At 43.3% G+C, this 144,179-nt stretch overlaps 2 protein-coding genes across 4 annotated transcripts; both read right to left on the bottom strand.

Moving 5' to 3' along the window:
• Window positions 1-18,643: 18,643 nt before the first annotated feature.
• EFNB2 (ephrin B2) lies at window positions 18,644-72,387 on the bottom strand. Of its 2 annotated transcripts, XM_035115091.2 has the most exons (5): window positions 71,426-72,386; window positions 45,340-45,623; window positions 23,906-23,998; window positions 23,019-23,132; window positions 18,644-20,893 (listed from the first exon to the last, which is right to left on the bottom strand). In XM_035115091.2, the coding sequence occupies exons 1-5, from the start codon at window positions 71,959-71,961 to the stop codon at window positions 20,511-20,513; spliced, it is 1,410 nt and encodes a 469-aa protein (XP_034970982.1). In that variant the 5' UTR covers window positions 71,962-72,386; the 3' UTR covers window positions 18,644-20,510. The 2 variants fall into 2 exon arrangements, with proteins under 2 accessions (XP_034970982.1, XP_034970983.1); XM_035115092.2 differs by lacking the exon at window positions 23,019-23,132 and having other exon boundaries at window positions 71,426-72,387.
• A 7,430-nt stretch (window positions 72,388-79,817) lies between these two features.
• On the bottom strand, window positions 79,818-91,065 carry ARGLU1 (arginine and glutamate rich 1). Of its 2 annotated transcripts, none has more exons than XM_035115687.2 (4): window positions 90,490-91,062; window positions 84,187-84,412; window positions 81,781-81,864; window positions 79,818-80,626 (listed from the first exon to the last, which is right to left on the bottom strand). In XM_035115687.2, the coding sequence occupies exons 1-4, from the start codon at window positions 90,840-90,842 to the stop codon at window positions 80,462-80,464; spliced, it is 828 nt and encodes a 275-aa protein (XP_034971578.1). In that variant the 5' UTR covers window positions 90,843-91,062; the 3' UTR covers window positions 79,818-80,461. The 2 variants fall into 2 exon arrangements, 1 of the variants encoding a protein (XP_034971578.1); XR_009557431.1 differs by having other exon boundaries at window positions 80,555-80,626; window positions 81,781-82,355; window positions 90,490-91,065.
• Between the last annotated feature and the right edge of the window lie 53,114 nt (window positions 91,066-144,179).

Below are 144,179 nucleotides of genomic sequence, written 5' to 3' on the forward strand. Positions count from 1 at the left end.
ATTATCTCTTCTAACCTCTCTGCCCTGGCCTTCTGACTGCCTGACACCTCCACCACATGGGGTTAGGCTACCTTGGGGCTTCCCCTTTGAGCGCTCTTTTGTAAACGCTCCTTTCAGAAGTCAAACAAGGCGATGCAATTATGAAGCAATCCAGGAACCTCTGTCCCCCTCCTCCTTTCTTCCTCCATTTAACTTCTTGAGTCAGGTCTCGTGCATGCGCAGCTTTGTAGGAGATAAATTATAGGGGTTAAAGTGACCTGTGATTATCTGAATTGAATCTGACATGGATATACTGGAGTCTAAACATTGCATTGGCCCTTGGCGGGCTGTTAAGCCCCAGCAATTCAACCGGCAGATATTTCTTACCCTTGCCCTCCATCGGATGAGCCAAAATGCTCATATTCTTATCCTCTGAGGAGATGGAAGCTTTAACTGATAATTTTGTCTGGTTTTTTTTTTAAAAAAAGCCAGCCATTCTTTCAAATCAACTGATAACCTTAGGCAGCAATGACCTCACTCAATTAGTGCTTTACCTTGCGCAACTGGCCTATGTATGAACTGGCATGAGCACTCTGGGAGTTAAGTCAGAGGCAGATGAACAGCCAAATATATTTTTTTTTGGGGGGGGAGATTGCATTTATCCTAGGCATCTTGTTTTAAAAAAACAAGAACAGCCGACCTTCTATTTTAAAAAAAGGAGAAAGAAACAGTTCAATACAACAGACTGTCTAATAATTTTGCCTCAAGGGAAAAGGAGTGTTGAAAGGTATGAACTGGATAGGTTTTAACTTAGTTTTTAACAATTAATGCCAAATTGTACAAGCTTATTATTTTAAACGAAGGTATTCTGTATTTTGATTCAGTTAAGAGAGAGAGGGGTGGGGAGAGAGAGATTTGAAAGCGTATGGGAGATTGTGAGTACTGTTTAAAATAAAAGTGTCCCGTCCCCTGAAATGTGTATCTGTTTTGAAAATTAATCTTGTGAATAAAAAAAGATAGCAGGAAAATGGGAAGAGGCAAGCTTAAGTGCTTCCTCCTCCCCCTGATGCTTTGCCATTTTAAATGACACTGGAAGTCAGCAATAGACATTAGCATAAAATGTGTAGTTAGATGCTGAGAACGACAAGACTACAATTAATATACAGTCATACCTTGGATCCCGAACACCTTGTGACTTGAACGTTTTGGCTCCCGAATGCCGCAAACCCAGTTTTGTGAATGTTCTTTGGAACCTGAATGTCCGACGCAACTTTTGCAGCTTCCGGTTGGCTTCTTACAGCCGATCAGAAGCCGTGCCTTGGTTCCTGAACGTTTTGGAAGTTGAACAGACTTCTGGAACAGATTCCGTTCGACTTCCGAGATTCCACTGTATTGTCTTCTTCCGGGAGGGGAGAGACACTAGTCATTTATTGCAAGTGGTGGCTCGAGGGCTGCATACAGCTAAGGGGAGTCTGGTCCACTTGAGTGAATGAGACACCCCACACAACCAAGCACGCTCAGATGGGGCCCTCAGCCAGCCCCTATCTGCCTGCCTTCTTTCTTACAACCAGTCAGGGTGGGGGGGGGCACTGCCTCCAAGCTTCCCCTTGTTTAGTCTCAAGATCTTGGGATTTCCTAGCTACACCAGCATACCTCCCTGATCCCAGCTCAGCTGGGAAGAGCCCAGTGTCTCTTCCTCAGCCCAGCTGAGTTGAGGCTATGCCAGACCAGCTGAAGCTCAGCCGGTAGAAGTAAAACCAATGGAACATACACCTGCAGGAGTCCCCAAAGAAAGGGCATTTCAGGGCTGTAGTTGTTACAGGCAGAGGTGGATTTAGGGCAGCACGGCTGATTCCGCCTGGGCACTGAGCCTAGGGGGCGTTGCAGGGCGTCACAACCAATGACTAGTGCATGCGCAGAATGGAAAGTGAGAGAAGGGGGGCACCAAATGTTGGCCTTGCGCAGGGTGCTACTGAAATCAGCAAGACCGAAGTCCACCGGGATAGGGCAAGGAGAGACCCGCGCCTTTATCAAAACTCTCTCAGCTCAGCCATGTGGCCTGGCAACCAAGCAGAACTTCAGCTGGCAGGAAGGGTGGTATCAGTCAAACTCTATTGTGCAGGCTTGTTTTCAGCTCAGCTCAGCTTGCAGTAGCCCCACTCCTGAATAGAGTTTGCAACAAGGATAACCTCAGGTTAAGGTTGTATGTAGATATGTAGGTATGTAGGTATGCATGCATGTATGTATGTATGTATGTATGTATGTATGTATGTATGTATGTGTTTGATTTAGATGCCACTCTTCATCATAAGTTCTCAAGGTGGTTCACAAAATAAAATACAGGATAAAAAGAAGCAAAGGATAAAGAAACAATACAGCAAAAGAATCACACACACACACCCTCTTTCGACAGGCACATTTAAAAGGCTGTAGAATATTAATCATCCCAAGGCCTGGTTGAAGAGGAACATTTTTGTCTGACGCCTAAAAATAGATCATGAAGGCACCAGGCAAACCTCCCTGGGGAGAGCATTCCACAAACGAGGGCCACTGCAGGAAAGGCCCCGTTCTTGTGTTGCCACCCTCTGGACCTCTTGTGGAAGAGGCACAAAAAGAAGGGCCTCAGATGATGAACACAGCATCCGGGTCGGTTTGTAAGGGGATAGGCAGGCCTTGAGGTATTGCAGTCCTGAGCCGTTTGCATAAATTTTGCTGATTTCCTTTACTTAGGATTGCTCTATAAATTTGCATCCAACCAACCCACTGTTTGTTGCTAAAAAAAATATTCATCTTCAGCCAACTTTTTCCTGGCATAGTTAACAAGCAAAGCCCCCCCCCTCTTTGTTCTCAAAGAGCTGTTTAAGGTACTGCAGTCATTCCAGAAAAACAAAAGGAAGCATCGGCAACTGCCCTTGAACCTTAGAGAGATGCACTAGCTTTCAAGAGCATGTTGTCTTGTTCATCCCCCAGGTTGCTGCTCTTAACTCTGCACAGTAGCAAAGTCACTCCGCGGCTCTTGACAGATCAAATTCCTTTATCAGTTGATGAAACTGTCCCATGTTAAGGCCATCACAGAGGATAACCTTGTATCTCACTTCTCTGGGTTGTCAGGCCGAAGAATTTCTGTGCTGAAAGGTGCCACTGGGGGAGCCTGGAGAAATCAGACATTATCTTCTCGGAGCTGGAAAGATGAAAGAAAGAAGCTGATTGCTTCGGTTATGGAATGGGTGAACTGGATATCATCATTAGTGCTTCATCATTCTAGTCCACTTTCCTTGCCCTAAGACAGAATAAACTGAAGCACCCTGTTAATAGCATCTGTACTCAGCGGTAAATTGATCTCATTATGCTATTGTACGGCGGGAAATATAATGCAAGCTAAATTAGTGCAACAGTTATCAGACTTATATCTTGTTGGGATGGTGGCTGCAGGCATCGTCCACCCTCCCCCTTCATTGCTTCTTTTTACCACAGATCATAGAATAGATTCACAGAATTGTGGAGCTGGAAGGGACCACGAGGGTCATCTAGTCTAACCCCCTGCAATGCAGGAATCTTTAGCCCAACATGGGACTCGAACCCATGAACTAGATGTGAGATCACCTAGAAGCCCATGTTGTTGTTGTTTGGTCATTTAGTCGTGTCTGACTCTTCATGACCCCATGGACCATAGCACGCCAGGCACTCCTGTCTTCCACTGCCTCCCACAATTTGGTCAAACTCATGTTGGTAGCTTCGAGAACACTGCCCAACCATCTCATCCTCTGTCGTCCCCTTCTCCTAGTGCCCGCAATCTTTCCCAGCATCAGGGTCTTTTCCAGGGAGTCTTCTCTTCTCATGAGGTGGCCAAAGTATTGGAGCCTCAGCTTCAGGATCTGTCCTTCCAGTGAGCACTCAGGGCTGATTTCCTTCCGAATGGAAGCCCATACATACCTACATCAGCAGCTGGAAAAAGACTGGTGTATAAATATCAATCAGTTAATTCATTCAGTCCCCCAATAGTTGCATTTTTTTATTTAAAAAAATACGTACCAGTGTATTGTCTTAGCATCTATATCACGCATACACACACGCCACATTTTTGCATTCAGGTTTGCTTTAAACCTAGAGAAGTCTATCATTTGTCAAGAATCTGTCATGTCCTTGTCTTTAATAAAATTGTTAACATTGATTTGAACAACCGAAAATTGTCACCTCGGTTAATGGAAGAGAGGAGGAAAAGTGTCCAAGAATTCATTTGCTGGAGATTAAAATATGAAGGAAAAGAAAACCAAGGCAGCTTTTGATTTGTGTTCTCCCCCCCCCGCCCGCCCCCCACTCCTCTAAGTGCATGGAGGGGGACTGTTTAGAAGCATGAATGAATGCCTGTGGGGATAAGAAGAAGAAATACGCAGAAGATGGCATGCTTGACACTTTATGATTCTTCTAAGTGAAATACTGGAATGTGTTAGAAAATGTCAGCTTGAATTAGAATGCAAGCTGTGCACAGATTGGGTGGGAAAAATAGGTGTCTAGGCCTGTCTAGGACAGCAAAATATATACCTACACAAGGATTGTGGCGCAGACAGACTTGGAAGTGGACTTATCTACCTGATTACTTAATATGGATATTATTCAGAGGAGGGGAGAGAGTCCTCCCTCTCCACCCTGATTTTCCTCGTCTCAGAGTATGTGTAATAATAATAATAATAATAATTATTATTATTATTATTATTATTTATTTATACCCCGCCCATCTGGCCGGGTTCCCCCAACCACTCTGGGCGGCTTCCAACAAAACAGAAATTCTAAAATACAGAAATCCATCAAACATTAAAATACAGAAATCCATCAAACATTAAAACATTAGGAACCATGAGACACCCATATGCAGGGCATGGCTGTCAATATTTTTTAAAAGTTGGCCTGACACTTCTAACAGTAGCCTGATGAAGCTCCTTGCATCACTTTATCTCCAAGCCAGGAAAAACTTTAGCCTCCTTTGTGTGTGTGTTTGTGTGTGTCTGCCTCTAGGCTACAGCTAGAAGCAGATTAGCAGGGCCGATAAACAAGCAGGCAGGCCTGAAAACAGGGTGTGGGAAATGACTTGCAAGACAGAGCCTTGCAAGGAAACCCCCAGCTGTGTTACTGTGGGTCATTGCTTCACTCCTTTGCATAGGTGTCAGACAAGGCGAAAGGAAAACAACAGCCTTGCGACTGCAGAAGCGGTTTGTGCAGAACTGCTGCTATCATTTCTGGCATCTGAGGAGCGTTCCTCAAAGTCCTCCTCGCTGAGAACAATTCCTGTCCCCCTTGTGTGAGAGATGCAAGTGGGTAAGGCGATACTTTTTATTGTGCCACCCTCTGTCTCCCTGGTGGCAGAGCCATTAATCACACACCGCTTCCCTCCTTGCAGACGGGTGGCCTTTATGAAACCACAATTGTCCTTCTTGCAGGAAGCCTTAAATCATCTAAGTCGATTGACATCCAGGCAAAGCACCTCAGCGCTGGATACCTAACCCATGACCAAAGCCCCGCTTAGTCCTGCAATGCCTTTGTCCTGTTATAACTTATTAATTGGTTCCAGCCAGATCCTTCAGCTTCCTAATGGGCCATAGCTGCCATCTCTTGCCTTCACAGAGCTCCAGAATAAATCCTTCCTTTTCCAAGTTCCTTTATGGTGTTCAGTTCACTTCGTGGGAATAAAACACACACAGCAATATACACACATCTGTGACACAACTGCGAGGAAAGGAGAGTCCTGCATTATAACAAGAGGTGTATAGTTTGATGGGTTCATTCAAACCAACAGCCTTCACCGTCACAGCTCTAGTCTCTGTTCATTCTGCCTGCCCAGAAGCTGCCTTTTCCCTCCTACTCTCATTCCAAGGCAACCCTTTCCCTCAGCTTCCTTAGCAAATCAAAAAGTATAGAACAAAAAACACAGTGGGGGAAGGAGAGCTTCTTGTGTCAGTTTCATCCAGCTTTGGAGAGAAACCACCAGTGCTATTTTTCTAGAACTCCCCACAAACACCTCCCTCGTTCTCTTAAAATGACAATGGCGTCCACCTGAGAGGTTCCAGAACTGAGTTCCGGCAAGTTCCGGCTGGAAAAAAAAGGCCTGGATGCTACCATTTTCCCCAATGTAGAGGTAGACTTATCATTAAGCCCTCTTATGGCAGTGGTGGGAAACTCTTGGAGGCCTGTTTAAGCCTACTAGGCAAGCCATGCCCAGGTGTGGGACATCTTAAGGCACGACTGGGCCAAAAGGAGGATTGCAGACCCCCCCCACCCCCACCCGGCCTGATGCACAGAGCTTTGCAAGCTCTGGCAATCATTGTCAGGTTTAAAAGACCCCTTAAAATTGTCAATCAACAACTTCACTCTTGTGGTTTATCCCCACAACAGCTACTCACGGTGGGTTATAGTAAAGCAAACAGTCTAATTTGCCAACGCCTAAATGATATTGAGTGGCAGAACAACTTGGCCACAATAAGGAAATTTTGCCCATGGTATGACCATTTTCCATCCTCCCACTTTGATTCTCTGGCACCCTATCTGTATAATCTAGCAATTCCAAAATATAGGTGTGCCTTTACCCTCACAAGATTGAATGTATTGCCCTCAGCTGTACTTGAGGAATGATTTCAACACGAATGTCCCTGCGGGGATGGCAGCCCTGAATCAGTGGCGCATGCTCTCCTGGCATGCAGTCTTTACAAAGACCTGAGGAACAAGATTATCACCCCTCTTTTATTGTCCATTCCAGGTAGCCCAACTACTGCCACTGTGTCTTTTCTCCTGGCAGATCAAGAGGAGCAAATGACTGCAAAGGTTGCAAGGTTTCTAGCTGGGGCAATCAGAATAAGGCCCACTATTTGATTGCTGATTAAGGTCAGGACCCTAAACTGTGTTTTATATACTGTACCGGTAATCAAATTTTTAATTTGTTCTGTGTACATCGCAAGGTTCTTTTGTTGCTATGTGGGATGGCTGATGCAAATAAAGTTTCATTCATTCATTGGCAAGACCCCTTCCTTTGCCTGAGGAATTGATTTCAAACCACACAGCCAAAAGTGGGTGACCTGGTTGGCAGCCCTGCCCACCTATCAATCTTGGCCCATGAAATAGGGGAGATAAGGATCCAGGCAGTTCGAGGATGTTGTCGCCTGCACAGTAACAAACAGCATCTTCAAGTTTCAGCCACTTGCAATTTACACTTTTCTTCCTGTAAACAAAAAAACAAAAACAAGAAGCGCACAGGGCATAAAACATTCAACGGCATTTATTGATTTTTGCCATGATGTTTTTCAAAGTTTCTGACAATCTGCGTTAAGTTTTCTAACGCTTTGAGTTTAAAGCACAGGGTTTGTTTGTTTGTTTGTTTGTTTGTTTGTTTGTTTTGAATTGAAAATAAAAGAAATGGCTTTTTAAAAGAACAGAAATGGTTATTCCAGAGCAGGAGAGTGCTTACCCACAAGCAAGAAGGTACAAATTACTGCTCCATTATTACTAGTAGGATTTAATGGAGGTGCAAGGCTAGCATGCAGGGGCGTAGGAAGATAGGGGCGGTGGGGGCGCCCGTCCCACCCCCCAAATGCCTGCCCCGCCCCCAGAAGGCGTGTCACGCCCCTCTGGGAGATGCTCCCCACCCCCAGAACTGCGCCACGCCCCTCCGGGAGGCATGCCGTGCCCCTGGGAGGCGTGCTGTGCCCCAGAATGGGCACCAGCCCTGCCCCCGGTGCCAGAGCATGAAGCTCCGCCACTGCTAGCCTGAAAAACTTTGTTCCCTGATCTTCTTAAGTTCACAGATGATGGGAGAACATTCCACCTCTGCCTCCTTATCCAGCTGACAATCATTAGAACCGAAGGGAAGTTTCTTTAAATCTGCTGAGACACCAGCAGAATTCATTTTCAGTACTAAGGTACTTTCCCCACAAAACACATTGAATTTCCTCAGAGCAAAACTACTTCTCATTTCTTAGAGTGTTAGGGTACTTTTCCCGCAGAATAGTTTTCCCGGAGCAAAACCACTCCTCAATTCCTACAGTACTAAGGTACTTTCCCCACAAAACACATTTGATTACGCACAGAGCAAAACAGCTTATCATTTCTTATAGTGCCAGGTTATCTTTTCCAAAGAATACTTTTCCCAGAGCAAACTACAGTACTAACCCCCCCCCCCCCCCCGCCACTGAGTGCTGCATCTCATGTAGGCTTTTCTGAAACTTGTGCTAATTGCTAGAGAGCTACCCTACTTGCTAATCTAGCCAAACTGGTTCTTTCCAGTAGAAAAATGCAAAAGCAAAACAGTAATTAAAAGTATCCAGATAATGTCACATTAGTTTTGCTTTGAGCATTATACCTCTGTGGGGTTTTTTCTCCCCCCTTGTTGAAAACAAGGAGTCTCCATTTCCAACAAATTTGCTTATAGCATCTAACCTATCTGAAAATGATTCATTCTGAAATGGCCCCATGTGCGTGTCTTTTGATGTTTAAAGTTTATTGTAAATTTGACAGTGTTGCACAAATTTCTCTTTGCCAACCAGGATTTACTGGCATTTGTCCTGATAGTTTTATTGACCTTATTGTAATTTGGTAGGCTGTTATTTCACCTTGCAGTGTTCTTTTGAAAGTGTGGCCTATTTCGGAAGATAGTAATGTAAAACAACGCTCACAATCTCTCACTCTGAGAAAGGACCCCTCACAGAGAGTGAGGAATGTCATGCCCATGCCACTGCCACTTTGACAGCAGTATATGCCCAGGTGCCCCCTGACTATGATTTTTTTAAAAAAGATATAAGAAGAATGAAGGATGTTCCATTGTGAGCCCTGACATGTAGGCCAAACCTAGTGCTCAGGTTGGGTCTGTTTGACTCTACGCCAGGCATCCCCAAACTTCGGCTCTCCAGATGTTTTGGACTATGATTCCCATCTTCCCCAACCACTGGTCCTGTTAGCTAAGGATCATGGGAGTTGTAGGCCAAAATATCTGGAGGGCCGCAGTTTGGGGATGCCTGCTCTACGCCATACCTGCCAAGTTCCAGCCTGAGAAATAAGGGACTGGACCGGAAGTAGCAGACCGGAAGTAGCGCTGCTGCCATTTTGGAACTGGGTGGAGCATGCTCAGAAGCGACTTTTGATGCTGCTCTGCCCTGTTCCAAAATGGCCGTTGCACCAGACGTCGCGCTGCAGCTATTTTGGAACTGGGCAAAGCAGCATCAAAAGTCGCTTCTGAGCATGCTCCGCCTAGTTCCAAAATGGCCACCGCGCCAGAATAAACCGGGGGGAAACAAAAAAACCCATTTTTTTGGCTGGGGACAGCTGGAAAAACGGGGGTTTCCCGGGGAATACGAGAGACTTGGCAGCTATGCTCTACGCCTCAGCTGTTTCCAGCTCTCTGTGTGGTCATTTGAAGAACTGCTAGGTCCACAGTTCAGCACCAGCACTGTTTTCAGAGTGCTGGATAAAAAATTTTTTGCAGGAAAGTAAAACAGCCACCTTGAAAAAGGCAGAAAAAAATAGAAACCCCTTTCGCAGGGGAAGAACACTTTTTTAAAATACTGGAAGATGGATTTTAGCACAGCATTAACAGGTATAAATATTCAAAACATGCCCTATTTCAAATTTTGTCACTGAAAATTGCAAGCATATCGTGAGAACACCACAGGCATATTAAGACCTTCCAAGGCTGCAAAGTGGAACGGCTGAATTTAAGTCACCTTTTAAATTTTACGTTTTGTCTCTGTGTTGAAGGAACATGGCATAAACATCATGTTTCTACCAGATGCAAAGGAGAAATGGATAAAAATGCTTGTGTTAGTACATTTTTGGCATACAGGCCCCTTGCTGCTTTATCCTAAAAATATTTACACTAAGGGGGGATTGACTAAATAAAATAACCTACTGCTGTAAAGCAGGATGACAACATGGGGAGAAAGGGGAGAGGCATCTAAGTTGAAAGAACAGTCAGTGTGTTGGTATAAATGTAGTCACGTAATAACACAAACTGAACTGGCTGGAGTTCTGTAGAGGCACACTTGGATTTTATTGTTAACGTGGCACACTGTTACAAAAATAATCCCATTGCTGGTGCCTACCTGACAAATGCACAACACACTAAGAGCACCACAGGTTCTAGTCTCATCTGTGCTCACTTTTTGATTTCTACCAAAGTTGCCATGCAGATCCACACCAATTGTTTAAAGCACAAGACTTCCCCCAAAGAACCCTGGGAACTCATAGAGCAACCGTTTCCAGCATCTTCAACAAACTCCAGTTCCCAGGATTCTTTGTGGGAAGTCGAGCTTTCATAGAACTGTACAGTTGGAAGGGTCCTCTAGTCCCAAACCCTGCAATGCAGGGAAAAATGTGATTTCATGGCGTGGATCTGTCCAGAGTGAATCAAGATTAAACTTTATTTGAACTTTAAGCCTAGTTTTAAAGCACCTTCAGTGCATTCAGCCCAAATGAATCTTTCTCTCCCAGGTTAAAGCTCTAGAGCTAAAACAAAGCGTCTCTACCCATTTGCAGAAGAAATCTTGGCTGCGCACAATGCTGATTCGGCTGCCATTTCGTGATGTCACAAAGAAAACTCCTCACTGCTCCTCAGTGCAGTTTTACACTTTAAAAGATGTTGTTAAGAAGGCAGGCTCTGAACAAACAAATAGATAAAGGTAGATGAGATGCCTGTTGTCTTTGTCCATGGAGTTTTCTTGGCAGGGATGCTGGAGTGGCTTGCCAGTTCCTGCTCCAGGTGGATCCAGGTGGATCACGTTTAGTCAAAACTCTCCACTATGACCTGTCCATGTTGGGTTGCCCTGCACGGCAAAGCTCATAGCTTCTCCGAGTTGTTCAAGCCCCTTCGCCATGACAAGGCAGTGATCCATGAAGGAGATGCCAAAGAATGTTCCAACTACTGCACAATTGCGCTCATTTCACACGCTAGCAAGGTTATACTTAAAATTCCACAAGGCAGGCTTAAGCAGTATGTGGACCGAGAACTCCCAGAAGTGCAAGCTGGATTTCAAAGGGGCAGAGGAACCAGAGACCAAATAGCAAGCATGTGCTGGATCATTGACTACGCAAAAGCCTTTGACTGTGTTGACCACAGCAAACTATGGCAAGTTCTTAAAGAAATGGGAGTGCCTGATCACCTCATCTGTCTCCTGAGAAATCTCTATGTGGGACAAGAAGCTAAGTTAGAACTGGATATGGAATAACTGATTGGTTCAAAATTGGGAAAGGAGTACGACAAGGCTGTATATTGCCTCCCTGCTTATTTAACTTATGTACAGAATCATGAGAAAGGCTGGACTGAATGAATCCCAAATTGGAATTAAGATTGCCGGAAGAAATATCAACAACCTCAGATATGCTGATGATACAACCTTGATGGCAGAAAGTGAGGAGGAATTAAAGAACCTTTTAATGAGGGTGAAAGAGGAGAGCGCAAAATATGGTCTGAAGCTCAACATCAAAAAAACCAAGATCATGGCCACTGGTCCCATCACCTCCTGGCAAATAGAAGGGGAAGAAATGGAGGCAGTGAGAGATTTTACTTTCTTGGGGTCCATGATCACTGCAGATAGTGACAGCTGACACCTGGGCTACAGGGTCCCTGCCCCTGTTTCAAGAGCAGAGATCCAGGTCTGAAACAGCAGGCTAGAGGTGAGATTCAAGGCAGCAGCATTCTATGACTATCAGCTGACTCACCTGGGGAACACAGGCTTTTCACTTCAGTCTGTATTTCAAAGTCATTTATTCAAAACAAATTAATTATTATTCCCTGTCCTGCCTAGGGATTGCTCTCTCATAAGAAATGGCTCAGACTTTTGGGGTACACATTTACAGAGCAATCCTAACCCCAATCAGGTGGGATGAAGCAGTATTGCTAAAGCTCACACTGCCCAGGACAGAAAATGGGGGTAGGCTGGGCGATACATTGCCCCCAAACTATTTTGAAGTCCATATTGTGGTATCGGTTTCATAATTTTCAACCTGGAAATAATATCGCAAATCATGTTGTGTGGGTGGGTGTGCTAAATATTTGAGGGTATGGTAGGCGGGGGGGGGGGAGCTGCCACCCCCTAGATTAAGTAAATAAATAAAAGTAGAAATAATCAGAATATTTGAAAATGCTCAATGATGTTACTTGGGTGATTTTGTGGCACATTCTAGCGAAGCGACTGGCAACCTGACTGAGCGATGGACAAAGCCAGACAGAGGATGGTGACAGGTGGGTGTCCTGTAACCCCCCCCCCTAACATGCCATGTTGAGGTAAAGATCGGATTTTCCCTAGGGAAAGTGGTGGGACAAGTGAAAGTCTGGGTGAACCCTAAGTGGAAACAAAGCAGTGTGTGTGTGTAATCATTTGGCAAGCAGTCTGTAGCCTTCTGTTAAGAGATAAGATTCTTACTGTTGCTTCTTCAGATTTCTTATCAGGTAGCTGTAGTGCAGTAAAATTTCTCCGTACCACTTTGCAGGATGATCCAATCTGATCTATATCTCAATCTCTATCTAGATCTCTGCAAATGTGAAGACTTGAAAGCTGTTTGGGAAACATATCCCAATCAATTTTTTTAAAGTGCAGATTTCTTTTGATGCACAAGGGGAGAAAGAAGAATATAAATACCCAAAGTTGTACAACATGCAAAGACATTTATTATAAGATGCTGAATATAGAGAAGTTTTGAGCTACTTGTTCTTCCTTTGGGAAATACTAAAAATAAAATGCCATCTTTATTCACAATCTGCTTAAGTAGAAAATATGCAGCCTAAAAAAAACACTGCTGGAGAGATAGCCAAATTTCAGCCTATACGACCAAATATTTGGGAAACCATCTAACAAGCATTATCAACAGCAGGAGATATTGGCAATTACAAAATCTGTTCACAGAGAACTCCACAAATTAAGAAAGGTTTATAAGAACCCTTCACAATAGAATATGTTTCACAAGTCATGTCCCATGTGATCATCGGAGTCTTCTATCCCAAAAGAGGAAAGCCGAGGGTTTGGGTGGTGAAAAGGCAGGGGAGTGTTTCAAGAAAAGAAGGAAACTGATGGAGTCTGAGAAGAGGTCGGGACTACTGAAAACCCTTTGTTTCTCAGACTCAGCTACCCTACCCCTGTCACCAGAGACAGAGAGAGAAGGGCCTCAGAAGTAGCTCCTGATTTAGAGTTTTAAAAGTCATAGCCAGAACCTTGAACTGAGCCCAGAAACAAGTTGGCAACTGATGAAGGTGACTGTCATAATCACCTTTAATTTTTATTTTTTTAAAAATGGTGTGAAATGTGATAAAAACAACACAGAACGTCAGCAGCACGACATTGTATATTTAGCTCAGTCTGCAATCCCCAAGACCTCATGGAACAGAAGGTTTTTCACCAATCTTCTAAAAGTCCTCCAAGACCTTGAGCCTTCCCGGGAGATCTATTAAAAAGGCACCACCACAAAGAGAAATTTGGAAGAGAATATAACTGGGGTTCAGACACTACTTAAGACTTTAAGTCAGCACTAGTGAAACTGCATGCTCCCTGCCGCTTCCTCCAGTAAAATACCACATTGCCAGCCAAAGTGTTTGAACAGCTCTCAAAGGTAACCTCACACAAGGCACATTGCTGTAATCAAGCTCAGAGCTCCTTAGGGCTTGAATGACAAGAGGCTAGAGATCCCTAGGTCAGGAACACTACAGTGAAGCAACAGAGTTACTAATGTCTTTCCTAGGTCTAAAGTCAAACTAGCAATATCCAGGTACTGTAGTAAGAAATAGTTTTAAGTCTTCCCCTCTGTGCTTACAGGATCGTCCTCAGTTTCATATGCTGTGGTTTGGGTCCGGGACAACCAAGAACCCCAATCACACCAGTTCCCGCAGCTTTGGTTTGCTAGCCCATCTCACACGGTACTTGTTGCTTTTGCAAGCTTGTGCCTTCGACTGAAGCAATGAAAATGTCATTTGTGGATGTTGGAAAACAAAGAAAATCCCTGATGGATGCACTGTTTGACTTTATTAGTGCAGACCTCTCGATTCATTGTTCACCAGTCATATGTCATTTGGCTAAGGAGATATGTCTCTATTTAAGTTATAGTGTAGTTCTCGGTCTTCTTTAGTACACGTTCTATGGCTAGGCCCCAAATCGATAAGCCTTTCCACCGAAAAAGACTACAGCATAGAAAGAAAGGTTCAAGAGCTATAGCAACCAGGCATTTAGGGTGCTCACTGGGGGGAGGGGGGAATCATTTGTATTGAGGCAACACCATGTTTTCCTTGATTTTCTTTTTAACATACCAGGTTGCACATCTTATGCACAATCTGTGAGCTGCTTGTTCCTTCCTTTAATAGATTCTTGCTCCTTTTTAGGGTAGACCACAACTGTGCATTATCATTTTATTTTCCACTTAGAGCCTATTGATTCAGCCCAGGCTCATGCTAGAGAAACAAGCTTCATAATGAGGTAGTAAATTCTGCTTTTGTTCTCATTTGATAATTAATAGTGCCATGTCAGCAGCAGTTTAAAATGCAAGTACATCTTTCCCTTCAAGTTATAAAACATGGGTTGTAAGTCAGCCAGCTTTATGCTGGGTATGTTTTCTAAAAGGTGAATTGCTTCTGCAGAGTGCTGGTTGCAGTTACTTGGGAATACTTGGCTTGGGAATATGGGGAGACTCTGGGGTAGCCCAGTTGGCAGAGCATGAGATACTTAATCTTAAGGTTGCGAGTTCAAGCCCCACATTGGGCAAAAGGATTCCTGCATTGGTTGGACGAGATGACCCTCGTGGTCTCTTCGAATTCTATGATTCTACAAAGTCAGTGTAGCTAAGGGTTGCCCTCAAAGACTGGCTGTGGTTCTCCAGGTCTTTCTCAACCCTACCCAGAGATGCCACCGATTGAACCAATAACCTCTACATGCAAACTATGTGGTTTACCACTGAATTATGGTCCTGCTGAGTTTCACAGTCCATAATCCAAACAATATTGTAGCCTTTTTATCAGTGGGCTCAGATTCTCATTATTCTAACCAATAATCATGTCATGTCCGCAAATGCATAATTTAAGCCACATGCCCTGATACAGTTCAACCAGCTCCATGCTGAAAACTTTCACATCTCTAAACATGTTTTGCTGAATGAAAGGATTGTGTGATCTTTGAAATCACACAGGATGTACAGTACAGTACATGGAAATACAAGGGTCTTGAACATACTGCAAGGCCCATGTAGTCTAGTGAACAGCCATACACTGAAGCATTGGGAGACCAGGATTCAAATTTCAGTTCAATCATACACTTAATGGGTTTTAAACAGTGTGAGTAGCAGAACTAAAATATGCAGGACATGCAAATGCTACAGAAGCAAACAAGTGCCTAAGTCAGGCATCCCCAAACTTCGGCCCTCCAGATGTTTTGGGCTACAATTCCCATCACCCCCAACCACTGGTCCTGTTAGCTAGGGATCATGGGAGTTGTAGGCCAAAACATCTGGAGGGCCGCAGTTTGGGGATGCCTGGCCTAAGTGGACAGTGAAAATGAAATGATAGGTATTAGCATGGAATTAGCATACCAAAATCAAACTCTCTGTGTGATGACTGCCAGAGATTTATATGATGCTGGATAGCTGAGGTATCATAATGAAATGAAAATGTTCATTTATCTCCAAAAGGCAATCAGCTGAATTAATGTGGGTGCTGCCATTCTGTGCTTGGGACTCACAAGAAAATGAGACATCACCAACTTCCTCAAGTGTGAACTTACTAAAGTTCTGTTTGTTTTGAAGATTCTCTAACAAGGACTGAGCCTTCAGCAGTGGCTGAAATTAGGACTAATTTTGCATTAGATACATTCTACTCCAGAAGTGTTTAGTGGGACAAATCTGGATACCATTAACAGGGGAAGGCATTAAGCATCAATTAAGCAGAAAATACTGTCCACCACATTTTCTTCAAGTACTGCTCCTTTGTGGCTACAAATCTGCCAACCTAGAGGCAAGGGTCAGTGGGACCAACTTCTGAATGGACATCTATAGGATGCAATAACAATTCTAAAGATTTCTAGAATGGTTGCTGCAAAATTCTAATAATATGCTCATTATTCCCAAGAATGAGAAGATAAGCACTGGTGAATCAACACAGGATGAAGTGGTTGAACCTGGAGTCAAGATTCTTTGTCAAGCTGCACAATAGAGAAGTCAACGATTCCTTGAGATCTACTTGTATGACTATCGCACACAAGTGGACTGGCAGCTGAGAGTACAGGTAAACCACAGCTATGAAAACTTCTACCAACAGAAAGAGCGGCATATCTCCAAAGTATAAGACTCTGGGTTGCTTTGTGGCAGATCTGCACACACTAGATCCAGATCAGTGAAAATTAAAAAAGGAAAAGGAAAAGAAGTTCATTCCTATGGTTTCAGATTTTAAAAATCTGTTCTTGGTGATATTCTTCTAAAGGAATAACCAAAGCACCTACATGGTGCAAGGCTGCTTGCTTTATAAATACTGTATGGCTTAAAAGGCATGCCATCGTAAGGTGGTTGCCACCATGAGAGATGTTGCAAACTTGATTACAAATGATGGAATCAATAGGATGTGTGGTTCATGCCACAAGTAACCATCAGCCAAATACAGCAGCAGGGAATCTCAGGTCATGGAGCCAAATGGAGGCTCTCTTGAGCCTCATTTTCCAGCCCAGGCACACCCTACATCTCTCTCCATACCACTCTGTTCTCATTGGCTCTGCTCTGTCTCCATCTTGACTGCTCTTGCCTGGCTGGAATGTGTCCTTGTACTATGATAAAGCCTCTGGCTTGGTTGGGTGTAGCACCTGACAGTTGCACAGCTGGAATGCAGCGTACTGTACAAAGCGGAATATAAAATCAATCGCCCTACTCAGGACACCCACAGGCCAGGCCCCCCCTGCATGCAGAGCCAGGAAATTTGATCACAATGGAATGTAACACTCTTGCTGGTCAAGGTTCCTTCGTCCTGGCTGGGGTGTGGAAATGGGTGTCTCCAAACTCCCCAGTGGATATGGCCCAAACTGAAGTGGGTGAGCAGGGGGGCAGGGAACCAAATAAGATCCGTAGAAGGCATTGTTTCCATAGGAAAAAAATATTTTATTTTTTTAAAGAACAAATTCAGTTTGAAACAGATGTGGAATGTGAATTTTCATAGATTTCATTTTCTGGAAGGGGCTAACTGCAATGTAGAACAAAGGCAGATTTCAAATCTATGACACTCTAGGGTTTTTTTAAAAAAAGAGAGAGAAAAAAAATATTTATAACTCAAGCATAATACTGTGTTACTTACAAACTGGACAAAAGAATTCTTAAATAAATATTCATGGTACACAATTACAGCACAAATATGCAGCAATTTGGCAACCTTTTTTATACCTTATCTCTTTTTTTCCTGGATACTGTGCAAAGGGGAAATGATACGGCCTTTAAACAAGCTGTAGCTAAATACATAGCAAAAAGTCAGATTTTATACAAAACATCTCGCTTAGACTTTATTAAAAAACCAATGTTGCTCTATATACACAATCTGGTTAAGAAAAGATGTTTATTCTCGTTTCCATGTGTATTTTTAATTTTATATTTATTTAAAAAGGTGAATAAGGCTACTGTAACACCCCCCAAATCCATATACAGTAAATCTTGAACTTATTTACAGCATCTTCCACTCTTTAGACATGATGGTGTAAATTTCAAAAAGTTAGGTGATTCAAGGGGCAACACAAGCAAGGCATTTAACAGTAACTTTTCAAAGCTGAACCAAACACCAACTAAAAGGAACAGTTGGTAAGATTGTCATTATTCTGCACAAAACACAACACAGATACACAGGGCTCTTCTTTTCTTTGTTCCTCACCCCCCCCCAAAAAAAACACGGTTGCAGGTTGTTGCTTCTCCTTCTCCACTGATTCATCCAATATTCCCCCCTCGTAAAGTTTAGTACATGATCAGAATGTAACCAACAAAACATACTCTCGATTAAAACAAAAACAAAAAACAGGGCCCATCTATTAACTCTCTTCCCACCCCCACCCCCAAAAAAATCAAATCTTAATGACTTACAAGGGGAAAAAAAATATTTCATGGATGGATTCACAGAAAGGAAGGCTTTAGGAAAGAACTACATCTGTATTGTAGCTGGTTACCATGGTAACCTCTCACAGAACCATGATTCTCTTCCACCCCTCCCTTCCTCTTTGCTTCTCCTTGGACCAACATCATTTTCAGGTTCAGGAAATACAGAGAGTAATCATTTCTATGACAGTACTTTTTTTCTCCTTCTTCTTCTTCACGTGCTCAGTGGAGGTTCGAGAACCTTAAAATGCTGTAGTTACATGTTCTTTCCAGTCCAGAAAGTGAATCGTTGCTATGGTAACAGGACTATGTGAAAAGACATCTATTTTGCATAGCACATAAAAAAGTAGATCTCCCCTCCCACCCTCCCCCAGGGTATAAGAGGTTGGAAGGAGGACAGCAACCATGCTTCAAGCAGAAACTCTATAAACTGAAACTCTCCGTATTTTGTGACCAGCTGAATTGACTCCATCTTGTAAGGCAAAGGGGCGGGAACAAAACAGGGACATAACACAGAAAAGAAAAAGAAAGAAAAAGAAAACCCACATCAGAACATCCGGTTGTTAAATACATGATGCAGTTACGCCAATTCTGTGATATTTTGGGGTTTGTATCTCCTAGTCTATGAGTTATGCAAGACAGCTTAGACTGAGGGCTTTGTTATTTTCTCAGTATTCTTTTTTTGGAGTGAAGCTATTTCCCCCCCCCCCCCCAAAGAAGGCTTGCCCAATCATTTTGCTTTAACCCTGACAATTTAAGGTTCAATTCATTGCCACAGATGAACTTCACATCTTCTGGTGTAGAGTCTGTGCAATCTCTCTCTCTAGATATATATATATAGATATATATATTAGTAATCATAACAAAATCTGCTACTTTATATTCCATGGGTTCTATACACCTACTATAAATAAGCCATACCTTACGTCTCCCTCTCATGTGTCTAAATGTATTGCATCTTTACTGACCGTAAGCAGTTTACCATATGTGCTTTAACTCTGAAAGAGAATACCCCAGATAGCAGCAGTGTCCGGAGTACGTACAGGGTTCCCTTGCAAATGCATTGCCAGAAACAAGGCTTGATCGGAGGAAAAAATAAAACCCTGATTAATATTCAGAGATGAGAATGCTTTCTTTTTAGGTGATGGAATTATAGCCCTCTTGACTTTTAAGCATGTGATTTTTCTATGTCAGATGTTGCTGTTTTCTTAAACAAATTTCCCCCTGTCCTGTGATTAATTAAAAATGTGATAAGCATAGGAGCAGAGTCTGCTTTTTTATTTTTAAAATAAAGAAAGAAGGAAGGAAGGAAAGAAAAAGAAATGTCATTTGAAACAGACCGAGATTTTGCTACAGCTAGTTCAAAGCTGTACATCTTATTGCTGGCACAGTAAGTACCCCAGCAGTCCTGCCCTCATATATCACTATTGTCTTGTCTCCCAGGCACGTCCATTTACTTACACTCTTTGTCCTACTTTAAAGGGAGAGAACTATTCTTTCCCACACATTGCTATTGGAGAACAACCTTGGCATCGTTCAAATGCAGACCCTTTTCAGCTGCTTGTGTTGCTGTGTGTTCTAACTTGCTTCCTAGAACTCCAGATATCAGAAGTGCTGCGCTGCCTAAATTGTCTGGCTTGGCCCAGTTGATATTCCAGAGGCAACAACATTCGATCAGCCCTTCCTCCTCATATTCTTGGCTCTGCTGGCAAGCTAGCTTCGGGACGGAAGATTCCTTTATTAAGCAAGCCCAGTTCCACCCTCCCCTCCCCACCCCACCCCACAAAGCACTAATCATTCAAGTGAGGCTGCTACCACCAACGGATGGTGTATGGAATGGCAAAAATAAAATAATAATAATAATAATTATATGCTTTCCAGTAGTGATGTAGGTTGAGGAGTGTGAATGAATACTAGTGTGGAGAATGCTACCCGGCTGAAGTAAAATGCATCAGGGACTGACTAAAAGCAAGAAGGATGATTAAAAAGTCTTACTTAAAAGCAGGTCTGTATGACAAATCCGCAAGCTCTTAAGAGTACACACAAAGTCACAGGGCTGCTTCAAGCTTGGTGACTTCCGACTCCCTCCCCAAACGCCTAAAAACCATTAGCATCCATGAGTTGCTCCATCTTCCCTGGGCTTTTCGTACGTGTCTGGATGCCAGCAGCACATGGCTTAGGAGGTGATGAACGTACAGCAATGGGGGCAGGTATCTTCTATGCAAATCCTTCCAACTTCCAAGTAAATGCTTGTTCACCAAGGCAGGAATTCTACAGGCTAGGGAAGCTGTCCATCTCAAGGTGGCTCTCTTGTCACAGGGTGGGGCTTGCCGTTCCCTCCGCTGCACCTGGTCCAGTAACCAGGGCAGGGGCTCATCACAACACCCCACCCCACCCCCCGCGTCATGGATAGCATTTTGACCAGAGAGAGAGCTTCAAAAAAAAGGTACCGCGCTGAGTGCTCATCAGACCTTGTAATAAATGTTTGCTGGGCTCTGAGGGGGCATTTCTTGAACGATGTACACTGGGTGTCCATAGTCACCGCTGACTTTTTCATAGTGTGGGCAAAAGACACTATCTGCAGTCCTCAGAGGAATGATAATGTCACTGGGTTCAGACCCATTGTTGTTCCCACTGCGTTTTGGGGTGGCTAATGTACTAAGTGACAGTGTCGTCGTGTGCTGGGGAGAATGCTTCCTGTGTCTCCGCCGATACTTCAACAATAGAACCACCAGAGTTATGATGATGATGAGGAATATGATGGACCCTGAAGCTATCCCTGCGAATAAGGCCACCTCTGAACCAAGGATACTGGAATGTCCAGCCTTGCTTCCATCTGAGTTGGGACCTAGGGATAAAGTTGGAAGGAAGGGGGCAGAGGGGAGAGACAGAGACAGAGAGAGATCTAAGTTCAAAATGATCATTGTCCCATCACCAGTTTGCAGCACTGAAAGACATCTAGGAACAACCAGCCACAAGTCAGCCATTCACATTCAGCAAGGCGCTTGTGTCTGTTTCTCTCACTTTTATGTTGCTCCCAAACCACACTGTGTTCTTTTCATCTATCATCACCCATCAGCAGCAAGGACTGGCACTGACAAGGCAGCCTTTGATGCACACCATGTCTTAACAGATGTTGGTCAGCTCAAAGCAGCTAATAGGGATAAAAACGGGGGGGGGAGGGAATTCTCAAGACTCACTGTTCCCCTGCCACTTTCTTTTTCAAACACTAATTTGAACTAAACTTTGCCATTGTGCGCTTAACCTCTGTCTGGAGATGAATCTGTGTTGCCAGGTGGAAAGCAGGTGGAAATGCTGAAAGACCCCAATAGATATTGCTTCATTTTGTTGCGTTTTGGTTTTTTAACTATGGTTTAGTTAAAACAGGGCTGGTGGGAACAGCTTCAGACGGATGCCAAAGAGGGTCTAGCCTCATCCTGGATCAATCAGCTCACACAGATCTGCTAGGGCAGAGATGGGCACCTGCTCTGCCCTTCTGTGTAGAATCCAGTGGAGCAAATTAGCCCACTAGATCTACAGAGGCCAGCAGGGGTGAGTGCTGGTCATAGCTGGTAGCAAGGGGGCTTTGCTGGGAACAAGATTCCCATGTACCTGCAGCTAGAATAGCGGTAACAAGGATGCAAACTGATATGGAGCTCACACAGCAAGCATGTTTTAAATTAAATCAAATTTGGTGCTTTGTCGCTGAGAAAACCTTTAATAGGTTTTGCTGCAACTTGATGCCTATTTTCAAGAGAAAATATTGCTGTGGAGGCTAAATTTGGGTAGAAAAATCCTCCCTTAGCACAAAATTGCTGATGCCTGCTCAAGTAACTGACAAGCAAAAGATTTAATAGCATAATGGCAAATAATGGTGTGCAGGTTAAGGAGTTAAAAAAAAAACACCAACGATGGCACTGAAGTCAACTGAAGTCATAGTCTGTGATTCTTCTCCTCACTGACTTCCCCTCGCTATTCTTCCTCATTCAAGTGAAATAAAAAGAAGAAACTTACAGTGGTGGCCCATGCGGTGGTTTGCGAGGTGAAAGAGGTGGCAATAGCGGACAAGGGGACTTCCTACCCCTATCTGCCAATGGCAAGGCAGACATGGGATGACACAGCCAGAACTGTGCAATCCCATGGCTGTCTGAGTGGGTAGATGTTTGCCCAGCCATAGGTGAGGGTAGCTGATGTCATCACGATGACCATACCCCTTGCACAACGTTTATGCAATATCCCGTACCTCTACTGCCACCTTCAGAGAAGTAAGAGCAGAAAGGCTGCTTCCCCCTCCATATATGTGCTGCGGGATACATCTCACCCCGTGAACCACCTCAATGGCTGCTACTGCTATTTTTGTCATTCTGACATTTAAGATAAATACTCGTCTTATACTCATCCAAGAATCAGCTCAGTCATTATATATTGCTTAGATGAGTTATTCAGAGTGCCAATGTGATCAGCCAGAGGATGACAGCAGTAATTATACATGTTTTAAAGCAAGCCTGATAAGTGCTAATGATGAACTCTTCATAAATACTGCCAGAAGACAATGGCTACAATCTAGTGCTCAGTTAAGGATCCTTTAGTTGACTTCAATTAGGCTTGAGTCAAGTGTGCTTAACCATGAACTGGATTGCAACCAATGACCACCAAGTCATCTCTCTTCCTGTAAGCGTGTTATAACTACTTCGATTCCTCCCTCTCTCTCTCTCCCCTTGTTTTTGAAACTAGCAGTATTTCCAGATGGAACAATTCCATTTCTATGAAATGCAAATGAAGAGAGGCTTACTTTTGCAGAAGTAATGATCTTTGACCTCTCACACACTGGTACGCATGCTACCTCTCCCTATGCAAATGCTTGCTTTTGTTATTTCTTATTATTTAATAAACCCTTAATGATGGGAGATAAAATGTATGAGAAATAGCCTTTAAAATCACCTCCTTCAAAATCTAAAAGCTCTCCTGTTTACCTGCATGATCCTTTACAAAGGGACTTGTTGTAGAGCTTTTCCCGTTGGTACCAGCTTCCTGTTCCGGGCGTTTAGTTGGATCAGCATTATTTGGGGACCCACCAGAATTGGGAACTGAAACAACACAAATGATTCACTACAAACTAACAATAATGTGCTTTATAAGCTGGTTATCAATTTTCACGAGGCATGAATGGCTTTGAACAGAAGATCCTTTATGCAGGAATACAAGAAGATATGAGAATGTAATTTTCTCCTTTAAAGCAAGCAAGAGAGAAAAAGCTATAGAGTTATTTCAGAGATTTAGATTGTGAGGCTAGTGGCAGAAAATGAAGGGGATTCCTGAAATTGGCAGGAAAACCTTTGCAGATGACATTTCAGCATAGCAGGCAAGTTGATTGACTACTAAACCAACCTCTAATTAGAAGGAATAGGTTTTTTTTCTGCACAATAGGTTATCTGTATATGAGAAAAGGACAATGAACAAAACCCTCTCTTCTTTAGGGAGGATTTGCCACAAGCAAATGAAGGGAGCATTAGCCCCCTTTCCTTTTCATTTGTTTCAAATAATTCTGAGCTCTGAAACTGTGCTTTAATGTTTAGAACGCAGGCAAGAATAACTGCAGCACATGTTGTTCATGGGTGACCTTTCTTTCCAAGGAGAGCTCTCCAATGAAGAGACCTTATTGCATTAACTCTCCTCCTGTAAAATCTGCCAGTAACTTAGGCGCAGAAAATAGGCTTTTGCCTTCAGAATCCAAAGAAAGGCAGGCTAAAATAGTCTCCGCTGTTTCATGCTGTTTCACCTTATTAGCAGAAGCTGGGACACTCAATGGGGCCCAGGGGCTGATCAAAGTTGTTTGATGAAAAACACAGATGGTCTTTACCTTGTCCAACCTTCATTAGGATCTTCATGGCTTTTGTCTGACACACCCCTCCCTCCTGGTTATCCAGGCCTTCCAGTGATCCATTAGATGTTGCTGATTGGAAAAAACACAAACACAGAGTGAAAGATTTCAGGATGCCACCAGGTGAAGTTACACACAAAGCAAGAGTACCTGAAAATAGATGTTATCTGTTCAAATTCACTCCTGCTGTTCAGGTTTACCCAGAAAAAAAGTTGTGAAATGCTCGACAGCCAGGCAAACAGAGCAGACTGTGTTGTATACCTAAAGCTGGAACGCATTATCGGGTTTCTAACTTATCTAGGCACTTTTCTTTCATGAACAATTGGCTGTCTTGTTATTATGCCACTGGTTGAAAGAGTAGACGGTTCTCCACACCTATACCTACACTGCCCTGAAAAACTGGGAGTTGGCTGGAAAGAAAAGGGAGCCTTGCCAGCCTCGGCAGAGCAAGTAACTTGCATTCCTCTCAAGCCAGAGAGCCCTACCGATTGAAAAAATGGAGGTGTTGGGATGGCAGCAGAGCTGTGCTATGGGCGCAACTCAGAATTTGCAGTTTCTCATTTGTGTACTCTAGCACCTGTGTGTATATCACTTGGACTAAACCCATCTGCATCTATTTCCATTTCTGCCTTCACCTGAAGGGCAGGGAAACTGTGGCCCAGGATGCTTTACGAACTCCCAAGTCGTAAACTTTTCAAGAAACTGATGCACACACTCAAGCAAAAAGCATACAAAATGAAGACTCAAAGGCAGCTTTTCATTTCTGCTTCCTTAGCTTGCCTAACTCATCAGGGAAATATTCTACCTATCCATCTCCCCTTAAGGGCAAATAGAATTTGGCAAAAAAAATCCCACTGCAGCAAATCCTCTTCCCAGAGACCAATGAACACTCCCAAATTCTAGGGGAAGTTGCTGATCAGCTGAGAGCCAAAAGGGAGGGGAAGATGTCACCGGAAAATTGCTCAAGAAAGCTGCAAGAAGAGTGGGATTGGACTGGGGAGGGGGCTGGGTTAGCTCTTGTTATTTTAATTATCAAGTTGCAAGGCAGGGATACTCAGAAGGCATGGAACCTGCAGGTCCCCATTTTAATTCATGGGACTTAGAGAACTGGCATTATTTATCACAAGGATTTTGAAGTTGCAAACAATATTTCATGCACTGAGCAGAAATAGCTGTGCAGACTATCTATCTTGATGAATAACGTCATGACAACTTTTAATATTATTAACTGATTATAGCCCTAATAAATCTGGTATCAACATTATTGGGGGGTTTCCCCAGTACTTTCTCCTACCCTAGTGCTCTATAGCCTTTCCAAGGCACATTTGCATCAACATCTGATAACTTACTAAAATATTAAAGGAAAGGAAAAAGCCATGAAAGTCCTTGCAGGGGGTTTTCATGAAGAAAAAGCAATTAAGCGGCACTTCTGGTACTAAGAAGAATCTCCTTTTCATCTAATTTAGATATGGCCCCATAACTCCTTCTTTTTCTTAGAAAGATGTACCTTATATGCATTCCAGAGTTCCTTCATACACCCGGACCCCCTTTCACTAAGTGTCTTCCCAGCCCTATGTTGATATTTTTCTTTCTCTAATCTTCTCACTAGCTGCAAAAACTATGAACCTTTTCCTTCCCTTTGATCTAGTTCCTGCTTTTGTTCTACTTCGCCCTCCTTGTGGGTGTAACATAATTCCTCACTACATGAACTTCCTTTCTGCAGCTCCCTCTCATATTATCCTTGTAGCTGAGCTTGCCCAGGCATCCCGGGCTAATTCTGGCTTTCCATCTCACACAAAAGTTACCGTAGCTGGCCAAATTTCACCTCTTCGTTTTCTAACTCCTTGCATGTGCATTTTTAAAGTGAGAAATTTGGCTTGGGAAAATTGTGCACATCTGCGGGGACAAGCACAGAAAATAATGGAGATGTATAGCTTTGTTTTGTTGAGATCTTTTTCTCCCCCTCAGAGAAAAGAAAAATCAATACTAAGAACCAGTTTGGGACATAAATCAAATGCATCTTTTGCTGTGTGGTTTTTTTTATGACCTCTTTGTTTCTGTCCTTGTAATCTGTACACTGGCCAACAGTGTACAGAAATACTGAAATAGAGCTTCGGTAGAGAAAATAGCAAATAAACAGTGACCATCCTGCTCTTTAATACTAAGCTTCAGGAATTCAACTGCCTTTAGCTGCCTTTTGCAGATTAAAACGTAATAGAGTCAGACTGCAGTCGGTGTCTTTCTACACTGTAAATAAAAAAAGAGAGAGAGAGACCATCTTGTTTAACCCATGATCTAAGCAATGGCAATGCAACTTAAACAATTCACAGCTTAGCCTCTGTATGACACAGCAAAGAACACTGCAGACGACGAAATCTCAAAACTAGTGCCACAAAAGGAATATAGGAGTTGTTATACCGCTGCGCTCCTAAAGGATCCCTGGGTGCCTTACATCTTTAGAATCAAAGTTGCAATGCTGATCTCGCCTAAGTCCCTGATGAATTCTAAGTTACCGTGAGGAACACTAGGCTCATGAGGACAGTTGAACATTTGTTGGCAAATGAGAATGCAGTGAAAAGGCTTTGTGCTGACAATTAAGCAACAGAAACTCTCTGTTGCTGCAGCCAATAGCTCCTTTTGGAGTTATGTTTTCGCTGGGGAACCGAGATATTGATAATTTGGGTTGAAATAAAAACCAGGCACCTATATCGCCTGCATTCCTCATTTGCCTGCTTTTTATGGTGGTGCCCTTTTGGCGTGCGCTGCAGCGTTAAAAAACCATGATGATGGGATGCATTTTTCCAGTCATCAACACGTCTTGGGCAGCATTTGCCTGGGATGAAACTCTGCGTGTTGTTTGAAGCTCCTGATAGCTGGTGAAAAAGGAATGTATAAACAACAAGAGAAAACGCCAAGATAGTTTGACCTTATTAAAATATAACTGTCATATTCTGAAACATTTATTCCTTTCAGCTAAATATATAGATTTTTTTTAAAGTGACTCCATCATAGCCCTAAACCAGCTGAGCAGCCATGGGCAATTCATTTTCTTATTCTCCAATGAAGGCTTAAAGGACACATCAACAAGGGCATTAAATGCCTCTCTTAAAGAAGAACAGAATAGCAACAAGGATCTCTTGACTCCACTGAAATAAAACTAAGTCCAGCGCCACCCAATGGCCAAGCTATGCAATGACATTATCCACATCCGTATAAATGAAAACATTACTTCACCATAGGGCAGCTGACAGTCCTCACATGGTCTAATGTTGGCACCATAATAAAAACTGAACTATCATAGTAACTTGTCAAAGGAATTCCCCTCCCCCTCTAAAATTGCATTTACTTAGGAACAGAACAGTGGTCTGTCCTCCTTTTGCTAGTATCACCCAGCAAACTAAAGAAGCTGAACTCAGGCTCCCAACATGGATGAAAAGGTCTAACTTGCTTTTCTATGAAATCAGAGCCATTTCTATTCCATGTAAGTAAACAGTAAGGTTTTCACTGACATAAAAACAAATTCATCTCTCCATGTTTAAATCTCTCTCTCTCTCAGTCATAAATGTGGAAGGGACCCTGAGGATCATTAGTGCAGGCATGATCCGTAGCTAACAGGACCAGTGGTCGGGGAAGATGGGAATTGTAGTCCAAAACATCTGGAGGGCCAAAGTTTGGGGATGCCTGATCTAGTGTCACCCCCCCTGCAATGCAATAATATGCAACTGTCCCTTATGGGGATCGAACCTGCAACCTTGGCATTATCAGCACCATACTCCAACCAACTGAGCTATCCAGCCCTGTCTCATTCATATCTCAATCTCAATATTGTTTATTACTGAAAAAACTTGTTAGGTAGAAAACCACAATTGGAAGCCCATTTGAATCAGTGAATAACTAACACTAAAGAAAATAAATAATTCAGAATAATAATAAAGCTGAAGACAAAAAATGTCGTTTGCCCCAAAAAATTCACCTAGTCTCCTACACAATTTGTGACTGACCCTGTCAAGGCAAGTCTCATATCACTATGACTGATACTGCTTTTGCTCTTGGAGCATGTTCTGAAGTTTCTTTTTTATACTGTTTGTATTCTAGATAGTTGGGGACAGTTGTGCCTGCCTGGAGTGCTTCGTTTTCAGGCAGATAGCTGGGGTATAAATTTTCAATAAATAAATACCAGTCCACTGAGGACGTGATGAACCTCCTGCTTTTGCTGCCCATGTAAGTTAGCAAAACTGGCCACATATGTACTCACTAGGCTGCATTTTGCTTAGTGAGTTCCGATTTCTGCAGGCTGATACATTCCCCCTGCTGCTTTTATGTTGGTTTTAGTTGCAGTGCTTGTTGTGACCTTGAATGTCTTGATTTAAAATTGGTTTTAGTATTTCTATCATTTAAATTTTGTACTGTACAGTACTTGCCTTTTTATTTCTGTAAATCGCCCAGAGATAGAGACAAAATATCAATGTAATGAAACTGGTGTAACATGTTTTTGTCACTGTTGTGTTATTTTGTCTCAATATCCCGACTTGTATACACTGAAGTTAAAGGAATTATATTTCAAGAAAGCAGGGTTTGCATGATTGTTCCTTGTTTTTGCTTTAAAAAAGATACATAATTAAAAAACACAATGAAAAATCTTCTGAGGGCAATGCAGAGAAATTCTAAAATACAATTCTAAACATGGTTTCAAGCTCAAGGACCATTTTACTTGGCTGAAAAAGTCTGGCCTTCAAAGGGTAATCTTACATTAAAAGCACTGAAAATCCCATAAACCAAGTTTTGATTCGTCACATTTATATGCTTCAAAAACCATGCCACCCCTGTTTATAGAATGAAGTGGGCTCACTCTAAATGCAGAGGAAAAGAAATCAGTGAGACAGACAGACAAGGAAGTTTCTGGGTTATGATTTCCATACAGTCCCCATGGAGCGCAAGTAATATTACATTTTAATACATCTTTATTTGATTGTTATTACTCTGCCTCCTGGGAGGCTAAGCCACTGCCTGGATCTTGGCTGTTTTCAACCCATCAAGTTAGTAACATTGCTCTAATCAGATGGTGAATTAAGCTGCTGGATTTGTGCCTGGATACAGCCTTTCATTCCCTAAGAGATTAGAAATGAAGCAAAGACACACACAAAATCAAGACACATGCCCCTCTTCCAAACAGAATGCAAAATTGCTTTGTAAAAGCAAGAGGAATGTACTGCAGTGAAGCCACAGACCCTAGGCATCGGCTACTGATTGTATTTTTAAGCGCTGGGTGATGGTGTCCACTTCAACCACAATCCCTCCCCCTTATATATTAATATTAATTATTTATTATTTAATATTAAATAATTTGAGCTAAGCTAACATAACTCAAGCAATCAGTTAAGATTCGATGTTAAAAAAATGGAGGATCTATTTATTTGCATTACCCTATACAAGCAGCCCTGTGAAACCAGTACCATACAACTGGAGAAGAAAAAATACTGGTGCTTTGAAATGCAGTTGAATTGCTTTAAATTTTGTACTGATCTCTGTGTGCATGCCCATCTTCCCCTCCATTTTATTTTCATAATAGCCTTGTGAGAGAGCTTAGGTTGACCCATCAACCACTGAGTTCCATAGCTGAGTGAGGATATGAACCCAAGTCCTTGTCTGATACTATAACTACTGCACTCTAGATATCACACACTCCCAGATGAGTAACTTAAGATGTGATTTTCCAGGCCCACACTGCCACACAAGTCACATGACATGCACACAAAATCACGGCCTTAAAAAGTGCTTTTTTGCAGGAAGAGATTGCAGCACCAAAATGGCCACTGTGTTCTCATGCAAAAAAACAAAAAAACAATGGAATGTCTCGCTTTTATCGGAGCTGTTGGATTGTGAATACCATCCAAAAGCATTCACGGTACTTTACCTATATATTTGGTTGGTTCAGTTCCACAAGCTGCTTCTCGGTATTTGTTGTGAAGATACAGTGGTTTGCATCTTTTTGTTTTGTTGTGAAGATACAGAAGATGCAGTGGTTAAGAACTTAATTTGTTCCGGAGGTCCGTTCTTAACCTGAAACTGTTCTTAACCTGAGGTACCACTTTAGCTAATGGGGCCTCCCGCTGCCGCCACACGATTTCTGTTCTCATCCTGAAGCAAAGTTCTTAACCCGAGGTACTATTTTTGGGCTAGCGGAGTTTGTAACATGAAGCGTCTGTAACCCGAGGTACCATTGTATAAACCTATTCTTGGCAGTGGTGGGATAACAAAGCTTAAAAGTTAACCATCTCCCACCCTGACCTAAACACACACACACACACACACACACACACACACACACACACACACACGGTGGTGGTAATGTGTCTTGGCCTAAGAACTAAGGTTTTTAAAAGATATGACAGTGTTTTGAATGGTTCTGTCTCCTCCTATAGTTCTCTTGTATCAGACCAATCAGGTTTTTGGAAACTGTTTACCAGAGGCAAAAATGAGATGAGCCTACAGGCCGTGAGCAGCATTACCTTCTTCCGACATTCTGGAAGTGGAGGGCAAGGTGAATATAATATGCAGTGCACACAGAGGTATAGCTTCTCTGAGCTTGGTATATGTGAGTAAGAGTAGCCCGGACAAAAGTTACCATGCCAAGGAACCTGCTGCAAGGTCAACAAAGTCTTCTCCTGGGAAAGCCAACTCTGGCTGCTATCCTCAACCCACCTCATCTTACTGTCTTCAGCAGCATTACAACCAAGTGGCATGTCATCTAAAGAACTGTCAAGGCTCCTCTAGATAGTTAAAACCCTATTTTCAAGAATTTAGGTTCTTAAAAATTAAGGTTCTTAAAAGCTTAGGCAACCTGCAAATGTGGGCTATTATCCAAATTTCAGCAAATGCTATCCTTAAAAGTCAGATCAGTTTTTTTAAAAAAGGAGGGGGGAGAAATCCTAAGGGGGGGGATCACCAAAGCTTTAGATACAGTTATAGCAAAAAGAACTATTATTGATGCAAAGCTGTGCTTGATCTAATGTGAATTCACAGGATTATTGAGTCCAGGTCTTAACAAAAAATAGAAGAGTGTGTGTGTGTGTGTGTGTGTGTGTGTGTGTGTGTGTGTGTGTTTGCCATGGGATTGCATATCTATAATGTAGCTGCTGTCAGTTGCTTTTGCCTTCATTAAATGCTTTCCTTGGTAAAGCATCAAGTAATTGCTTCTTCTTACACATGTGTTATCTAATTTTACAAGACAGATTTAAAAATACCCGGAACCACACAGACTGAAAAACTACAAATCAAGGTGCTTGTTTCTGGAACAACTAAAAACTGCACATAAACCAGCTGTGGTGTTCTGAGCACAGTTTTTTTTAATTAAATGGTATTAAAGTTGCTTTTTTTCTTACACCAATCCTCTGATCCCAGAGCTTCGAGAGCCTGGAAGATGTAGAAGAAACTCATTTTAAGCACATCGAGTTGCTCGATTGCTGTGCTTGTTGATCCATGTCAAATTTACATTGGGGAAGGAGTGCGTTTCCTTGTTTGTTCATTTTCAACTAACAAAAATAAGCAACACGCCATTTTAAATTATACTGAATCCTGAATTCAAAGTGCTTTTTTTAATGGTATCACGAGGTGAATCAACACATAGGTCTTGCTGCTCCTAAAGAAGACATTTCTACTGCTGATTTAACATTATGCACATGCAACCAGGGAGCTGAGGACCAGAGGACTCATTCCTCCCATGCAGAAGGTCGAGACAATTCACATGTTTCCATACTTCCGAGACCATCAGTACAAGGGATGCCAGGGACCCCCGCCAGCTGATGACCTACCACCCCTTACAAGCCCACCCAACAATCACCTACTTCTCCATGCCCTTTGTCATGTGTGTCACATGTTTTCTTAAGACTGTAAACGTGACAAGACAAGTGATCATGAGCTCTCTTCTCCTGAATAGCCCCCTCCCACCCACCTTCACTCTGAGAACTGGGTTCCCATGTGTACTTTGCAGTCCATGCCTGGATCTGCTACATGACAGGGGAAGCAGAACAATCATGGCCCTCCATCACATGAAGAAATGCATGCAGCGTTCATTGGGAAAGGGTTATGGTTGCAAGCACAGGACGTCTCTCAGCTAATAGTTTTCTCCCCTTGAATCTCAAGATGCTCATTCAGTGGCACTAGGCCAGGCAGGAGACCAGAACATGGTAGCTTATTTCATCTGGGTGTCTTGGATGCACCTATTTGTATAGGGTGTCACTAATTCAAGTTAGAGCTCCACAGCTCATACCACCAACTGATGAAATATTACCCAGGGCCACAATGGTTTCACTAGTTTGTTGTTGTTGTTTTTACAGCCAAACCTTGTTTTTTTATGGAGTCTCTCCACAGGAAATGGGTTGCACAGTGGTACCTCTGGTTGTGAACGGGATCCATTCCAGATGTCCGGCTGGATCCCGAGGTTTTCGCAACCGGAGAAGCGGTAGACAACTTCTGCACATGCGGTGAAACACTTCCGAGTTTGCCACTTTAACAACCCAAAGTTTACGTTACCCAAGGGTAACGTAAGCCGAGGTGCTACTGTATTTGTTTTCTGCTCTACACAATAAACAGCCTCCACAAATGTTAACAAAGACCGCACAGCAATGACACCTGTTAGCTTAATCTATTGTGCAGCCTTTTTCTTGCCCTCCATATGGTCCCCTAAATGCCACACACACACACACAATTTTAAGTTTTTTTTTAATAATAATAATAATAATAATAATAATAATTGGAAGTCAACTTTATGAAGAGTGATAATTTACACAATCTATACGTTCCATTACAGCTAAGAGTTTTCTGCATTGTTGTTTCAGTTAGTATGTTCTCTCCATCAGGATTTGCCCCTGGGAATGTTTTCACAGCCTTTTGAGATGGGAAGAAAAACCAGAATTGTGTTCGTAGCAAGAGATAGTGCTGCAAAACTCCCATGAGAGTCAACACCAAAGTTCTCTGATCCTACAATGGACATGGACGCAAGTAGCTTTGCTGAAAAGAAGGTCAAAGCCCTTTTTAGAAGTGGAACAGCAGGATATAATTAGAAGCAGGGTGTTCCACCAATTCCAGTGGAAATGTACTCTTTTGTCTTTGTAAATTCAAAGCGTTTTTTTTTTTAAAAAAATTAATTTACTTTTAAAACCTGACCAAATCTCTGTTGATCTACCTTTTCTCCCATACTGTCTCACCACTGGGCACACCTTTGTATTGCTGCCCATATCCCCCCCCTTTTTTTGCAGATATAGGACAGCGAGTATGTCACTGTATCACAGGCACTAGCAATCTGCGAATACTCAAGCAGACCCTGCTCGTACTGCTTTCACAAATGGACTAAGAAGAGGGGAAAGGAGAATCACATTTCCTCAAAGGAATTTCCTTTCTTTTAAATGCTGGAAAAGATACATTATCCGGGGGGGGGGGGGATGAAAAAGGCACTCGGCTAAGGGGAAAGGAATCTGGATTTCCCCCAAACTTGTATGTTTTTCACCTGGAAAGGCCTTTATTGGCACAATGAAGCATACTGGGCATGGAGAGCTTACAGAATAACAATGGCTCCCCAGGAATTTACTTTTGGGCACAGCCATCCAAACACAGCATATACACCTCCTTATCCGAAGCTTACTGCTCACTTTAGCCAGGGTGAGTACAGCTGAGGGGCCTCAAGGATCACAGGGGATCTGCAGGGCTTTGGATCCAGGAAACTCAATGCTGCGAGCACTCTGACCAGAAACACCTCTTTTCCAGGACTCTTGTTGACTCCTGCCACAGTGGGAGCTTACCACCCTGTTAGGTACAGCTAAGGTAACCTTGGTGGAGGCACCACCCAAACACTGGCAGCACATAGAGGATGCTATGCAACATTGTGCCCTGCCATCACCATCAAAGGCTGGTGTCTAAAACAGACAGTGTGAAAACAACACAGGGCAGGAAATAGAGAATAAGATGGGCAAAGGTGTTGGTTGCAGCTCAGGATGACGATGCAAAGGTTAAGCCAAAGCCATACTGGAAAGAGTGGCATTTATCAAAAAGGCATTATCAACCTGCTCCCACAATATATGTGTTCTGAACATCTTATACCTGACTTTTCTGTGCAACTCAAACACTGCCCTTGAATATTTTTGAGTCACTGACACAATAAAAAGGAATCTTCAAGCTTCTATCCCCCCCTCTCTCTCACCAATACTGCAGTTTATGTGCTGAAATCCACTATGTTTTCTATAAACAAACCAATGGAAAAACCTGCCGGTTTTACATGCAGTTTCTTCATACTAGAAAGAGTTCTCTCTTTATATATTTTTATACCTCAAGCTTGGAAAGAGTCCAAGAAATACTTCCCAACCCCGTTCTATGATATTTTCTTAAACCTTCAGCTGAGCAAAAATGGATAAAACGAATTCGTATTTGAGTTACACCAATTGTTCTAAATGATGCATAGGCTTGTCCATGGGAAAATGGCTGCCTTAAGGGAGCCTGGGAAGATATAATCCATCAACAGATTTGCCCTCAACGATTTCCATCTGCATCCCCTAAATCTTCTACAGTCTGTTGCTAAACATCTCCCCTCCTTTCCCCCCTCTTAATAAAAAGGTTAGAATAAAAAGTTCCTGTGGGGGTGGGGGTGTGTGGAAAAAAAATATCGCAAACTCCTTGTGTGCAGTCTACTGTCACTAATTGCATGCAATGATATTAATGACCCAGTAATTGCTGTAAGAGTGGCACTGGAGTGGAAAACATCATCTTGAGGCAGGGTTCATCTCTAGGTGGTAGAACATCACCATTGACAGAGTTAATGCCTAGTGACATTTTAGAATATAACACTACAGATGAGAAAATGTGCCACTTGCACGGCTCTAATGGCTTAGATGGACATGACGTTATTTGCAGTGACCGCAAGAGAGTCCAGCAGTAACCCCAATGCAGTGACACAGTAAGGGTTTGCCCTACAGATGAACCTCATTCCTTTCAGGGGAGATATTCTCTACTATAACAATCTAGTGCAATTTTCCACATGTTTGCTTCAATAAAAGAATACCTTCATCTCCCGCTTTTACTTCTAGCACAAACAGAAGCAAGCTTTATTGCAGAACACAAAAAGCTATTTAGATCCTCTGGCCATTGTCTATCACACACACACACACACACAATGATTTGGCATTTTAAGTCTCCAGGTCAGTTATGGAGCCTATCGAGAAAGATAACACAGTTATTTTTTCCTTGCTTAACAATGAACAACATCCTTGTAATATTAAATAATATGAACAGAATATTATTTAATATTACAAGGAGGTTGCTTATTGTTTTCATGCTTTGCAAATGAAATTTTGAAAAGCAGTCAACAAGAGAAAGAGAGAAGTTCAGCACAGCTGTGGTTTTATGGGTATGTACTGAAGAGGTTTATGACCAGAGTTAAAAAATATTTTGATTAAGACTGATTTCAGAGGAATCAGATTTCAGTGGTATTTTGAATTTTGACCTCACTTCCCCACTCGAGTAGGGCAAAAACTCCAACCCCAGTGTGCTTCACAGAATAATATTAAAACAGGCTTATAAACTGGTACATGGATTACTGAATATGCATTAATACTTTTGCCTTTATCATTAAATTCCTTGTAGAAAAATGAACAATGAACAAAAAATCAAGTTCCTTGCGTACAAAAGGCAACACTGAGCAGCAAAGCTTTTCCTGCCAAGAATCTAAACCATGGGTAGGCAAACTAAGGCTTGGGGGCCGGATCTGTCCCAATCGCCTTCTAAATCTGGCCCACAGACGGTCCCAGAATCAGTGTGCATTTACAAGAGTAGAATGTGCCCTTTTATTTAAAATGCATCTCTGGGTTATTTGTGGGGCCTGCCTGGTGTTTTTATATGAGTAGAATGTGTGCTTTTATTTAAAATGCATCTCTGGGTTATTTGTGGGGCATAGGAATTTGTTCACCCCCCCAAAAAAAAATATAGTCTGGCCCCCCAAAAGGTCTGAGGGAAAAAGTTTGCTGACCCCTGTCTAAACCTTCATGACAACCCACTAGTTCATAATTTTCTGAAATTTAGAATTGGCTTTGAACAATGCAACCTACGTATAGTGCCTATCAAGCAGATAAGCAAGTTTTAACAGTATGCTCTGTACTGTCACATCCTTAAATATTTTAGGCAGAAATCATTGCCCTGGTAAATAAATTTAGCTTCCTGCTACATAATCAAATGCTGAAAACGGACACAAAACACTTTTTGAGTTTGCAGAAAAAGCGATAAGACGTCAACCCTCAAAAGTAGCAAGGGCAACACGCAAGCGGGGACCATCTCCCACACATTGGAAGCAGCGAGAGGCTCTGTTTGCAATACTCCCTCTGTCTTCGCCGGTGGGGAGGGGAGTATGGGAGAGCCACCTCTTTCTCCCAGAAGAAAGAATCAGCTCACTCGCCCCCCATTGCCTGACATGCTCTGTTTGCAGAACTCCTTTCCTCCTCTGCCAGCACAGGGAGCAAGCAACCTCTTTCTCCTGGGAGAAAGAGGTAGGGTAGCTTGCCTGCCCCCACCCCACTGGCTGAACAAACCCCTCTGCCACCCCTCCAGCATGTGCACACAAACCGGAAGGACAGGGCAAGAGAGTGGGACTTCTTTGCACACAAACAGAAGATCGGCGCTGTTAGCTGGGGAGCATGAAGCCTCCTTCTCTCCAACTGGGGAGCTCCAATGTTTCTCTGGGTTGCACACGAGCAGGAGAAGGATCATGGCTCCATCAGATAGGGGTGGAGGGGAGCACTTTAATGAAGCCTCCAACCTGCCACTGGCAAGTAGCAGAGGGACTCTGGAGAGGTGGCAGTTTCACCAGCGATACTGAAACCATTATCACAGACTGCCCCTCATATCAGTCCTGGGCCTAATTACACTTTAATAAAATATAATTGATGCATCATTTTTATGCAGAAAATGATTCAGTATACTGCTGCAAGTGGTGTCCCTTGATATTTTGAGTTGGCAACTACTTAAGCCTTGAAAAATTGCAAAATTGCACGTTACTCGTTTTTTCAGTCATTTCTACCATGGTACAGAAATAAGGGGGGGAATTAAATCAGTGCTCATTTTGGAATAAAAATTATTTTTGGCACAAGATTCCGATCTCTGTTAAATGAAACATAAATGAAATACATCAAGGCAAAAATTATATAAAAAATTTGCAGGTGGAAATCTATAAATGGGTTTTGCTGTATGTGGGGTTTGCTCCGATATCAATATTCATAATAGCACCATATCATCCCATATGTAATATAATATCGTATATACTAGAGTACAAGCAGACCCGAATATAAGCCGAGGCACCTAATTTTACCACAAAAAACTGGGAAGACTTATTGACTCGAGTATAAGCCAGTTCACCATACCACAAACTGGTGGAGGAGGAAGGAGCGGCCCGAAAGGGCTGCTCGTTCCTCCTCCTCCGCCTTTGCCGCTGTCGGAAATGTGCTTGGGTGGGACCCTCACTAGAGTATAAACTGAGGGGGCTTTTTCAGCATAAAAGTGTGCTGAAAAAGTCAGCTTATACATGAGTATATGCGGTATAATATGACTTCTGCTTGCCCATATCTATGTAAAGAAACATTAAGCACATTTCCAAAATGTATTATGTTGCTCATTTAAATTTATTATTGCTCTTCTTTAATGGGCCTACTCTTTAGCAGGATGCAAATGACTCCTTTTGATTTAATGAGAGTTCTTCAAATCCCATAGCAAGACGGAAGGGCCTTAGGGCACTCATTTTGCCAGAGTTTTACACCAGTAGTTAACTTTACACATGGGAGTAGTCCTACTTAAGTCACAGAGATGCTTTATATACATAAAATTAAACCTCTGTGTGTGTAAGCCTTTGTAACACAGTGGCTTAAGTTATTTATTTTGTTTAAAGCATTTTAGTTCATTTAATGCTAATCTACATAATGAATATATAAAAGCTCCTTAAGCAGAGAAATGGCTTTCTCCTTTGTGGCATCATTTTATCCTTGGCATTGTTAAATCATTTACAAAGCAGAGCGTGTGGGTGGGGGGAAAGCTATAAATAAACAGAAGCTGGAAATATTCAACTACATATGATAAAATATTAAAAACCCTTTCAAGTCTGAGCAATTCCTAAATAATCATTCTTCCTTTTCTAAGCAGTCACTCCTTGTTTCCTGTCTCCTTTCATATCTAGTACACATTAGAGTCTGGGGGAGGGGGGGTTCATTTTTCGCTCAGTAGTTCCCACCTATTAAGAAGCAAAGCCATCCTGTCGTCCTCTCATTTGCTACACTTGGGAATGAAGCAAGGGGTACTTACATATTTCCTGCTGTAATACCATTTCCAGCTAGTTTTAAATGAGATGAGCAGCCAGCACTCTGCCTAGATAATGGCACCTTAATATGAACAAAGGCAATCTACAGCAGCTATGTTCAGTTTATAGGACCTATGTGGATTGGGAAGGCAGACCCAGCAGACTGAGCCTCCATTATTACCCTCCCCAGCTTTGTACAGGAATCTGAAACTCTGCAAATCTTTTTTTTTTTGGGGGGGGGGGGGTAACCCAGTAATTTTATTTGTGCAAATTATATTCCACCACAGCTGAACAAGAGTCCCTTTAAAAGGCTCACAATAACTGACCACCTTATATCATCTTACAGTTAAGAGGGGCTGGCGGTAATTCATTTATTCTTCTGGAAGACGTAGGTAGGAGAAATAAAGCAAGGAATGCAATTTGCAGACTGTCAGCACGAAGGTGGCTTTCAAGATAAGAGTTTCCCTACTGCATGGAGGGCAGGCTATAGCCACAAATGTTCGGTTTCTGGAAGTAAACACAACTTTATTCTTTTAAAAATAAGGATGATAATGCAGCTGTGAAAAAAACAAATCAGCTCAGTCTATTGAAACAAAAAAGGCATACGGAATCAACTGAGAGAGTCTTGTTGGGCAACTGTTCTATCTTCAGAAACCGGTAATAACATACACACACACACACACACACACACACACACACACACACACACACACACATATATATATATATATATATATATATATATATATATATATATATATATTGCAAAAAGAAGCGGAACTGTAGTTTCTTTGTTATGCCTCAATCCAAAAATGCTTCTTTATGTCTTTATATTACTTTACGCCACCCAGACATGAAAGTGGGAGTATATACATATTTTTATAAATAAAACTCAGGGACAGGATGAACCACCATTCCTAAGATTTGTCTCAAAAGAAAATTCATTTTTTCAGATAATGCTTTATCATCTGACATAGTGCACACCTCCTTCGACCACAGTAGATCCCCTGATATAGTGAACAAAATGGCCAAATGTTTTGTTCTGAGCTTGCCTGCTATTTTTGCCACGAGCCTTCCCCCCCTTTTTTTGTTTTTAAACTGGCCTGCTTCCCTGATATGTGCCTGTTCAGATGCTTAGCAAACACAAGCGGCACATGAATAAAATGTTGTTTGTTAGCTTCGTTTTGCAAAAGCGTGTTTTCTATTGCACAAATGTACCGTAATTTAGGAACTGACCAAATAACAATATATGTGTCTTAAGAAGGTGGAGACATCAAGCAGGGAACTGAAGACTGTCTGCTAGGAAACAAAACAACTTTATGGCGAGTTGAAAATTCCATCCGTTAAATAACTTGACTTTAACAAGAGACACAAAATACTCTTTTTAATACAGGCCAGGTTGATTACACCCCTCGACTTGGATCTTAGGCATGTTTTATCGGAAGTTGCTCAGAGTTTAGTGGGACCAACAGACATAAGAATTTATTCCATCCAGGAGGATTTTCTGCTGTTGCTGCGAGTTCTGCATTGTGCATAACCTTTGTTTTTCATTCTGTTAATCTTAGTCAGAAGGCAGTTACAAAAATGGGTCACTTGAAACAGTTGACAAAAAAAGAAGGAAAGCCATATATTCTATTCTGCAAGCAAAGCCAATGGTTATCTTAAGAGTACGTAGACGGCAGCTCCAGATGTTAAACTGAATTAAACCATGGCGATGAAGCATGCCATATCAAATGCCATATCGAAGCAAATATATATTCTTGAGTGACTCTGTTATCACTACTCTTACATACTACGGAACCCACAGGAAATTATGTCTCCAACCCAAGAAAACCATGTTCATTTATGGTTTGGACTAGATCAGGCACCCCCAAACTGTGGTCCTCCAGATGTTTTGGCCTACAACTCCCATGATCCCTAGCTAACAGGACCGGTGGTTGGGGAAGATGGGAGTTGTAGTCCAAAACATCTGGAGGGCCAAAGTTTGGGGATGCCTGGACTGGATCAACATAGTAATGAGAGAGCAAATGAGATAGCTAATTAAGACCCATAATTAGCTGCCCATAGGCCCTTTGTGTGGAAGGGTGAGGCATAAATTTAATAAATAAGCAAACTGAGTCATTAATTTAAATAAAAGGGAACAAGAATAAGGAATCAGAACTACTCTATTACCTCGGCTGAAAGATTTTGGCTCTCCCCAATTATGAACTACCGGTAGTGTTGGCCGTTCCATCAGGCTAACTGAACAGTTTCTATCCCAGCTAGGCGACATGATAACTGTAACTTTATGAACTGATCCTTGAGCTCACCCCCCCCTTCCTCTCCACATCCCATCCCATTTTTCTTACGTGTTGTGTCTTTTAGAGTCTAAGCGTGATGGCAAGGACTATCACTTATGCTAATCTTTCTTATTCTGAGAGCTTTTTTGGGATAAAGAATGGGACATTTTTTTTAAAAAAGAGCAGGTTTCAAAATAACCCTCCACCTCGACTGCAATTTGTGATGTGATGGAAGAGCTGCCCAGTTTTCAGGCTGGTGGAAAGTTGAGCAGGAAATGACCTCTGCTTCTTTCTTCCTTGGGCCCTGATTAGCTCAAGGTCCCAGAGGAATTCTCTGCTTCCTGTTCCCAGGTTCTCTTCCATTGGGGTGGGGTGGGGGAAGAGAGGCATCACAACAAGAGAAAGGGCCTCCATGAAAAAAATAATTAATGAGATAATCTATCCTAAAGTTAAGACTAATTCTGTACTGATTTAAGAAAATGAAGATGACGATGGTGATGGTGATGATGATGATGATGATGATGAAAGGTTAATTCCACGCACAAGCAACTGAGATATGCTTTCAACAGCTATTTATGTTTGGATATGGTCATCTACCCCATGTTTAGACTCTGTGGGATTTTTCCTCGCACCTGAATTACACCACAGGCGGAGCAGAGGCGTCAAGCCACAGAATAGGCTTGGAAACAGACTGAATTAAGGTAAATAAGTCTGAACAGGTTCTGTGAACATCTGAGCAAGTACTCACTCCTACTCAATAAATGTGCTGAGGATGGAACGACACACCAATTCCATTACTCATCCTTATTCCTGTCTTTCTTCTTATCTGGTGGCCACATCCTTTTTCTCCAAAGAATGAACAAGTGGTGCGGAAGCCACATTTCCCTCAGAAGCTCCCAGCATTACTTCGCTTCGGCCACATGTTTGTATCTTGACGCCTACAAATAATTACTTCAGGTATTTGTCGGATAAAGAAAGCTTTTGCATACTAATTTTTTGGTTGAAAAATGCATTCATTAAAAATACAAAAAAAAAGTCGTTGCTTTTGTCTGAGCACAGTTCATAATAGGTTTGGGGCTTTTCTTTCCTCAAGGGGAAAGGGATGAAGCTCAGTGGCAGAGCGTGAGCACCGCATGAAGAAGGTCCCAGTGTCAAGATCAGTGATGGCCAAACTTGGTCCTCCAGCTGTTTTGGGACTACAACTCCCATCATCCCTAGCTAACTGGACGAGTGGTCAGGGATGATGAGAATTGTAGTCCCAAAACAGCTGGAGGGCAAAGTTTGGCCATCACTGGTCTAGATGAACCAATGATTTGACTCTGTGCAAGACAGCCTCCTATCTTCCTTCCTAAGGGGAAGCAGTACCTACTGTTCCCCAGTCACATACCCTTCGTGGCAGGAACAATTATGGCTGACAATCCAAATATTCTTGGTGCTAATACAGGATCATAACTGGACATCTTGAGGAGTTGAGAAATGGAGGGAATTTCTACCATGTTGGTGTCCTATTTTTGTGAAGAAAATATATGCCTCACTAAGTTTCAGCTTTGGTCACAGGTGATCTGAAACCAGACCTTTAAGGCACCAGCCAATCATGCATAGCGTCCTGCCAGGACGTTCCTATTTCAAGTAATATGTCTTCCTGAGACATTATGATAAATCTTATACCATATCCGAGGCACCAGGCTGAAGGGACAGTGAATTCTGTAACCCCTAAAGAATGTTCTAATCCTCCCGGAAATGTAATGTCTATTATACCTTATTGCCATAATGAAATAATTATACAAAAATGAAGAAAATGAGTTCTACTTATGGATTTACTCTGAGGGATTACTGACACAGATACGACAAAGCTGACAGTCTACCATGAAGTTCCGTTTGTGTCCATAACTCTCAAGTCATAATTAAAATGGTGCCATTTATGTCACAGTTGGCCTACTGTGGAGAATTAATCCCCCTAGCATTAGATAACTGAAATATTTCATCCTCAGAACCAGCTATTTGAGCAAAGACAGACGTTTTTATGTTGCACTTTTTCATCAGGCCTACTGGCAACTGTCTGTTTTCAGCGCTGCACTTCTCACTCAAGCAAAATAGAAATTCCCTTGCACGTCTCTGCAAAAAGACACAGGCGACAGCAGGGAGCACTTCTGCATTTTTACCCACCAAGACAGTGCAGTGCATTTTTACAACATAATCTTACAATCCAGCAAATCACATTTTTAAATATTCCACATTCGTTAAATCATCAATTCTCTGATTGCTGCAGGTTTTAATTACACTGAAGTTGCTGCGACTCTTTTCCTGTTTCTTATTTACAAATGAATCTACTAGAAACAAGGAGAATGAATGTAACTTTGAAATAGCTATTTACTTTCATTGCTATTCCCCATGCCCAATTTTATCTTTTTTCAGTTATTATAAATATTTGAAATGTTCAGATTTATAGGAGCCACAGCATCTAAGCCAGGGGTCCCCAAACTTACTTCGCCGAGGGCCGGTGCCGCCAGTGCCAATCGCGCTGCGGGCCGGAGCGTGGGGGAGCGTGCACCCTTACACATGCGCACACGCAATATTCGGTGCACTTCCAGGTTGCCAGAACACCGGAAATCGCTTGTACGCATGCTCATGGGCCTCCTCCGGCCCAGAAGAGCACCATAAATGACGCTTGCGCATGTGCACAAGCTATTTCTGATGCTCCCGGCGACCTGGAAGTGGGCAGCCGTGCTGCGCCGGTAAGAGCAGGCGGCGGCAGCGGGCGTCACCGGGGGCTGCATAAATGAGCCTTGCGGGCTGCATCTGGCCCCTGGGCCTTAGTTTGAGGAACCCTGCTCTAAGCCCAACTTCTGCTCTGAAATGCTACCCGCCTACCAGACCAACCTCAGGGATATTTGCCATGCTGCTTTCCCAAGGCAAAGGCTGGCAGAGATGCAGCTATGCTCCATTCTAATCAGGGCCAAATTTAGATTTGATGAAGCCCTAAGTCATGGGTAGGCAAACTAAGGCCCGGGGTCCAGATCCGGCCCAATCGCCTTCTAAATCCAGCCAGCAGATGGTCTGGGAATCAGCGTGTTTTTACATGAGTAGAATGTGTCCTTTTATTTAAAATGCATCTCTGGGTTATTTGTGGGGCATAGGAATTCGTTCATTATTATTTTTTTCAAAATATAGTCCGCCCCCCCCCACAAGGTCTGAGGGACAGTGGACCGGCCCCCTGCTGAAAAAGTTTGCTGACCCCTGCCTTAAGCTGCTGGAGGTAATGGGGCCCTTTATATGTCCAGCTGTCCTTTGTCAACAACAAATTGTTGCTCTTTTTTGTGTTAAATATATGCTATATGGTAATTTATGGATCTAATAGGTATCTAAAGCCATTTGCACATAACAAAATATGTATTTTATCAATGTAATTGTCAAACTGAAATACAGTTAAGAAGTATATTAATAGTGAAATAGAATTAAGAAGATGTATATTAATAGTGAAATAATTTAATATTAAATAACAGGTACAACAGCTTGACCTACATTCAACTGTGTTGCCCTGCAGTCTGCAGCTGTGTGCTACATGTTTCCATGCAACTAGTCCATGCAGAATGTAGGCATCCTATATATAGCAATGAGCAAACCAGTGATATTTTAGGGAGCAGGCTAGCAGGTGGGGCCCATTACTTACATCATAGGAGCCTACACAACACAAAACACTGTTGCTGTATATTTTATTATATATTTTTCCCTTTAATTTTTTGGGAGGCCCCCAAGACAGTATAGCTTGTTTAGCTTATATGTAAATCCGGCACTGATTCTAACCCTCCCAGACATCAACAGAGAAGGACTGTTAAGACTGCACTCAAAGATGAGGCCATAATTCGGAGCTTTGTTTAACTTTCACTATGGCTCCTGCAAGCAAAACAATAGAGTGGGGAAATGAGACCAACACATTGGTGCTGTAATTCAGTGCCCACCTATCTGGTAATGTCCTACTGAGATCAGTGAATTAACCTTCAAGTAATTGCACATTTTAATTTTTAGCTATTTCCAACTGCATCTTAAATGTATATTCGGTTTTTTAAAAAGAAAAGGTAAGCCAGCTTTGATAGGACTTACCCTGAAAGGGAAGGCATACATAAAGGAAAAGGCGGCTGTAAGTCTCCAGTTTCTCTGAAGCTTTAGAGACAGAACGCTTAGGATTATGCAAATAGAAACCAAACCCACTTTTTGATGTAAATGATCAATTTGTGAATTACCTACCAAGGTGATATTTCAGAAATTTCTTAATTTTTTTTTCCTACACAGAAAGATTACTTCACATCTTGAGCTATTTCTCCTACCTCCCCTTCTTATGTTTGCTTAAAATTAGGATTCACAAAACTGTATTCTATTATACTTAATTATTGCTGTTCACCATTCAATGCGCAGTGATTGACATACCCCATTTCAGAAGGGCAATACTGTAGCATTAAAAAATAATAACATACAAAACTAATGTGTACTCAAGGCACTGCTGTTTCTGGCGGTGCCTTACCCCTCTATACATGGGTTGGAACCAGATTAAGATGGCCATGTTTTCCATACATTGCATTACGAGCATTACTACCACAATTACACAGCTCACATCTATGAAAACCTGGAACCTTTAAAAAGAAAAAAGAAAAAGCTCTAAAGCAGCAGGGAGTTGGTTAATAATAAGCTGCCATGAAAATACTTTAAAGAAAACAATATAAATCCTTTAAGCTTCTTACTTGATTGAATACAATGAATAAATTAAGAAGCAGCAAGACAGAAGGAGAAGGAAACAAAAGTCATTGTTCACTTACATATGATGTAATAATCTTTGTTTCTCTGAAATTCCAGTCCCCAGAGGTTAGGGCTGAATTCTTGAAACTTGATGGTAAACTTAACATCTTGATCAGGCTTGGCACAGTTGAGCAGAGGTGTGTTGTCCTTTTTAATAGTGCAACTATCTGCTTGGTCTTTATCAACCATATAGACCTTATAGTATTCATACTGGCCACTAGTTTTAGAGTCCACCTTCGGGCATATAATATCCAGTTTGTCTCCGATCTTTGGGTATAGTACCAGTCCTTGTCCAGGATGGAATCTAAAAAGAATTGGGGAGGGGGAGAGAAAATGTCAAGACACTTGATAAAAGATCTGGTCAGAAAAATCTTTTAAAAGGGGGGCAGCAAAGGGAACAAAATACAGCTTGAAAACTGTTTTTTAAAAAACAAAACCATCTAGGTTGCTAAAGGAAATGGATGGGATAGAAGCTACAAGGCAAAAAACCTATCTTTCACACACAAACCCCACTGTTGAGGCTGTACACATCTTAGTGGCTTAAATTTCCCCCTGCCTGCATTTCAAGTCACATTTGCACATTGCTGTGCACACTACGAATGTCTTCACCCAGTGTACATTTCCTGATTAGCTGGCCCTGACCTGCAACACACACACCCAATGAACTCCTAGTTACAGGTAGGTAGCTGTGTTGGTCTGACGTAGTTGAAACAAAATTTAAAAAATCCTTCCAGCAGCACCTTAAAGACCAACTAAGTTTTTATTTTGGTATGAGCTTTCGTGTGCATGCACACTTCTTCAGATACGAAGAAGGAGAGGTGTCTGAAGAAGTGTGCATGCACACGAAAGTTCATACCAAAATTAAAACTTAGTTGGTCTTTAAGGTGCTGCTGGAAGGAATTTTTTTTATTTTGTTCCAATGAACTCCTGTTCATGACGCTGTCATCTGCACATGCTCTTGTCATCTGTGCACGCCGCACAATGACTGTCCCAAATGTGCACACCTCAGCTTAGCTGCAAAGTGAATGCGCCTTTTGTTTTCAACTAGGAAGGAAGCCCATTGAGGGGAAATGGATCAAACAGCAGCATTTCTGAAGAAACCACAGGGTAGACATGGATTGTGGCTAACACCACCGTATGTGCACATGGCTTCAAAACCAGCAGTGGGAGTCCACTGGAACCAGAGTAAACAGTAATGGGTACGCAGCCTAAATTAAAATAAAAGAGGTAAAAAGCAAACATCCTTTGAAATGATAAGGAAATGTTCTTCGAAGTGGGGAATTTCAGTTGGTGGGTATTAAGCATCATATGGTCTGATACCTGCATTGCCAGTAGCACAAGTGAAAAGGATCTAGGGGTCTTAGTACACCACAAGCTAAGCATGAGTCAACAGTGTGATGCAGCAGCAGCAGCAGCAGCAGCAGCAGCAGCAGCAGCAGCAGCAAAAAAAGCTTCAACAGAATAGTATCCAGGTCAAGGGAAGTAATAACCCCACTCTATTCTGCCTTTATCAGACCACACCTGGAGTCCAGTGTCCAGTTCTAGGCACTACAAGGATGTTGACAAGCTAGAACGTGTGCAGAGCATGGTGACCAAGATTATCAAAGGCCTAGAAACCAAGTCTTATGGGGAATGGTTGAGGGAATTGGGTATGTTTAACCTGGTAAAGGGGAGCCATGATAACCATATTCACATGGAGGATGGAGCAAGCTTCTTTTCTTCTGCACTGGAGGCCAGGACCCAAACCAATGGATTCAAGTTATTAGGAAGGAGATTCCACTTAAACATCAGGAAGAACTTCCTGACAGTAAGAGTTGTTTGACAGCAGAACAGACTCTCACAAGAGATAGTGGACTCTCCTTCGAAAAGGCTTTAAAGCAGAAGTTGGATGGCCACCTGTCATGTATGATTTAGTTGAGATTTCTTGTGTTGCAGGGGTTTGGGCTAGAGGACCCTCGCAGTCCCTTCCAATTCTACAATTCTATGATGTTAGTCTTGCTCATGGAAGCAATCGCCCTAGAAAGCTCATTAAAGTTATGTTTCTCCAATGTCACATAACCCTCATAATGGTGTAGGTGGGGTTAATGTTGCTTTTCAGTGATATCACAGGCAGTGTCTAGGGCAGATGCTGCTGCTGAAGCTAAGCAGGTCTGGGTCTGGTGAGTGCCTGGATGGGAGACTGCTTGGGAAGCCACTCATGAGCTGCATGATGGAAGGAAGGTATGTGATAAATGTGCTAGATAATTAAATGTTACACAGAGCAATTTCTACTATAAACAGAGGCACTGACTGGCCCTTTCCTAGCCTACCATATGGACGGGCAGTGAACCAACAGTTGCTTCAGCTTCCAGGCAATAGATACACATCTGACCTCCTTTTGTCCACAATACCTCCCTCTGCTTGCCGGTCCTTTAGAAGGCTTCCAACTCATCTCCTTCCCTCATTCCTTTCATTAAAAAAAAGGAAAGAAAAGCTTCGCCTTCCCTTAAAACTAGGGCAGGTCTACGTAAACCATTAAAGTGTGCACTGTCTGGTATCAAATGGTTATCTGAAATATTTCAGATTCCTTGTCGAGTTGGCTACTCATCAGTCAAGCAACCGGCTTCATTTTAATGTGGTGCCTTAAACAAAATAAACGTTTCAAAATTAAAATGATTGCTTGTAATATTGATTCAACCGCAAAATGAAGACACGCTCTCGTAAGCAACAAAGGCCACTGCAATCTTTCTCCCACACCCCCACGCCTGGATGCATGTGTTCCAATTAATGCCTGGAAGCTGCTCTTTAGAGCTATGGATACAATATCCCCCTAATACCTATAGCTGAAAGCCTCCTTTCCCTCTTCCTAAATCTTTCTTGTCAGCCATATTGCTGCAGATATCTTCCTTAATAGAAAATGTCTCTGAAGACTGGTTCCAAATGAATGGCCCTATCCAACACCTAGCATTAAAATGCCGAGCAATCTTTCTCCCTCATATGCACAAACATACAAACATTTGTGCTTGCTCCATTATGAAAGCTTAATAATTAAACCAGAGGTTCCTGTTATCTTGCACTTGATTAAATATGCCTACCAACAACTTGCCCCGGCCTTCCCTGACCTGGTGACCTGACCCTCCCATGCTCGCCGATGGGAGTTGTGGTCTACAATATATGGGTGGCACCAGGTTGGGAAAGACTGCCTTAGCATACCCTCCAACATTTCTCTGATGAAAGCAGGTGTGTCCTAAGGAAAAGCGGGACATTCCTGGATCAAATCAGAAACCAGGCCGGCTTCTGTAAATCCAGGTCTGCCCCTGGAAAATAGGGACACTTGGACTGTCTGCCTTAGCATGCAAATAAAAAGGTGTGTGCATATAAGATGGTGGCAATGGTTCAGAGACTCTTAATTGTGAGTTTGTGAGCTAGAAATGGATCTCCACTTGCCTGAAAACTGTTAAGGTTGCCTGAAAAGATTGCAGAGATCACCATTTTATTTTATTTTTGCATCTTCACCCAAGAACATTTGGACTATGCAATCCTGTGCATGCTTCCTCGGAAGTCAGTCCCACCAAGTTAAAAGGGGCTTGCTCTCAGGTAAGAGGGCTTACAATTGCCGCTGGAATGGCAGAGTCATTCAAAAAGTCATTCAAAAAGAACACAGCCTGATAGTCAATAAATATATTTTAAAATGTATTCTTTAAAAGATACACGAAGAAAAAGGTGTGGATGTTTATTGTTTCCTTAAGTCACTTGCTCTGCAGCCATTTTACTTCAAAAACTACATATTAATTTACAAGGTGCAGGATTATAGAGGCAAGAAGAGGCTGTCCAGATATTTATGAGGAAGCTTAGAAATAAGAAAGCTATGTAAACTCCAATTGAATAGGGCAGAAAGTTTAGGTACTCTGTGAAGGTAGAAAGGCTTGGCCGTTAGTGATTTTAGTGGGGGGGGGGGAGTTTGTTGACAGGCTTTTACAACGGGTCTTATGGATGTATCTTTCTGTTTAGCTTCTACAAGACCTCAAATGTATTGTACTTTTAATTGATCTGTCTCATTCATTCACTTATCTTTAGTATTCCTTTTCTCTCTTGCTTTTCGGGTAGCCTTGAGCTGTTTTGGAAAGGCGGAGTGTAAATATTTTTAAATGATTTTACTATCTTAACTGGAATGACCACAACTTCTGATTCACCTTAAAGCAAGGCTTAATTATTTATGGACTGTGGCGTTAAGTATTCTGTGACGTTTTGCATTCATGGAGCAGAGGCTGCTGATGTAATAGTGCCACCATCTCTGTGTGGGACATGCAGCATTTAGAGATTTTACATATCCACAATCCAGTCAGATTCCGACACTTTGAGAAAGGTGCAGGAGGTGGCAGTGCTGTGGCTAACTAAAAAGCTTTGGTTCAAACAGAACTGTAAATAACAAGAGCAAAAGTCCCCCCAAACCCACACCTGGTACCAGACCAATGATGGCAAGGCCACGTCCTCTAAAGGGTTCAGCTGAAAGCTGCACAGTAAGGGTAGGTTCATTATGTCTGCAGCTGTCGGGTTATCTTCCAGAGCAAAGGTATGCAATGCAAAGCGGCAAATCCAAATGCAAAACCTCCAGCCGCTTCACTGTTCATTCTCACCGCAGATTTACATTCAAAGAAGAACCCCATTGAAATTAAACAGGGCACAAACAAGCAAATGGTGCGCTGTTAATCACGTGATAGATGCAAGATAAGGGGAGACAGAGAACATATTACTTTTAGGTCTGGCGTACAGAACCAGATGGAGCTGATGAACAAAATTAGTTTTAATCTCCCTTTGTCTGCCTTATTTGCCCTTCTCGTGGCTCCTGCAACAGAAAATATGGAGCTGCATATGGCTGCTAGGAACCATTCCAGCAGCCAAGAGGTACAGACTGATGGCACCCTTTGCCAACGCATAGCCAGCTTCTATGCCGAAGCACTGGGGCAAGCAATTTGAACATGAAATACACAAGCTTCAGAAACAGATGTCAAGTTGTTTTCATTCCTTTAAAAAAGAAAAAAGAAAAGAAAAGCCTCCTTGTTTTACTCCCCAAATGTGAGTCTGAATGGTGACATTTCAAACATACGATGCTCGCTCATTATAAATGAAATGCAGTGATGCCTAGAATTATGAAAAGAGGACAACAGGCTCCTATGCGTGCATACAAAAGATATTCAGTCCACGATTCCAAATACATTTCAAACGTGCAAAAGCTGTTCTTCAGGGGAAGAGGTAATTTAGTGTAAAAAAAATGTTTGAAAACCTGTCGGCCAGAAATTATGTAACGGGGGAATCCATTGCTTGGGAGTTTCATCTGGTGGAAGAACACCGGGCACCTCAGTCACACAGATGACATAATGTACGAAATAGGAAGTCCATGTGGGATCCATTTCATATGCTATATTACCTTGTGTGGGAAGGCTGTTCATCTACCGTGTCAGGATGCCAAGTAATATACGTATTATATGAGAAACATGAAATAGCAGAAAACAACCCATGTGTATCATTTGCCACAGGAGTAGGAGGGCTTCCAATACAGTACAGATGCTGCATCTGTACATCATCATCATCATCATCATCATCATCATAAATTATTTCTACCCCAGCCACTCTGGGCGGCTTCCAACAAAACATTAAAATACAGAAATCCATCAAACATTAAAAGCTTCCCTAAACAGGGCTGCCTTAAGATGCCTTCTAAAGGTCTGGTAATTGTTGTTCTCTTTGACCTCTGGTGGGAGGTCTTTCCACAGGGTGGGTGCCACTACCGAGAAGGCCCTCTGCTTGGTTCCCTGCAACTTGGCTTCTCGTAGAGAGGGAACTGCCAGAAGGCCCTCGGCGCTGGACCTCAGTGTCTGATGGGAGTGGAGACGCTCCTTCAGGTATACTGGACCGAGGCAGTTTAGGGCATTAAAGGTCAGCACCAACACTTTGAATTGTGCTCGGAAACGTGCTGGGAACCAATGTACAGTAGGTCTTTCAGGACCGGTGTTATGTGGTCTCGGCAGCCGCTCCCAGTCACCAGTCTAGCTGCCGCATTCTGGATTAATTGTAGTTTCCAGGTCACCTTCAAAGGTAGCCCCACATACAGCGCATTGCAGTAGTCCAAGCGAGAGATAACTAGAGCATGCATCACTCTGGTGAGACAGTCCGCGGGCAGGTAGGGTCTCAGCCCGCGTACCAGAAGGAGCTGATAAACAGCTGCCCTGGACACAGAATTGACCTGCACCTCCATGGACAGCTGTGAGTCCAAAATGACTCCCAGGCTGCACACCTGGTCCTTCAGGGGCACAGTTACCCCATTCATACATGCCTCAACTCTTCTGTAATCTCTCTTTCCAAATGACTTTTTTTTAAAAATCCCCAACTGTTTAGGTGTACTCTGCCTCGTCCAGTGTTTTCTAGTTCCCATGGTTACTGAACTTCCTTTATGCATTTTTATGAAATGTTTCATCGCCAAGGCAATCCCAGATACATAGGGCTGGGCGATATCTGGTTTTCAACATTGTGATATATCACCAGCTAAACATCACGATACACTGATTTGTCACGATGTCTGAAATAAGGATGGAGGTATGGAGAGGCATTGGCTGGCTACAAATGCACATCCTATTTCAAGATGTGTTCTTGATCCCACATTAACACATTCACGTGGGTATACAAGCAAGCGCAGCGCAGCTCAAGGATATTTTTATCATCATACGTGAAAAATATTACCATGTCACTCGCCTATTCCTCCCACAAGTTCTGTGCAGCAGTACTTTGCACTAAAGGTTCTTCATAAGCCCATTTTGCTAGGCGGATATTGACAACCGAACTTACACTATGCAGGGTCTTCCACCATCAAGACACTGAAATGAACTGGGCCAAATGGTTAGTTTACATCCAAGAGGTTACAACTGACAGACAGTGTTTAGTAAACCACCTCTTGTTTACTTGCTAAATGTAAGAAAGGAAATACATTTCTTTAAATGCACATTGCAGGAAAATGTACTGTATAAAACATGAGCAGAGGCTAAAGCTTCATGCAATACTTTTGACACATGAATTTGAGCCTAGAGACTGGCAGCAATGCAGCATGTTTAATGATCTTCCCACTGCAAGAGTCTCATTTGCTGAGAGCTTTTCCTAAATGAAAAACTAGTGGAACCTCGGGTTAAGAACTTAATTCGTTCTGGAGGTCCTTTCTTAACCTGAAACCATTCTTAACCTGAAGTGCCACTTTAGCTAATGGGGCCTCCCGCTGCCGCTGCGCGATTTCTGTTCTCATCCTGAAGCAAAGTTCTTAACCCAAGATACTATTTCTGGGTTTGCAGAGCCTGTAACCTGAAGCGTCTGTAACCTGAGGTACCACTGTATACAGAATCTTGTCCCACCTGCACTACTCTCATATAGCCAAGACTGTTTTATGTTGGGTATCTAACATTTAAAAGAATGTGAATTGGGAGGTATGTAGTTCACGCATCATTTAGTGGGTGGCAGGGACAGCCTGCTTTAGCTAAAAATGATGAGTTATAAATGGTACGTTTACAAATGACCTCCTTACACAGTAACATCACAACTATTCTCATTTTATTATTTATTATTTTTGCAATATTGTGCTGAGCAATTACTGGAATGCTGTAAGTACTTGTCGCAATAGAGAGCTTTGTTCCATTTGCTAAATCAATTTCAGCTCCCACAAAGAACCAGCTAATGCGCAGCAGCCTCTTTTTTCTTTCTTTCTTTTTTTGGTCTACTAAATGAAAAAAAATGCTTTATGGATATGATGAATATTCTATTTTTAGCTATATGAATCTTGTCAACTGCAGTGGACTCATGCCACCATCAGAAAACCACCAATCGACACAGCAGGAAGCTACAATCCCCAGAATTCACTGCTGAAGACCACACTATAATATTGTACAGTATCTGCCTGCTCTGCAGGTGGGGATAGGGAATCATACCTTTATATGTATATGCCAGTACTTATTTTTTTACCTTACAGATACGTATACAAATACATACATAGTACACCTTTAGTAAAATCATGGGCATGTCCTTATAGAGATGAACTGGCCCACAGAATGCGCAGATGGAAAAAGTAATTGGTAAATGCAGGGCAATTAGATGCTCATTCCTTCCACTTCTTGATGAATCATGCATGCACCTCTGGCCAAGAGCCCAACACTTGACTCCTTGACCCCACTCCACATTTTACTTCTCCACATCCCATCTCAGCCCCAATTCTCAACGTTCTCCCCCCCCCCTTTTGTGGGGGGAGGAGGGAGGACACAGTTTCCATAGGAATACAGTGCTGGAAGTACAGCACACATAAGAGAAACTGTTAACTGATTGAAGCTCTTTGCAAAAGCACTTTGTCAGACGCATGTGTGTACGGAAGAGTTCTGGCTGTTTGCAAAAAGAGGAAAGAAATAAAAGAGCAAAGCAACTTCACGCAGGAGCTGAAGTACCATTCCCCGCCACTGCATTTATTGTTAAAAGTGGTAAGTCTTTTGCAAACAAACATCCACCACACTTAAAAAGCACTAAATGCAAGAAAGTGTCCCCTAAAATAACAAACCAATGAATAACTGAGATAACAAATTGAGAGTAAAATGAGTATCTGCAATAAAAAAAACAAGCACATACCCACTCTTCAAAAAGATAGCATTTTCTGGATAGCACTTTACTGCCCCCTTTTGCACTTTTAACATTAGAACAGGTTTGAGCATGAATGCACAGTTCTAAATACCAGCAAGATAACAAGAGGGCAACAGAGCTGTAGGTCCACACAGGAATAGGCTGTCAAACACTGTGTTTACCAAATTACCAAAGATGCAAACCGTAGGGATAGCGAGTCAATTCATTTCAAGCAGCTACAGAACAAGTCAGTGACTCGGGGGTTAAACAGAAATCACCTGCCTTTGTATAGGCACATCCGCACTTGGGGGTCTTTCCTGTTAATTCAGGCAAACCTACTTTCGGACATTTCCAAGGCAAAACAGATGAGGGTGGTTTGTTATAGTTACGGAAAGAAAGGCATAGCAAGGAGACAATGCGCTGGGAGGCCACAAGGCTGCATTTGCAGAGTCATATAGCTAACCCCCCCCCCCCCCAAAGCCTGGTCTTTATATAGTGGCAAACAAACAAAAATATTTTTATGCAAGTGCACAATGAGAAACCCAAATTCTGAAAGCCTACAGTACCAAACTAGTTCAACAGCTCTGAACTGTAACTTCACTGTCAGATCTGTATGTGTGGCCATGCCTCTGTAAACCTTTTTTTTTTTTACAAGAACAAAAAATACATTGAATCTACCATCTAGTGGCTGGTTATTTGCAAACTACTAATTCATACTGACAATGGGAAAGAAGTCACTCCCTCCGTAAGTAACCTCGGATTCCATTTGACAAAAGCCATGTGTGCCTTTATATTTAAACTTAATCCATTTCCTTCTGTCATCCTAAAATTGCTAAACAAGTCACAATAATATTAAATTTCACTGCCTACAGCACTGTGCAACCGAACCTCCGCTGCAATGAAAGCAGACTCCCTTTCAATATAAAGACTGACATTCTGTTTTGTAGCCACAAGATACAGGAAGAGCTCGATGCTGCATAAAAGCGCAGCATGTGTTCGCATGCACACTATTCAAAATATACGGCACAGATCGTTTTATGGCTATTCTGTCTTATTAATGGCAGCAAATTTGCCAATACCTAAAATAAAATAAAAATACTCTGCACCATAGCTTGCTGCATATATATATATATATATATATAGAGAGAGAGAGAGAGAGAGAGAGAGAGAGAGAGAGAGAGAGAGAGAGAGAGACCCTAAGAGAATTGTAGTGGGAGCTCTGCAATCTGGGAAGCAGGAAAAAGATTTAAGTGTGTAAGCAGAGAGAGTGGGGAGTGAGCCTAGCAAGCACCTCTTTTCAAAAGTTCTGAATTTCAGCTCTTTCCAAGCTTGCAGAGAGACCAGCTGGTATCTGCCAGAGTGCACTTTTTAAAGGGCACAATAAATCACAAGCCCAAGCTGGTAGAGACAATGCAACAAGACTGTGGCAGTCTAGCAGAAGCTCAGCGTCCCTTATTCAGAAATCCCCTTTTCAAGACATAAGAGTGTAAGGAGACAACCCTTAAAAAGTTTTGAGACTCCTTCCTCTTAATTACAATTTGTCAGCACCTGTGCAGTCTTGTTCTGAGTCACACAGCAATAACAAAAGAAGGTGGCGACTCCCTTGTCCTTTGGCTGGAATGTTCAAGCGCTGACTATGTGTCAGAAGAGATACTGGTTTTGCTGTTCCTTGAGAGAGAGAGAGAGAGCATGTGGTTTGTGCCTAGGTGAAGAAACCACAAGCTTCCTTAAGCACACTTGTTTTCAAGCTGGGATGTGTAGCCCAGTCATTTATAAACAATGGCAATGTCAGCAGTTGAGGCCAATTCACACCAAAATTTACTTTCCCCTGCTCCTATGCAAACTGATTATTGCAGTCACCTCGTCATACCACACTTGTGAATACTAGGCCCAAAAGATACACACTGTCACAAGCCTCAAAAAAAAAAAATTAAAATTGCAGGGTTCAGCCAGTATGGAAATCAAGCTTCTTTTTACCCGAAGAAGGGTACTCATCATGCAGATCTCCTGAGGTAATTGAGAATGTGCATATAAAGTGAATGAATCAACCCCCAATCCATTTCAAGTAAATTTTAGAATTTACATGTAGAGTTCCCAAACATCTTTGTGTCAAAGTATTCCCATTCAAACTGTTCATCCATCGTCAACTTTTTTTTATATAAAAAAACACTGTAGGGAAGATTTGTTAGGAAAGAGCCAAAAGAAAACCAAATCTAAATCCCTCATGTGCAATCTTGATCTAATCCATTTTCCTAGTCAGGGAATCTACTACAACTTTGGCAGAAGAAATGTGAAAAGGATTGAAGATGGAACAAAAAGGTTGTCTGTAAAAGTGAAAATAAAGAAAGAACATGGTGTTTATTATAACTCGGCATCTATAAACCATGGAACACACCAGCAATTCACAATTCACCTTGTATCCCGTGGTGCTGTGTTAGGCACTGAGACACACCTAATATACAAGCAAGCACATCGCAGTTTGGGCTGCATAGTTGGGTGGGACCCAAGATTGGTGCTTCACACACAGGAAAAACACAAACCTCCATTTGATTTTTCGTGTGCGGCTTCCCAAGTACTCTGACAAGAAACCATTTTTAAAATTTTTAGGTGTACTGTACAGTGGTACCTCAGTTTACGAACTTGATCCGTTCCGGAAGTCCGTTCTTAAACCAAAACCATTCTTAAACCAAGGTGTGCTTTCCCTAATGAGACCTCCACCACCGGTGCCCTTACACCATTCAGATTCCATTCTTAGACCGAGGTAAAGTTCTCAAACCAGGACACAGTTTCCGGTTTTGCGGAGTTTGTTAACCAAATCGTTCTTAAACCGAGGTACCACTGTACATATAAAACAGCGGAAGTGTACACCTAAAACACCAAGAACCTACCTACAGATGCACCCAGAATATATTTAACACTGTAGACTGCTAGAAGCCAAAAATGAATGACAAAAACATTTGAGGCCATCGGAGTATACTCTCACTGAAGACTTGTCCAATATGGAATCCTTGCGATGCCCAGTTAGGGTGGCTCAAAAAGGACAAAGTCAGTTCATTATTGCACACAGGCCAGGGCTAATGAAAACAATGGCTTCACATCTGCTGTGTGTGGGTGAGGGAGAAGAGAATTGGGTCCACCGGAAAAACCTTCTGCTGAGCCTATTTTTTTACTCCTCCCGTTTTGCCAAGTGTTTATCTGGAACCATCTCTCCCAAGGGCGTGAGCCAAATTAGGCAGTGACTCAGGCACGGGAGTTGTGCTTCTGGACACAGGTGTGTGGTGCTTTGCATTTGGGTGATAAAAGCCTATGCTGTGTGTGGGCCAGTGTAAGGAACAGAATTTGGCCAGTAGGCTTAACCTATCCCCCTCCCACAGTCTCTGTGGGCTAAGTTTGAAAGGCAGGTGGGGTCACCCATGGGTGTAGCCAGAATCTTATGGGGGGGCAGAACTTTTGTTAGGGGAGCAGTTAGTTGATAGGACAGAAACGTTCCGACTTCCAAATCGGAAGCCCCACCAGCTGTTCGGATTCCGAAAGATTGCTCAAACACTCACTTCTGGTTTTCGATTGTTTGGGAGCCGAGATACAACTGTATACAGATTTAATAAATTTAATAAATACTAATACTAATAATGATGATGATGATGATGATGGCAACAGGTGAAATGTTTTTGCCCATGCAGTTGACAAGTGTCAACAATCAGGCGACTGTTGCTGCTTGCAATGAGGTGCTCATGGTGTGAACTCAACTTCCAGCATAGGATTGTGCTGCTAAAACAAAAACCCCTCTCTCGCACAGCTTGGCTGCCTTGCCAGCCAACATGATTTTCCCTGCTCAGCTCACTAATAAAATCTAGAATTACCTTGAGAAAAGAAATAGGGGGGGGGGGGAGAGAGAGATAAAGGTTAAGCTCAGTAGAATGACTAAACCAGACTGCTCCTGAAACAAAACTGAAAATTAATTAAATGTGAAGAAAACAACTGGAGTGTGGACAGAAGTCGCAAAAGGACGGCAGAGCCCCTCGCAGGAGTCAAGGTGATGCTAATGCCAAATGGCACTTTTGCCCACTGAGGCATACAAATCAACCGCTGCTTGGGCACCACTTAAACAGATGGTAAGCACCAGCCGAAGTAGACCTCACTCAATGAGAGCCAGCAGTACAGCAATGTGCAGATTTAAATACAGGACTGCCCAGACTCCTTGAACCCCACTTGCCAAAGCAGGTAAGCTTTAATGAAGGTTTTGACATTCGGGAGTGAACTGTGCTAGCTTGTTGCAAAACGAAGTCGATTTGTTTGCTCACCCTTTTCCATGCCAAATGTGTGTTTAGGGCGAGGCCCAATAGCTCCTGCAGCAGCACATCACAGCTGGTGACATTATGCTGGCATTGTGAGCTGGCGCTCGGCAGAACGACTGTCCTGCTAAAGCAGCAAGAACTCCCACTGGCAAAATGGCATGGCATAGCCTCCCCGTGGCGCATGGCTGGGTAATCGAGAAATGGACACAAGGGTCCTAGGGTTCACAAACTCAGTCGCTTCCAATGCCACGAAGGATCCACGAAAAGAAACCCTTCTCTCAAGAGTTGTCTGTGAAATGAAGTAACTTGAAACCAAAGGACATTTCACCATGTTGCGATTTACAGAAGCGAGAGGAGACCTTTCCTGCCTCTGAGACCTCTGGTAAGAGCAGTGGGCTTGTGGTGAAGAGAATCACTCTGCACAATAGGAAATGGGAGGGGGCATACCACAAGAGGATCTTGGTGGTTTTTGCCTTCGCCCCAGCATGGTTAAGACTCATCAAAGGTATCATGGGCAAAACATTTCGGTCAGCATGGAATTCTGCACCAGAGGAAACCTCCATGCCCAAGCAGATATTCACTGCATTTGTGCACCAATTGTATCCCCCCCCCAATGCATTCCCCTATACCAGGGCTAAGGGAACTTTCAGCCCACCAAGTCTCTCTATTTGGCCCATTATGCCATTTTGCTAAGTCACTCCTACCTAACTTCAGCGGTGGGCCTACATTTTGGAGGCCCTGAATTGTTACGGGGGCCCCTTCACAATCAGCATCAAGGTCTGGGTAACCACAGTTCAGTGGGATTGTTCCACGACAGATCACCACTTTTTTTTTTAAAATGTAACTACTACATCTCCAATTTCAATTAAACGTGCTCTACTGAATTATCTCATGTAACATGAAACACGCTTACAAAAATACTCTTTTTCTGGTTTTTCTAGCAAGCTGCTCACCTACAGATTCATTCTCCGAGAGCTTCCTTGCAATGTCATTTTCTAGAGACAATGTGCATAAAGAATTGAAGTGCTCTTCAGCAGAACAGCCAACTTAACCATGACACTCCACCTTTACATCTATGCTCCTCACTCTCAAACTTTGGGTTGTTGAAATATATACCAAAAAAATCAATGTGTTTGAGTCGTGCTTTGAGAGAGGCTTCTGAAGAAGCCTTCAGAAGTAACTCACAAAGTGCAACCTTGCCCTGTGCTTTGAACAAGCTTTGAACAAGCTGTGGGCAAAAACCTGCTGCCTGATGTCATTGTGGTGTTGGGTGATTTGACGGGTGAGCAGCTCCTCCCACTTGTCAAACTTGGCCCATGAAGGGTTGGGAAGACAACAGTCTGGCCTGCCTGGCTAAAAAATATTCCTCCCCTCCAGCCTTGTGCCAAATTTAGATGGGATGCTCCGCAGGTCATTTCTTGCTTATGTTGCAACATTTCACAATGCTGTCAGTTATCCATTCAAGCTGCCTCAAGTAGTGGCGAAAAGGGGGTAAATATACAGCAGGCATCCCCAAACTGCGGCCCTCCAGATGTTTTGGCCTACAACTCCCATGACCCCTAGCTAACAGGACCAGTGGTCGGGGAAGATGGGAATTGTAGTCCAAAACATCTGGAGGGCCGCAGTTTGGGGATGCCTGGTATACAGTATAAGCATGCCTTGCAAAATTTGATTTGAGTCCTGTAGGCAACACCCCCTCTGGTGAATTCTCTCCCTGTATACCTGCAGATCACAGCAACAACAACAACAACAACAACAACAACAACAACAACAACAACAACAACAGATAGAAAAAGAGAAACTGCATGTACACATGCTTTACTTCCCCATGAGATCCGGGTTAAAGCTTGATCTGGTATCATGAAAATGTGCCTAGAAAGAGGTGGAAGAGAACTTCACTCTTCCAACCTCCACCTTTAACTGTACACTTTTCATTAGTGGAGGGGGTGCTAAGAGGCAATGCGGGTGCCAGGTGAAGGCCTCATGGGCCCCATCAATAATGCTATATAAAAATACATACATCCCAATTTGTTATTGAATTACTGTAGACAACTACCAGGATGGACTTAAGTCTCATTTCGAGGCATTGGATTTTGCTGAATACAAGACGTTCTGGACACATCTGGCTGTTCCGCTCCCACAATTGGCAAGAGTTTCTATATCCAGAATAGAATGGTGTGTTCCAAAGCATCTCTAATTCTAAAAGGGCACACACAATTTTTAAACAGAAGTCAAGCTGGCAGTTATCTGTAACCTTCCCCCACAGCTTCAGAAGAAGGGTCATCAGTCCAATGTGATTTATTAACCAAGTATTAATAATGCAGCACAAACTTGACACTGATAGCTGGAAGATCCTAGAGGATGTGACCCTGGGGTTTATTCTTGTCTATTCCTTTTAATAGCTCTGCAGTTTCGCATGTGTTGTTTAAACTCTTCGGGCACAATGAGGAAAAATAAACCCATCAGTCTTTATAGAGTTCATTCTGGGCAAGAAGCAGCTATAGGAAGGCAACTTTTTTCAAACTTTAAAATATGGCATTTTGCTGCTGCCAGGTTAAACATTAATTAGTCAAGTCTGCTACGTGTATGTTTTGTTTACACGTTACACTGTAAAGGTCCACCAAAACGAGGCAGCCACGCAGGTACACTTGACTAGAAATAAAAACAAACCTTCACTGCTCTACTCACCCTGCTACCTTCTAACTGTTACCACTAGATACAGGTCAAAGATGTCCAGGTGTTGTGTTGCACTTCTACGGAAAGCAAGCAAAGGGAGAATCTGCAGCAATGTTCGCAATGTTTCCTCTGCTGTAATCTTAGTGTAGACACACTATACAGGACATGGATACTGCACCATTTATCAAATCCACTCTAGTTCTCTTTTTAGTTAAACTGGCTACTTTATACTACATATTAGCTATGTTATAACTCCTGTAAAATAAATTGCAACAGTTGCAGGAAACTGAATTTCAACTCCTTAAATACTGTAAACTTTTTAGGCACTGATCCAGCTTTTCTTTTCTGTTTTTAACCCAACTCCTAATGTATTTCCAATTATTCTAATGGGAGCTGACTTGAGGACTTAACTACGCATGTCTTTTGGAAAATGATGTAACAATGTGTTAATGATAATTTTTCTTTAAATGGATTGGATAACCTAAAGTGCTCTCAGAGATCGGACAAAAGCAACCTGTGCAATCTAAGTTTAAACACCTGATACGGTGAAGACCCAATGTGGATGGGCTGGAGGGTACATTTAAGCATAGCAATGCTTCATCGCATCACCCATCGCATGCTGCAGACCCTTAATCTTTCAACACCATCATGACCAGAGTCACTTCAATCCAAGCTTCACATTAATTTCAATGCAAGTATGGAAATGCATTTATTATACTGCTGTATGACTCTAGGCTAAACCACTGAGCCTAGGCCTTGCTGATCAGAAGGTCGGCGGTTCGAATCCCTGCGACGGGGTGAGCTCCCGCTGCTTGGTCCCAGCTCCTGCCAACCTAGCAGTTTGAAAGCACGTCAAAGTGCAAGTAGATAAATAGGAACCGCTATAGCGGGAAGGTAAACGGCGTTTCCACGTGCTGCTCTGGTTTGCCAGAAGCGGCTTTGTCATGCTGGCCACATGACCTGGAAGCTATACGCCAGCTCCCTCGGCCAATAATGCGAGATGAGCACGCAACCCCAGAGTCAGTCACGACTGGACCTAATGGTCAGGGGTCCCTTTACCTTTACCTTTTTATGACTCTTGGGTACTCAATAGTTCAGAGGGGTATGTACTACGGGGGGGGGGGGTCATAATCCAAATGGTAGATGCCTGAATTGTGGCCTTTCACACAACACATGTGTGTAAACACTTATATTTTATAAATATTTCTATATTTGGAGTCAAACCATTCCTACTGAAACTGACAAAACATTTGGATTGCAAAGCAAAAGGTAAATTGACTGCTACAATATACTGTCTCCAAAACTGAGTTAGACCCAGATTTCCACTGACCTCAGAGGAATGCAATGGGAACATAATTCGGTATCATTAAAATGATGGCATGTCCAGGGTGCAGAGTTATTCCGTGGGCCCTTAATGTAAAACAGTCTCAATTTATGGGTTTGTTTGTTTTAAAAGAAGGAAATGGGCAAAGTAGTGCCACACAAATTTGCTGCTTTTAAGAGAAAAATTAGTTACAGCAACAGATCAAGTGCTAATGGCTTCCTTTGTGTGTTGTGAAAATGCTTTGAAACAGAAAGCACTATCTCCCAGCTGCAAAATTTCATGTACTGCACTTGAAGACATGTATACAGGTAAGTACAATGTTAAGATTTGCATCCACACTTGCTTTCAAAAGGGGATGACATAAAGAAGCCTGCTTAATGGCTACTGCACAGGCAGCACTCTATAAACAATTTCCTCTTCTCCTATGCAGTATTAAATGTGCACAGTTTTATCTGTGATGTTTCTGAAATGTGACATGACAGGTAGGTTCGAAAGCTAAATGTTGGATAATCGTTAGCAAACAAATGACATTGGTTCTTGCATTATTTCTTTAATCACTTTAACCCTTGTTCCAACAGAAAGGGTAAGGCCAGAGTAATTCAGCTGCTTCTTTTGTGATTTGCCTTCCATAAATATGCACCAGTCTGCATTTGAAAAGCTGAAGGAGGCCGCAAGCTTGCTGGACATTTATCATGCCCTGTTCCCTGTGAACAAGCAAATACTTTCGTTGAATAGCCCATTAGCAATCATTGTCAAATGCAGAATGCAAGGTGCTTGGATGTGACCAGCCTGTAAAGTAGAGGGCATTGCCCCTGAGCTTTGCATAGTATCTGCAGCAGAAATGGATCTTTTGCTATAGATTTCTGAAGGTTAAGCTGGGACACTGGAGAACATCGCTGTGCATGAGACTTTAGACATTACACAAATACACTCAACCCTCAGCAGTGCATTTTATTAAACCATATTAACTTTAGAGTAGCGTGCCAATTTTGGGTTTGGAAAAATGGTTATGGGTCAAAAGAATGTTTCAAAGAGGTTCTGCAAAAGAAAAGAAAAATGCTGCAAGTTTGGGGGGGGGGATCAGAAAGCAGTTGGCTTTCTCTCAATAGGCCAAAACTCAAAAGCGCAGTAACCCACAAAAACAACATATTACAGCTAGCAAGAAGTGCTGACATGTGGGTTTTTGCCAAACTTACTCCATGATCTACTTTACACCAATTGCCTTTTGTTTTTCTACATACTGTATAGCCTTACAATTCATTTGGCTTTTTCTATCACGCAGACTAGTGATAAAAGAAGTAGCTTCTCATCTGTAATATGGTGGCTCATTATGTAATAATAGTTGACTAGCTTTTGGCTTCTTTTTACTAACTGTGAGGGCTCTAGCAAGACAGGAGTCTTAAGTTATTTTATAAAGGGCAGTTAAAAGCAGATGTACTGAAGAATGCGTGTAGCGGTGAACCATTTCTTTTCTTACTTTTACAGCTACTACAAGCCCTAAGGATATATGGCAGTCAGCAGGGGTAAACTTCCTTTATGCTGGCCTAATTCCATTGAAATTAATGCAACAGAGTTTGATCCAACTGTTTCTAAAGTGAAGTAGGTCCACCGTGGAATTCGAGCTTCAGGCTTCAGCCCTTCAGAAATAAATGCCACCTGGATTAAGCGCTTCAAGTTTATTTGGGGTGTCTGGAAAAATGTAAAGAAGGATTTCTCCACTTCTTTTCTCTTCTCAGGGGTTGTGAAATAAGAAACAATTTAAATAAAAATAAAAATCTCCAGAAGGATCATCTGGCCAAGGGGAAAGGACAATGTGGAATGTTTATTTTAGCTTCTCCTGTGGTGTGTGAGCTGCAAGGGCCCTGTCTGAAAGATGGCTAGAATCAAAAGCCTCCTCTCTTTTCTTTTCAGATAACCTCAACGCCACCTATCCCCTTCTGCTCTCTGTTCCTTGCCAGCATGTCCCTGCCTGAATATCCCAAATAGATTAAGGAAACAAACTCCCAAGTGCAGCTAATCCTACAGAATGACCGTCGCCGCTGGGCCAGGAGTTAAAAAGGAAAACCTTCTACACCAGAACAATTGCAGTGATCCGAAGTTTTAATCAGCCCAAATCTTGAGCAATAAAAAAGGCAGTAAATGAAATCTACCTTTACCATATTATACGCCACCAATGAGCAAGAACTGAGCAGCTTTTCTTTCCTGCTTCAACCCGCCGGACTACAAGTAGGTCTTTCATACTTCCTAATCCCAGCCCCCAAGTTTTTGGGGGGTTTTTTTGTTTGTTTTTTGCAATTCTCACATAATACCTTGCAGCCCTGAAGCAAGGCCCTTAGTTTCTCCATCCCTTTCATAGACGTGTCATTTCCAACATCAAGCTAATCTATATGTTGCCATGGCATCCCCCTTTATCTGCCTTTACATCTTATGAGCTGCATGGATTTACCACATTATTTTTATCTGAAAGACAGAAAATGGTGGTTTTATTGCCATACAATCAGATTACCGCTGCTAGTTTCTCTATGCCTTTTTACCATACTTCAATCAAAGGGGATCACTTTCTTTATACCCTGCCCTTGATTTACATTACATCTGTAAAGGGCCTAGTCTGGGTTGTAATCCCCTTATTAACTAGGAGCAGGGTTGATTTGCCTAAAAATAAAAGCAAATTGTGTCAGACCTTTTCACTTTGTTTTTGATTCGGAACTACAAAATGGATTACCAAAGAAATCTCCAGAGTTCACACGGCCGCTATACTACTGAATTTAAAATGAGAATTAAACAAGTTAAACAAGAGGGACCGTGTCAACGGTTTACATTTTCCATCATGGGCGAAGGGATGAATAGTGTTATGTCTTTGTGTGCACCAGCTTTGCAGGGAAACAATGGAGCCACGGGAATTTTCTTTCCAAGCAGTTCTTACACTGTCTTGGACCTTCAGCCCACCCTCCACCCCCCCCCCCCCGCCCCGGCAGTCTACTTTACATTTGCCAGATACAAATGGGGGGAGAGGAATCTATAACTTGAAAATATGAAAACAGTTTAAGTTCCAAGCATGGCATTTAAAGTTATTAAGTCCCCGTGCTTTAATCAAAATGTTTAACCACTCAAGCCTTCCTAACATCATGCTAACGACAAGTTTCTATCAAGGCCATAAATGAATTGAAAAATTGGGTTCTGATCACCTTTCTTTCCCAGAATATCACGTCTTCTGCTTGCATCAGTAAAGTTGTAAGTTGCCAGGCTAGTTTAAGACTAGATCTGTACCCATCTACCACAAAAACCCACATAATTGTAGCGTCTTTAACAGACTTCCTAAAGGTGCAACATCTCACCCAGACTTACCCGGAGGTAAACTTTCTACCAATTTCCAATTCAAGAAATGTTTCCTGAGCAGAAAGTGCCATACTGAAGTTGTTCTGTAGCCCTTAAAATAGGACAAAGGGTGGGGAGTGCCCTTTCCTATTATGACTTCACTTTCAAGTTTATATGATAGCAATTTACCTTTACTGAACTGGCAATGTGATTCTAGACATGTCTAATCAAAAGTAGACACACTGAGTTTAATTGGACTTACTCCCAGGTAAGAACCATGTGCGTGCAGTTTAACAGTGGTACCTCAGATTACAGATGCTTCAGGTTACAGACTCCGCTAACCCAGAAATAGTACCTCGGGTTAAAAACTTTACTTCAGGATGAGAACAGAAATCGTGCGCGGCGGCAGGAGGCCCCATTAGCTAAAGTAGTGCCTCAGGTTAAGAACAGTTTCAGGTTAACAACGGACCTCCAGAACAAATTAAGTTCTTAACCAGAGGTACCACTGTACTTTAGAAGGCATACAGATAATTGCTGTAATTACAGCAATTTTGATTGCGACCGATCGTGTGTTCTAACTGACCGTAGAAAAACGACAGTCAAGAAATTTTCTAAGTTTCATGCAGGTGTTTAAAAGAGTCACCCAACGTAAGATGTTAACGTCTTGCAAACCTTGTAAGGAACGTACAAGCATTTAAAGGCTGCAATCCTATGGGCATTTTACCTGGGAGTAAACCACGTTGAATTGATTAAACATACCTAAATCCAGTGTAGTGTAGCAGCATAGTGGTTAGTGTTCTCAGAACAGCACCTGGGAGACCCGTGTTCAAATCCCCACTCAGCTACAAAGCTCAATGGTGATCTTTGCCTGTACCAGACCTCTCAGTCTAACCTCACAGGGTTGTTGTGAAGATAAGATGGTGGGTGAGAACCATGTACACTGACTTGAGCTTAGAGTGAGAATCATGGAGTTGGAAGGAGCTCCTTGGAAGAAAGACACAGAATTATAAGCAGAGTAAATAAAATAAGTTTTGTGCTGCCTGGGACTTTGCCTTTGAGCAGTAAGTGGCTAAACTGTGGCTTGAGATAGCCATGTTTAGAATAGATGCTTTGAAGGCATGGCTAACATCATTGCCATTGATTTCAGTGGGTCTACCCTATGCATGACATGTCTGGGATCCAGCCCTACGTTTTAGATGAAATCTGGGGGGGGGGAAACAAAGCGTTTTGGTTTGGTAAGTTCAGCTTGACTGGTACAAAACACACAAGAAATAGCTGTTAAAAGGAACAGTCTTGGCTCGCTCAGTGCTGGAAGTACTAGGCCGCTGCCAGGCAAATTTTTATGAGCTTTGGCAGCCTAGTTAATGCAAAAATACCTGAAAGGTTTTGGGGGGTATGCTACTTGCCTGCCCTATCAAAGAAGAGGCGTGCAAGTGTTCCATTTTCATATTTGCTAGCTCAGAAGGAAGTACCCAACCATTTGATACATAATCCAGTGTGCGAGTCAGCTCCAAGCATCTTCATATATAATATATTGCATTTCTCCAATGTAACTCTATAATGGTTAGGATTAAGAAGCAAAGCTCCAGGATTCCCAAATAAATCCTTGTCAAGTAGGAGTGCTTCCAAACGCGTTGCAAGATAGCATTTCAGCAAGCTCTTTATGCTCCAGTAGGCCGAGTTTTCTTGTGAAGCAAGACTGTCCATTACTTACAGTTTATCATCCTGACAAAATGCAAGGAATGGGGATGTGGACGCACTAACAATTCATTCTATCCTTGGCACTTTGTCTCCTCCCCCCTCCCCACTTCTCTATATTAAAACCGACAAGATTAACCCAAACACAAATTGCAGAGCACGGTTCTCAAGGGGCTATTCAGTCGGCAGTGAATGTGCATTTGTTTGCCTACACACACAAAAAATAAGAATTTCACAAACAAACAATGAGAAGCAGGCTGGTTTTTTGCCATTGAAAAGATGACTTAAATTGTGCCATCAATTGTAGGCCGTTTTATCAGTCCTTGACAGGTTAGTGTTTACTCAGGCTAACTGTGGCGGATTTTTACGTGTAATAGGTTATCAGATATATTATTTAGCTATTTGTTTGCCATCCCATGTTCAAATTACATCTTGCTAAGGAAAATAGTCCCAGGGTTGGCGGATAAAGAAAAATGATTAGCTGACAGAACTACTCCATTTGAGGGGCAAGGCAACATCAATTTAGCCAATGTTATTGATAAGGAAAGCTCCATCTACTTCAAACTAAAAGGTACTGAATAAACTGCAGTTTGTGGTTTGTACTATTAAGTTGGGCAGTTGTGGTCATGTTAGCTCCAGTGAGGAAATGAGAGTGGAAGAAGGGGAATATCCTATGTTGAGAAGTGTTCCTGTAGTGACCTAAAAGTCTATCTTGCTATGCTTTCCTAGAATCTGGGTTTCTCATTGTCTGAAGCCTTACAACAACAAAAGTGACCTCCAAGCAAAATATTCCTTTCTACCTACCTATATGCTCACACCTTTTAAGCAAAGCAATATATGCAATGTATCCTTCACTGATAAAATCATGGAATATTTCTATGAAGGAGCTATTAGGTTACAGCAGAATACAATTGAAAATACAAACTGGGTGTCTTCTTGTCGTCCCTTCCTCACCACCTGCTAAAAATTCTGGTCACTAAAGCAACTCGCAGAGCAATCGCAGTTTAGAAGGCCATGAAGGAATTTGGATTACTGTCTTCTACAGTCTTATCACATATCCACTATGAGCCTGGCTAAAAGTCTTTATTTTATTGCTTCCCTGATATATGAATCATGAACGGTTCATATTTAACTTCATGAAATGAATTAAACACTTAATTCCAGGGCAGTTATCTTTGGAATTGGTCTTAATATTCTCCTGAGAAGTTACTGAGGTGGGAGGGAAGCTCTCCAGAAGACAACTGCATTTTATTTCCTATTTAATAAGGAAACATTAGCTATTCTTCTTCAGGCAGACAACAGTGATGAATTCTAAACTGAAATACGCTCTCCGAAAAGTGAACATCCTGCCACCACTTACAGTAATACGAATAATGTCCTGTATTTGAAAAAATTTCCTTAAGTGCAGGCCTCCACAAGGCCTATAAAAATCACAGGCCACAGCAGTTTTTAAAGAGAGAGCGAGTGCACAAACCTCAGGTCACTTGTACCATGCTTCTGCCAGTGCGCTGAGTAAAACTAATCTATTTGGGTAAACAAAATTTAAAATCACATCAGCGGACAAACAAGTGCTACATTTTAAGTTGGGAATAAAAGCACAAGTAATTCAACCATAGTCTTGATGAACGTTCGACCTTTTATGAGTTTACGCAACAAGGGGAAGATGTTAGATAGAATTACTGCTTTGAGGGAGAGGCCATGCACTGTAAATAGCGACCATTTGAGACTGAAAAGGAAAGCTTTCTGTAAAAAGGGGGGGGGGGCACGAAGGCAGGTTAGGCCTGGAAGCAGCCAGAAGAATAATGACCATAGCACAGAAGAATACCGATATGTATTGGAAGAGTGACCTCTGTAGGAATAAAGCGATCACTAGACTGCAGCAGCAGGCGGGAGAATACGCCATTCTCCTCTAAGACTAAACTTAATGCTATCAACTATGTGGGCTTTCCCATTCCCAACAAATACACACACACACACACACACACACACACACACACACAATAATTTCAAGAAATGCATCTTCCCCTTAAAAACAGGCACCTTCCTTGCTTAAACACAAATTTCCTATCTGACATTTTCCAGGTTTGAGAGAGAACTGGAATAACAAGCTCAAATCCATAGTGTCAACTGCAAGTAAGGACCGTTTTCTACGCAGAGAGACAGACAGACAGAGAGAGACAGAAGCAATTTCTTTGTATGTCTGCCTAGGGAAGGGAAGAAAGCACTGCTGGGCTGAACACGCAGGAGATCATTCTAAAGATGGACTTAGGCTCCTGCATTCTAATGAAAACAAATGGCCCCTCTTTGCTTTTCTACATTAAAAAAAAAGCCCTGCATGTTATCAAGGTCCAGAAGCCTGCTCATAAATCTTCCTTTCCTTGGAAAAGGACAGGAAGAGAAATCTAAAAGGGAGCAGAAGAAAAATGGAGTCAGAATGTGATTTCCCGAATAAACTCCTTTGGCTGTCTAGGTCTAAATCCAAACTTGCAGTCATTTCACATGGAGCTTGCAAGCAACACACACGGCGCCCAACTGAAGAGCTATTTCACACTTGTGAACCGGACCATTTCCTCAATGCGCTGCTCATTTAAAGGTATTTTAACAACCGTTTGACCGTGTTTTATAGGAGAGCCTGTCTTCTGTTCACATCCAGCAAGCTTGCTCAGGTTTTATAGGCATGTTGTGCTCTGCTCATTTTCAATAAACTACTTCCTAAGACATCATTAAACAAGGCACCGTTATCACGTCTTCTCGAAAATTAATTCTCCCGATGGTGACACCGTCCAGACTTTCACTTGTGCATTTTTAAAACACACACACACACACTAACAAAGAAACCTGACCCTAAAGAGGCTTCTCTAGATTTCAAAGTTTGAATAGTTAGTTTTATCTGTAGTAAAACATCTTCCAAGGCAAGAGAAATCTCTCTTCCCAGAAGCCTCACTTTATTCCAAGTATACCTAAAGTTCACTATTTGCCGTCCACCTTTTGCATGCATTTCATGGATTCACATGCCCCTGAACTACAAACAGGCCCTGCCTTCTCCTAGTCTTTTTACCCAGGGGTTTTGATAGGGGGCACACAGAGATATGATCTTAAATCCACTGGAATCAAGGTGGAAACTCCTCTCAAACTCCCACCTTTTGCCTTCCTGCATCAATGGTTTTCTGGAGAAACGACCTCAATCCACTCCAACAGTTATGCGTAGAGACATGCTCTGACCCTGTTGGGGCCACCTCTATAATCTTTGTTCTGCATGGTTTAGTAATGGAAGGCCAGAAGTGAAAAAGCTGGGCTCATCATGACTCATCGGCCCTGTTCCCAAGGATGTGTGAGAGACTTCACTTCACCTAATGGTCAAGCTAACTGGGAGTTTATGTAGCAGTGGAGAGGGAACAGCTGGTTTATTCTGGCACCCTTCCCTACTGTCTCATGCTGGCTCCACACCACTGCAGCACTGCCCTCAAGTAGACCCATTGTCAAAACTGTCTAAACTTCTGCCAGCTTCCTGGGCGCCACACAACCGGGGCCAACAGGGTTGTTTTCTGGTTGGCTTTCCTTCCCGCAAAACCCGCGGCAGAATAAACACACAAGTGAGTGTCTTCCGCTGCGCTCCATTCATTCACACGAAAAACCCGAGCCTAGGACCCAGAGGGCAGGTTCAGACTCCAACCTTCGCTTGTGGATCGGCGGAATCCCGTGCGTTTAGGATCTGTGATGTGACCGCGCGCACGTAACAAAAATAGCTGAACCTCCTTCCTTTACGCACGCATGGGTACCAGAGAGAGAGAGAGAGAGAGAGAGAGAGAGAGAGAGAGAGAGAGAGAGAGAGAGAGAGAGAGAGAGAGAGAGAGAGAGAGAGAGAGCGCCTCGCCGCCCCCTAACCAAGGCCCAGAGCTCCGCACTGTGCGCCCCGTAGAAGATGCAGGATCGGGCCACCTAGAAGGGCCAAGACTTTTCCTCCATTTGCTCCAAGAGAGCAGAACCGATCCCCAAGCTTCCCCTCCTCTAGCCCTTACCCTTCTGCGCACCCCAGACCAGATCCTGCGGCCTGGCGAAAGGCCCTTGGGCGCGCGAGGGATGCCAGACGTGTCCACCCACCTGCCTGTCCTTGCGCACCGCCCCCCGTCCCCAAACCCCGGGCCGGGGAGAGATCCGGGCTCCCCGAGCACTTACTTGGAGTTGGAGGAGTTCCAGTAGATGGGCTCGAGCACCAGCGAGCTGGCCAACACCGTCCGGCACAAAAGCACCCAGATCCCCCAGCAGCACCTCCCGAACGGGGATCCCCCCCGGCGCGCTACCATGGTCGGGGGCGCCGCCGCCGCCGGGTCCTGTCCCAAAGGCTCGCCAACTCCGCGGAGGAAAACGACGACGACGACGAGGACGACCAGGCAAGCGAAGGCGGCGTCCACAATTCCTCCGCCAAGAAGAAGGAGCCACAACCACCACCAGATCCCGGGCAGGGAACGAGCTCGCCCTGCCGGCTCAGTGCGTCGGGCGCCCGGGCGCCGGCATGGAGAAGGAGGAGCCGCAATCCCCAACTGGAAGCGCCCGCCGAGGAGAGAGCCGCCCGCCGCCCAAGGACCGGAGCGAAGGCCGACAAGAGCACGGGAGAAAAGCGCCGGAACGCCCAAGTCCCCCGTCGGCGCGTCCTTGGCCGCCTCTATAAATCCACCTGGAGAAGAAGACGCAGCAGGTCCCGCCCGGCGCATCCACGGGGCTTCATCCTCTCCTTGGCCCGGGATGAGGGCAAAACCAAACCGCAAAAATAGGCAGCCTTCCTCCCGGCGTCCAAGCCCCGGCCGAGGCAAGAGAGAAGGCTCCGGCGGGCTCCCAGCGCCCGCGCCGAAGACTACGACGACCAGGCGAGGCGAGGAGCTCAAGGCTGGCGAAGGCGCACCGAGAAAGGCGCGCTCTCGCTCTCTCGCTCGCCGCAGCAGCAGCCCCTTTTTTCTCTTTGCTTTCCCGCTTCTCTTTCCTTTCCTCCCTCAACTTCCCCTCGTCCCCGCGCTGTGGTCCGCTTCCTCCTTCTCCTCCTCCCCGCGCGGCTACAAGCGCTCCTCGCCGCGGGCTGCCGGACTTCCCCGCCGCGGACTCCTCGTTGGCTCCAGAGGCAAGAGTGAGGCTCCGAGCGCCGCGTCCTCGCTCGTCTCTATAAACGCGGCCACCCCCCTTCCCCTGCAACGGCGGCGCTGGTTGGGCGACGCCGCTGTCACTTACGCCAACCTCGCGCCCAGGCTCAGGCCCCGCATTCCGAAAGGGGCGGGACCTGCGCGGGGGGGGAGGGTGGCGGGAGGGAGGGAGGGAGAGAAGGGCGGCGACAGGTAATCCAGTAGCTCCAGTTAGTCACCTCATAGGGTGGGGATGGTTATAGGTCGCAAACGCTCTTTCCCGGCCGAGTATTTTTATTTTAAAAATAAAAGCATACTTAGATTTTTTTGTTCCTTTTGAAATAAAATAAAAACCTTTGTTTTAAAGGCGTTGGGGGAGCGGAGGGCGGCTTCTTTGGGCTCCCAAACTTTGAGGGACGGACCGGCGCTCCTCAGGCGGCTGGAGCGCAGCGCTCGCCGGGCCGAGTCGCCCCGCAATTCCACAGCGCCACGGCGCCATAGCCCTCGCCAAAGTCCCTTGAGGACTACTGGCTTGAGAAGCTCGAAGTCAAAGACTTAACCCCCGTCATGAGCCGCAGCGTTCACACCCCTCACACGCATTAGAAGAGGCTGCTGAGACGAGCGGGCGGCGACTTGAGCGCCGCTGGTTCTTAATGGAAACGAGGGGGGTTCCTTTTGCTGAGGGGCGCCTCGTTCCCACTTTGGGACTCGGTAGGCTTGCAAACGGGGCTTCCCCTTCTCCCTTCGGTTCTGGCTCATCCACCCGCATATCACCCACCCCCTCAAAAAAAAAAACCCACACGGCCCTCGGGGGTCTGAGGGCGCTCAGGAGAGGGGGGTCTTTGGGTGGCGCGGTTTGGAAAGAGTGGAGCCCGGCTGGAAAATGGAAGCCGCCCCCCCACCCGAAGGAAAGCGGGGGCAGCAGCCCGCGGAAAGGGAAGCCCGACCCGGCAGCGCGGCAGGTTCCCTGGCTCTGCAGACTCGGCCGCCGCCAGGTCTGCGCTGCTAAGCGGAGCCGGCCTCCCTGCACAATTCCGTGGAGCCACAGCGCCCACTAGCGGCCGCGGCGGTAACCGCAGCCTATTACAGCCGAGCTCAGGCGCTTAGACGGCGCGATCCTGAGCGCAGCTTTGCGCTGGGGAGTCTTTCCATTCACACACACACACACACGCTTCATCTTGATTTTTTTAAATTAAAGGGGGAGGTTTGGGGATTTATTGGTGAAATGTCCTGCTTTCGATCACCTCTGCATCGCGGGATGCTGGCCAAAACCAAGGAGCGCGCCAGGGAAAATCCCACTTTCCCATATGTTCCGGATTAGAATTTTGCGTAGCGGGGGAGTTAGCAACTCCACATTATGTGGAATGATACGAATTGCAATGGATAGAACAATCAAGCAATTTCCCTGCAATGTTTCGAAGGAGATGTGGTCTCTAATCTGGCACGATCCGATCATTTTTGGATCGCTCTCTTAAAAACATTTGGAGATATGCAGCGAGCGAGGTCACAAACTGCTCTTTCAGAATTTGGAAGCTGGAAACTTTCTCCCAAGTTTGGAACATCAAAAACAAGGACAGTAGAAAAGTTATCTTAAATCCGTGCATATTCCTCTCTCCTGCCTGCCCACCCCCCGCTTTAAAACTCATCCGTTTCTTCTCATTTGATTAAAACAACCCAAATATCTTAATATTCTGGGATGAATAAACCCCTTTTTCTTTTTAAAATAATTCTCGGGGTGTATGAGTTTTGTTGGATTTTTTTTAAGAGTTGGAGAAAGCGTGGATCTTGATTCCTTTTGGAAGAAGCCGTGGGTGAAACTCCCTTTTCCCAAAGCCGTGCGACTCTGCTTTCCTGGCACCGTTTGGCCCGAATTAGCACTCAGTCCCGAGCTTGCCTTCGCCAATTGCTCGACAGACGCGCGTCCGAGGCGCGCCGGGGTCTCTCGCCTCCCTTCCCAGTTGGTTTCTCTCGCGCAAAAGTGCCAAGCAGGGCTGAGTCAACTGTGAATTCGGTGTCCTTTTGTCGGGGGACACCCGACGCCGACCAGAGAGGAGGAGGAGCGGGGGAGGAGAAGGAGGAAATCCGGATTCGCACCCAGGAGACAATCGCTACAAAGGTGACTCAGGTATCTGAAGGTGAAAGGTGGGGAGGGGACCCGAAAAGGTGCGCTGAGGTGTCATTTACGCACCATTTGTTCACTTGAAGGGATTCTCTGTCCAAACTTTTGCAAAGGTAAAGATACTTTTGCATAGATAATGTTTTTCTTTCACAAGAGCCAGGAAGCCCGTCAACGGCTTTTTGCAAGGACCCAAGATAAAGTTAGGTGAACTTTGGAGATACGGGGGTTGTTTGTTTAGAAACGCGTCGGTTGAGTTGCTGTTAAAGTAAGGAAGGTGTGCATGCACACACACACACACGAAGCCGTATCCATATATATATATATGGAAACGGCTTCTGATTGCATCCTCCGTGGTGCTGAGTGTCCGGTGGAAACGAAAATAGGCTGAAAAACAGGCCAGCCCGACGAAGAAAAGCCTGTCCAAAATTAGTGCCAGCCTCGGGGTTAGGGGGCAGGGAGGGTGCCTCGTGTCCCTTTTCCTCTTCCAGGCTCCGGAATCAGGGTTAACCTTGTCAAAGAAGGGGGGGTCCCCTTTCGAAGAAAGAGGCACATCTGGAAAGCCTAAAAATAGCCCCAAGGAGCTAAAAATACGGGACGTCACAAAAGAGATTTGGCTGCAAGAAAGGGCAGCTGTAAATAGCCATGTTTGAGAGCGGAATACATTTTTTTTAAAAAAAGTAAGAAAAACAAGCAAGCAACATTTTCTTACAGGGGAACAATCCGATTCCCATTTTAAAAGCATACTTTGTAGTGATTCAAGGAAGCTCTGAAGGTTACACGTGTAAATACTCTTGACAATTCAATCATATATGTGCGTGCCTACTCAGCAGGAAGCCCCATTGTGTTTACTGGGATTTACGTCCAGGTAAATAGGTGGAGAACTGCGGGCTTGCTTTTAAACTTTTTTAAAATAAATAAATAAATAAATGTAAAAGTAATTCTTTTAAGAAATCGGTCTGATCTGGCTCTCCTCAACCCTGAGCATGCTTCCACCAAAGTTCAGTGGCCACTTCGCCGGTGCGGTTCCCAAGCAAGCGCTGCTCCTGGCGAAAGCTGCTTCTGCGCGCACGAGGCTGGTGCGCAAAGTGGCGAGCGATAAAGTCGCCCTCCTGGTCAACTTCTCCTTTGGGATACAAGTCCCTCCTCCGACCCACGACAATGGAAACGGTTTGCAGAGGATCCAGCCAAAGAGACCGGCAGTGTTTCCATCAAGCGACTTACAACACCCCGAGCCCAAATCCTTCTTTTCATGGAAAGCGGGTTGCGCCACTGTCGCGAGGGTGCTCAGAATCACTGCCCTGCGCCCGTTTCACAGAACTTCGGGTTGCTTGTTCGGGATTGCACGCATATCCCCTTAATAATCTTTTTTGGGGGGCAGGGGGGTTGACAGATCTGAATCCACTTTCCCAGGAAACAGATGCCGGTAGAACCGAAGTCCCCCCCCCCTCCCTCAACTGGGACAGCAATTCTTCCAGAGCTGCTACACCTCCACCTCCCCGCAAAAGTAAAATAAAAAATCTCATTGCTTCCTCGAGAACGACAGAAACAGAAACAGCCTCAAAAACATTGGCCAGAATTTATAGAGGCGGCTAAATATGGGTTTGCCTCGACTTATTGTTTCAAAGGAGTGTTACTGGAGGCCCCCCTCCCGAGGAAAAGGAGATTTTACCAGCGATCTGCACAGCCCGTTTATTTAAGCCCAAGTTATGTCTCTCCTCCCGGGACTAAAACTCAACAGCAACGCGGGGGAACAATCTGGTTCTGGGCTCGGCAGGCAGAGCGCAGCTTCGCTCCCAGGATGATCGTCCCGCGTTGTGCTGCTGGGCTGCCCACCCCAAACCATCGTTTCTCTTGGTCCTCGCTGGGCTGCGCCTAGCGATGGGATCGGGCCCCTTAAGGCAGAGCAGACCGCGCGGAGCAAGCCGGAAAGTCTCGCTGAGCTCCGACGGAGGAAGGAGGTGGCTTTGTCTTCACGAAATTGCTCCCTAAATGTTTTTTTTTTTCTCATTTGCCTGCTTCAACTCGGAAGCGAGTAACGCCAAACTGGACGGAAGTTATTCCAGGGCGAATTGCGCTCTTAGGCATGGCGGCCTTTAGTTACTTTTATTTATTCTGATTTAAAAATAATAATAGGGGACTTATTCTTTGAAAACCGCGGATGAATTCCCCGGAAGCTGGACCTTACAGTGTAATTGTAAGAGGATTTGAATCTGCCCCATTTAAACTGATAAATAATAATAATAATTAATTTTATTATTTGTTTGCCGCCCATCTGACACTCTGGGCGGCTCATAACGACAAGTGAAAACACAACAGCAAACTTCCCAATAGTAATAGGGGGGGGCGAAGGGGGAGAAAAGGCTTTCTTCTTTAGAGATCTCCACTTTTCTACTAAGTTTTGGAAAAACTGGTTGCCACCCAGGAACAGTCGACTCAAGCTGCGTCTGCTCGCTGTCCATTAAAGCCTCTCGCCTGCAACCTTACCTAAGCACATTTGTTGGGACTGAGGGACCCTGAAATCAACTCCCTCTCAGGATCCAGCTTCCAGGCACTCCCGCTCCCCGCCACTGGCCTTTCCCAATGACTCAGAAGTAAGGAAGTCGCTGGAAGGAAGTCTCTACCTTTGATACTAACAAGAGACTCGCGGGAAAAACTGCAGGGAGATCAGTTCTTTCCAAACAAGGTTGGGTCGTTTGGTTTCACAGCTACACAGCGTTTCCATTGGTTTTATTCAGCCCTGCCTTTAGTTCTGGGGTGCAAGACTCTGCACCCCAGCATCTTTAAGGAAGTCAGGAAAAAGGACTTTTAAAAAAAGCGTGTTGTTGACTCAACGATTCCTCATTTCTCCTGAACTTGCCAAAACCATGATTTCCTTCCCCTTCTGCCTTCCTCCAAGCCACTGGAACCCAATGCATCACAGGCTGCTCATCTTTTCTTCCAGGAAGATACATTGAAGCAGAAGGGAGCGACTGTGTTCTTCCCTAAGAAGTTACAGTACTTCTACAATGTTATGATCGCCTGTAACATAGGTTCTTTGGATACATTTATGAGAAAGAAAAATTGGCATGTGTCAGCAAGTTCCACCATCCTCTCAGCCTTTTGCTTTTAATTGGCCATGCAGGAAGTGGAGTAAAAAGAGAACAGGAACGGAGGTTTGCTAATGAATATGGGGAGGGGCAGTCCACCTTGCCATTTTAAACTGAAATGGATGGCCAGGTCAGCTGTCAGAATGACTTCCAAGATAAAGCACAGTGTGCCAAAAAAATAAAGTAAAAATCAAGCTGTCACACACCGAGCAGCATTAGAAAGGTATGCGTTATTGGATCCTAACACAACAATGAGTGAAATAACTATGTTTTGATATTAAAAGAAGAATGCTGCCTTAGAATTTATCTGTAGATCCACGCTGCACTGGATCTGCAGGGAGTTTGAAGAGGACCAGACCCTAACCTTCTCCACCTTTGCAAACCACAGCAGCCTCAAAATACTGTACTGTTGTTGTTGTTAAAAAAACAAACAAAAAGCCTTTAAAGGCAGGATTTTGTCTTAAAAACCAGCTTTTGCTCTAGAATTCTCAATATAAGGAAAGTGAAAACAGCAGCATTGTAACATCTAAAGACTAAGAAATTTATTACAGTAAATGGCAGAACAAATTGGTTAGTCTTTAAAGGTGCTGCAAGACACTTTGTTGTGGAAGGAATGCCTATCAGTCACTTGGTCAAACTTACCATACTATAATGGAAAAAAGCACAATTTTATTAGGCAACTGAAAAACAAGTCTCATTTAAAAAGTAGAGTAAATTTAGAGCTATATCTTTATAATTGGCCCAGACGTAAAGACCACTTAAAACCATAGGTGTTCATAATACATAAATATGTCTAGTTATATGCATTCACTATTATTAGGTGATGCTATGACCCTTCAGATATCCTTTCTAATTTTTTCTTCTTTTTGGTATCTTGTACATAAAAAACAGATACTACCTAGTAAAATATATCAAATGCATTGAGGACTTTGGATGTTTTAAGTCCATGCATTATTTTTGTTGTTGAAAAAGAAACTATACTTGGACAGCACACAGTTTTTAAAAATACCCTTCCCAATACATTTGCTTTTAGCTATCGCATCAGTTTAGTTACCATATGGTTTAAAGCAAACTATTGAGACTTGAAATAACTTGGGTTTCCTTGGGTATTTTGCTAGGTTTTAGATCAACGCAGGTAGAAGTAAGAACAGCACAATGATTACAGCGGTATTAATTTATTAAAAACATTCTCAAAGATATTGACTGTTCAGCTGTTGTGTATTTCAGCATCATCTTTTCATCTTGTAATCTGGGCAAACAGAACATGAGACTCTTCCAGATCTGGGTCACATACCCGATGCAAAAGATGTTACATTGCTTGCAAAACTAAAAAAGGGCACCACCATTCTTTTGTTCCTTTTTGATTCTACTATTCAAGTTAGAACGTTATGAACAAACTATGGATACTGCAGTTTTAGTAGAAACATTGTACATGACAACCGGGGGGGGGGGGAATTCCACTAGAACAGTTATGTTTGAAAACTAAGCCGTCTATCTTGGTGCCAAAAATATTTTGGGACTGAAAAAAACGTGCAGGATCCAAATGCTCCTTTGCCTGAAGAAAAGGACTAGCATGTTAACCTTCATTCGTGTTTACCATTACAATAACACAAAAAGCCATTACAAAATTATTCTAGTGATCCAATTGCAAAACTTCCTATGCCAAAAAAATAAGTGCTTCAAATGGCATACATAGACTGTTACACCAGTCTAATATCACAAACCATAACTATTAATGGCTGGTGGACATGCCAGCAAATACTTTCAGTAGCCACAAGAATTAAAAAAAATAAAAAATGCATGTGGCATTTTTTTACCCGTCCATTATGCTGGGGCAAATGCAAAATGCAAACATTAGAAAAATTAGTTTCATGAACACAAGGGTATTTAGAATTTTCCCCAAGTATAACCCTGTAATGCTGGATGGCAAACTGCTTTTGAAACTGAGGGAAGTTTCAAAAGTAAATAATTGCACTAGGCACACAGAAGCCTCATTAACTCTTTGAATGCTGGGCAAAGAAAGATGCAGCAGATGAAATGAGGATCTCGTCAAAACAAAAACTACCTCTAAGCCAGCGATCGCCACTAAACCGCACAGCTGTGATAGTTTCGAATTGTATGTGCAAGTTTGGCATAGAGAGCATGAAAAATATTAGTGACCTTAATACTAGTGTGCTTTTGGTTATGGGAAAACAAATTTCTGTTCATTAACATAAAATATACATGCACTAAAAAAATTTGCTTAAAACGTATGAATTTAAGACTTCACTTTATTCGGCAAATTGGTTTATTTACACAATTGGGAATGCTGGTTGAATTTTACCACTGGAATAAAAACAATTCTAGCAGAGACAATACTGAACTCCCTTTACACATCTCCAGCCAACACTGACCAACTTTTTCCTTACCTGTATCAGGAACATCAAGCACAATAGTGGAATTGTATCATAAGACACCGATATAACAAACCACTGAGGATCCAGTACACTGTGGGAATTTACCAATACTTTTGCCAAACTTTTTAAAAAAGAAGTCAGCAAACCAGCATTAAAAATTAACATCAGAGTATAACTCTGAGATCAGTGGGTCAGTAAAAACCTTATCAGACCATACCATAATTCATAAAGTGACCTGACCTGCGTCAAGTCACTTTATCATAGAATCAAAACAGATTTATTCTTTAAGAAGACAATGATCTGATAAGGATTTAACTCAATAGACATTAAAATAAGAGAGATGTAGAGCACAGCCCCTATTAGAACAAGCTAACTTTTCAGATGTCCAAAAAGAAAAGAAAAAAAATCACGAAAGAAAATAAAATAAAAAAACACTTCAACATGAAGCTACTATACAAAGTTTTGTTTCATTTTCCATTAGAGTTCAGAGCTGCTGAAATTTAATCCTGACTCTTTAGTGAGAATGACAGTTTTGGCCTAGACTTTCCCTTGCCTAGGATCATTTTTTGCTCTTCCTTTTGCTGACGTTGCCTTTCTTGTTCTAGTTTCATCCTCTCCTCATGAATTTTTCTTTGTTCTTCAACAATTTTCAATTGTTCTTCAGCCTATAACATGAAAACAGTAGAATTTAGATATTCTGCAATCCTCACACGCCATTTGCTGCTCCAACAATCCTATACCGCACCAGTCCTTTACTGCAGAAGACATTTGCCAAAAACAGCCAAATCCTACAACCATTAATTTAGGGTTATACAAACAAGATGGCTGAGCGTACATTTTCATTGCCCTCCAGCTATTGAGCCTACATTTATATATTGTATATTCCTGCGTATAAGACTACTTTTTAACCCAGGAAAATCTTCTCAAAAGTCGGGGGTCGTCTTAAATGCCAGGATGTATTTCTTATACGGTGAGTATATCCCAGACTCTATATTTTAACTGGAAAAGTCGGGGGTCGTCTTATACGCCCAGTTGTCTTATACGCCGGAATATACGGTACCTCTCTATACTCTCATTATTCAAAGGAAACAAAGCAAGACATTTTCATGACCCTTACCTATCACAAGCTATTTTCTTTTCTTTTTTAAAAAAATTGAAAACACTTTCACAAGACAGCATGTTCCAAAAGTGCAATAAAGGCACTGCAAAGTAAAATCAGTAAGTTCCCCCCCCCCTTCAAATTCTCTCATGGTTATATATAGCTGGAGACCAAGGTTTTACCATTAGCTTCAACAAGAATAGGCAAGATCTCAGAAGTCTGACTCTTTTAAAATGAAACAAGAAATATGGGTTTGATGCAGCAGCTGTAGTTGCTGCATGTGAAAAGACCTCTTCCACTCATTGCATGAGATTATTATACAAAAACAAGTGAAACTGAATTATTTCTTCCATTTGTAAAAACCGTTGCCCAGGCATGAAAACTGCTACATAACACAGCTATTCTAGCCCTGTGCAAACTTATCCACTAGCACTTATGCAAGCATTTGCAAAACAGCACTAGAGAGTATTTTAATTCTTGTTGGGGTCACGCTGATGTCTAGGTCTCTCTTCCACCCTTCGCAAAGATGTTTAGGAAGGTCCCCAACCTTTTGGAATCAATTTTCAGGGAACTAGGGAGGAGAGATCATTGACCTTTAGCTACAATTCAGCACAGAGTTAAATGTTCTCAAATCCAATTATTTAAATTGGCTGAAGTGTTCTTAACATTGCCAGGTTGTACACTATTATAGCTGCACATCAAAACTTTACTTCTACTTACCAATTTAGCTTGTGCTTCTGCAATTTTTCGATTATTCTCTTCTAGTATTCGTTCTAGCTCCTCACGCTTTGCACGCTCTTCCTCCTAAAGGGGAGGACAGGTTAAGATGTTAGAAAAGTAAAATACTCACTCACCCATCTGCACTAGTCTTCCTAGGAATTTCTTCTGTGAACTGTCTTAAAGGGGCAGCTTTTATAGCCACCGTCTTTTGTCTTTCAAACAGCAAATTGTGCAGCCACTAAACTTGGTCTCTAGCTCTAAATTTAAATCATCCCTCCCAGTCCAAACAGCAATCAACTAAACCCTCCCTAGTCAAGAGAATCCTAGCCAGTTATTACTAGTATTTTAATATCACACAAATCAACAAGGACAACTACAAAAACTGGATAGTATTTACCAAATTAAAAGAGTAATATATAAAATATAAATAAAGTGAATAGTTTGTCTCACCAATCATGTATACCTACGTATTCTTTACCTATACTCCTTTAATCAGCATTAAAAGTTGAATATTTACTGTCTTGTCCAGTGTCCTGCAGAGTGTGCTCCTCGGCTGCCATACGCGCCAGCTTCCTCTTTAAAATGATTTGTACTGTTAGCTTGGCAATGCCTGCATCAGCAGCTCAACCATTTATAAAGAAACAACATACAAGGAAGGCTGAGCTGAGGAATGCAGATGTTTACGGTAAGAAGGAACAAAAATATGTAAAACATTCCTAAGGCAAACAATTAATAAGAAAAAAAATACATTTACTGTTAGCGAAAAGTACAAATGGCAATCCATACTCCGTAGGAACTATGGGCTTCCTTCGTGGGTAAATGGACTGAACATCCTATGGTGTGACAAGCTTAAGAGACAGTATCAAACTGTCCCTTCTGCAATTTAAACTGGAGTCCGGGAATCCAGGGAAAGTATGAGATTGAAATCGCATCTGAAACTAGAGTTCCCTTCATAAATTTTAAAGAAACTTTGTTATGCAAACCATAAGCAAAAATATTGCAAGAAGGTTCAAGAATAATTTCAGTTATCATCATAAATATTCAAATTATTTAAATATGTGGAAGTTTTGCTAAATCAGCCTGAGGTCTGCACAAAAATATAGTAAATAGGAAACAAAGCAAGTATGTGAAGAAAATACTTCTTGCTATGTCTAGTAACCAGCTACAGGTTGGCACCCTTCACTCCAGGAATTCAAGGTTATGATGTGTGATAAAAGTGTCCTGATGGGAACAGCCATTATCATGCTTATTCCCTGCTGTTCAAATATCTACTCTTTGGGAAGGCACCATTAACTCTAGCCAAAATCCATCATACAAAGTTTTGTTTTTCAAACTGAAATCTTAAAAATAATTCAGCAGTTACTTATAGCCAAAGTTTAGATTTGTAAAAATCAAACTGAATTTACAGCACATGCAGTTATTCTGTATTTTAAACATCCTGCATCATACCAAAAATCAGGGGGGGGGAATCATCTTACTGAAGCTTCTCTCCTATTGACAACTAATGAACTAAATCAACTTGGTCAAATCACAAATTAGAGAGGGGAGGGAATTGGCATGAGTTGTCTGACACTCAGCACGGCTTTCTGTAGAGTGAAAATGAGTTTAACTTGAAGTTTTGGGATCCTGGAGTGATTAGTGCTGGCAAGCATTAAAACCTCCAGTAGCAAATTACTGACTGCCTCACAGAAAGACATTTTCAGTTTCTGCTCCAGCTGCTGACAGAAGAAGTCACATGTTTAGCTCAACTTCAGACAAGGACAACCTGCTCTTTTACAACTCTCTAGTCTAGAGGAAAAGAAGTTGTTAGTAGTCACTGAAAAAATGGATCTCATGAGTTTGGTGTAAGCCTTTTGTGAAGGAAGTGAACGGGACCAGAGTTCCAGAATTATTCCACTGTGTTTTGAAGAAGAATGTGTTATTGCCTTAAAGGGAGAATGAGAAAATCTATTTGTTTAAAGAAAGATAGTGCAGCTCAGCACTGCACCCTGCTTTTTATTTTTTTTCCCCCTGACTGAAGGCATAAAGCCTCTTACAGTCTAGGTAAAACAAAACAAACGAGGGATACATAGTCACAAATTGTTTAACCCATTGCCCCCATAAGAAAGGACTGTGGATATATCCTGCAGCCATGGCAAAAGTTTCAAACCATTCTCAAATATGTAGGTCAGTTCCATTAAAATTCAAGTATCCTTTGCACAGGTTTTTATAGGAGAGTAACTGTTTTAGGTATCAGTGAGCTCCTCTGAATAAGTTAGAAATTAAGTTTCGCAGCGAAGCAAGTTTACACAAGAAAGGAATTAGATTTGCTGTATTCCATCTCCTTCTGAACGCAACAGGAGGCACAACCCGACACTGAAAGTTTTGCCATGGACTGTCTCTACTTTCCAAACGACCGAGCGTTACCTCTCTAGCCTTTTGTGCCGCAAGTTCAGCTTGTCGCTGTCGCTCGAGTTCTTCGAGCAACTGTTTTTCCATGATGCGCTTAGCCTCCTCCACCCTGCGCAGAACTTCCCGCTCAATCTCATCTTTCCGTTTCTCCAGTTCTTCTTCTACCCGCTTTGCTACAAGTTCCTCCACTCTTCGAGCCGTCTCTTCCTCAATAAGCTTCTCTTCTATTTCTTGCTGCCGGCTACAAGAACAGAAATACCAAATCAATGATTTTTTGTCACCTCCAAAGTGATACATCATGTACTTAGTTTTGCACAGATGTGTGCATCTGCATAACACACTGTATGTGTACACAAGTGGAACTATAGGATTCAAAAGTAAGTATTGTTTTCTGCCCCATTTCATAAGACCCTAAATACAGGCAGAGACCATTTTGAATAGGGTGTGTGCTTTCCTGGCCCCTGCACGCACCAGTGGAGCATGCATACCCCCCCCCCAAATATGCCTTCCAGGTCCAAAAGGACCCGCATGTCAATTGGATATGCACCTGTGCAGCAATGCCAAGCGTGCTAATTAAAAAACTATCTATTTCTATGTAAAATATAATTGAACTGTGTGTATTTGACCCACAATGTCATCACCAGAGGCCTTTCTTCAAGTACCACTGCCAAGTAAGATGTGGCAGGCTGCTACAATGGAGACAGCCTGGCCCTTTCAGAGATAGCACCACAGCAGTGCAATTGCCCTTTCTAGACAGGCTTGCCTGGTGCCTACTATATACTTTTTGTTGTCAGGCAAAGGTATTTTTATTCTCCTTGCCTTTTCAAGAGCACTGGTTTGATGGAAGTTTAAAGACCCATCTGCACTTGGTTTTATTTATTTGCTTTAATGTGATTAAGTTTTGTATTTTAGTTGTTTATATTGTATTTTAACAGTTTTCAGGTATGCCACTGGGAGAATAAAGAAAAAAGCCACAATGTTACACAAGCAGACTTAGGCTTAAAAAAAGCTTCTCCTTGCTCTTTTCTGCAGCACCCCCCCCCCTCTGTGCCCACCCAATCTGGTCTGGAGAATCCCACAACCCTCCTGAGGGGAATGATTGCTGCAGGGAAGAGAAGTAGTCCTGTTTTGGAAGTCTGTTCTGCTGATGGGCAGGGCTAATTAGATATCACCTTAAATAACCATACAATTTAATGTCAGAAATGCCAAAGCTTTATGCTACAGTGAACATGAAGAACAAGCCAGAGGGGCAAAATCTGCCTTTTTTCAAACAGTGTCACATAATCATCTTCTTGATTATTAGCTTTATGAAAACAAGGCAGCATTTAATCTTAATGTAGTGCTGAAAATCATGACAGCCAAATATTACTTTTTAGGTTATTAATGTATTTCCGGGAAGGGGGGGGTGTTGTTGGGGGGACATGGGGCAAAAAATTGTCTCATCACAATTTCAAACTTTTTCCTGCAACTGTGGGGCCCTGAAACACTGGCCATAGTGACATTCTTATAAATCCCACTGATTTTCCTGTAAGAGAAGCATATACAGGTGAAACTAGAAAAATTAGAATATCGTCGAAAAGTTCATTCATTTCAGTAATGCAACTTAAAAGGTGAAACCAATATATGAGATAGACGCATGACATGCAAAGCGAGATATGCCAAGCTTTTATTTGTTGTAATTGTGATGATTATGGCGTACAGATGAAGAAAACCCCAAATTCACAACCTCAAAAAATTAGAATAGTGTTTAGCTACTCAATCCATAACAACTGCAAAGGGTTTCTGAGCCTTTTTAAATGGTCTCTCAGTCTGCTTCAGTAGGAATCACAATCATGGGAAAGGCTGACCTGACAGTTGTGCAGAAAGCCATCATTGAGACCCTCCGTAAGGAGGGAAAGCCTCAAAAGGTTATTGCAAAAGAAGTTGGATGTTCCCAAAGTGCTGTATCTAAGCACATTAATGGAAAGTTATGTGGAAGGGAAAAGTGTGGAAGAAAAAGGTGCACAAGCAGCAGGGATGACCACAGCCTGCAGAGGATTGTCAGGAAAAGACTATTCAAACGTGCTGAGGATTTTCACAAGGAGTGGACTGAGGCTGGAGTTAGTGCATCAAGAGCCACCACACACAGACGGATCCTGGAGATGGGCTTCAAATGTTGTATTTCTCTTGTCAAGCCGCTCCTGAACAAGAAACAACGTCAGAAGCTAAAAAAAAAAAAGAACTGGTCTGTTGCTCAGTGGTCCCAAGTCCTCTTTTCTGATGAGAGCAACTTTTGCATCTCATTTGGAAACCAAGGACCCAGAGTCTGGAGGAAGAATGGAGAAGCACACAATGCCAGATGCTTGAAGTCCAGTGTGAAGTTCCCACACTCTGTGCTGGTTTGGGGACCCATGTCATCTGCTGGTGTTGGTCCACTGTGCTTCATTAAGTCCAGGGTCAATGCAGCCGTCTACCAGGAGATTTTGGAGCACTTCATGCTTCCTTCCGCAAACGAGCTTTATGGGGATGCTGACTTCATTTTCCAGCAGGACTTGGCACCTGCCCACACTGCCCAAAGTAGCAAAACCTAGTTCAATGCCCATGGGATTACAGTGGTACCTCGACTTACGAAGACGATCCGTTCCGCAGCGCTCTTTTTAAGTCAAGGTTTTCATATGTCAAAGCGTCCGTTCTGTGCATGCGCGGACCACAATTTTTGTGCTTCTGCGCATACCTCGATTTTGCGCTTCTGCGCAGGCACAGTATGCGCGCGTGGGGCAAAAAGACTTCCGGGGTTGTCGACTTCGGAAGTCGAAACCTTTGGAAGTCGAAGCATTCGTATGTCGAGGTACCACTGTACTGTGCTTGATTGGCCAGCAAACTCGCCTGACCTGATCCCCATAGAGTATGGGGCATTGCCAAGCGAAAGATGAGAGACATGAGACCTGGCAATGCGGAAGAGCTGAAGGCTGCTATTGAAGCATCCTGGTCTTCCATAACACCTCAGCAGTGCCACAGGCTGATAGCATCCATGCCATGCCGCATGGAGGCACCAATTGATGCAAAAGGGGCCCAAACCAAGTACTGAGTATGCATGCTTCTACTTCTCAGAGGTCCAATATTGTTCTATCTGCAATCCTTGTTTTATTGATTTCATTTAATATTCTAATTTTCTGAGATTGTGAATTTGGGGTTTTCTTCAGCTGTACGCCGTAATCATATCACAATTACAGTACAACAAATGAAGGTTTGACATATCTCGCTTTGCATGTCATGTATAGGTTTCACCTTTTAAGTTGCATTACTGAAATAAATGAACTTTTTGACAATATTCTAATTTTTCGAGTTTCACCTGTATGTGATTTTATATTTATCCAGAAAGGTAAGTCCATGTTCTACCAATGAACTTTAACAATTCTACCTTCTTTACATCAAGCACCTCTGCTCTTACTATTTTGAGGTTCAACTCAGTATTAACCCCCCTAACTCCAGAATCCAAGCATTCTACAATTTCAAAAATATACTGATTTGTACAATAACAAAATGCTAATTAGCATTTCCCACAAACTATGGATTCTTACAGTTTCAGAACTACAGTTCTGTAAGTCAAGATTTTAATTACTTAGCAGGAACCCATCAACTCAAACACCTTCAACTCTGCTTTTCAGTTTGAGTCAAGGATCAAACTTTACTTCTCATTAGGACATGATCCCTGCTGACCTTTCGGCGCAAGAATGCATTTCATGTAGCAATACCATTCACAAGTCATAAGACTGAAGCGGGCCTTCTGTCAAACACTCAGAAGCATGTGTCTACAGAACCCATAGAAAAAGAATGTGAACTAAATAAAATGAATCTGAAGAACTAGTTTTTCAAATGTACAAATATGTATTTTTTAAAAAAAAAATCCAGAAGACAATGCGCTATAACTAATTTACACTGGATAGACTATTCCCTCTCTAAGCTGATTAAAAGATCAGGAAGGTTTCTTTAATTACAGTGGCTCAGTGCCAGTTCAGACACCTTATCTGTTGGCTTTTTCATGCAAATAGCTGCTCCACAGAGTGGCCAACTTCTCTGAACAATGTAATGTATTCATGGAATGCAGCAACACCTTCCCTGAGCAAGGAGTACTGGGGGTAACAAAATCCCTACTTCAAGCAGGGATGAGCAGCCTTATCCTATGTTACACTGCCCACAAGTGTCACATTTGCACACAAGGTTATCTGCATCAGTAAGGCACTAGACACTGTTAATAACCCAGTTACTGTTAAAAATGTTGAGCAGAGATAAAATGCTAATAAGCTTACATTGCTTATAAAAAGAACAGTATTTATGTGTGTGCTATACTGGTATAAGGATTCCGATAGCATTAGAATAAATCAGTTTGTTCATCAAGTGAACAAAAACCAGTTTTCGAAGGCTCCAATCCTCCAATAGTACTCCACTAGCATTTCTAACTAAATCTATTGAATTGTTTTTCCCACTTACCAAGATACATGTGGCATCAACCAGGGTTGTGTGTGTGTGTGTGTGTGTGTGTGTGTGTGTGTGTGTGTATTTGTGTGTGTGTGTGAAATTCAAGAATAATTATCAGAGCTGTATTACAGATCTAGATAAAAAAGGTAAAGGACGCCTGACAGTTAAGTCCAGTCGCGAACGACTCTGGGATTGTGGTGCTCATCTCGCTTTACTGGCCGAGAGAGCCGACATTTGTCCACAGACAGTTTTCCCAGGTCATGTGGCCAGCATGACTAAGCCGCTTCTGGCGAAACCAGAGCAGCACATGGAAACACCGTTTACCTTCCCGCCAGAACAGTAGCTATTTATCTACTTGCACTTTGACGTGCTTTCGAACTGCTAGATTGGCAGGAGCTGGGACTGAGCAACAGGAGCTTAACCCATTGCGGGGATTCGAACAGCCGACCTTCCGATTGGCAAGCCCTACGCTCAGTGGTTTAGACCACAGCGCCACAGATCTAGATAGCTCTCTCCTATAAGACTGCCACTGGTACTGTTCTGTGTGCAACACTGCAGCTAGAACACTTACTTCAATGTGCCTCATATTGAAGCTTTTAGCAACCCACACACCTCACCGGGTCCCTATATGCAGGACTATTCTTCCTTCTGCTTAGTTCAGCCTGCACATTAAGGGAGGAATGAGAGGGGGAGGGAGTGCTTCAACATGATGTACAGGAAACCTCCCTTGCAGTGAGAGCTTGGGCTGCAATGTACCCGGTAGTAACACCAAAGAACTGCAGTGAGAACTGTTCTATGTCCATGTGCACATCCTAAGTATTACTACACCACTACTGACAGTACATTCTAGGAAAAGAACTTGTTTAAAAATGTATAAACCTTCCCTCTAAAGGGAAGGATTTCAGCTTAATGGAAGAGCACTGGCCTCGCATGCAGAAGACACCGTATTTAATCAATGGTATTCGGAAACCCTAGAGAGCAGTTCACAGTCGTAATCCTGTTAGATGGACCCATGGTCCAACTTTGTATAAAGCGGTATAAGCTGACCGCATCTGTAGAGTATATTACAACAACGACATGAGCAAGGTAAAGAAATCACCCCAGAAAAGTGCCCCTTTAGTGTACTTTAGTATAACTTTCCATCAAGCAAACCTCCCTAGGTTTTCTTCCCCACCCCAATAGCCCTCAAGTAAATTCAGCACATAAAACTGCCTACGGTTTCCTGTGTTGCAGGGGGTTGGACTAGATGACCCTCGGGGTGGTCCCTTTCCAACTCTACAATTTTCTACGGTTCTACATACTGGAATAAATGCACGTTGAGAAAGCAATGCTAGAAAAGCAACTGCGTGCTTGGAGCCTTGAAAAGGTGAAAGGAAAGAAGACAAGCAGCAGGCAGGCCAAGTCCAAAGAAGCCAGAGGAGGAAGAAAGGCCTTCCTTGCAACAGAGAAACAGGGGAGGAAAACAGAAACACAAAAGGGGGCTGTACTTTTCCTTCAGATGACACGTGGGAATGCAGCCAGGTGACCTGTCAGCAGCAGGATCTTCACACACGTGCTACGAAGGACCTGTCCCCAGCATCCATGACAGTTCCATCCCGCTCTTTTTCGGAGGATTCCCTACTCCCCCCCCCACCAAACCCTCCCACCCGCTGTCTCTATTCAAATCAGAAACGCCCCGCGCGCCTCTGTCAAGAGCAGCGTCTGCTGCGAAGTCCGCCCCTTCGCCGGCTGCCCACCAGCAGCTCCTCTTTCCAGGAAAAACCACCTCCCGGGGAAGATAACTAGCCAGAGACCGGGGGGGGGCGGCTTTAATGGCGTCGTTCCCCCCAATCTCCCCTATACCCCCCACCAAATGCTCACATTTTCCTCTGCCTCTCGAACTCGGCCTTCTTCTCCTCCTCCTCGCGCTTCTGCTTCTCGTCCAAGCTGCTGCGCTTGCTGACGGTCCGGCCGAAGATGTCGATGCGGTCGGGCGGGGAGGAGGCCCTCTCCCGCTCCCTCTCGCGGTCTCTCCTGGACGGCGCGGTGTTGGAGCGGGACCTGGAGCGGGACTCCCTCCGCCGGCTCCGCTTGCTCTCCCGGGACTTGGAGCGCTTCCTTGCCCTCTCTTTCTCCCGGGAGCGGGACCGGGAGCGGCTCCGGTTCTTCTTGTTGTGCTTGGAGCTCTTGACGCGCTTCGAGTGCGACGAGCTCCGCGAGCGGGAGCGGCCCATCCCCGAGGAGCCCGGCTCGGAGGTCTTCAGCAGCACGGACCCGGGGAAGGACCCGGCATCCACTCTGCCCCTAAGCGGGGGGGGGGAGGCCGGTTCGGAGCTTTCTCCCCGCAAGGCCTCAAAAGCCCGGCAGCGGCGGCGGCGGATGGTTTGGCTGGTTGGACAAGATGGCGGCCACCTCAGCTCAGAGTCACACGGAGGTGGTGGGAGGGGGAGGGAGGGAAGAGCAATTCTCCTCCTTCCTCCCCGGCCCACAATGCGCCGCGCGCCGCGCGCCTCCCCCACAATGCACCGCGGCGTCGCGCCTTGGAGAGGAAAAGCGGGTTGGGGAGAGAGAGAGCGCCGCAGTTCTCTCCGGAAAAAGCCGAAGAAGCTGCGGCGGGTTTTCACGAAGGAGAGACCGCTTAAGTGGCGAGCGGAGCGGTGACGTTAGGAGCGGCGCGCGCGGTTACGGAAATTGCCGAGCGCGGCGCGAAGCGTTGAAGAGCAGAGCTGCGTTGGTTTGGGCGTGGCTTGGAACCAGGGAAAGGGCGAATGGGCGGAGCTCAGGCCGGCTGAGAAATTGTGGAAGTGGCAAGGCATCCTAAGTGTTTGTTTTATATTATATCAATAATTTTTAAATTTTATTATATAATATATATAGTATATTTTATTATATTATACATATATATAATTTTATTTTTATATAATATTTTTTTACTTTTATATTTTATTATAAATTTTATACTACTGTATATAAAATTTTATACTATATTTGCAAAAACTGCAAACTGCTTTTGAGGTGGTTTGTCTGTTTGGTTTTTACAATCAATGAGGTGTACAATTTTTACGAAGTCAATAAAATAAAAATTGCTAAAGGTTTGTCATTTTTAAACAACTCCAGGTCCACCTTCTTTCAAAGTGTTAATTCTATCGTGCAATAGGAAGCTATCACTGCTTTGGGACACATTTTTTAAGAGAAAAGCCTGACACCTTTTAACTGAATAACTTTCTAAAGAAATCCCTGAAGCAACTTAATGTTATAGTTGAGGTATTGTTTATTCTGTTATATTTTAGAATATAATACCCCTTTATCCTAATTAGAACCCAATAAGGCAGACATGTACTGTATGTGCAAAATATTTTTTTTAATGTGATCCCATTGAGATTCCAATATGAAATTTGCAGGTGGCTCAGAAATATTAAATGATACATTTTGGGGGGAAATTGCTAATTGTATTAATTTTTTTAATCACTTTTAAAAATTTGTAACTTAAATTTCAAATTTAGCATAAGTCCATCATGTGACATGTCATACTAAAGCCCATGATGTTCTGAAGAGATTGGTGTTTTTAGTTTTGACGTAACTCAATCCTGGGCTGAGCTTTTAAGGTTTTTGTGTAAGTCCAGCAAGGCCAAAACTCAGTTTTTTGAAATTTCAAACCCTCATAACTCCAAAACAGGATGAGATTTTTTTTAAAAGAATTTAGATTTAAATTTAGTTTTGATCGTTCAACAAGTGCACAAAATAATTAAGAAAACTGAATGACATGAGGTAAAAAATAAAGTGGATCACTTTATATGGAATGGCCCCAAAATAAAAATCTGAGGTAAAAGTCAGCTGCAGCTTCTGAAATCTCTTTAGTACTGACTGCAAAAACTCTGGTTTCAGTTTGTTACACTAGTCTTCAACTCATGGGGCAAGATACCTCTCCTGGGTCACAGCCTGGCCACCATATAAATATATGTTAAAACATTATGGCTGGTTTAGAGGATGGCAACAAGGGAGAACACATTTTCAGTTATGTCCCCTATCTGTCGAATGCTTTCTCCAAATGAGGGCTGCCTGGTGCCATTATTAACACCTTTTTGACTTCAAGCAAAAACTTCTCCCAGGCATTTGACAGATTATGAAGATTTAGCTCTTTTCTGATGATCCTTTTTTTCCTGCTGTTTTAGAAGGTCTGTTCTATGGATGGTTTTTATTGGAAATGATCCCCCCCCCCCCGGAATTTATGTTATGCTTTGTGCTCTTGAACTTTAAGAAGTTGCTTATAGACACTTTATGTAGCAAGCAACTAATTAATCACATAAGTTGTTTTATTTTTTATATTTATTTAAAATAATAACGTTAACTAACTGATTGCCATACAAGAAATGTTCTAATCATATAATAGATTAGAATTAGTGGAAGTGAGGGAGATAAAATAGAGGTTGTAGATAATACAATGTTGTGAAATAAGTATTGCTAGAAGTAAATGATAATTTAATTAAGAAGTAAGATTTGGATACAATATAAAAGGACAAGATGTAAAAGATAGAAAAATAAGATTATATTAAAGTAATAATTAGAAATTATATAAGATTTAGAGTTTAGTACGGATGATATGTAAAGAATCGCAGAAGGAGGAGGAATGAGGAAGTCAATAGATTGATAAGGGTCATAAGTTAGAATTTTTGTTTTTTGTATTTTTTTGTCTTGCATTGTTGTATTTTCTGTTTTTTGTATTTTCTTTTTGTGTTTTGTATTTTTGTATGTTTTGCTGTTTGAGAAAAGCCTTAATAAATACATTATAAAGAAAAGAAAAGAAAGAAATGTTCTAATCAAATATGGTATATTGGCTATGTTTAGGTTAAATCAGCAATTCCATATAGTGAGACTTCATGCATGCATACGAACCAGCATATATGACTGATTACATTCCTAATATATTTTTATTTTCTAATTTCAGAATGGTTGTTTAGGGCGTGTTGTATTTTCTCACAGTTGCTTTGCGTTTAGGGCAATGAAGATATTGATTGACTTCTCTGCAGGCACAAGAGAAGCCTAACATCTGTGAGATCAGGAGAAACATCTGGCTAAAAAAATTTCAGCAGACATACAGAGCAGGTGGTAATATAAGAAGCAATCATTTTATCTCTTAGAACTTGTTGGGAAATAGTCATGAGGCATTAAACTACTGAAAGGCTCATTTGGGAAGAAGGAAATGCTTCATTAAAAGGTCAGGGGGAAAGTCACTTCAGTAAAAACTTTGGATGTTGCACTGAGCAACCTGAATATGCACCCAGCACACAAGCAATTGGTAATACTAGTGTTACTGACAAGGAGGTGGATTACTGAGAAGTGAAAATGAAACAACTGAGATCTAATGAGATACAGATACAGTCGTACCATGGATCCCAAATGCCTTGCGAGTCGGAACATTTTGGCTGCAGCCAATCGGAAGCCGCGCCTCAGTTTCCAAACGTTTTGGAAGTCAAACGGACTTCCGGAACAGATTCTGTTTGACTTTCAAGGTAGGACTGTGCATAATTTGAAGGCAGCTGCCATTAATGGAGTTAAGTAGAGGTGGCCACCCTCCTCAAAGGAAAACCAAGTTGAAATCTAAATCACACTCTTTCATACTTGACTCAGTGCCACCGTGCCATCGTATTGGAGCCCAAAACATGACCACTGGGAAGGAGGAAGAGGTATTGGCATGCTCAGGGAAATCCCAAGGTTTGCAAATGCACATAAAAGAAAGAAAGAAAGAAAGAAAGAAAGAAAGAAAGAAAGAAAGAAAGAAAGAAAGACCAACAACAACAACCAGTAGGAGCAGGTACAACATAGATTGAGTGGGCATCTACTTGCACAAACTGACTTCTCCTTTCCCAACTCAAAACCTTTTCTGAAATAATTGGGGTGGGGTTTCTAGGGCAAAAAAGAGAAAGTGGACGTCCTGCATACATCTTTGGGCGAATCCTTGCGCCACTGCTATGTTCTGCCTGCTCTCTTAAGGTCATCTGATACCTTCAAAGGTTAGAGGTGAATCTGAGAGCCTTTTTGGCTCTGATGCCAAGTCTGTAGAATGCCCTTCCCAGGGAAGCTTGCCTGGGACTGATGTTGCTTTCTTCTAGGGGCCAGGCAAAACCCACTTTTATTCTCGCAGGCATTTCCATTTTTGATGCCTTGCTTATCATTCTGCTTTATTTACAAGTGTGGTTTTTTCCCCTATTGTGTGCTTTCTATATTTTAATTGTGCAATGCAAAATACCTTGGGAGCAGTTCCAGTGAAGAATGCTGTGTTACCCTGCTGTTTACTTCTGCCACTCTGATGGGTCTTGAACTTGTAGAGGACAGGAAAATGAAAGCTCTGCATGGGGGAGATAGGGCCAGTGTGGTGTAGTGGTTAAGAGCAGTGGACTTGTAATCTGATGAACTGGGTTTGATTCCCCACTCCTCCACATGCAACTGCTGGGTGACCTTGGGCTAGTCACGCTTCTCTCTGAAATCTCTCAGCCTCACTCACCTCACAGAGTGTTTGTTGTGGGGGAGGAAGGGAAAGGAGATTGTGAGCCGCTTTGAGACTCCTTAGGGTAGTGATAAAGCGGGATAGCCAATCCTACTCCTCCTCCTCCTCCCTGACCCTGGGGCTTGTTGCCGCTCCTCCTCATCCCTTCTGCACTAGCAGTGCACTAGTTTCCTAAATGCATCCTGACACATTTTTCCTTGCACAGAGGAACAGCTCTATTGATGGATGCTCCTATGCAGAGAGGGAATCATTAAGTGTCATTGCTGAGCATCAAGAAACAACCAGTTGAGCAGAATATGTTGTGGTGGCTTATCCACTTCCTCATTGCCACTTCTCATCTCCTGTCAGCTTCCCCTTCTTTTCACGTAGAAGAAGAAAGTGGTGGCTGGATTTGTGCTGTGCTGTGCTTTTTATTTTTTTTAAAAAAATCCCTCTGATATCTTCATCCAGGCATCTTCCACTTCCCAAATAAACAAAACTCTTTATTAATAATGCAAAATACAACTGCTTTCATCAGTGAGTGAGTGGTGATACTATATAACTTCGCTAAACGTACTATAATATAAAATACACACACACTGGGGTTTTTGTGTGTGTGTAGTATGCGTATATATATGTACACACACACACTATGTATACAGTATGTATACCATATGTATATGTGTGCATGCACATCTCAAGATAATAATATTTAATGGTTTGACAGCCCTAATTATAAATTTGAAAGCATGTCCACTTTTGCCTGAGTGAGCTTCTCTCTGTTTCAGAACCAAATGGTGGCTGCAACAGCTGGATTTGATTTTGTAAAATATTCCCGAAAGGAACATGATTTGGTCTCATTGGTGGAGAAGATTAATGTTTTAGAAACCACTCCTAGAAAAGGAGGAACATGATATAACACAGTCACATTTTCAATGGGTCAGACAGGGCAGGAGACGTTTATGAACAGTATGGCCTTCCTCTGATTCTCTCTTTTTTAAAAAAAGCCACATCTTCATAACTACGAATTTCCTCTTGGCTTTGGCCTGCTACTGTATGAGAGCCTTGATTAATCTCTCAATATAAGAGGACTATGTTTTGCCAAGTTCTAATGGAAACCAGGCCCGATGGGTACAGTTCTGTTTCTTGCTGCATCCTTATCAGATAGAAACTTTTAGGATGTCATTATGTTTCAGCACTGGGGGGAAAGACAGTTCATTTTTAAATAGGTGCTGAAAAGAGAGAGAAAAAAATAAGTTAGAGCTGTGGTGTTTTCAGCCAAGCTGACTTATTGGAAAACACGAGTTTTAAATGGATTTTTAAGAAACGAACACAGAAACCATTAAGTGCTTGCTTGGGGGCGGGGACAATGTTGGTTTGTGTACACCTTATAGAATACACCTTCATGCTTTATGATTCTCAGGGACAAAAGATTTGTTGCATTTCGTAGATTCATAGAATCACAGAATCATAGAGTTGGAAGGGACCCTGAGGGTCATCTAGTCCAACCCCCTGCAATGCAGAAATCTCAGCTAAAGCATCCATGACAGATGGCCATACAACCTCTGCTTAAAAACCTCCAAGGAAGGAGAGTCCACAACCTCCCGAGGGAGTCCGTTCCACAGTCGAACAGCTCTTACTGTCAGAAAGGTTTTTTTCTGATGCTTAGTCAGAATCTTCTTTCTTGTAACTTGAAGCCATTGGTTCGAGCCCTACCCTCCAGAGCAGGAGGAAAGACACTTGCTCCATGTTCCATGTGTCAGCCCTTGAGATATCTGAAGATGGCTATCATATCTCCTCTCAGTCTCCTCTTTTCCAAGCCAAACATACCCAGCTCCTTCAACCGTTCCTCACAAGGCTTGGTTGCCTTTTATTATACCATATTTTTTTCCTTTAACCAAAATTAACCAGAACTTTAAATGTATGGTGTGGCTCTTCCCTTAGTCTGCCACTCTGTTCACGACACCACACTGGCTCTTTGATGGCTATTAGCCATGGCAGTGAAATGAGAACTTTGTGTACAGGAATTTGAGTACTAGGTGCAAGGGACAAACAACAAGGGGTGACAATTGCCACCACGTTTAACTCTATAGGTTTTTGGAAACACCTGGGGTACCACAGATGGAAATATGATGGTGCACTAAAACAGGAGTGAGAAACTACTTTTAAAAAAAAAATCTGTCAAGGCCTGCTTTTCCTCCGGACTAGTCTGTCAGGAGCTATATGCTGGCAGTGGATAGAGTCAGGGCCTCCATGTTCCCCCTCTTTCTTCCATCACCCTTCATCTGTTTTTGCAACCCATCCTCTCCCTCCCTGCCCATCAGACTGCAGTGGTTGGGCCAGGAGAAGGAGATCGCTTTTGCACACGATATATGAACTGATAACTTGTGGAGGAATGCATTAAATTAGGCCGAGGGCCACAGGAGTGCCCACCGTTGGACTAGGACCTAGCAGGGTCTGTTCCATCAAGAGTTTTATTGGCCGTTCTTAGGGAACAGGAAACTTGGCAGTTAAGCCAAACATAGGTCTGGGCTCCCAAGTAGGGACCTGTACTGCACAGTGAAGCATTGTGGGATTGTGCTTGTTATATTAAAGATTGCACAGCGTTCTCCCCAGAGTCTGAGCATGTGTTTGTGTTTAGGGCAGCAGCACTTATGGTTAGCAATCTGTCAGCGTTTCCATTAGGAACTGTTTTCTATCTCCCCCCCCCACCTCCAGTGCCTCATGTGCGCGAACAGCTCCTACAGTTTCTTCCCAAGAAGGACTTGGCATTCAAAGTTTCATTCCATTTTTATTTTTTTTGCATGAAGTTTGGAGCTTAGGCTAGTTTTAAGTTTTTGGAGCTTCAGAGAAGCGGGCAAACTTATAACAGGCACGGTTTGGGATGCCTCCTTTTGCATCCCGTTTAAAAATAAAAAGATTTGTGACACAAAGGACAGCTACATTCCTAGGCATAGTAAAATTATACACTCTCGCACAGAACTCATAGGGAGAGGGAAACTGCTGGGAATTCATATAAGTGTGTTTTTTGTTTTTTTTCTTATGCAGCCTTTGCATTTACTCAGAAGTGTTCGAAAAGGGATAACTCCCAAGTCAAGACTGCAGCCTTAAGATACATTCCTGTGCATACATGGAAATAAACCTGGTTGTAAATCACATTTAACTCTGTACCTTGTTTTGAATAGACACACCTAACGAGATGTTTAGATATTATTATGTACTCAGAAAGGACTGGGAGGAGTTGGAAAAGACAGTAATACCACTATTTCAGGGCACAGATGGTTTGGAAAACAAACAAACAAATGCAAAACTGGTTATTATACAGGATACTCTTAAGATGTTGATATTAACAAGTTCTACGAGTCTGTGCTGTGGGGAACCGGGGAACAAGGCTGCAGTTTTAAGGACATATACCAGAGGTCAGAGACTCTCTTGGTTGTCTTTTTGAGTAGACCCAGCTCACTGAGCATGAACATCCATAGTCGCTGCCATGTGCCACCATTGGCAGGATTTGCAGTTACAGCAGTTATAAGCATATGTTCTATGAGAATGTTTTATTATTTTGCTAGTTATGCTGTTTCAAATGTGCCTTTTATATATATGTGACTTCACTTAGCAATGCTTTCTTTTGAAATGTTTAAGATCTTTTTTGTTTTGTTAACTTTGCTCTGCTAAATGTGCATTCCGCAGTTGACCTCCTCTGTAGTGTTTTTTTAAAAATATCTAGGATAATATTTTATTATTGTCTTTTCCAACTACTCCCAGTCCTTCTTGTTAATTATGTTTGAATGAATGTTAATTGTCTTTAAATGTGTACTTCATATTTGACTTTCTTCAGTAATGTTTTACTCTGGATTGTTTTATTAGATGTTTTAATGTAGGTTGTAAACTGCTTTGAGGTCCCCTCCCCCTAAAAATATAAAGCAGTATAGAAATGAAATGAATAGTAGTAGTAACAATACCTGTAAATTAACATGGCTAGAATTAAGATGAAAGTTTTGGGATTAAATATTGTGAAAATTGCTGCATTAAAAAAAAAGTTTGTCTGCCTTCATCAGTTTCCCACAGGGAAGGGGTACACACAGCCAAAAAGGTCAGGATTCTGATTTTATTATTTATGCCCTGCCCATCTGGCTGGGTTTCCATAGCAGATGTGTGATGACTTCTGTAGCATGTTTCCTGTGGGCAACATACAGGTGAAGCAAACCTCTCCGCAACTCGGGTGGGGCTGGCCACCTATCCATCACTGGCTATTATGACGTCAGATGATTGACAAGTGGGTGGCCCCACCCACTTGCCAAAGTTGGCCCACAGCACGGGAAAAGACTTGGCCCACTGGGGGGAAAGTTTCTCCACCCCTTGCTTTTTTTTTAAAAAAAAAACTTTTATTGGTTTTCATATATCACAATAATAAACATTTTTATAATACAATCGTCCTCTTCAATTACACCACACCTTTCATCCTATATACAAAAGATAATTCACACCACAAAGTCTCCACCCCTTGCTAGTGGATTTGTTTAGCTGGATATTGCCCAGTTTATTTCGTTTGGCTCTCTTTTTAGCCAATATGTGGCTTTATATTGACAAAGAAGCTCCACTTCGTGGGGAGCGGGAATCATTAGAGTATTCAAACCTTCATTAAAGTGCTTTAAAGACTCTCCGAATCACTACATAAATGCTAGGTGCAATTACTCTTCCTCTTAATCCAAGCTTGCATTCCTCATTCAGTTGATGCTGTGTTGTACTTGCCTCTCTTCAAAGCAAAAAAATTCGAAGCAGGCAAGCGTAGTAATATGTGGAGACAGTTGGCAACATTTCCTTTTTCTTCCTTTCAGAGTTCTTACGCCAGAGCCCCCAAACGGCCTTTCAAACTCAGGAGAAGCTTAAGTAGCAATTTGGGGGTTCTGTGGGGGCCGCCTCCTGAGAAGGAATCACCGAGGAAAATGTTGGGTACGCAGCCCACTGGGCACGTAAAACAAAGCAATGCGAAAGGCCAGATTATATCTGTTGTGAGTTGAGGTTTTTTTTGTTCGGAACAGTGTAACCACGTTGATTTGAACCAGCTGAGGATGTATCACAAAATGTTCTAGGGATGTAATCTGCAGAAAATATCTGTGCCTTTCTGGTCCATGCAAAGCCTGGAAATTGGCAGTTTGCAGTGGAATCCAGCAAACTCGTTTTCCTAACGTGGTAACAGCCCCCCAAAATCCGGCACGCAACCATACATGGTTATCCCTATGAAGCCAGAGCCGTGATTGGCTTGTCACTAGAGAGAACGCAGTCGCCTGGCGGTCCCTTAACTTCTATCCTTTTCTTCACACCATAGGAGCTGAGAATTCTTCCCACACTGTCTTCTGAGAGTGTGTTTGAGAGGAAACTGGCACACCCTGTAATGTGGTAGAGTTGTGATAAAATGAGTAGTTAAGAACAGTGAGATCTTGCAGGGACCTTGGGGGTTTTTTGTATGTATGTTGCAGTTAGCAGATAGAGAAAAATTACTGTGTTGCAAATGGACCCATAAACCAGTCTAAAAGGCTGGGATGTGTGGATTTTATCCCTATGTGCACATTTACTTATTTATTTACTGCATTTATATCTCATCCTTTCCTCCATGGAGTTCAAGGAGGCATACATGGTTTTCCCCCCATCTCATTTACTCCCCACAACAACCCTGTGAGGTAGGTTAGGCTGAGAGACAGTGACTGGGCCAGGGTCACTCAACGAACTTCATAAGTAAGGATGTGAAACCTGATCTCCCGGACCCTAGTCCGACACCCTAACCCAGGCATCCCCAAACTTCGGCCCTCCAGATGTTTTGGACTACAATTCCCATCTATCCCGACCACTGGTCCTGTTAGCTAGGGATCATGGGAGTTGTAGGCCAAAACGTCTGGAGGGCCGCAGTTTGGGGATGCCTGCCCTAACCACTATACAACACAGACACCAATGATTTACTTGTACTGTACTCATTAAGGCAATATTAATGATGATAATGTTACCTTCACAGGCCCTGCAGCAGTGGTAGGCCAGGTCAGAGGGGATCTATTTTGGGGGTTGCCTCCAACTGCCTTCCTCTCTATTCTTCACCTCTTCGTTTTCATCCTTCCATCAATACATCCTCTGGTTGCCTTCTCTGTCCCCTCCCTTTTCTCTTCCTTGTTCCTTCCCTCTCACCCTTCCTTGCTATCTTTTCAGTACTCCTTTCCCCCTCTCCATCCTTCACTTCTCCCTCTTTCAACCCTTCTTCTCCATCTCTCTCTTTCCCCACACTCTGCGTTCACACTTTCTCAGCTCCTTCTACCAGGAAAACTGGTTATGTGTATTTATATGACTTTGAATTTCTCACTCTAACGAGACCTACATTATGGCCGCCTAGTCTTCTTGCTGATCTTTGTAGGCAACTCTGGAAACTTCATTATCAGTTTACACACTGTTTGCCTTAATGGTGAACAACTTCTTCTTCTTCTTCTTCTTCTTCTTCTTCTTCTTCTTCTTCTTCTTCTTCTTCTTCTTCTTCTTCTTCTTCTTCTTCTTCTTCTTCTTCTTCTTCTCTCTCTCTCTCTCTCTCTCTCTCTGTGTGTGTGTGTGTGTGTGTGTGTGTGTGTGTGTGTGTGAGAGAGAGAGAGAGAGAGAGAGAGAGAGAGAGAGAGAGAGAGAGATTGAGAATCAACAGATTTGGAGAAGCCCCAAGATTTGCAGAAGTACCAAAAAAAAAACACCCCACTTTAGCCTGGGAAAAATTTGGGGCAAGTAAGCAAAACAAACCCCACGCTCAGTTGCCCAGAAATGCTGACTAACTCTGTATATGGGGAGGAGATACAGGAAAACAGATTAACCTTTTGATTAATCAAATATGGATGAATATGAATACTTGCAGGCACTCTATGAGGTCTTTCTGGTTGTTTCTGAAGACATCTGAAGGCAGCACTGTATAGGGAAGTTTTTAATGTTCGGTGTTTTATTGTGTTTAATATTCTCAGAGTGGCTGGGGCAACCCAGTCAGATGGGCGGCATATAAAAAAATAATAAAAATTAGATGAAAATGTTAACAATTGATTTATAAGTTGTATAAGATACAAAGGTGTTTTTTTATAAAGTAAGAAACTGTTGCAGATGATAAAAAAGGGATGAAAACCGGGGAAGGGGGGGGAGGGGAAGCCAACAAAATATGGTTTTACAATTATGAATGTAAGAAATTTTTTTCTGTTTTGTATTGTTTTTTCTCTTTTTTTGCCCTTTCTTTTTTCTCTTTTTTCCTATTTCTCTTTTTCTCTTTTTTTGGTATGACAATAGATGGTTGGATGGATGGCCTCCTGCGTACTGCCCTGGTTTGCTGGAGCTCCCTGGTGGCAGGGGGGGGCTTTGGGGTCAGGGGAGGGGGAGGAGGACAGAAATCCAAGCATAAAATGGACCATCTCTGACTGTTCACATACATGGGATACTTCTGTGGCAGGGGAGGACCCATGTGGGTGGGTAGGAAGGAGGTGGAAAAGGTGTTTATGTATGTACAGTGTTTTTTTTTGTATTTTGTAAAATTAATAAAAAGTATGTTTAAAAAAAATAATAAAAAAATTATTATTATTTTCTCTACCCACAATCATCACAGCACTTTCCCCACCGCACCTGCTGCGGCAGGCACAAAACCAGCATTACCTCTGAATAAGGTTAGAGCAGGGCATGCAGCAGAATTGGATATTCATTCACCTACCAGGTAGTTGTTCACACCTTTAAGAAAAGGGGAACCTTTATATATGAATTGAGTTTATGTGGAATTAGGCCAGTGTACAGGACAAAATACATCAAAGTAAATTAATAAAAGATATCCCTTTCCCAGTTATTAAAATTTCAAACTCCCCAAAGCATAGCTATGGGAAATTTGGATGTGTGCCCTCTTGAGCCGTCATCCTTAGTTTATAAAGAACAGTATAGTTTGCAGTGACCTCATATTCACTTCCAGTATAACTCCATTATGTCTCAGTTGCCAAAAAAAGAGCCGGGGTAATAAATGAGTGCACTTAGTGTTATGCATTTTTGGGACGCACTGAACAAAGCGGTTCATCTAAGTGATCTGCTAATAGAAAGGTTGGCAGCAGAAACACACAGAAAACCTCCGATGGCATCTTAAAAATTAATTAGAAAATAATAACCTATGGAGTGGCACAGCATCATTTTAGACAAGTTGCATTAATCATCCTGTGCCGCACCTTGCCCGTGTGTTTGTCAAAATAATAAAATAAGATCAGGACTTTTCAGATTTTGTCCTAATGAGAGCACTGTGATCCTAAGTGATATTAAAAATATTTAAAAAGTATAGAAATTAAAGACTTAATCAATCAAGTGCACTTGCTTGAAAAGTAACATGTTTTATCGAAACCAATGGGCAAAGGAAACAGGGAGGGAGGGAGAAGAAAAAGTTCATTGGTTGGAAGACAGGGAAGAAAATAGAGCAAGGAGTCTGATAATGCTGAGGATTATTAAAGCATTTGTGATGGGGAGGAGATAGGGTAAACTCCAGGTCTTCACCGAGAGCTGTTGCCTCTTTTTAAAAGCTCTGCAAGAAAATATGTAGCAGCTGTAAAAAAATAATAATAATGGAAAGGGGGTGGAATAAAAATAATAATAATGGAAAGGGGGTGGAATAAATCCCCTTTGCAATTTCTGTGGGTGAAACATCCCTGCCCCAACATAGCATTGAAAGGCTGGATAATTCCACCAGGGTTTCCAATCACCACGCAAATAGTTTGGAGGGAAATCCTGCCCTTGGTGTGATATTTGGAAATACTTGATTTCCAAATTGTCACAGTGGCCGGAGTGGACTACTTCAGAGTAACGACGCTACGCAGCTCTGCATTTTATTCTTTTATTGGTGCTGCGTATTTACAGTGCTCAAGTCATTGCTATTTACACGGAGCGATGTTGTCAGTCGGTTTCAGAACCTCCTAATGGCTTTTGGCGCGTCTTTCTCCAACACAAAAGCTTTGGCAGACCCATCCTCTTGCCCCTCCTCTTCCTGCGTAATTCTGGAGTTGGGGGGATGGGTCTTCCCCCCTTACTTGCCCCTTCCTGTCCCACCTGGGACCCTGGCTCCTTTACCTTGCCTGAGCCTCGGACACGACTTCCTGCTTCCCCACTGGAATCGGAGCTCTCCCTGCTTTCCCCTTTGCTCGGGGACGGGCTTGAACTCAGGAGGGGAGGGACTTCGCGATATCCCTTGTCCCTCACATCCACCCCCCTCCCAAGCTCTCCTTCACCCCTCCCCAGGCCCCCCCCATGTGTCGGTGACGACTGGAAGCCCAAAAACTCGGTGCTCTCCGAGCCCGTTGGTGTGACCACCTCCCCCCAGTCCTGCGAGCCCCCCCCTTCCGCCTGGGAGGACGGGAATCCCAAAAAGTCCGTGGCGTCTGAGCTGGTGGGGGTAAAAACGTTCTGCCAATCTGCTCCTTCCTCTGACTGGGTGGATCTCGGTGACACCCATACCTCATCCTCTGGTTCCTCAAACTCCGCTTCCCAGCGCCATGGTGAGCTGCTCTCCCGTGCCTCCTCCTCCTCCCCCTCCCTTTCCATGTGCCAGGGCTTGGGTCTGTGGGGAAAGAGGGCGTGAAATTCTTCCACCAAGAATTCCTCCTGTATCTGAGTGGCTGGGACCCATTCATTCTGGGACGGTGGAGCATCCTCCCATGCCATGAGGTACTCCAGTCCCCCCACCCCCCACCTTGAATCCAGGATGGCCGTGGCCTCATTGAGTTGCTCCCTGCCTTCCCTCTCCCCCCCTCCCTCGGGGGTTAGTTCGCTGTCTCGGAGCCTGCTGCTTTCCCTGTACGGCGACAGCAGCGATCTATGAAACACTGGATGCACCCTCATGTCCTCTGGCAGTGCCAGCCTGTATGCCACCGGGTTTACCTGTTGCGTGACCGTGAAGGGGCCCAGCCTTTTGGGTGCCAGCTTTTTGCACCTCCCTCTGGTGGGAAGGCCCTCCGAGGACAACCACACCTTGTCCCCCACCCTGATGACCTCCCCTTGTCGCCTGTGGCGATCTGCCCCCTTTTTGTACGCTTCCTTGGCCCTCTCCAAGTGTTCTCTGAGCTGCTGGTGCACCGTCTCCAGTTCCTCTGCCCAATCCTCAGCCTGTGGGCCCTCCTCCTCCTCCTCCTCCCTCTCCCTCTCTGGGAAAGATCTGAGGTCGCGCCCGTAATTGGCCTTAAAAGGCGACACCCCTGTGGAGACGTGCACTGCATTGTTGTAGGCAAATTCTGCTAGTGGCAAGCGATCCACCCAGTCCGTTTGCCGCTGGCTGACGTAGCATCTCAGGTACTGCTGCAGAATGGCGTTGACCCTCTCCGCTTGTCCGTTGGTCTGCGGGTGTCTAGCCGTCGACAAGCTGACCTCCACCTGCAGGAGGTTCATGAGCCGCCGCCAGAACCTGGAAACAAATTGGCGGCCACGATCCGAAATAACCCTTAAAGGTAATCCATGCAGTCTGAAAATGTGATCAACAAACAGTTTGGCTGTCTCTTCTGCCGAGACTGCCCTGGCACACGGTATAAAGTGACACATTTTGGACATGAGGTCCACCACCACCAACACTGCAGTCTTACCCCTGGACGAAGGCAGATCTGTGATGAAGTCCATGGACACCACTTCCCACGGCCTGTGTGGTGTGGCTAAGGGCTCCAGCAACCCTGGTGGCGCTGCTCTGACCACCTTCGCCCGCTGGCAGGTGGTACAGCCCCTTACATAGTCTCTAACATCTTCCCGCACCCCTGGCCACCAGAAGTGTCTCATGACTAGGTGAGTGGTCTTGTCCCTTCCAAAATGCCCCGCTGTAGGGTTGTCGTGCATCTGCTTGAGGACCGTACGTCGAAGCTGGGTGGTGGGTAGGTACAGCGCACCCTTGTAGAAAAGCAGCCCTCTGCGTTCTGCAAAGTCTTTTGCCTGCTCCCTCCCCCCTCTCAGTTCTCTGAAGATGCGGTTGGCAAATTCATCCGCTGCCGTCAGTGCTGTGAGTTCTGCCTCGCTCACCACTGCTGCTCCGCAGGACCATGCCGACGGGGGGAAAATGTGCCTTGGGGCTGGTGGCGCCTCCTCCTCCATGTACTCTGGCTTGCGGGAGAGGGCATCCGCCCTGACATTCTGCTCCCCCGGGATGTAGTGGATGGAGAAGTTGAAGTTCGAGAAGAACTCTGCCCACCGTATCTGCCGCTGGTTGAGTACCCTGGCAGTTCTCCAGAACTCCAGGTTCTTGTGGTCTGTGCACACCTGGATGGGGTGCTTGGCGCCCACCAGGAAGTGTCGCCAGTGCTGGAACGCAGCGTAGATCGCGAGAAGTTCCCTATCAAACACTGTGTAGTTGCGTTCAGGCTGTGTCAGCTTCCTGGAGAAGAAGGCACAGGGTCTCCACTCCCTGTTGGCGTCCAGTTGCAACAAAATCGCGCCCACAGCTTTTTCCGAAGCATCTGTCTCAATGCGTAGGGGCGCGTCCTGCACCACATGGAACAGGTTTTGGTCTGAGGCGAACACTCTCTTGAGGCTTTCGAACGCTGCTTGCGCCTCTGGTGTCCACTTGAACTTCTGCTTGCCTCTCAGGCAGTCCGTGATGGGAGCCGTAACGCGAGAGAAGTTCTTGATGAACTTCCTGTAGAAGTTAGCGAAGCCTAGTAGGCGTTGGGCATCTTTGCGCGTCCTGGGGCTGTGCCAGTCCAGGATGGCCTGCACCTTGTCCTTGTCCATCGCCAGCCCCTTGTCTGACAGCTTGTAGCCCAGGAAGTCCACCTCTTTGGTGTGAAACTTGCACTTCTCCAGCTTCACATACAGGCGGTTCTCCTTCAGGCGTTGCAACACCTCTCTGACATCTTTCACATGCTGCACTGGGTCATTCGAGTAGATAAGGATGTCATCTAGGAAGACCAAGCATTTCCTGAAGAGGAGGGACCCCAGGACGTGGTGCATGAAGGCCTGGAAGCATGCTGAGCCCCCTTGCAAACCGAAGGGCATCACCAGATATTCAAAAGAGCCCAGAGGCGTGAACATCGTGGTTTTCCATTCATCTCCTTCCCGGATCCTGATCAAGTTGTACGCCCCCCTTAGGTCCAGCTTGGTGAAAATCTTGCCCCTGCGTGCCGCTGTCAGGAGATCATCCACTCTGGGCATGGGGAAAGCCACTGGCTCTGTCACCGAATTCAGCCGTCTAAAGTCCACCACAAGACGGCGCTGTTGCGTGTCTTTCTTGTCCACCCAGAAGACCGGGCTGCCCCCTGCTGCCTTGCTTTCTCTGATGAACCCCCGCTTGAGGTTCTTGTCGATGAAAGCGCGCAGATCCTCCAGCTCCTGGTCTGACATGGCGTACAGCTTGGCTGGGGGTATCGTCGCCCCTGGCACCAGGTTGATCTGGCAGTCAAAAGGCCTGTGCGGGGGTAGGTGGTCGGACTCAGCTTCGCTGAAGACCTCCTGCAGGTCCCAGTACTGCTTGGGTATTGCCTCACCCCCTTTGATATGCATGGTGGCCACCGTGGCTATCGGAGGCCCCTCCCCTGGTTGGTGCTGCATGCAATGTTCCAGACAAAAGTCTGACCCAAACGTGATGCACCTCTGGTGCCAACTGATGGAGGGGTCGTGGCGCGCCAGCCAGCTCATGCCCAAGACGATGGGGGGGTCTGAGATGGTGGTGACGTTGAACGCCAGTGTCTCTGAGTGCCTTCCCACCGTCATTCTCATGGGGGGGGTTTGATGTGTGATGGCCCCTCCCAGCAGCTCCCTGCCGTCAATGGTTGCCACGTGCAGAGGAAAATCCAACTGCAAAAGCTGGATTTGGTGCTCTTCTGCAAAGCTTCTCGAGAAGAAGTTGGCGGACGCCCCACTGTCAATTAAGGCGAGGACCGTCAGGGGATAGCCATTTGGGAGCGTGAGCGTCACTTCTAGAACCACTCCTGCTCTGGGAGGGGTGGGCTGGCTCTGCACCTCTCTGTGCGGGTGGGCGGGCTGGGGCTGTTGTCTGCTGACCGTGCCTGGCTGCTGCCCCTTGTCTCCTGCAGCCAGGCTTTCCCGTTTCCCTGCTGTGGTGCTGCGTCAGTGGGGGAGGGTACCACCGTTCCCGCCTTTCCTTGCCACTCCCTGCGATGTGGGCAGTCCCTGACGAGATGCTGGGGTGAGTTGCAGAGAAAGCAATTCCCGCCCCTTCCCTCCTTGCGTCTTGGCGCCGCTGGGGTTTGAAAAGCCCGCGCGCGCGCGCTATCAATCTGCATGGGCTCCTGGTCCTGGCTGGCTCCAGGCGTGGCTTGAAAGGGTTGTTGAGGGAGTGGCTTCTCCTGCGACCGTGGGAACCAAGCCCGCTTTGCGCGCGTCGCTTGCTTGTCGTTCCACCGGGATTCCTGCCTCACCCCCACCGCCAGAGCTGCTTTGCTCAGCTGATCCATAGTACTGGGCTTTGGACCTCTCGAGAGTTCATCCTTCACCTCCTCGCTCAAACCCAAGTAAAACGCAGCTTGCATGGGAGGCGAATCCAAAACCCACCCCAGTCTGTGCACCAGCATGGTGAATTTCGCCCAATATGCGCGAACTGTCATATTTCCTTGGCGTAAATTATGCAGTTCCTCCTTAGTCTGGTCCAAATGACTATCGGACGAATACATCGTCCTCAAACCTTCTAGAAATTGTTGGACATTTTTCATGCAAGGATTCTTGGTTGCGATTAACGGTCTTAGCCACTCCCTGGCTGCTCCGGTGAGATGTTCCACAATAAACGCTACTCTGTGCTCATCATCGGGGAACTCATTCTGGTGCAGCTCAAGAGCATACACGATCTCAGTCTCAAAGCCCTGAAACTCCTTCGGGTCTCCATTGAACTTGCTTACAAGGGTCCCTGCTCTCCTTCCTGGCAGCACTTGGACTTGGGGAGCCCCTCCCGCCTTGTTTTTCTCTGCATCCAGCTTGTTTTGGAGGTCTACCGCCACCGCCCTTAAATGCTGCTCTTTTTCCTGGAGCTCTCTCACCTGTTCCGCAAGTTGTAGCCGGTCGTCCTGGACCTTCTTAGTCTCCTCTTTAGCTGCCTTCAATTCTCCCTGCGCCTGCAGCGACAGCTGTTGCAGTTCTAGCTGGGCTTGCTCAGCGATCTGCCGCCACTTCTCCGCCTCGGACACGCTCATCCCGGCAACTCCAAAGTAGCCCAAAAATGATTAGGAGGTTGCTGTCACAGTGGCCGGAGTGGACTACTTCAGAGTAACGACGCTACGCAGCTCTGCATTTTATTCTTTTATTGGTGCTGCGTATTTACAGTGCTCAAGTCATTGCTATTTACACGGAGCGATGTTGTCAGTCGGTTTCAGAACCTCCTAATGGCTTTTGGCGCGTCTTTCTCCAACACAAAAGCTTTGGCAGACCCATCCTCTTGCCCCTCCTCTTCCTGCGTAATTCTGGAGTTGGGGGGATGGGTCTTCCCCCCTTACTTGCCCCTTCCTGTCCCACCTGGGACCCTGGCTCCTTTACCTTGCCTGAGCCTCGGACACGACTTCCTGCTTCCCCACTGGAATCGGAGCTCTCCCTGCTTTCCCCTTTGCTCGGGGACGGGCTTGAACTCAGGAGGGGAGGGACTTCGCGATATCCCTTGTCCCTCACACAAATGCACACTGTTAGGGCAAAATTCTGGGTGCGAGAATGCTCAGCCACCCAGCTCATCAGGCAAGGGCCTGTGGTCGTTGCGGAGTATAAAAGGAAGGAGTCCAGCCATGATCCGGAGCAAACAGCAAGGTTTATTACTGCGCAGCAGGTTCAATGCCAGACTGAACACCGTGAACAGGGCTGCAAGAACTTTTAAAACTTCCCACCACCATCCCATAATGCACATCGAAAGCATCATACATACATCACTTGTGACAGGGTAAAACGTCAGAAAAGGGGAAGGTGCAAGGGGCATTAGCATACAGGTAAACAGGAGGTAAGCAGGATTAGCATAAGGATGTCCCAGGACATTGTTAAGCAAGTACCAGTAAGTATCTGGGAAGGGATCCTTGAGTACCTGGTGGGGGGAAACAATGGGTCCAGTTGTGTGTATTGCCTCTGGCTTCGAGGGTTGGGAATGGCAGGAGATGGTACCTGAATGGATTATGGATATGCAGGAGCACCACCCTGGCTACCTGACCTCTTGCTTAAGGGATTATGGCTGTTCCCTGCATCCCTGAGAGCCCTTGGCCAGAGTCGCAAAAAGGAGGTTTCATTTAGAAATAAAGATACACTGTATTCATTCATAAAGAAATATGGTTACATAGAGTCTCAGGCAACAGAGAAAGGGTAGGAAAGGGAGCCTTTATTACTCAGGGCTTGATCTTGAGGGGTTCGTGTTGGTGCGATACTAGAGTGGTGTTGTAGGATCAAATGGGGTCCCCTTGAGGGCATTAGTGCCAATCTTGATTCCCAAATGAAGCCTCGTTTGGGTGCCCCCCCCCCTATAAAATTCCCTAACACACACCAACTCATTAAATGTGTTCTTGGCATGGGTGAAGTGTGAGTTTACGTGTGCAAATGTGCTGGCAGCTGAAACAGGAGGTGGGGGTGGGTGGGTCAAGGCAGTGGTGGAGCAAGCTGTCCGGATGCCTGGGGCGGCGCATGTGCCCTGCGCCCAGGGGTGGGGCCAGCTGGGGCAGAACGCTCTGCGAGGCCTCTGAAGAGTCATTCCACTCAGCCACCCTACAGCTAAGGGGGAGGTGGCGGGCGGTCTGTTTGGGTAGCGCACAGCCTGCGGGCGTCCAAGCCACCACATCACTCCCAGGAGAGACACATGGCTTGGGTATGGTGCAGGCCCTGTGGTGAGTACCGCCCGGCATTTTGCCCCCCTCCCCTCAGTGGTGACACCCGGGGTGGACTGCCCCCATTGCACCCCCTTCCTCTGTCCCTGGGTCAGGAGAGGTAGGAGAGGATCCCATGAAATGGCAGTGACACCTCAATTCAGAAAAACAACAACTCCAGCTTCTCCCCATGGCAGTGGATACCAAGAGCTGTGAATGGGTGCTGCCCCCCCATGTTCTCACTGAACCCTTTTATTCTGCCCCCCCATGCAGTTTAAAGGATCATGGGGTGGGGTATTGTCATCTGGTGACATGCTTCCTCTAAGCCCAGATCCCAGAATTCACCTGTGCAATTTCAACTGGGGGCCATTTGTACAGATTATTAATATACTAAGGCTGCCATCCTATGTGGAATCGCATGGGAGTAAGTTCAGTGTAGACATGTGTCCCCCAGATTTCACTGTCAGTTAATCAATGAACTGATAGCTCTGCCTGCAACATTTTCAGATGTAGACGAGTGTACCTTATAAACCAAACATGCATACTGTTTCTTTTGCTCTCTTAACCATCATCCTTCATTGTGCAAAGCAGGGTTCGGTGAGTGTTGTTTGTTGAAACCAATGATAGATGGATGTGGTGCCTTGGTCCCTTATTGCATCATTCTCAACCAAATGCTTTTGTAAATCACCAGGTTGTTTGAATATTCATAAAACTGTTAAAGACGATAAAAAATGTTAGGTTTGCTTGGCTTGTTGCTTGTATACGAGATTTTGAAACTTGTGGTTTGAAGTAATTGTTTTCCTTTTTTTTTTTGCTTTTGTAAAATGGATATTCTCATGCATTAACAGAAATCTAAGACTTAGGATTTTAAAGTGCACTATACCCATTTTGAGGTCTGGAAGTTCTGCATTCACTCTGTGCTTGTTTTGTTGACATTGATTTGGCCCCTTTTATTTAGGGCAGGTCTGGACTATTGGGGTTAAAGGAACAACACTTACCGTAAATACCCTCACCCTGGGGAGTGGGAGGCAGAGGAGAAAGATAGAAAGGCAACATATTATTTCCTCACTGGTTCCTTTTTGAGTAATCCTCCCCCACCTCCCGCTTTACTTCCTTCATCCTTCCTCAGTTATAGTTAGACCTTCTTTTTGTTAACTTCATGACTCCAATGTAGTCACATGTAAGCTGATACTCAGAATGGCTTTGTTTGCCAAGAGTAATAAACCTTTAATTCTTTCAACCAGAAGGCTTGCTGATGATTTATGGTTGCACGCCACTGCAATATGTGTGTATTTGTGTGTGTGTGTGTGCGCGCGCATTCACACGCACATACAGTGCTGTTTCTGGTGGTATGCAATGTTATGCAGTAGCACCAGCTGCTTCTGGGACAGGAGGAATCTCAGTTTCCGTCAGAGCATCACACCCAAGCCCAGGAAGCATTTGCTCAGATTAGACACGATGCTCTGACAGGATCCTGTAGCCCTGCTTTGTATTTTATTATTTGTACCCCACCCATCTGACTGGGTTGCCCCAGCCACTCTGGGCAGCTTTCAGCATTTGCAGAAACATAATGAAACGTCAAACTTCGCTATACAGGGCTGCCTTCAGATGTCTTCTAAAAGTCAAATAGTTGTTTATTCTTTTTGAGATCTGATGGGAGGGTGTTCCACAGGGTAGGCACCACCAACCAAGAAGGCCCTCTGCCTGGTTCCCTGTAACCACACTTTTCTCAGTGAGGGAACTGCCAGAAGGCCTTTGGATCCAGATCTCAGTATCCAGGCTGAACGATGGGGGTGGAGATGCTTTTGGAGTAGTGTCTTATGCAAAGTGATTTCATGTTAAACTCAGAAACAGAATGCATGTCTCATTTTTCATGGCAGCCATGGTTGCCAGAACCCATCGATTTTGGTTGCTTAGTGCCTGGTGTTTAGATGGCTCCTCCAAATTGCTCCCTGAGGCTGCGATGGTGCCCATGCATAGAAATTTCACTGCACCTTAGTGTGTTTGTTGAGTCAGAGAAACATGGCTGGTGCCTGCACCCATTGAAGTGCTCTGCAAAAAGCATGCATAGGCCACATAGATGGGTATCTCTTCTTAAGTGAAAAAGTAAGTTTTGTCCTCAAGTCTCTGCAATTCAACAAGGCACTTAAGAGGGCATCTTCTTGATCATGTCTGCCGTTTGTTTGCTATGAGTAGGCAGGGAGACAAAGGGGATCAAAAGCTTTCTATCCTGGAAGAGGGAGGTGGAAAGCTGCTCTCTTGAGAGTAAGGGTCAAAAACTATAGCAACACAAGTATTTGTAAAGAAAGGGAAACTTAAAAGCCTTGTTCAAAATGAACATCAAACAGAATCCAAGATGTACTAAAATGGCTTTGCTCTATCTCTTATTAAAGAGAAGGAAAACACATATCTTCTGGCTTTCAGAATAGGGTATATATATATATATATATAGAAAGAGAGGGAAGAGCTTAACAGCTGTGTGGTTATATTGTTCTTCGGAAGCTGTCTCCATTGCTCTGAGAGCTGTATCGCAAAGAATGTGAAGATGCACAGTAACAGTTTTGTGGTAACCAATATCTGTTCATGAGCCTCATCCATTTAGCTTTCCCAAGCACTTTAGATAAAGTGATGTCTCAATCATCTGTGATGCTAAAATAGCCTTTCGGCTGTCTCATAATTCCTTTATTTTTACTTACTTCACATGGAAGCACTTACTGCATGTAGAACATTTGAGTTATGTTGCACTAATAATGACGCTGAGTAAGTTCCGCTAATTGTTTTTTTGATCTGGGTGAATGGAAAGAGTAAATTGTGCAATCTACCACTTTCGTCATCGTTCTCCTTTATGGGGTGCCTCGTAATATAAATACTGCAGTCTAGGCATTGTACAAAAAAAAAAAATAATTAAAGAAAAAGCATAACGATAAAGTCGTGGTGCCATTAAAAGCAATGATAAGTTTAAGCAACAAACTAGCACAAACAGCAAATACAAAACCAACATAATAATAAACAAATAAATTATTTATTTATTTATACGCCACCCACACTGGCCAAAACCGGGCTCAGAGTGGCTAACATCAGATTATTAACATAAAATCAAGCAATCAATTAAAATACATTCTAAAATCAAATCAGGATCAAAGTGAAATCCAATCAGATGGCAACCTGCAGATTAGGATTTTTGACATTAAATGCTCACCAGGCCTAACTGTTTATACTGATCTAATATGAGCCTGTGAGAAACATTAGGGGGCCACTTTCATGTAAGTTCTTATAAGGAGAGAGGGGGAGTCAGACTGGATCCTGACCAAAGGCCTGGAGGAACAGCTCCATCTTGCAGGCCCTGCGGAAAGATGTCAGATCTCGCAGGGCCCTGGTCTCTTGTGACAGAGCATTCCAGCAGGCCAGAGCCATGGCTGAAAAGCCCTTGGCCCTGGTCGAGCCCAGTCTAATCTCCTTGAGGCCCGGGACCTCCAAGATGTTATGAAATAGCGTACACGGCACAGAACTAAAAAGGACATCAAATATGTATTCTAAACCCAACAAAGGGAACTAAAACAAGAGCAAAAGGCACTGAAAAAACAATGTGGGCTGCCAGAGAGCTTCCTTAGGGACAGGAGAGGGACCACCACCAAAAAGGCTCTTCCTGTGATGGCTAGTTCCCAAGCTTTAGGCTGAGGGGGGAGAACAGAGAAGGGCCTCTGTAGATGAAATGGGGGGTGCATATGGGAGGAGATGTTCTGTTCCGAACATGTACTGAGGTTCCAAGCCATGTGGAACTTTATAGGCCAAAACCAGCACCTTGAATTGGCCCCAGAAATGAATTGGAAGCTCGTGCAGGTGATAAATGATGTGACCAGCATGATGTGTTCATAATGCCCACTCCCGTTAAACACTCCTGCTGCCATATTTTGAACTATCTGAAGTTTGTGGAGCATCTTCAAAGGCAGCCCCTTTCAAATTTACAGTAAATCCAAACAGGAGATTACCAAAGCATGGATCATTACAGCCTGATTTCTCGATACATCACCTTTTACCACTCTGCTTTGTGCAGGACTCTAGAATGATGAATCATATTGGTGCATGTAACGGTAATTGGTCCAGACATTTCAATTAAAATAATATGGGTGTTTTGAATTTTTAAAATTTCATGCAGTCCCATACACTTTATTTTTTATTCATAGACTTTGTATACAACTCTTCTTTGTTTGCTAACTTTATTTGCAGCATTGCTCAGGACTGTGGATGTGCATGTACTATAAACACTTTCCTGGTTTGTAGAATCTAAATTAGGAGTAAAGCAGCACAGTCTGGAGCATTGCAAACCTGCAAATTGCATGCTTTTTGGCAACTTCTGGACTGTGTTATTTGCGTTTCTGAATCAACCTTTCTCCATTAGCTTTGGCTTTCATAGTGATGTTTATGCTGTCAGATTATGTGTTTGTGGGGGAAACGTCTGTGGCTGATTTCATAGTACTTTTACAGAATGGAGAGATTATCCCACAATAAAATCAAGTTAGACTTGGCTTCCACGAGACCAAAATCTATCAGCAAGCTGTGAAACAACTAGAAGTATGTGCCTTGCAATTTTCCTCCTCTCTTCATTGATTCTTCTTCTTCATTGTCATTGTCGACCTCTGATCTGTCTTTGAGATTTTAAGCCCCTGATCAGGAACTTCTCAGATTGCCTGCAACTATGACTTCCAGACATTATTTGAATAGCACATGCATGATGGCTTGTGCTCATGATACTACTGGGGTGGTCGAGCTTTCAATACCATTTGTGCCTACAAAGGTTTTGGGGTGGTCACACTAGGTTTTGTTTTCTCTCCCCCAGTCAGTACATATCCTGTAACTTCCTGCTTAAATCCTGCAGCTTTGTAATCCAGAAATGTCCTGGTTTCTTCTCATCCTGTTTTTTGTTGTTGTTGTTGTGCTGATGAACAGCAATAGTGTGGTAGCCTTGGAGAAGCATTACAGAACAAACTAAAACAGGATAAGTCTGCCACTTATGCACTAGTGTCAAGAACACCCGGATAAAACACAAGTCTGGAGGTGCCCCAACTCCCAATTGTCAAAGAAGCCCATGCCTATGCTCCTGTCTATTAGAAAGAAAGTAAAGGGTCATTCATTCACCAGGTCATTCATTCATTCATTCATTCATTCATTCATTCATTCATTCATTCATAAATAAATAAATAAATAAAGGTGTAAAAAGTGACTGATAACAATGTGAAAAGTAGAATCAGAGTTGGAAGGGACACTGACAATCACCTAGTCCAACTCCCTGCAATGCAGGAATATGCAACGGGGGACCAAATCTGCAACCCTGGCATTATCAGCACCATGCTCTAACCAACAGAGCCATCCAGGCAGCATTGAATACTGGCAAATAAGTTAAGTAAATAGTTATCCAGATTCCCCTGGACTCTTGATTAAACATAACCATCTGTCCTCCCATTACTAGTGTAATCTGCTTTGAGGTGGAACCTAGACCTAGTGGTGCACCTAGAAGAGGTGACGAGGATTGTGCCTAGGCCTCCACCCTCCTCTCTTGTGTGAGTAATTTTGACTAAGTCAACCACTCTGTGGCTCTGCCCCTTGAGCTATGCAAGAACTGTGCCACACTTCCTAAAGCTTAACCTAAAATGTAAGCTTTAAGCATCGAGAGAGAGAAAAGCATGGAGAACAAGAAAGGAATTGTGCCTCCCTCCCTCCCTATTTCTATGCCTGGTTTCTTCACCTTGGAGACAGAGGAGTGATCTAAGTCTAGTGATTTTTATGACTGGCTAAGCAGAAAAGATAGCCCCAAGTGTCTCAGTCACCGGAAATGTGTTGATATTATTGCGGGAGACAGGGCAAAGACTGGACCATTGCTTTGGAGATTTTGGGGAGCCCTTGTGTTCTATGTTTGGCCCATGGCTTCAGGTTGCGCATTCTTGCCCTAGAGGATTCATGAATGTGAAATGTTATCTAAAATAGTTACATGGTTTTGTTTTCATTTCAATATTCTGTTTGTCCAGATCATAGGGTATTGAAATTAATCTGAATACAGTATTCTTTCTGGAATGAAATGATGGAATGGAGTATTCTTCTGAGTGCATTGGTGCAAATGCATTTTAGTTGCTAAGTTGGCTTAGCATGTGAATTTAACAAATCCAAAGGCACTTCTTGTCAGGTGATATATTATAGTGCAATTTCTATGCTCAGAGGAAAGTCTCATTAAGGCCAATGGGGCTTGTTCCCATGTGAATATAGAATTGTAGCCTAAGTCATTTGCAGTAGACTCGTGTATGCATTACTGCACTGTGATTCCTTTTTTCTATATACACCTTTATATATACAGTGCTATGGTATGCACATATAGTATAACATACCTTCCAACATTCCTCAGATGAAAATACGAACATTTCTCACTGCCCCCCAACTGACCCTCCTCTATGCCCCGTTTCTGAGCCCCCAAAGAAGAAGAGGAGGAGTAGGAGTTTGGATTTGATATCCCACTTTATCGCTACCCTAAGGAGTCTCAAAGTGGCTAACATTCTCCTTTCCCTTCCACCCCCACAACAAACACTCTGTGAGGTGAGTGAGGCTGAGAGACTTCAGAGAAGTGTGACTAGCCCAAGGTCACCCAGCACCTGCATGTGGAGGAGTGGGGAAGCGAACCCGGTTCACCAGAATACGAGTCCACCGCTCTTAACCACTACACCGCGCTGGCTCTCCAGTGTGCATTTCCTATTAAAAGTTTAGGGAAGCTTTTAATGTTTAATAAATTATTGTATTTTGATATTTCTGCTGGAAGCCGCCCAGAGTGGCTGGGGAAACCCAGCCAGATGGCCGGGTATAAATAATAATAATAATAATATATTATTATTATTATTATTATTATTATTATTATTATTATTATTATTATTATTAGAAGAATGGAGAGTGGCACCCCTGAATCCTGATTTTATGTTATTCTTTGGTAGATCTGCAAAAAGAAAAACATCAATAAATAAATGTTAGCAAGGGATAAGATTAGATGCAGACGCACAAAGCATAAAAAAGACTCCTTGTGTTCCACTCTGCTCCCTCTTCCTTCCTGCCCAGGGTGGCCCTGCCCTCTGCCTGCCCCTCAGAGCCACCATGTCACACTGGGCTGGGGCTCAGTGGTAGTAGCCTCTCCTCCCCCTTGCCTCTCCTCCCCCTTGCCTCTCCTCCAACAGCCTCTATGAGCTGCCTGAGGGAGGACGCTGGCATTGGAGGTCATGCATACCCTCCAACATTTCTCCGGTGAAAATAGGGACAGCTTATTCCTTACCTTCCCACATTTCTTTGATGCACATAGAGATGTTCCCTCCAACATTTCTGTAATGTAAATAGGGACATCCTACTATACCCTTCAACATTTCTCCAGTGAAAATAGGGACGTCCTAAGGAAAAGCAGGACATTCTGAGGTCAAATCAGAAACTGGGATGGCTTCTGGAAATCCAGGACTGTCCCTGGAAAATAGGGACACTTGAGGGGTCTGGGTCATGGAAAGGGCTAAGGAGAACTTCCCCAAGCCTGGCAGCATAAGCACTGGCAGGAGAAATGGGAACATTTCAAGATCAAATCAGAAGCTGGGATGGCTTTTGTAATTCTGGGACAGTCGCTGGAAAACAGGGACACTTTGAGGTTATGGTAAGAGCACAGTTATTCTGTAGACGATGGCTGAACCCAGAACAAAATGACCTGGGTTCAGAGTGTCTTATGATGTGTCTCTTTCCATATGAATATCCCTACAGGCTGATCTTAGTGTGCATTTTGGAAGGCTGAATGGTGAATGGTTTTTATATATGGAGAAAAGTAAAATCATAAAGTGCTGGAGACCCTGTTACTGGGCTGCAGGACAGGGGAGCGAGGAAAGAAAAAGAAAAAGGAAAGATAATTTCATCTTTGGAAAAGACTTGCTCTGTGTGGCACATATAAAGCACTCAGTGGCCTACTTTTTGCATGTGAAATCAATACCATACAATGGTAAAATGAATAAAGCTGTCACTTTAAGAGGTGATGTCATGCTTGTCTTGTCAGGGCCCATTAAAGCACGGAGCTCTTATTGGTTGTGTTCCAGGTAGAAATGCACAGTGCGATTACAGCTTTTGTAATTTTAGAAGGTTTGGCTTTCGGAGCTATATTAACCTGACAGAACTGATTTATCCTGATGCGGCAATTCAAGGTCTACATTTTCCTTTTGTTAACTTATCAGAAAAGTTTCCATTTTTTTAATTAGTGATAAATTGCACTTTTTATGAAGTGCTGAGTTATAGTAATTTCCTTGATCCAGTTCCATTAACTTCTTCCCTGTATTGTATAACAACCAGCCTCTGATGTGCCTTCCACATTATGTGGGAAGCAGTAAACTGCTTGTTTATCCTGTAAATAGTTCTGGCTAGACACAAAGTTGTTTCTTTCTCTTGGCTTTTGGGGAAGGGTTGACACACAGGCCACACTTATCTTGGCAATGCAGATATAAAGCCAAGGACCCAGACATTCGGGAATTAACACCAGCATTAACAATAGGTGTGTTGCCTTTATCTAATAACACTTGCCGTATGCATGAACAACCTATGTGTAGACTGATAAGCTGGAGCTGAATGGAAGTAGTGCCAGACATTTGACAAACTTTCTGAACCTGCCCTTTAAATGCCTTCAAACACGAAGATGATTAAACCCTTGGATCTGGTGATGTTTGCCTAATTTTCACAAGATAGAATAGCTACTGCCGAGCATGAAATAATATAATTACTTAAATCATTTAAAACTAAGGCTGCTGGAATTACAGTCAAGTTAAAAACAAAAAAAAATAGACATTGAGCTTTCATGACAAGTAATTACAACCAAGGAAATAGTTTTTCATTTCAGAACCGCACTCCAGGCTGCAACGGCAAAAGTAGACCATTTAAAAAACCGAATGAACAAACTCTTGATCATTCTGTTGTCTCTGTCACTGAATGCTACTTTTAAAGAACCACTGCTGTTCCAAAAAATATATACGGCTAAATAAACTTAGAAAACTAATCTCCCTCTAAATACACAGTGGGTAAAAGTAGAATATAAACCCTTTTGACCACTACCAAACTTCTCACAAAGCCAAAATAGATGCATGCATACAATTTTGAAAACTGATAGAAACTTATGTTTTTATATATGTTGGAATCCACCCAGAGTGGTATTATTATAATTATGGAACAGGACATCCCTATTTTCATCAGAAAGATGTTGGAAGGTATGATGTTGTGCTTCAGCAGCAGCAGCAATAGCAACAAAAAACCCCATAACCCCAGATCTCTTCAGTCTTTGGCAGGCACATACCCCCAAAATTTCTCTGAAAATAGGGAACAACAACAACAACAACAACAACAACAACAACAACAACAACAGTTTTACCCCGCCCATCTGACTGGTGTGCCCCAGCCACTCTGGGCGGCTTCCAACATATACAAAAATATAATAAAACTACACAGGGTAGCCTTCAAATGTCTTCTAAAGGTTGTATAGTTACTTATCTCCTTGGTTTGGGGGGGTCACATAACTTCATACCCTCCAACATTTCTCCAATAAAAATAGGGACATCCTAAAGAAAGGGGGGGTGCATTCCAGGATCAAATCAGAAACCAGGAAGGCCTGGGACTGTCCCTGGAAAATAGCGACACTTGTAGGGTCTTCAGGCAACATTTTGGACAGCCTCACTTCTTGCAAAGCGCACAAACCCAGAGAAACATACAGATATATAAGAAATACAGGACAGAAAAGTACAGAAAGGAAGTGCCATGAAGGTTTGTAGGGGCCCTCATCAGACCTTTTTTTGGATGAGGGGAGACTGACGAATCCCCTCAATTCCCCTCATTATTTAGTTTTGACACAGAGCCAGTGCATGCCCCTACTATTTTCTGTCTCCAGTGTTAGCAGTAGTATGCTGTGAATCACAAGCGTGGAGATTGTTGAAGCACTCTGATCTTGCTTGTGGGCTTCCGATAGTCATGTATCTGGCAACTGAAAGCACAGATCCAAAAGGACTCTTCTTATGCATGCTTCTTCTTCTTCTTCTTCTTCTTCTTCTTCTTCTTCTTCTTCTTCTTCTTCTTCTTCTTCTTCTTCTTCTTCTTCTTCTTCTTCTTCTGTCGTGCCCGACTCTTCATGACCCCATGGACCAGAGCACGGCAGGCACTCCTGTCTTGCACCACCTCCCGCAGTTTGGCCAGACTCATGTTCGTAGCTTCGAGAACACTGTCCAACCATCTCGTCCTCTGTCGTCCCCTTCTTCTAGTGCCCTCCATCTTTCCCAACATCAAGGTCTTTTCCAAGTATTCTTCTCTTCTCATGAGGTGGCCAAAGTATTGGAGCCTCAGCTTCACGATCTGTCCTTCCAGTGAGCACTCAGGGCTGATTTCCTTAAGAATGGACAGGTTTGATCTTCTTGCAGTCCATGGGACTCTCAAGAGTCTCCTCCAGCACCATAATTCAAAAGCATCAATTCTTCGGCGATTAGCCTTCTTCATGGTCCAGCTCTCACTTCCATACATCACTACTGGGAAAACCATAGCTTTAACTATACGGACCTTTGTAGGCAAGGTGATGTCTCTGCTTTTTAAGATGCTGTCTAGGTTTGTCATTGCTTTTCTCCCAAGAAGCAGGCGTCTTTTAATTTCGTGACTGCTGTCACCATCTGCAGTGATCAAGGAGCCCAAGAAAGTAAAACCTCTCACTGCCTCCATTTCTTCCCCTTTTATTTGCCAGGAGGTGATGGGACCAGTGGCCATGATCATAGGTTTTTTTTGATGTTGAGCTTCAGACCATATTTTGCTCTCTCCTCTTTCACCTCTTTCATGTATGCATGTTACATTACAGATATTTATTCTGTCTTATGCTCCTGTTGCTATTGCATATGATATACATGCCAATCTGGCACTGTTTTGACAAATCTGCTCCCCGCTTCCACTACGAGTAAGTATGATTTATTTGGAACATGCGCCAGAGACAATGAATTCGCTTGCATCTTGAAATACCGGGCCAGATCGAAACCACATGGCTGCCTGTAGTGTCTAATCTGTTCAAAAGAAGAGGAAGGAAGAGAGATTATTAAATTCAATTTAGCTGCTTTATTTCGCTTTGAAACAGATGTTGAAAAGTGTTAAAATGTATTGCTTTTCCCCCAACTGTTTACACTCAAACATGTCAGTTTCGGCCAAGTGTGCAAGTACAATGTAACAAAACCGAGGTAGCAAAGTGAAGTGTACAACTTTAGATTGCAAGCAAGGAGAGCTTTGTGTGTTGCCCCACATAAAAATTCTCTGCAAGTAGAAAATGAGCATAACAGGGGAAATATTTTACCTCAGCTTTGCCCCTGCTGTGCTACCTTTCTATCTGCAGGATTGTTTTCTTTCCCCCCTTCTTTCCTTTCATTCTTTCATTCTCTCTTTCTTTCCATATTGGATTTTACGGATCATAAAAAAGATGGCACCCCACTTGGGAGTCTGAACTCTGCTATTTATGACGTCAGGATTCTATCACTTCATTTCCACCTCAAGCTGCCGGTATAAAGAGGATCCAGTCCTGATTTTCAAATAATCTAATCAACATTTTCCTCCTATCCCATAGCCTTGCATGGGTGTGGGCAGGGCCAGATTTAGGTTTGATGAGGCCCTAAGCTACTGAAGGCAATGGGACCCTTCATATGTCCAGCCGTCCTTTGTCAACAACAAATTGTCACTGTTTTTTGTTTTGAATATATGCTATACAGTGGAACCTCGGTTTGCGAACACCTCAGTTTACGAATTTTCGGTTTACAAATGCCGCGGACCCATGTGGAACAGATTAATTCACTTTCCATTACTTTCAATGGGAAAGTTTGCTTCAGTTTATGAACGCTTCAGTTTATGAACAGACTTCCGGAACCAATTACACCCGTGCTTCGGTTTAGTACGCTTCAGGTTGAGTACTCCGCGGACCCGCCTGGAACGGATTAATCCACTTTCCATTACAGTACTTTCAATGGGAAAGTTCGCTTCAGTTTATGAACGCTTCAGTTTAAGTACTCTGCGGACCGTCTGGAACAGATTAATCCACTTTCCATTACTTTCAAGGGGAAAGTTCGCTTCAGTTTATGAACGCTTCAGTCTATGAACAGAGTTCCGAAACCAATTGTGTTCATAAACCACTGTATGGTAATTTATGGACCTAATAGGTATGTAAAGCCATTTGCCACTGTTGCTGTATGTAGGTTTTATTTTATTTGGTTTTTTAATCTTATATTTTGGAAACGTACATCCAGGGTTTTTTTTCCTTTAATTTTTTGGGGGGCCCCCAAGAGAGTGGGGCCCTAAGAGTAGGGCTTGTTTAGCTTATACGTAAGTCCAGCACTGGGTGTGTGGCTGCTTTACAGAAGCACTGACATTCAGAAAGTGCATTTTCGTATTAAATAGTTAGAAGGTGATAAGTAGGTAAAAGATTTTCAATATTAAAATTTCCAGTGGGTGATGTTTGCCCATTTTCCTGAAGCTGCTAAGGAAAGAATGTTGTGGGGGGTATTCTTGAGATGTGCAAGAATGGTTGGCCACATACAAGATTATGTTGGAATCCAGCTGAATTGGGTAAAGTCTGGCACTGTAATGCTTTGTAATAGTGTCCCCAGTGACTCGGCAAACTGAAACTGTACCCTTTTATTTCCTCAACGACAGAAGAGGATCCAGCTGTACTTATTAATTACAGCCAAACTATTGCTGAGTCAAATCTGAATAACAGCATGTAAAACCGTAAGAGTTTATTACAAGCCTTTTTTGACTTTTAAGCAAATTAAGCATACTGGTTTTTATTCACCATGGCAACATCACTCTTTTAAAAGTATTGTGTTTCTTATTTGAAGATCACCAAAGGTCAATTTCAAAAGAGGTTGGGATCCTTTTTCACCCAGGAGCCTGAAGTTGCCTTTGAGCCTCCCTTGCAAGACTGATATGAATGTGTGATTGTAGTTAATATTGTTAATGAATGAAAAAGTGATTCAAATGTGGGTTCCAGCCAATGTCGGTTTTTCACTCATATCATAGACTAATAATTCAAACAATCAAAAAGTCTCTTGGTAAATGGCAAGTAGACAGATGCATTGCTTGCAGACCTTTTGGATTATCCCCCCCCCCCTTTTGGCTACCTGGCCAAAGAACAAAATCTCTAGGCAAACGAACACAACTGTGCTGCACTGGGACATTTCTGCTTCCAATGAATGTTGCTTCTTAGAAAGTCCTGTTTATTTAATCTTTCCTTCTTTGACGTTCTTTATTCATCCTTCGAATTCATACCGCTCACAATGAATGACTTTAAAAATATCAACAATACTTCCCAAGAAATGTGCAGACATGAATATATTCACAAAACCTTCAGACTCCTTTTATGGAATGATACCTGATGTTGGGAAAGATTGAGGGCACTAGGAGAAGGGGACGACAGAGGACGAGATGGTTGGACAGTGTTCTCGAAGCTACGAACATGAGTTTGACCAAACTGCGGGAGGCAGTGGAAGACAGGAGTGCCTGGCCTGCTCTGGTCCATGGGGTCATGAAGAGTCGGACACGACTAAACAACAACAACCTGACGAAAGGGCAGATGGTTTTGGAGACCTTGAGTGCGTTTCTGCTGGGTGAACTATTTTGAACGGTTAACAAGTTTCAAAGTGTTAGGCTTGGCAAAAGTGGATTGTATGGCATATAGTACAATATTGTTGCATGCCAACCCGATTTACGAATGGTGTGAGATTTCAGGGTTTCCATGTACTTACCCAGAGTTCTGGCTTCCTTTTGGAAATGAGGCACAGCAGAGACTGTGGTGTCTTAATGATATATGGTTTATTGACACATACCAGTATATATACAACCTGAACCTACGATGGAGGAGTTCACAGCATTAACACCCCCAATAGGTCCTAATTTATCCCATAGCCACAGCTTTGGACTCAGACAGAAATCAAACATCATGCTGTTCCCACTCCTGGTCACATCTTAGCCAACTCTAAAACTCTCCCCTAAAACTTTGTATTTGTCTTCTAACTTCTTGATAAATAAATGCTGTTGGACTTGAATGCTGGTTTTGGAATTAGAACAACTCCTCAAATATTTCGCATCTTTCATACATTTCAACATTCAATATTAGTCTGAAAATAGTACAAGAGTAATTTTCAAGTCCCATAATTCCTTTTCAACCTTCCATTCTCCTTGCAACCATCCTGTAGGGAAGACTGAAACGTATTATTAGTAGCAGTAATTTGTGGCAGTATTATTGCTGAAGAACATTACAGTCAAATAAAAAAGGTAATTTTCTGTTGTCTGCAGGACAAAGATTCATTTAATTCATTGGTGTAGGGCAACAAGGTTGATCATTTGCTAGTAACGTATTAAAGTTTTCAAGAGCAGCTTATTGTAAAAGATTCAGTCTCAATTATTAAACACTTACAGCATTTGTTCAGGATGCTAAATTACACTATACTTTTGCTTAATCAGACAAAGCCTCATAAAAGTTCACACTTTTTGACCTTTTCGCTTGAAAAACGAGAAGTACCTTTTAAATTATTGACTGAATTCTCCAGCACCTGTCACCTGTGAGACATGGTGGACTACTATCAAAAGATAACTCCTCAAAATACAGTGTCACTAAATATTTCATCTTAATGATAATATGGTCTGTTCACAATTTGAACTTGATATCAACCTTTGAAACAGAATTTTGATAAAAGTCATAGGAGGTCCTTGCTCTTTTTGTTCCTCAGTTCATTGACTTCATGTGCGGAGAACAGAAGCCAGGACACTTAAACATGGGCCATACTGTTCACTGTTAGTAAGAGATACTGATTACACACACACCCAAATCTATTTTAATGGAAAATATTTAAAATAATCATAATGGAGAGCAAAGTGCACGTAGGTCACCTTCAAAGGTAGCCCTACGTAGAGCGCATTGCAGTAGTCCAAGTGGGAGATAACTAGAGCATGCACCACTCTGGCAAGACAGTTCGTGGGCAGGTAGGGTCCCAGCCAGTGTACCAGATGGAGCTGATAGTTAGCTGCCCTGAACACAGAATTAACCTGCACCTCCATGGACAGCTGTGAGTCCAAAATGACTCCCAGGCTGCGCTCCTGGTCCTTCAGGGGCACAGTTACCCCATTCAGGACCAGGGAGCCCCCCACACCTGCCCACCCCCTGTCCCCCCAAAACAGTACTTCTGTCTTGTCAGGATTCAACCTCAAACTAACCACTACCACAGCAACCATAGGGGAGGAGCCACAGCTCAGTGTCAGAGTATCTGTTTTGCATGCAGTTTCCCAGGTCCCATCCTAGCATTTCCATGTAGGGTTGTGAGAGGAGTCAGCCTGAAAATCCTGGACAGCCACTGCAGCCAATCAGTATTGAAAATACTGAGCTAGATGGACCAATGGTCTGATCTGTATAAGGCAACTTCCTATGCTCCTATCACTAGACATAATGGCATTGGGATGCTATCAAATGTGGCATCTCCATGTCAAGTTTGTGGGCAGCAGTCAATGACAGGGACATGAATATGATGTGACAATAATACAAGACAAGTAAATGTGTCAAAATGTTATGTGGGCGATGGGTGGGAAGAATTAAAGACAAGTCAGGGGCAGTTCTGCCTTATCTGGGTCTCCTTCAGCCCTGAAGATGGTTTATTAGTGTCCATAAGTGTTCATATCGCTGTGGTTTTTGAGGCAGAAGAACACATACAAAGTTTGTTTTAAGGCCATCAGGTTTGCAGATCCAAGTCAATCTCTCTCTCTCTCTCTCTCTCTCTGTGTGTGTGTGTGTGTGTGTGTGTAAATAGTTGGCACAATAAGGGATCACTTTCCACAAACTGAATGTCTTACAAGCAAGTAACTTCTCTGTGTAGAAAATTGAATGAATCATAAATGCAGTAGGAATTGAGAAATGCATGCTGTACATCTAAGGTTTAGTTTACCTGATTTGTTTCCCCCCCACATGATTGTCACACGTCTTCCCAGAGATGAATTTGCACCACAAGATGTATTCTCTACCCCCTCAGTCCAGCTGCAGTTACCTCGGCACTCTTCCTGTGTTTGCAGCAGCTAGAGAAAGTGGTGTTTGATGATCACAGAAACCAGCACAACAGCATGGAAATGCATCTCTATATTCGCCATATGGATTTATTGGCCAAGGATATTTAGAATGCATCACGTACAGATTTTTTTTTTAAAAAAATTAAAAACAGCACCAATACAACCAGGCTCTATATCACTGCATACAGACAGAGCATAAAATGTTGACTTCACATGCACACGGTAACAGCGTCATGTAAAATAAATGTTAATGTTGTTTATACTCCTAACAAACTATGCAAGGGATTCGTAGAATTCCTTTCACAAACAGGTACTTCTCTGTGTAAGAAATGTGTGTCTTAAAGCGATGGCTATAAGAAACCGAAAGCACTCAAGACACTTCTGAAAAACTCAAGGGTCCCCGGAGTCGGCAGCATTTCCAGCTTTTATATACAACAGCCACGTCTCAGTGTTATTTCATAAAAGCATTCTCTATCGTCTTTAGGTTTCTACCATTATCCTTTGCCAATGAAACAGGAAGCCACAAATGCATTATGAAATTGCAGCTTTTTGACAACTAAGTATATTCTTCTTGTGTGTGTTTTTATATTCCTTTGCTTTTATGTTGTACTTGAGTATCATGTAAATTCCACAAGCAGTGCACATGTTTAAATGGCTTTACAGCTTTTCCACTTCAAAAGCAAAGCTACTGTTACATGGCAACACAAGTCTGGGTGAGCATAAGGCTTCGGCAAGGACCCTTACTAAAAAAAAAAAAAGTATTGATTTCACCTAGTTTTGGCCTTCCAGGCTTGCAGGTAACAAGAACTACTTCTTAATGGACTGTTTAAAAGTAGCAAAGTTTTAGAGCCCCAAATGCTAATCTTACAAAGCTGAAGTGATTTGTGTAAGCTAAGCCTTTCCTGAGTGGGTGCAGAAATCAGGTGCCTAAAATTGAGTATTTTTTAACAGTATCATAATAATATCTTGCACACCTGGGAACAGAGGAATGGGTTACTATGGAAGTAGCTGTGTGTGAGAAGCCTATGCGCACAGGCTTCTCATTCTCAAATGCTCAAGCACTGGGGTGGGGAACCATGCAACCATGGGTGTCAGATCCAATGGCGAAGCTAGTGCTTTTTTCTGGGGGGATGCAGGGGTACGTATACCTCTAAACATTTTGTGAATGCTGCATTATGTCTGGAAGCAAGTCTGCCCTCTGTAGAAACCCTATCCTGGCAAAGAACACTGAATTACTGGCTCCGCATGAATTTAAATCCATCCAGCCTACTGCCCCTAGTCCTACAGGACCCTCATAAAAGTGCGTGGTCCAAACTAGTGCACCAAAAACTCATTTCCTGCGGACTCCATCCACATCAGCTCCTTATGATGGGCCTCACCAATGCAAAAAGGCTAATTGGACAGCGCCTCAAGGACCTTGAGCAACAGAACAATCTGGCCATCACAAAGAAATCCTGCCCTTAGTTCGCCTTCTTTTCTCCCTCCCAGGTGGAACCCCTGTCACGCTATCTGTATAAATTAACCATCTCTAAATTCAGACGTGCTTTTACTTTAGCCAGATTGGATGTGCTGCCCTCTGCCGTACTCGAGGGCAGATTTCATAAGATTCCAGCGGAAAAACGACTGCCCCTGTGGAATCAGCAACACGGAAACAGTGGCTCACATCCTTCTGTCATGTCCCCTCTATAAAGACTTGCAGCTCAATCTTATTACACCACTACTCATAACTATCCCAGGCCGCTCAATTGAGGCCACATTGTTCTTTCTTCTATCAGATCAAAATGACCTGAGAACAACACAAGTTGCCAGATTCATCGAGGGTGCAATGAGACTAAGGGCTATCTTTTAAACGATAATCATAGTCATTTGACTGATCCTTTTATCCATGTTGTTTTTAATATTGCGCGTATTCTGTTGCTAGGGCTGTCAGCTATGCAAATAAAGCTGATTGATTTTGCGAATCTACGTAAGTTTGGCCTCGTTGAGGGCAGTATTTCAATATGAGTAGGAAAAGGAGAGTGCAGTACCCTCAAACATTTTTTAAGAACAAAAGTTCTGGGTGTAGCCCTGCTGCCCCTCTAAGCAGAAGAAGAGCCCTTGTACACAATTAAAGCATGAAGGAGGTTAAATTTTCAGCTCCATCTAGTGAAAGGAAACAAGGCAGCTTCACCAGCTTGTGCATTTAAAACATTTATCCACACAGCACATGTGAGGGCATGACCTATTTAAAAAGATGGCAATCCTAATTCACACACACACACACACACATACATATATAGAGGGGGGAATGCAGTTAAAATATCGTACGAATACATATAAACAACTCAACGATCCCTTCATTCTTTAATATGATAGTATCCAAATATCTATCTAGCGGTTTACAATCAAACAACAACCCTATTTTCCTCACTCTTCCTCTACACACCCCAGACTGGAGAAGATGTGCTAATGAACTGAGGCGGCAGCACCACAATCTCATGAATGTCAAATAAATCCCACTATGTTCAGCTGGGGGGTAAGTATTTTGAGGATTGTGCGTGGCTTCAGGTGGTGCTGTGCAGTGCTTGCTATCTGAATGGTGTTAACAAGACTTCTTTAAAAGTACAGTGGTAACTCTTGGTAAGAACTTAATTCATTCCGGAAGTCCGTTCTTAACCTGAAACTGTTCTTAACCTGAAGCACCACTTTAGCTAACGGGGCCTCCTGTTGCTGCTGCCCCGCCGGAGCATGATTTCTGTTCTCATCCTGAAGCAAAGTTCTTAACCTGAGGTACTATTTCTGGGTTAGCAGAGTCTGTAACCTGAAGCGTTTGTAACCCAAGGTACCACTGTATTGGGTGTTGGGTTGGGGCAGTGGGGTGGGGTGGGGGACACCCTTTGGACCTTAACTCAGGCAGCAAAATGTATTGAGCAGGCGCTATCTCCGTGTCTGCAATGTGCAAGACTTGGTCGCGTTTCTAAAGGAGAAGGATCAGGCCTTGAAGGAACACAATAGACGACAATGAACTGGGGCGAGGAAGTCCCAGAATTCTGCAGACATAAAGACCTTTTCATGAGAACTTTTAAGCAAGGAAGTACAGCATGACAATTGATACGAGTGGGGGGGTGGTGGCGGGTTGGGAAGGACATGTCATCACTCCCGCGGCATTGATGAAAACAATAAGCACTTCCTGGTGCCAACAGTCAGAACAAATGTGTGAAAAAAGGGTGATGTGGGTGGCGGAGGGGAGGGGAGGCAATTATTACCATATTGCATCAGGGGGACCTCAAATAAACCGGAGGGCTCCAGTCAATATTTGTGTAAGGAAACATGCTGCTGCCTCGATTCTCGACTCCACTTGACAAATGGAATTCTTCAGCGACTTTATAGCCGCCCGTGTCAAAAGAAGATATACTCCAAGTTTGGCACCCTCTTTTCTCATGCAAATGCAGTGCATCGCAGCGCCGATCTCTCCCATTGTGAGGGCTCCGTCTCCATTTCCCTCAGCCCTAGTTCGAGGCTGGCACAGCTGCTGGAATCCACCTCACACTGAGGAGGGAGGGAGGGAGGGAGGCTTTCTGCTCTGCAGCTGTGGCGTTCCCAGGCGGACAATGGCCGGCTGGAGCACACTGCATTAGGAGAGATTATTGTTCCATTTAGCCCCTATACAATTTGTGTGCGTTGTTTTGTGTGTGTGTGTGTGTGTGTTTAATATTTGAAAGCACTCAGTGTATCGCTTGCTTCCCATGTTATTTGTTAGGGGGCAGCCTCACCCAAAGCTGGGCACACGGACACAAATGGAAGGGCAGCTGTACCTCCAGCCATCCCGGTAGGGGGGGGGAATGCAAACATTGTTGAGGCGAAATTGGAGGGTTGGTTGCTTTTCAAGGCGCACGGCCTCCCACCTGCCCTCTCCCAGCCGCCCATTTGTGAAGGCCTGCTTGGCTTTCCTTCACGGTCGCTTCTTGAATTCCTCTCCTTTTTTTCCTTCCAGCAAAGTGTAGAGTAGTAAGAAAGCCCCCCCCCCCCCCAGGGAGAGAGCTGTCTGCCATGACCGGGCTTTGAAATGTGTGTTTTAAGTTTGTACTTTAGGGCAGCCAAATCCAAGGAAAGTTCCTCAAGTTGTGGATTTACCACTGCCTTCTTCAAGCAGGCAGGGACCACCAATTGTTGCAAGAAGGCATTGATCCCCTCTCTAGCCCAGCTGGATATTCCCTTCCTGCTGGGTTTTTTTCAGCCAAAGGCACAGAAAGTAAGTGGTCACTCTCACTGATCCAAGCACATTGTCCACATTCTCGAGCCTGACAACTACCATTATAATTGAAGATTATAAGGAAAGGATTATGAAATTCTGACTGCATGAAAGGACTAGATGTTTTCTTTATGTTTGATGTCAGGCCATAAACAGGGCGCTGGACCCCTGCACATCTCTTGTGTGAACCTAACCCTTAAAAAAACCTACATTGTCTTATCTTTAGGGTTTATTTTTAGGTACATGTATATGTCTTTCCTGCTTTCTATAAAAATGCACTATAACCTGCTTGCATAGTTATTTTCTTGTGGGCGGTGAGGGAAGCCGGTTGAGCCCCTACGTTTTCTAAATCAGACATGGGCTATGATTTATATGACTGAGCACTTCAAGTGCTGGCTGGCAGCTCTGAGAATAAGAGCACCTATCATTCTCTAACTCAGGGGTTACCAAATTGTGGTCTGCAGAGCAGCAGTGGGCCATGAACTTCATTCAGGTGGTCCACAAAGTTATTTGTGGATTTGTGGTTGGAGTTAGAAGATGGCCACATCCATCCCATTAAATATCCATAATGATTTTTAACAGTATTTTTAATTGCTTAATTTATTCCTTCTGTCACTGTATTACAGGGAGAACTCTATAGCAGTCGTGCAGAGTCCAGCGCAGCAAGCTGCAATTGCTACAGGAAGCATAAAAATAATGAAGCGGTCTGGGCAAGGTAGTCAGCAAGTTTCAAGTGGTCTGTGGGGTGAAAAGTTTGAGAAGCACTGCTCTAACAGCAAGCCTCCTGAGTTGCTTTCATGTCAAAGGAGCCCCTAACCACACCTTGTTTCCAAGGAAGGAGGCTTGAGATTGATCAGGAAGACAGCTTAGGACTGGGTTGTTCCCCAGGACCTCTCTGTGTGCAAAATCCTAAAGAGAGGGTGAACTACTGAGTAAATCAGGAACTTCAGACTATCCTCCCTCTCAAATCAGGCTGCAATGAGGATGGGCTCCATGGACTGGGGATAGGAACAGCTACAAGTTTGATCTGGGAATCTGGTCCAAATCACACCTCTGTCATGAACTCACTAGGTGACCTCAGGAAAGTCAGACCTTCTCAGCTACAGCTCCACCTCTCCTCACATATCCAGTCTTCTTCTTTTTTTGGGATCACTCGTGACCAAGTAAGAGTGTCTTCCATGAACACGGTCTTAATGGTGTGTCCATAAGTGACTGTGGAGGGCAATTCTAGATCCACACATCCTTCCACAGTGGAGACATAGGTTTCCGGGCAGGAATTGATCACGGTGAGGATTTGTCAAATGTGCCTTCCTCTCAGCTTGTTGCTCCCTTTCGTCCTGAGTTTGTGCTTCTTCAAAGTCCATGATGCCTTTCGTAGAGGCTATTCTCCAATTTGAGCACTCACAAGCCAGTGTTTCCCAATTTTCCATGCTTATACTGCATTTTTAAAGATTTGCATTGAGAGCGTCTTTAAACTGATTTTTCTGTCCACCAGTATTTCACTTCCCATTCTTAAGCTGAGAATAGAGTCATAGCTTTGAAAGACAATAATCAGGCATCTGAAAAACATGACCAGAACAACGAAGTTGATGTTGAAGAATCATTGCTTTGACACTGGTGATCTTTGCTTCCTCCAGTACACGGACATTAGTTTGCCTGTCTTCCCAAGTGATGTGTAAATTTTTTTTTGAGACACCATTGATGGAATCTTTTGAGGAGTTGAAGATGACGTTTATAAGTGATCTGTGTTTCACAAGTGTACAGTAAAGGTGGTAGTGCAATAGCTTTGTAAACAAGCATTTTGGTTTCCCTGCGAATGTCCCGGTCCTCAAACACTCTGTGCTTCAATCGGGAGAAAGCTGCATTCACAGAGCTCTGACAATGCTGGATTTCAGTATCAGTGTCGGCCTTTGTGGAAAGATTACTGCCCAGGTAGGAAAAATGATCAACATTTTCTAACATTACACCATTAAGTTGGATTTGTGGCACCGTAGAGGGGTTGATTTGTGCTTGTTGGTGTAGCCAAGCTTTCCGTAAGCTTATGCGAAGGTATTTAGGATGGTTTGGAGGTCATCCTCTGAGTGTACACACACTACGTTGTCGTCAGCATATTGACGACGATCTCTCAAATATCCAGTATGCAAATAGTAATACTAACCTACTTTGTGGAGCTGTTACAAGGTTAACTGAAATAATGTACATGAAGTACTTTGAACTCTTGAAAGCACTCTGCAAATATGATTATTAAATGAGAATAGTCATACTGGGCCTTTAAAATAAAATATCCTATTATTTTTAATAAGAGAAATAATTTTGAAGAAAATGAATTCCAATGAAAAAGATAAAAGACTCCTGATTTGTGCAGGGATAGCTTTCCTATGTTGACTTCTTCCTGGAGAAAGTCTATGGGAGAAGGATTTCCCTGGATCATTGCCAAGGGCAGTAACATCCTGGATTATCTTCCTCTGGTTATTCCCTGAACCATAAATAGAGTAAACAGTTCCCATAAATAGTTTACAAACAGATGCTCATGCAGTGCACTGTGCAAATGTACACAATCTGTGTGAAAATTATGAAAGTAAACCAACATGGTTGAACTGAGGTTCTGTTTATTCCATGAATATGGAAGCTTAAACTATGGATTTGCAGTGAATGGACTAAACATGCTTTGTGATTAAGCAAGAGCCAGAATCAGAAACTATGGCTTGCAATAGGCTTGCAAACCAGGTTTCCTCTGTAACTATTTGTTTAGGATATATGCATGCATAATTTGCTTGCATAATTTGCTCATCCACACTGGGTGCAGGTCACCAAAAAGGGGCATTATGGGGGGCACAACAGGGGCAGGACCAGAACATGGAGACTTAGACTGAATCCTAAAACCTGTTCAGCTCAGTCATGTGACCTGGCAATTCAACACAGAACACTACTTTAAATGTTTGTTTTCCTTCTGCCAGACTTAGACAGAGCAGCTGCCTTGGTGCTGAACGGGGTTTGGATCTGATGTAACTTTACACTATCTTAATTTTCAGGGGTTTGCTTTATACCAGCTTCTTGTGCATAAGATTGCTCCATAAGAAGCTAAGAACATCATTTGGGTCCTTACCTATGGTTCATGGAAACCAAGGTTTCTGTAACTGAGCCACTATTTTTTTCCATGAAGGAACATGGAATTGGCAAACTAACTGAGTTCAGGAGTTGGGATGAGGTGCATCATAAACCATCTATTTGCTGGGCAGTGAGAGCCATAATGGGCCATGTTGGACATAACATTTAATCATGGTTTAGCATTATATGCGTTAGCCACACAAATCTCTGGCTTGCTCTCACCTTCTCCCCTTTCATCCTCTGGCATATTCTAGAAGTTTGAAGCATAAGCAATCACCATACAATCCAATCTTATGATTAAGTGTTGGTGGTGACCCTGTGGTTCTTTAGATGCTGCTCCAGATGTTCGTTATCCCCAACCACTGACCAAGCTGGTTGAGGCTGATGCTAACAACATCTGGAGGGTCACAAGTTCCTGGTTCCTCTTTTAGATGTCCCTCTTGTCCACCTGCCCTCTTCCCAACCATTCAGAAGAATGAGATTGCACCAGGGACAGTTCATACGGAAAAAAGGTTTGGAAACTGTGCTTTCCAAGTTATTCCACACCATTAAGTTTATTTGTGTGTAACTTACATAGCAAAATCTCATAGCTAAGATTTCAGAGTGAACTTTCGCCTTCCTGTTTTCCCCTCTCGAATCCATGTTTTCACTCAAGCAAGATGCAAGGAAGTTTCAGAAATGGCCTGGGAACCCAAGGATGCAAAACAAAGTTTGATGACATGTGAACTCAATAAATGACAGTCTTCAAACTCCAATCAGGACTCTGAAAAACAACCCCGCTGTCTGAAGGGAAACGGGGCCTCAGGAAGGATATAGTTTTAGGCTGGGACTGGCAAAGGGCATTGTCTTTAGCACTCCAGTTTATGATTTCAGGCATATTCTTGCTAAAAGACGGCTTAAGGGGATGGTGTTATTTGCATTTGTTTTATTTCTGTTTAATCTTACGATCTCCTGAGGCTGCGTACTTCTGCATTTATTACAGAGTCCACAGTGCCAACCTTCGACAATATTTTTTATGCTTCTGCCACATGAATCAAAATCAAACAAACATACTTGTTGCTCCGTGAAGCCTTTTGACAACCCATATATTCAAATAGCTAACAGGCAAAGTGCTCTCAGGCTGCGCACCAGAAACTCAGTGGCAATTCAGAAGATAAATCACCCTTTGTGGTTTGCACAGTCATCCAGCTTTTGCCTCTTATAAACCAAGTTCTTGCCAAGGGCCCCTGCTGAGCGTTGCGAGATTTCAGGGGGTCTTGACACTTATCCAGGGTTTGTGGTTCCTTTGGAGAAATGAGGCGCAGCAGAGAATGTGTCTTAAAGGTATATGGTTTTTATTTATACCTATATACACCTGAGTCTACTGCAGAGAGAGTTCAGAGCATTCAGCATGTCAAGAGGTGCTTCCTTCCTGCAGGTGTGCAGCACTGGATTCCAGGGCAGTCAGAATGCCATCTCTGTGCCTCTGCCCCAGCTTGTCTCCACCAGCCCACCAAGAGTTCTGCCCGGCGCGCCCCCCCCCACTATTTAGGCCTCTTGCAAAAAGCCGCAATTTTTCCTGCAACCTACGCCATTGCTTATTGTAACCCTGGAAACCTCTTCCCTCCCAACTCTGTCATTGGACTAATGAGACAATCATTATCTTCTCTAAACGGCCTATCCTCCAGTCAAATGCCCCAGTCTGGAAAAACAAGCCCAGCTTGAATTCTCACACTGTCTGACACCAGATGAAGTCTCCTAGCATTTAGTACTTCCAAATATTTTGCAATCTCTGATATTTGCTAACTCTAGGACTTCTGGATGCCTTTGCACCCACAAACTCTGGAACCTGAACACATAACACTACTGTATATTGAAAAAGATGGAAAAAAACAACCCCACACCTTTTTCTCTGGAGGCAGCCACCAGGCAGAAGAAATGTGGATGTGCAATGAAACATCTCTCAACTTTCTTAAAAAATAATAATTGTCTGCTTGCAGCAAACAGAGTTAGAACTTACATAGAGTTAGAAGCACTATTGTAATGATACACATATTCCTGCTATAGTAGCCAGCATAGCTGCCAAGTTATCCCTTTTTTTAAGGGATTTTCCATTATGCTGAATAGGCTTCCTCACGAGAAAAGGGAAAACTTGGCAGCTATGGTAGCCAGCCAATGAGGTCTTGCAGATTTCTGTACTGCTTCGAAGAGTACCTGGGGAAAGCTATAGTGAACTTCCTGTGGTGTGAGCATCTCTCTCTTTCTGATGCTCCACGGGATCTGGTGTTCAGTGGCATGCCTCTGGACACAATGAGGTTCCATGTAGCCATCATAGGTAACAACCACAGATTCATCTTATGTGAATCTGTCAACGTCCCCTTTGAATAGAACTCTATACATTTGAGTGTGACTGCTGTAGGCTGTAGGGCAGGCATCCCCAAACTTTGGTCCTCCAGATGTTTTGGACTACAATCCCCACCATCCCTGACCACTGGTCCTGTTAGCTAGGGATCATGGGAATTGTAGGCCAAAACATCTGGAGGGCCGCAGTTTGGGGATGCCTGCTGTAGGGAGTGCTATCATTTGGTCAGCTATGCCAGGGTGTAGCCCTCAGAGAATCTCTACCTGTGTGCTAAAAGGGATAGGTCAAAGGGCCACACACAATGCTCAATATGATCCTAAGAACTTTCCCACTTTCCTTCCTGTTGCAATCTCTCATGTCCCCTGAAAAGCAGAATCTGATCTGAGGAGGCAGCAGGAGAAAAAATGGGTCTCCACCCACCCACCCACCCACCACCCTTGGACTGACAGAGCTGCTTTCTGCTTGGAAATGGGACTCTTTGGATCCCAGCCATTGCTTACCAAATATCCTTGTTTTGTCACTTTATCGTGTACAAGATGGAATAAGAGAAAGAAAAAAATGCAACCTGCCACACTGATGGGCACTTAGCTAGCATAAAATAAAAAGACCAGTGCAAGTTGTTTGGTACATTAAATAGCGCTTTCCTCTTAACACTCCCAAATTGAAATGAAAGCTGAACGGTTTTATTCATAAAGTTTATAGGGCTCCAATATTAGAAGAACAATATGGGCCAAGGCACACTGTGCATCTGAGATTTGTCTCGATGTGGCTCATTTATTTTAATTTGGGTCTGTCAGCAGGGGAAGGGCGGGGAGGAATAATTAAACTTGTGACTAGCATGGAGAAACATTTTAAGTTCCAACACTGTAGTTTGATACCCAGTAGTTTCCCAAATATTTCTTCCATCTGTCAGATCAAAGTCTCACAAGCACAGTAATTCGCTCATGCTCTGATTAATTAATTCACACAATGAGATGGCAATTGTAGTGCTTTACATATTACATAAATCAGTTAACTTCAGTCGGAATTATTTTTCTCTACTAAAGCAGTCAGCACACTTAAAATACCAGAAACAAAAAAATTAACAGTGCAATTCTATGCCTATATGCTGAGAGGTAATCCCTGCTGGGCTCAATGGGACATGGGAGGCAATCCTACATTTACCTGGGAGTAAGCCTAACTGAAGTCAGTCGGACTTAGTAGACATATATAGAATTGCACTGCAAATTATAGGCAAGTTTGTATATGATTACAGCCTTAGTATGGCCAATCTTTTACACCCTGAATGGTCATGTGATGAGGGTTCTGTAGGAAGGAGTTTAAAAGCTTTGGACAGTTGAGTGTCCACTCTGTGGGCTATTGCAGAGGCTTGGATTATACAATTCAATATTTTAACAATTAAATCCAAGCACAGCTCATATGGAGGCACAGTGGGAAAGCAGGAGAGAAGCTCCAAGGTTTGCATAAAGTTTGCGTATGTTAATGTATATATGCAATTTTAGAAATAATTTAAATACACACACAATTTTTCTTACCGTAGTGGGGGAAGACTGATTGGGTGACCCCAGTCTTCTGTCTGGGTGTGAATGGTGAATGGGCAACTTCAAGGCAGCTGCTCTATTTTCTTATGATGCTTAATGATCAAATTAGCTTTAGACCAGGCAGCCCTTCAAATACAGGACTGTCCTTCGTAAAGTAGGATACCACCCTACTGCCTAAAAACTTTGCACCAACCACATTTTGCTCAGTGCCTGGTGGTGAATGCAAGTTGCTTCTCCTTTGTCAGGCACTGCTTATTGTCAACGCTGCTGCTGTGCTGAAGTCATTTTCAGCTGCCTGTAGGGATGTCTGGCTCTTGTCTGTTTTGTTTTCTCACAGAGTCTCCTTTTTCCAATCTTAAATTCAGTTCTCCACATTCCCACATCAGTTTTTAAATGGAAAAAAATCCTCATGAAAATTCTAGTGCAGTTTTCTCCTAATACACATGTTTGTATGCAATTGTATGCAGATCCCCAAATCCTGCCCACCTCCACAAGGTTCCAAAGTGGTGTTCTGGATCCTAGTTACTCTTATCATTGTTGTTTATTATTGTGTGGTCCAGACTGATGCAGTGGAAAGACTGTTTGGTCTGGACCTCAAAGACCCTTGTTCTTCAAATTAGCCACAAACCTTTCCGGCCACATCACATATTGCCCACATCTGTTTTCCTATCTGTCAAAAGGACAATTGATGCCCTATGTCACGGGGTTGTTGCAAGGATGACTGGGTGAATTAATTATTGCAAAAATTTAGTTGTATCTTCAATAACACATTTACCAAGAGTAAATCCTACAAGAACTTCCTGCCAGTAAACCACTATCTCTGCAAATTAAAAACAAAACAAAACCACCATTGCACTTTGTCAGATGTCCTAAGTTAATTAATCTGGGTGCATTAATTGACAAGTGCATTGGGAGCCCTTTCTTCAAATTCTGCCATTGCAAACAAATTCCAAATGGTACACAAACATATAAAGTGAATAATGAAAAATATGGCATTCCATTCTGATGGGCTAATAAAAACTGGCATGCCTAATTAAAACACCCCAATGGGGGCAGATTGGCAAGCTGTCGCACTTGCTTCCTTTCCAAATGCCAGACGATAATTGCCCCACTAAATCCACACAAAACATAAAAAACAAGGAAACAAGATTATGCCAGGCATGAAACTGTCTGGAAAATTGCTCAGCAGTGTTATTGAAAATTCATTTTCCTTGCTGAGTTATTCAGCTAATATGATTATCAGCGGTACATCCAAAAAGTCTGATCATAGCACTTGTGAATGCACTGCAATGCCACTAATACCATGGTAATTCTATCACTGTCCTCTAATATTGGCACCATGATACATCTCCTCCCCCACCTTTTCCTAATAAAAAAAGTCAAGCAAATCACCTATGCCTTGCAGTCTATTAGGAAGATAATACAGCTGAGAGATGTATGCTAATAATTATTTTCTCTACTCGCTAACTTTGCTATGCCATTCCATGGTTGCTGGAGGAGCGCATTAAAATAGTACAGGAGATTTTTAATCCTTAGTAACTAAGCCCAGACATTAGGACAAGCTGAACATCAAGATGACTGAGCTCTACAACAGATGAAATGCTTACATGTGATAAGATGCAGAGTTTAAATGATGATTTTTTTAAAAATAAGGAAGAGCAACTTTATTTGGCTGCTCTTATTGAGCCCCTAGAAGATTATTTTTATGCAATCGTTTCAGTGTGGGGGAAAGAGGGACGGGGTGGAAATTTTTATTATTCCTTTGCTGCAACATCAGCAGGAAGGAGCTCCCCCAGAAAGTCACGTTCCTTTTGTTTATTTGGGGGCAAGGCTCTCCTGTTGCGTAATTCTTTTGTTTCCACTGGTGTAATCTGTGATGCACATGGGAGTCAGACAATATAGATGACTCCATGCTGAACACATAGATTTCTCTCTCAAGATGTTGTTGTCCCTTCACTGGCCTGCGTCCAGTTTTAGTATTCAGGTTAAAAAGGGAGAGAGTAAAGAACAATAGGGACAGATTTAGAAACCGTTGGGAAAAGGAATCTATCGCACTGTCCATCCCCACCCTTTGAAACTACACCCAGAAGGCAGTTTCCCTTAAGTTTCTCAGTGATCACCCCCCAGCACTGAAGAGGCATCTGTGTAACCAGCTGATTGACATCTGGCTAACCTTTCACATATTCTTTGCACGTCCAAGGAACTCTGCTGAAAGCAAAGTTTATGGTTACGATAATACGAGCATTTGAAGTTGCAAACAACCTCAGTGGACCATTTGTTTTTGGCTTCAATGAGAGCTGGATTGCACCCAGGCCTTTAGGCTGTGGAGGTTAGGGTTACCAAATCAACTTTGCATTAATATTACAGTAAGAAATGTCTGGGGAGGGATCACGGTGTTGCTGGGGAGTCTGCTATTAAGGAATTCACCAGAGCTATAGAGCCGAGGAATATCAGAATGGCAAGAAGTTTGGGGAATCTTGGATTCGGCACAAAATACCCTGTGCTTAAGCACATCGGCTTAATGGATTTGGAAAATGGCGGGTCCTCATTTCTTTGACTCTAAAAACTAGCGCATACTTACTGTGACCTTTAAGACAGATGGAAGGAATCCTCACACGACGAAACATTCTTCTTGTTTGTATGCACATGTGAACAGTTGAGTGCAGGGTATTTTGGAAAACAGCCAATTTAAATTAAAATGTACGTAATAGCCAACAAACATATTTTAATTATACAGCAATGAAATAATTTTTTAAAAGTGTATTTAGTGAAAATGGCAACTTAAAAAGGTAAAGGGACCCTGACCATTAGGTCCAGTCGTGACCAACTCTGGGGTTGCGCGCTCATCTCGCATTATTGGCCGAGGGAGCCGGCGTATAGCTTCCAGGTCATGTGGCCAACATGACAAAGCCGCTTCTGGCAAACCAGAGCAGCACATGGAAACGCCGTTTACCTTCCCGCCGTTTACCTTCCCTACTTGCATTTTGACGTGCTTTCGAACTGCTAGGTTGGCAGGAGCTGGGACCAAGCAACGGGAGCTCACCCCGTCACAGGGATTCGAACCGCCAACCTTCTGATCAGCAAGCCCTAGGCTCAGTGGTTTAACCCACAGCACCACCTGGGTCCCTAGTAATTTAAGCCAGTGTAATTTAGACTAGTGTACACTCTCCAAAGGGATATTCTGGGGAGCCTGTGAGAAGGCAAGGAGAGATGAACACCTATTCCCAACTCTGTTCAGCTCAGTCTTGTGACCTAAAGCCCAATGCTCAAAACTCTGACCCACACTCATCCTTGCCCTGTGCCTCTGTTGCATGTACCTTGGTTTCCTATGAAGCCCTTCTGCAGATTGTTTAGTGTTATGTATTGGGATCTACTAGTGCTGTTGTCCTTCCAAAGTCTTGAAAATAAAAGGTATTTTATAAAAAAAACAGCCTCTCCCAAAGTCTCCTGAACGGAGTCTGGCATAGGGGTAACCTATGCTGGCATACATCACGCTGGTGTAAATTATACCGTATTCCTGCAGTTTGGAATTACACCGTCATTCCTACAGTTTGCCAACTTGCTTCATTATACTGTGTGACACTTGCCAGAACTGATCTCCAAATCACTGCTGTTCAAATAAGTTTCAGTCTATGGAGGCTTCTCTAGGCTGAGTATCAGATGCTTCCAGATTGGGGAGGGAGGGATGCAAACGGGTTGCTGAGATATTGCAAACAGGACATTGGCAACAGGTGGTTTGTTTGTTTTTACTTATTGGATCTCCCCCAGAAAGGGTAAATCTGGATTAAATGGGGCAGGGGTGGGAATACGAACCGTCATTTTGATGCCAGCTATGTCGTGTGGGTGGTGCAAAAAGGCTTACACACATGACAAGCATCTATCCCACAATAAGCACCTGCCTGGAAACATCTTCAGTTCCTCTGTGTCTCTCTCTTTTTGAGGGGGAGGAAGCAGGTGTAAGGCAGTTTCTTTCAGGACATGGCTTTCCGCGCAAGAGAGCCAGGATTTATTTTATCAGCCCCTCTTCTCCTCTGCACACATATTTTTGCCCAAAGTTGCATCACTCTTTAATAATATCAGATGAACAGACACGATAACTTCTTCCTGATGAAGGTGCAACATGTAGGGGGAAGGGTTTAGGAAGCGATAGTCGTATGTATGTTTGTGTGCCTCAACAAGATATCTCTGGCATGCCCCCAGCAGCACCAAGGTACTGTAAATAAAGTGATAAATATGTTTGGAATAAGTAGCTGTTACATTTCACTCAGCCTACCTCACTTCTTCTCACATTACATCTAGTCAGACACAGAATATTTCGCTGAAGCACCTCCAGGGCATTCAGACCCAAATCATCACATCTGCACACAACTTTGGACAAATAATAAATTGAATCTGCCAGTATCTTAGTCTGCATTTCGAATGCTGGGAAAACACTTAACTTCAGCTAATATAAGTGAGCTCTAGTGTCACATCTGTTCCTTAAATCTTCTCCTGTGATTCTCAGGGTCTCGCAAGTCATTAAACGAAAGTAAGCAAACTGACGTGGGCTCCATCCCCTGTGCACCGCAGACCTCAGAAGTAGAACAAAACACGGGGGACAAAGACTTGCAAAGGCCAACACAAACAAGGTTTTAAAAGGCTGATCTATTTTTTTTTTAAATAATTATTTATTAAATTTTCCAAAATAAACACATTTAAAACATTATACAAGACAAACAAACACATAAACAAACATTCAAAAATACAAACATCCCAAAAAAACATGCTCCGCCGAGCTTGACTTCCCTCCCTCCCCTCAAAAGGTTTTCTAATCAGTTCTTATCTCGCAGTTCCTTTGTATCTAATCTTTAGGGTCAATTCGTAGGATTTATTTCACGCCTGCAAGTGTCTTTAAACCTTTACAGTTCATTTCCATATAGTCCACAAATTTACTCCAATCCCTTAGAAACCTTGTCTCCCTCTGGTTTCGAATCCTGCTAGTCAGTCTCGCTAATTCTGCATATTCAATCATCTTTGTCTGCCAGTCTCCAATTGTCGGTAAGTCCTGGGTTTTCCATTTTTGGGCTAATAATGTCCTCGCCGCGGTTGTCGCATATAAGAAAAGGGTACTATCCTCCCTTGTTATCTCTTGGCCTATCAGTCCTAACAGAAAGGCCTCTGGTCTTTTGGGAAAAGTATATTTAAATATCTTTTTCAGTTCGTTATATATCATTTCCCAATATCCTTTAACCTTTTCACATTTCCACCACATATGATAAAAGTCCCCTTCCTTTTCATTACATTTCCAGCACATTCTATTACTCATTCTATACATTTTCGCTAATTTCACTGGAGTTAAGTGCCATCTATACATCATCTTCCAAACATTCTCTTTCAAAGCAGTACATGCTGTAAATTTTATTGTTTGGTTCCATAATTTCAACCACGCATCATATTCAATATTATGCCCCAAATCCTTAGCCCATTTTATCATTACCTCTTTTGTCAACTCATCTTTAGTATACCACTCTACCAGCAAGTTATACATTTTGGACAACAATTTCACTCTGCCCCCTAGCAACTCTGTTTGAAATTTGGACCTTCTCTCCTCAAAACCAATTTTTTTATCTTGCACAAATACATCATTAATTTGATGATATTGCAACCAACTCGTCAAATATACTTTCACCTCTTCATACGGTTTCAGTTTCCAACCTTGTTCCGATTGTCTTAGAAAATTTTCATATGTTGGTCTCTCACCTTCCATATTCACTTTTTTCACTATAATCACTTCCATTGGTGAGATCCACCATGGCGTCTTGGTCTCTAACAAGGCTTTATTTCTTTCCCATACTTCAAATAACGATCTTCTTATAACATGGTTCGTAAATCCTTTATGGGTTTTTTTCTTATCATACCATAGATATGAATGCCAACCTGCTCTGTTGTCAAATCCCTCCAAGTCCAACAAGTCCGTATTTTCCAATGTTATCCATTCTTTTATCCAACA

Source organism: Zootoca vivipara, chromosome 4 (genome assembly GCF_963506605.1).
Source record: "Zootoca vivipara chromosome 4, rZooViv1.1, whole genome shotgun sequence".
Classification (NCBI taxonomy): Eukaryota; Metazoa; Chordata; class Lepidosauria; order Squamata; family Lacertidae; genus Zootoca; species Zootoca vivipara.

Bases quoted from the DNA above. Each gene is read 5' to 3' on its own strand.
- EFNB2 (XM_035115091.2), bottom strand. From the start codon at position 71,961: ATGCGCCGGGCGGGACCTGCTGCGTCTTCTTCTCCAGGTGGATTTATA. The intron at 23,999-45,339 runs GTAAGTGAACAA...TTTTCCAATCAG, and splicing joins CAAAGATTATTACATCATAT to CAACATCTAATGGATCACTG. The intron at 20,894-23,018 runs GTAAACAGGAGA...CTTTATCCCTAG, and splicing joins CTTTGTAAAGGATCATGCAG to GTCCCAACTCAGATGGAAGC.
- ARGLU1 (XM_035115687.2), bottom strand. From the start codon at position 90,842: ATGGGCCGCTCCCGCTCGCGGAGCTCGTCGCACTCGAAGCGCGTCAAG. The intron at 81,865-84,186 runs GTAACGCTCGGT...CCTCCCCTTTAG, and splicing joins CGGCACAAAAGGCTAGAGAG to GAGGAAGAGCGTGCAAAGCG. The intron at 80,627-81,780 runs GTAAGTAGAAGT...TTCATGTTATAG, and splicing joins CAGAAGCACAAGCTAAATTG to GCTGAAGAACAATTGAAAAT.